We start from the raw sequence: 140442 nt of genomic DNA, 5'->3' as shown, positions 1-140442 counted from the left end.
ACTCTCTCGATAAAATGATTTCTTCGACTGTGGAGATCGGCAGACGATTCTCTTTGTCAGGTTCGGGGCTCAAAAGCCATAACATTCCTGTGAACTCGCCGTATCTCTTCAGCTTGTTCCGTAGCCATTCTCTGTCCTCATCTGTAGTTTTTCGTTTTAGGACTTTAGTTTCTTTGGGTGGATACAGATCTTCTACCGTTTTAACCACCTCGGATGCCTTTTGTTTCTTCCACTGACATTCGATGTCAGTTCTACTTAAGTTGTGGTAGCCATGAAGGAACAGAGCTACAGCGTGACTACACTTTGAACCGCCACGAGGGCACTCGCATTCTGTGGAACGTATTTCGTTTTCTTGAAGATATATCTGCGAAGGAAAGAGAAAAAGAAATATAAGCTTACTTTTCAAGATTTCCTTTAAACGAAGATTCGAAATCACTTAATTTAAATAAGTTTTGGTTTGGCGATGTTAACGGATAGACATCGAGTAATAGAAATTTTACACTTACTGTGACTTTATACGTCGTACTTTTCATGCTCGCTTGCACTGACCCTCTGATAATTCCATCACAATAGCAAAAAGATAGAACGTGTCCAGATTGGTAATGGTTTTCGCCACGGTTTAAAGATTTAGGCTCATCTGAGAAGTATTTTGCGAACGATGTTATCGACAACGCCGCCATGTTAAACACATGTGAGTTTGTTTAGATCCAGCAGAAATGCAACCATGGAAACGTGACGTCAGGGCTTCGGTACTCTATAAAAGAGTAAATCATTTAAATAAAAAATGATAATGCATATTACATCTGATACACTTGTCTTATTATAAGTTTTGTTGTGTAGTATCGCGAAGTATTTTTACGAGTTGTGCCGTATTTTGACGAACCCGTAGAGCGAGTCAAAATACAAACAACGGTACCACACAACAAAACGTCTAAAAAGATATTTATTATCCAAAACGCCAAATTGTTTTTTCAGTATGGACGAATTTCGCGGATATATCTGGAGTACAAAAATCGCGTGATATTTGTGCTCGTTTCGCGTGTTATTTGTATTATACGAAGCATAGTTGGATAATAAAGGAAGATATTTGCTTTCAGCAACCTTTTTTTCATCGAGGTAAGCATGATATCCCTCTTTGAAATCCACATGTGTAAACCGGGTTCACCTCGTCTATATTAATCTTGTTCTTAATATCGTTTCGACCTCTTTGTTTTCTTATTATTATTTTTTTTTTCCTTTTTACTTCAAAGGATCTTATACTAAGGGTTTGTGAGATTCTGGCTCAAATTTGATAAAGACAAGTTAACTCACTCCATCCCACCACTCCGGCCCTGCACATGAACTCGTTTTGTGAAATAAATGTGGTATCAAACACTTTGACCAGGTCTTGATACAGGTTGTATGCTTCAATACTCATCCATACAATGGAGGAGAGTAGGAAATAGTGAAGTAGAGCTGCTGTGCCTTTACAAACGTCCAGTGAATCCGAGTCTGTTATACCGTTTATACCAAACGTAAACAGCAATATAGCGGCCAGGAGGGACACACACAAATGCGCAAGTATTTGGTTTTGGCGAAGACGACGAAGCTTCCTATCGAAGAAGTTCGAAAGTTATGCGAAATGAGGGTTTAGAGTACTATATAATGTATATGCTACAGGAAGGAGGAACCAGAATATCTAAGCAGCATACTAAGTGTAAGGATGACCATTTCCATTAAATAGAGGTTAATACATGGGTGTGCGTTAGTATGGAAGAAATCTTCGAGTGTTCTGACTGGAGATCGCTCAAGTGAGATTTCGATTTTAACACAAGATAAGAAATTCCATATCTTCAGGCCAGGCATTAGTTTTTCTTTTGTAGCCATATTAGCACCATAGGCCTTTACGGACAAGAAAATTCGGCTTTACTTATAAAATACCCTGAGTTGAGAATGGTGAATGCTTTGCCATTTAATCATCTACCTGACAAAATGGCGCAATGGGTTAATGACGTGTTAGTAGCTTATCGGCGATATCAAACACGCTTATAAAACTATCGTAAGTTGACATGTGTGCAGTTACAGCTTTTCTCAGTGCTGTAAATCTTTGAAATCAACTGCAATTTGTATAATAAAATCAGATTTCTTGAATTGAAATGAGATCCTTTTAAAGTGCCCCTGAGACGAAAATTGACTATATTATTTTAGCCTAAATTGTTTACACAGTGTTGAATTGGGTCAAGTTAAGACCCTTTTTGCCATTAAAAACTCAAAACAAACCTTCGATGACCAATTTTTTCCGCTTCAAAGTCGTCCAAAAATCGTCCGCCATTGCTGAAAACATGTTCCAGCCGAGCCCGCAAAAACGTCATCATGACGTCAAAGGCTCAACAAACTTATGCTTTGCTTAGTCACAACTCTCTTTGTTCGCTGCACAGAGAATGACACATATTACATTTTTGAGAACTGTTTCGTTGTCAGTTGGGAAATGTCGACTTTTTCAGACGATGAATTGTCCCAGAAATCATCTGAAGCTTCGGTGGATAGTTTTGCGCCGACAAGCGATGAATTTTTGCCATGCGAATAAAGATAAACACAGAACGGCACGGACTCCCCATGTGGCTTTTGTGGTCGCATCGCTTTATCGCCTTCGAACTGTATTTTTGCTTGTCGTAAGGGACTTTCCTTTTTTGTAAGAAATGATCAGGTGATTAGTAAAAATAGTTTTCGAAAATGGCTGATTGTGTATCCGAAGGCGGATATTGGGAGTTTGTGAAAGCCATATTTAAGCCATCAATGTGTTTTCCCTGATGCATTTGGTCAATATCTCATGATTTTTTGGCTTAGATGCAGTCTGCAAGTAGCGTTATGACAAATTTCCAAGTAGCTCTGAAGGGCGATAGAAGACTGAACCGGTGGCATTCAGTTTGCTATGAAACAGAAGTGGTTCTTTGTTTTGTCCTTGAAAGGTGTAACGGAGGCGCATTCGTCTTGCGAATAAATTTCGAAAAAGCTGGCCTGGTTTTAAATTCGTTTGTAACGGGCGTTAGGAAGACCCTTTAATAGCACGCTGACTTGGCTGTCAGATGGTTGATAGTTTGACAGGTTTTTAAAGAAATTTTCATTTTCTCGGTTTTTTGGCTGCAAGCCTACATTTTAAAGTGTTTTTACGCTCTGTTCGTTCTGCTTTCGCTGATATTAAAGCCACTTTTTTTTTATAATCAGAGTTCACAATTATATTTTTAATCTCTTTTGTATAAAAGTGAGCTCTTTGAGGTCAGAAATCTCAATCCTCAACTCAGCTATTTTATCATTCTTATTTATAATGTTCACCGAGTACTTTCCTTTGTGTAAGATATTCTGCCAGATAGTTGTTAAAGGTGGATATTGATCAGCTCATATGTAAAGGTGACAAAATCCGTGGAGGTTAGTAGACTTCGCTTTCCGGCGTCGATCGCACTGAAGACGGTTTTTCTTGTCCCTTCTCTTCTTGAACGGTAGGCACTGAACCCGACAGAATTCTTCGCCTAGATCCTTCAAAGTACACAGATCTCTCGAAACAGTCCTCCGAGAAGTGTTCGGAGTAGATCACAAGTATTTCTGTAGGATTGAAGTTTACTCGGCGAGGTCGCACAAATCGCATCCGTTTTTCCCGCTCTGATCTATTTGCAAGGCACCGATGCAGAGAGATACCTGCAGCATGCTCTGCACGATTACTTCAGCTTTGAATTACGCATCGATGCCCAGTCATTTTTGTTTAATTTTTGTAAGATCAGAGTAAAGCACTTTGCTTGACATTTTGCCCTGTGATATTTTCGCGTTGAGCCTTTGACGTCATTTCCTCTGAGTCCTGCGATCAACTTCCGGAACATGATCAAATAATGGCGGACGCGAAGTCATGAATTTAACGGCCCGAAAAAGGATATTTCTGGTGCGCGGTCTAAACTGAAATTTGGCAGAGTAGTTGAAGGAGACACACTGAACACGAAAATGGAAAAAAATGATGTACGAAAATTTTGATCTCAGGGGCACTTTAAATGATCCCTTACAAAAAAACTAATACTAAAAGAATACGTGCTTAAACGCCCTGCAGGCTTCAGGCTTCTTTTCACATCAGCTTTTAAGCCTTGCTCCAACCTAGCAATCGTTGTTTTATAACAATGCAGCTTTTTTAGGACAATATGGGGATATTACCCTTACTTTGAGATCAAAATATGATAGGTCTGTATGAAGGATCTGTTTGATTCACAGTCTCTTGATCCGTTTTACCTTGAGAGGGTGATGGTTAAAATCGTTAAAAACAGCCCCAAAATAGATAGAGAACATCCAACATCAGATATGACCGACAGTGCATTCTGGTGACTCTCTGGGATGTCATCGCTTTTTCGCAAAAGTATTTTCGGTTCAAAATCGTTTCCCCCCTTGAGAAGATCCAGATAGTTCGTCACTTGGGATTCTGGGAGCTCCTGGATAACAAGAATGAATAGTGCCTAAATGTGTATCCTGTAGAAAGCTCTAAAAACAGATAAAATGTAATTACTGGCCATTAAACAGGGAGTACATAAATCGAAGAAAGGTATGAATGTTGTACCCACCTTGAAACGGAAAGCTGTGTTGTTTAGCAAAACTGTGGGATACAGCTGATAATGAGCTATTATTCTGAGGTAATCCCAACAAGCATTCTGTATTCCTTTTTTAAGTCCAGTTAAATCCTTGGACGGGTCGGTCATGTTTATATCAAGTCGCATCACCATTATGAAGTAGACTCCTCTAAAACAGAAAACCAAAATTTCAATATTAAAATTACGTCTCGTAACGTGCTATCTTTTGGCTCAAGATGAAGTCTCCCTCGATGTGGATCTTTACGTTTTAAGCGTAAATTGCTGGTCTCCTTTAGGTTATATATTCAGTTAACGTTGTACACTCTAACATCAGTTTGTTTTTTCTCCATACTGTTGTCGTTACATTTCCTAAGATGCTGACAAGGAGAATTTGTTTAACAATCAAGAGCTTGTGTAGTTGGTGATCATTTTATTTATTCCTGTGACCTTGATGTGTGATTTAGAGATGATATTGTCAGGAGAAGCAGGATGCTAGTCATTGTTAGGGGTCAAAGGGCTAAGTGTGTGAGACAAACAATAGTTCATTGATTTATTTTGTGAAAAAAGCATTAATAATAATCTAATAATTTATTTACTTATATAGCGCCCTTTAACATTATAGGATGATCATTATAGGATTAATTTTAGAATCGTATTTTACAAAGATGAATGACCACAACCTCGCTTAGTGATATGAAACAAATGCTTTTCAGAACATCAGGGGAAACTGGTCAAACAACATGCTACATTACCTTTCTTCTCTGTGTTTATGTGGTTTAAGTTCTTCTTTCTTTGTTGCATTTATAGCTTGCCCACCAAGTGAAGGCAATCTGAGCGATCAAAATTTCAAGATGAAAATGAGAAATTATAAGTCATAAGAACTTTCCATCGAAATAAGGTCTGCACAGCCATGAGTTCAACGATCATTTACAAAGAAGCAGAGGAGTGCTTTAGACTTTCTTTGTTTTTGTCAATAACCATATTTTATCTAGAATTCCAAATTCTGACTGAATTCACTATGTAGAGGGAAGGACACTGTATTTTGTGCCAATCTTACCTGAAGAAAATACCTTTAGTTGTCTTGTTTAAAAGCGTAGAATCCCCGTCCCCAAAGAGATCGACTTTGACAAAAAAGTCAAACATTTTCCAGAACTGAAATGAAAAATTATAAATGGGAGGGTCACAGGCGCAGAATTAATTAAGAAGGAAATCAATACAGCAATATAAAAAAGAAAATTAGAGCAAGAATTCTCGGAATTCGTGGTTTTAGGGTCTTTCAGCGAGATATGACGAGTTTAAGTTCACAACGAAAATTCCTAGGAAATGGCTAGGCGAATTTTGAAGCAGTATTTGGTCCTGAACTGAATTTGAGCAGAGGAACTCTCCTTTGAACTTCAGAGCAGAAATTTGTCCTAAAAGTTTGCAAAGTATCTTGATTTTTTTCAAGCTTCTGACGACCATGAGGCTATAAGCATCACTCACATTTTGACAACCTACGCAATGAAACTTCAAGATGCAAGTAAAATGTGTTTGTGTTTGTTTTGATGCCTTCTTAATCACAATGCCTCACTCAAAATATAATGCCAAGTTTAATTTTACTTAGCATGGCTGGGCAAATAATTCACCTATCATAACCTACCCCACTTTTGATATCATCAGCAAGATTTCGACAGGACTCGCACTTCTTCGTGTCGTGCTTAAAAAACTCTTTTGTGAAGTTGCGATTTAAAATAATTCCTGATGCATGGTAATAGACAGATACATTTTCTCCATTACAAAACCCTGCAAAAGACACAACTTTGAGCCAAAGTGTTATTTATATGCAATGCTGCGTGTAAATGGTCTTTTGTTAGGCCGAGGCACTCTCAGCGATTTCAATCAAAATAATTTTTCTTTATAAAATGAAATAAATTATTATACACGTATTTGCAAATGCGTTGTTATGGAGTAAAGCAAAAATAAAAATAAAAATAAAAAGAGCCATACAGGAATTTATGAGCATTTAAAAATATCCTCTGGCTAAATGCCCGGCAGCTGAACTAGTTTCATTGAATTTCCACTAGAAAAACAATTCTGTCAAACTTCTTGAGTGTTTAAGATGTTGTCTATAGACTTCAAGCAATTAAAAAATTGAAAAAAATCTACATGCTAATGTTGTATTATGTTACTTGGCTCTTTTTTTTTTAATTTATTTTTTTATTTTTGTCTGACAGTGTTACTGCATAAGGTGTAAATTTGTCTTCTCACTTTGCTAATCCCAGCAGTGTGCAGGATGCATGTCAAATATGAACCTAATGATGAACAGCCCACCATCAAGTCTTTGTAGTTATTACACAATTCACGCCAACAAAACATATTAAGTTAAACCGGGTTTAACTGAATGAAAATCAAAAGCAAGATCTGAAAAATAGCCTGGAGTTTTTCATGGGCCAAAAATCGTTGACTGAAAATTGTATACAACGTGTAGTCGTGAATCACATACTCCAAAAGGTATATTCTCCTGAAATCACTTGCCACGTACTAGATTTTACTATTACAAGACTATTGAAAGGTCATTATAAACAGAATTGTGGTCACAGCCAAATATTGTCAAGCATTGTGTATTGCTATTGAACCAGCTGCAGCAGGAATTGTCCCTTACAAAGTATTTTGAGTTCAAATCGCACGTTACAACTTTTTTTTACCATTTTTTCTAACATCTTTATGTGTAATTTACAGTGAAGCGGAAAAAAATTTTTACAGTTGATATTTTGAAGGTCAAGACCGAGTGTGTCGTTTCTTCTGTATTACGTAATACTACGCTATTCGGTTTTCCCTTTCTAAGCAATGTTTTTGCATCTTCAAAATCCTTCCCTTTAACTAAGAAACAATTTGTCAAATCGAAACGACTTGAAATTAAGCAAGATACATTCTTGTATATAGCACGTCCTTCCCTTGATAAATCGTGCAACCACACTTACCTATATGCAGTCCAATTAGAATTCCAATTGGGAAATGCATCATTGACAAATCCAGTAAATCTTCTTAAAAAGTCTTAAGGCCTTCTAAGGAAAGAAGAAGCATTTTCGTCCCTAAAAGATAAGAACTACCCTAAGAGTGCTAAATAAGAAAGTTTAAAACTAATATTCTGTGAATTTCTATATAATTTTGTACTTTATAGTTACTGTAATTTCAAATTTTATCAACACCCTGGTACAATTCCAAACCACTACGTAAAGTACTGTACTAGATGCGACACAAAGGGAGAAAATCGAGTTATTTCGCTAGAAATTCAGTGTTAGTAGATCGAAATTAATTCAAGATGACTAAGTTTTTGGAATGAGAACAGTTTCAATTCCATAGAATCAAACTCCATCCAAATTATTGTAAACCGATCTAGTTGCAGTCCACAGAAACGATGAAATCATGCATTTGAATCAGAGAAATTCAATGTGAGCAGGTCCTGCATTATGCTGAAGAAACTGCTAGAATCCCCAAGTGGACAGTAATTAAAGCGATGCAAACATACCTCAGTGAACTCTCATAAAACTATAATGACATGGCTTTTGCAAGCCTCTTTCTTGTTTCACTCAACCATCACCAGGCTACGCAAATATTGAGTCACTTCAAAGGTGTGAGCTAGTTTTGGAACAAGTAAGGCGTTTTAATCATATGCTTTTGATTTTCAATCCTCATTTTACAAAAGTACTGAGCTTTGGTGCACTGGATGTCAAAATTGGGTTGAAATTCAATGAATTCAAACTGATAATAGAACTTGAGCAATGCACGTCTTATCTTAGTACTATATCTATTGACACTTTGATTTTCCCTCTGTGAATGTTCCGCACTTAGGTAACTTTTAGAGCTTCGCTGAGACAAAATTCTTAAGGAAAAGTAAACCATATTTTTCTAAGAAATAATTCTCAATATCTTTCAAACCAAGCGAGTTTTCTACAATTTAGGTTAACTGTTAACGTAAGGAATTAAATTCATTACTTTTTTCAATGTCAACATTAACCGCCCGTTTTCGCTGAATATCGAGTGTGCAACATTATTTGTTCAATTTTAAGCTCTCGAAATGAAACTTTTAAACCTTTTGTAGTGCGTTAATTTTACTACGCTTCTTTAAACAGTACTTTAAGTAATAGGCTTAATATCAACTGCCCCTTTTGCCAAGAAATAAAAAATAAACGAAGGGCAGATCGTGTCATTAGAGAAGAAAATATGGTAAAACAACAAATATTACCTTGCTATCTGGCTCGGCTTCAAATCTCACCCAAAAGACAAACTTTGACGAGTAGCCTTCTTTTTCTTTCATTCAGTCAAAGAGAATCAATTTAACAATAAAAAAGGCTCTGCCAAATCATAAGTGTAGAAACAGAGGAACGTTTTGAAAGTAAACTACCGCAATTGCTGATAGGGGCGCGTTCCAAATGGAAGCGCGGGTATGATATAGAAATTGACATCTGTCGATATCTTTATTCGCCTGGCTTACACAAATGAAAATAAAATGAACTTCCAATCCAAAAAAAAAAAAAACACTGTACATACATCAACATAATATGTTATGACATGATCAGCGACATTGTCACTAAAAAGACAAAATGACGAACGAAGTTCTCCCCTTATGTGTTCTAAACGATAAAATTTACTACCGAGAAAACGTCTCATAAAGAACAGCATGGTATATTCTTTTGTAGTTTGTACAAGGGAGCTTTAGCAACTACGACGGCGACGGAAACGAGAACGGCAGAAAACAATAGGCTTAATGCGCAAAAACAATCGCCCTGCAAGTGCGTTTAACATTTTGGTACATTTCTTTGCCGTTCTCGGCAAAACAACGACGTGAAATAACCAAACTTTAGGTTTTCTCGAAAACGTGAGCGCGTGACGGTTAATTTTTCTTTCTTTCTCCTTACTTTAACGCCGTTCGTAGTGATATAGTCCCTGAAAAGTTCGCCAGCATTTTCCAAGTGAAACACATCGGAATAACCTCGAATGAGCTACAAAAACCAAAAGTTAGATTTCGATACGACGTTTTTCGTTGCCGTCGCCATCGTCGTTGCTAAAGCTCCCTTGTATCTTGATTGCGACGTTGAACGACGAGGTGTGAAAATTCGAATTTCGCATAATGCTTTTGAACTTACACTAGAGCAGGCGAGAATGTCTCAAGATTTACTTACTTTTTATGAAATCTTAGATTCTAGCACTGTCAATATTAAATCACGGATAAAGGGACATTCAATCATCGCTCGCTCATGATTTTATCAGCGAGGGAAGAACTTGAGTGGAAATACACAAGTTTAGAGAAACAGAGGCTTGAATCCAAGATGACTCCAGATTTCCTTTTATGTTGTAACCACTATAGCTTATGATCTGAACAATTAGACCTTAACCAATAAGCTTTTACCTCAGGTTTGAAGCAGTTTGAGATCTTTCAAGCCTTTCGAAATCCCCCAGGCCGAACCCCTTAAATCATATAATTAACACATAGATTTTCTCATCATTGCCAGATATCAACAAGAATGAGTTCTTGCCAAGTGGAATAAATATTGCTGTATTCAGTCGAAAAAGGGACGTTTATTTCACATTGGTGTTCGTAATTCATAATTATTAGAGCCTGATAGCGTTTTTCCTTTCCGTTTTTTTTCTGTATTTTCTTCTTCTGTTTTCTTACACTAGTAGCATCACAGCCTTGCTAACCCACTGAATTGTGCTATCAACATCTAATCACGAATAAGTTACTTTTCATTTTACCAATAAGGAACTTGGTGCAACGTTTTTTAGTTTTTTCGTTTTTATCGCAAACAAAAGTGTAATGGAAAGAAAAACCCATTTCATAGAAGGTAATTTACGTGGGTATGTAAGAGAAATTGGGCATGTATTATGGAGTCCAGATGAGGGTATTTCACTCACAGCCAATCTTAAACGAGGATTTTGGTATAAACAGTACGCTTGAGTTAAAAGATTTTCGCCTGGCACCCATCCTTAGCTTAAGGCTCCGCAAAACAAGCTTGCCTGAACTTAACATCTAGGACGAAGTCACGATAAAGAAAAAAAAAATTGAATAACAGGCAATCTGTGCGCTTCATCCATCGAGATGTTGAAATTGTCAGTTTTTTTTTTTTTTTGTATCATTGTAAAAATCGTTTTTGCCTTTTACGTCTTATATGCTATTTTACATTTAGGCGAAGATTTATGAAAGAACTACATTTATTTTTTTCTCAAGCATCCGAGCGGGCCGGAATCCTAAATCCTCGAACTTGATTGGCTAGTCACAAGTTTATGACCAGCTGGTCCAGCTTTTTACGACAAGGATGACGGGCCTGAATTTTCCCTCGTTGTTGCGATTACGGTTACTGGCGTAGTGAAAAATATGTGACCGAAATATAGCTGTTGTCGAAATGGATTCGGTCAAGAGGACTAAAAATTATGCTCATGTTAATTTCTTTCGTCTTAGGTGCTTTGTATACACACAGGAAGTTAGTTTTCCCACTTCAAAAAGAAGATATCCAAGAAAAAAAACTTAGATTTACAGGTCTCGCTCAGTCCCTATGGGAAAAACTATAACATTGGTTTTGAGTACTAAAGAGCTCAGGCACAGTTTTTTTTCTCATACGGACCTTCCGTCTGGTAAATAATATAGATGTATGTGACTGTGATAAGGAACTGCAGAAAATAGATTCACACTTCAGGTCGCGATAAGCCAGGAAAAACATCAATATTATAGATTTGTTTTACCAAATACAGCCTTAAGCTTCAGTCAAACCTCGTGCTGTGAATATTAATTTAGAAATTGAAATTCCCCTCTTACCCTGTTTGACTGTTTGTTGTTTCCATGGAAGCTAAATAACAACAGCAACAATAACAACAATAACTTCAACATCGATGTCACTGGTGGGGTGAGTTTTTTAATCGTCTTACCCGTGATAGATTATCAGTTATTGCGTGCTGCTAAAGACTTTTAACATTCACTTGCGTGCGTGTTTGATGATGAAATCTAAAGACAGATCAAGCTATAATATAAAATTATTTACCGGTAAACTCCGGAAAAAGCGACTGTTGATGAAAACGAAACTCACTTCGCTTTGCTTTGGCTCTTTTCCATTGTTGGATTTAAGAGAAACCACTTCTACAGTGTATATTAGTGGTATTACACTATTCAAAAGGGAAAAAAAGCAACTTATACATGTTTCCTGCCATTACTTTTAACCTGACGTTCTCAAAAATCGGCAAAAAAAAAAACCTAATTTGGGCCAGAATAAATTCCTGCGTTTCATTCCTTTTAAGTTCAGAGATAGCTAGGAAAAAGATGAACACCAAAAGCAAATTGTGGCATTAATCAAATCGAGGACACTTCGGATCCATTTTAGATATAAATTTAACACTATAGACAATTTTTATCAAAAGCTCCCTTAATGCATTTATCTCAGTTGCGAGATCGCCAACTCGAACGAATATTTAATTATTTTTTTTCCAAACTTACATCAGAGATCTTGTGCGTACTTGTCCTTCAACCAGTTCGTGACTTGAATCAGCGCCAAAATTTTAAATTTTCTTTTTTTATCGATCACGTTTTGGTCTACACGTAACTGAATTGATACGAACTACTGAGAATATCAGAAACTAAGAAAACCTGTAATAGGCTGAAAATAATGATAACTGTTTAAATTTACCTAGCTATTTCTTTAGTGTTTCCGTTTTAATTTTGCAGTCCTTGTCAAGGCGCTGGAGCTACAGTAGCCGTGAGAACATATTTATTGCACTCCTTATCACCTTAATATTCTAGAATCCTCACCACTAATTTCCCTTCATTGCGTTATGGCAAAATTCTCCCCCTTCCCCTCCCAAAAAAAAACCTCAATCCAAACATCCACTGTTTTAGGCTCTTCAACTACAAGCAATTGTGAAAATCGCGCCGGAAAAAAAAAAATTCTAAGTTGAAAGCTTGGCAACTAAAAAATTTAACAAGGGCCGTACAGAAAGACACAGCTGCAAAAACTGCAACCACTTACCTTTTTAAAAGACACCGAGTGCGATACAATTTCTCACACTTTTTCCATGTACATCACCACATAAGTAATAAAGATTCAATTTTTCAAATAAATTTCTTGATTTAAGTTCTCTAACCTTTTTTTTTTTGTTAACCTTAACTAAACGTGATCGAAATGATAGATACACGGCCAGCAAATTGGAGAGAAGAAAATATTCCGTGGCAGTTACGACATATGCAAGCAGGTGAACACATACATCTTTGTTTGACTGTCAAAACCTCAAAGATTCCCAATATGCGATTGGCCGAGTGATCTTTCTCAGTGAAAGTGCAGTTTACTCTACCGGTGACAGTTATTCGATCAAATTTCTTTTAAGTTGCAAGATGCTTGCGGCTGTTTATAGATTACTTTGAGCCAGTGACATGCTTATACGGTCTCTTTGGCGTATAAATTTCATATTCATGTTATATATATCACTTATTCCCGAGTTTGAGGTGAATAACGTAAAGTGCAGACTGAGGTTTTCCCACTCGAATTTATGGGCCAGGCACGAAGGGCGCGCGAAGGCCTTAGATCCGTGTGGATCTTTTTTAGGTGCATCAAAAGTTGCGAGTTGTCGAAATTGAGGGTCGTAAGTGAAACAAGGAAGGCAACAGCATCGAAAACGTTGTGAAACAAAGAGATTTAATGAGAAGATCAGTGGTTACGTACGCGTTTGTCAAAACTATGTGGATTTTCTGTTATATATTGTTTCGTTCTACGTTAGGAGAACCTATGCTATTTGCGTCGCTTCTTTCTGGACGCTGTGCGATTTCTTGGCGTGGGAGCCGTCCTGGGGTAGCAGACCACCTACCTCGATTTCATACAACAGCTTTGAATGCTACCCACTAAGTTCACTTGTTTTCTAATTTTTACATGTTTAAGAATTACAGTAGCCCTTTAATCATTGAGGGAAGCTGCAAATGTTGAGATTTGAAGCTAGCCATAAATTTGATCACTTCCATTGAAAAATCATTACTTTTCTAGCTTTGCGGAAGCTTTTTTTAATCTTCATTTTATGTGGAAATAACTGAGAATTCTAAAATATCATAAAATGAGTCAAAGCCATTGCAAAAGTAAACAAAATGCTTTCCATGATAGTTGACTGGGCAGCGGTGTGGCCGGTTTTATTGTTGTTGTTATTATTATTGTTGTCGTTATTGTTCCTCAAAAGCTGCAAGTAGTCAGAGACTAGGTTTCCGGAAATTTCCTGAGGAAATGAAAGATCACTTTTTAAATACTTAACAAAGTGTAATAATAAATGATTTAAAAGATGCACAAACTCGTTGCCGCGTACCTGGGTTATTATATTCCTTTACCAAACGCTCTGACTTTAGCAAAATATCTCGAATTGTGACCCCAAACTTAAGCGATTCATCCTTATTGTCTCTTTACTTGTACGTATTCAAAACCAAACGTGAAACATTTCACAACGTATAAAAAGGTTTAGAATTCGTTATTTGATCTAATAACAATGTCTTGCTTACAATAAAACAGTTGCACTACATTATTTATATTAAACAAAGCTAGCTTAATAACTGAAAAAAAAATAAAGTTACAAGGCAACATAGAGAATGAACGACAGGTTAAATAGATATGTCTAATTTTACCTATATTCTCTGTTAAATTATTTGTCTTTTTTCCTACCTCCACTTGTCCTAGGTCAGTGCTTTTTAAAAATGCTTTGATAGCTTATTGGTTTCTCTGGAAATTTGGAGCTCAATTTTTTAATACTCCTAGTTCGAGCAATGAAACCTTGAAACGTGGGAAAACTATTTTGGCACCCTTTAGAGTAAATATAATATTTTCCTAGTGACCAGATATGATTAATTATTATGGTGCCCCCACCTTGAAACTGAAAGCTGTGTTGTTTAGCAAAACTGTGGGATACAGTTGAAAATGAACTATTATTCTGAGGTACTGCCAACAGGCATTTTGTATTCCTTCTTTAAGTACAGGTAAATCGTTGGACGGGTAGGTCATGTTTACATCCAGTCGTATCACCATGATGAAGAACACACCACTATAATAAAAAATATATAAAAAAAGACTGAACGAGAGAGATTCCTGATGTACTCATCCAGGGGTAATCATTGCTTACCTTTACTCTTTTTCTGCTTTAGGGGGAAATTTAGTTGCTTATGTTCCGTTGATATCGGGTCCACCAACTGATGGAGGTCTGAAGAACAAAGAAAGGCCACAAGAAAGTTTACGAACGCAAAAAATTAATAGATCGCGCTAACTGACAAACTTGGAGACTGTAGTCTGAATGTTTTAGTGTAGACCAACCGTTGTGTAGCTCAAACGCATGCGCTGAACACAGAAGAGAGACAGATTTCCAGCAAAGAAGGAAAAAAAGAAGCAAAAAAAAACATGAAATCGAACAGACAACAACAACAACAACAAGTAAACAAACATGAAAACAAACGAGTGCATTGCACTGATTGTGGTCTTTCTCCCTACCTGAAGAAAACGCCCTCTGAAGCCTTATTTAGTAAGGACGAATCTCCGAAGAGGTTGGCTTTGACAAAAAAGTCAAACATTTTCCAAAACTAAAGAGTTAAAGAAGAGATAAATAATTGGTGGATCGATGGGAATAATAGGAGAAGTATTTAAACCTTAACAGGACAAAATTTCACAGTTTTGATACGGATAAAAATTACTCACTCCAGTCTTGATATCATTAGCAAGAGTGTTGCATGGCCTGCAAACTCTCTGATCTTCCAGAAAGAAATCTTTTGTGAAGTTGTGATTTAAAACCACTCCAGAGGCATGATAATGGACTGACACAATTTCACCTTGACAGAAACCTATTGCAATTTAGACATAACGAAGATTAAACTTAAGACGTTTTCACGTGTATTTCCTTGAAGAAACGTACACTCTGTAGTAAGGCCCCTCCCCGAACAAGCACCTGCCCCAAAGGCCGTAATGTCCGACAAGCGCCCCTTTAGCTTTAACTACAGCGGAATCAGCACAGGATAATAACTAATGCGCCCTCCTTCCAATAAGCCGCCTCCCCCCAACTCTTTAAGCCGAAATTTTAAATGAGAGCCTGGTTCTTTACAATACCAATCTTGGAGACATGTGGACGTCGGCTTTTTAAAATCGAATGTAAGCCTCGCCCAAAAGTGAGTACACTTTTTACAGGGAAAAGGTTTGTTTGAAAGAGCTCGAGCGTAAAGGCTGGTCTCTTTTCAAATAGGCATTTCACACAAGAAAAACATTTGCTTACGACTCATAGTTGTGGGTTAATTAACCAAAAACTCTTTCTCTCTCTTCCCTTTCTTTCTTTCATTGGGTAAGTTCCGCTCACTTAATTACACGACATAGCGAATATATCGCGAATAAGCGCATCATTTTTGCAAGTGCTGTCAGGTTAGTGCTACAATACACGATCAAAACGACAAAGTAAACAAAGTAGCCAGTAACACTTAATTCAGTGTAAGAATCTCACTATCTATTCTGACCACATACCTATGGGCATGGAAACGGAAAGGAGAAGAGTAAAATGTAATACCAACGCCTTTATCTTCTGATGACACACTAACGTCTAAAACACAAACACACCTGATCTAGTTCAAGATATCCAACTATCTTCAGAATGGAGAAAAATTGTCCAATGTGAAGGAGGCTATGAAATACCATTCTAATAGGGAATAAACACCCAGAAGAGGCGATGATAACCCAGAGATGAACGAAAGTAGCTAGGTTTGTAGACACTTGTCTTAATCACAAAATTGAAACTGATTTAAGCCAAAAATTTCCAAGGTATGAAAACTCTATGTCCCCGTGACTGACCGTTCAAGTGCGCGCGTGCACCTCGGTATTATAACATATACCATTCCATTTTGGTATGTTGGAGTCCTAATCTGGTGGTCAGGGCTGAGCAATTGGCAACGTAACCAAGGAAACACCTTCACACCCGCCGAAGACGTGCGTATTCAAAGGACAAAATATCTCTTGTTAACCGAATTCGAGATCCGAGCTGTACGTTACGGTACAGAGATATTTGCCACATCTCAGTTGCGTTTCTAACGCGCTTGGGAAACGATTTCAAGTCACGTACAAGGGTTTCAACTGTACTGAGTGAGACACACTTGTTGGGGGGGGGGGGGGACAGGGGGACGAGAGCCCGGGAGAACAAGGGGCGGGAGAGGGAGGGAAGCGGGAGAACAAGGGGGGGAGGGAAGCGGTATCTACATGAGGGCGGGAACCGGGAGCAGAAATAAATAAGGCGATAGTTTGTTGTTTATTACTGGGTATTACTCAGTCATAAACACTTATCTAGCAAGGTTTTGAAAGTTTCAGTTTACATCTACCAATGCTTAAAAACATTTTTGGAGGCAAGAAAGCGTAAATTTGTACCCGGGCTGAAAAACCGCATTACTTCCGGTATATTGTGAATCCCTTCAAATTGATTATGTCATTAGTCATGAGATAGAAAAGAAAGAAAAGTTACGTTAATTGTGAAATTGGTGAAGATTCGATACGATTATTCAACGGTCGTTTAGAGTAGCTAAAGAAAGATTTTGCCAGATCCTTTCAGACTGGCGAGGGGAATGTGATTTAGAAATAAATGAAACTGAAGAAAATCAAGAATGTTATCTTGACTCGGAGGAAAAAGAGGCTCTAACCAAAATTTGGAGTAGGAAGAGGTCAGTGCGGCCTCCCCGGCGCATGGAAGACTTTTTTCTAACCGCAAAGGTTAAAAGACGATTTCAACCCATCGAACAAATCTGATAATCGATCGAACAAGACTGTTTAATCATGAGTCACTAGCAATTAAACTGAACGCTCAAAATGCAAACGGTTCAACAATTGATGTACTAACTACGAATACTTAGTCCTACTCACGTCAAAAAGGGAAAGCAAGCGCTGAATACAGAAGCAAACTCTAAACGTTACGTCTACCCCTTGATTTTTTCATTTGATTTTGAATTAGCAATTACATCACATAGTGAGCTGACACTTTCGTCTCTATGACGAGATGTGAGAAGCGACGATCAAACTGTGATAACCCAGTTAGTGAAACTTAGTTTAGTAAGAAAACTGACCAGTAGTAGCTTTCAACAGGAACTAATGATCCTCAGTCAAAACAAAGGCCAGCCGAAATGAACAAGAATACTAGCTTTTACCTCTGTTTGAAAGTTAAAACCGGGTTTCTGATCCTCTTGATTAACCTGAAGACGGGAGCAACACAATGGAGGGCGGGAGTCGGGAGCAAGGGGGCACACGAGTACGAGAGGCGGGAGAGCGTGGCACGAAAGCGGGAGACTTCGACCCCCCTGTCCCCCCCCCCCCCCACCCACACACTTCGAAAGAAAAACTAGTCAATTTGAAATCCCAGCTCTTTTAGTCGTCGGCTCGTTTTAAAATATCAAAAGAAAAAAAAAATTTAGAGAATACTAGGAATTATTTACAGATGGCAAATAAAGCTTACATGTATTTCTAAAACATCATCAACGGGGACAAGATCAGCCCCTAATGTCCCCGACACCGACGTCACAATGAAAAGTGTCAACCACCAAACTCGGTACTTGACTAGCTTTATCTTTCTAACTTTTATGCTTCAAGCATGAAATGAAACATAAGTAAACCAATTTCCCTAGAAATTTCCAAAACCGAGGGGTACGAGCGATTACTGGAATGAATAGCAGAGAGAAGCCCGTTAATATCGACAATAACAGCGCGCGCCGTGACCGAGAGGTAAAACAAACTGTCATAAACGATGCGATGAGATATAAGAATAGATGATCTATGATTTTGGAATTCATTGGACAGATTTTTTCTTTTCAAATGTTTAAGTGAATCAGAAGTAAACAATGTCGCTGTTGATCCGTCAAAATTTAGTGCTTATTTTCTAGGTTATACAAGGTCGCTTGTTAGCTAATTTTATTTACATTCATTCAGATTTAACCTATCCGTGACAGGTAAGGTTAGACACTAGAGCAAAGAAAAACACTGAAGACAATGAGAGCTGACTAATTATTTCTTTTTTGAAATAATCCCAGCTACGTCCAATTGGATTAATTTGCTCTTGTGTGAAAATGCATGAGAGCACCAGACAAAGTTTTGCCTAGAGTCAGAAGAGTTTACTTAACTTGTTTGTAAATCTAATTTTGACAAGCAAGCTCTTCTTCTTGTTAAGAATTGTTCTCAAGAAGCTAAAAATTCTGAAAGAAAACTGCTTTTATTCCGATGGGACAGTTTTAAATCTAGCTTTGAAGCATGATCGCAAAAGGAGACATATATCACAACTCTCCCAGTTATTATTCGCAGTTACAGTTTCTGTACCCTCTTCTATTTACAATAGTGCCAAAAAGGAATCCTTGACGTTATCAGTTCAAAATTATTTGGTTCCCTTGCTGATGAGCAAAAAACATATATCTTGCGTATATGAAATTTAAAGGTTCTTCCACGGTTGAACTTCCAAATACTATAAACCTGGTGCATTGTAGGGTGTCCTATAACGCTAAACGAGTTTTCTGTGGCTTATTCTGACGTACGAGTCTACGCAAGGGAGCTCCACTCTCATCAATTTGTCTTATGCCTGAATCAACGTATAACAATCTATCTTTAAACCTCTACTAACCTGTGTTATAGATATCTTTAAGCAGGCAAAACGAACTAAATATGTGCAAGTCGAGCTCGCCAGTAAAATGTTTTGGACTATGAAGCAGAGGAACAAGCCAACCCAAGTAGCGATTACCTGATGTGTACCTAACAATGTGTTCATGATACGACCGATGATTCATACTTACGTAATTAGAACGACATTAAAACTACACATGACAGAAGTCAGAGGTTCTATCGAAGAGTTGGGATAACAGGGGGCAAATAGCTTGAACAAACTCGCTAAGCGAAGAGTGCTATGGCTCAGTTCTTCAAAAGGCTGCATGATTAGCGCTAACCCGGGGTTAAATTTTAATCGGGACTCTTTATTACTTTGTTCAATAGCCTTTCTCGGATAATTTTCTCTATTCTTTGAAGGACATTCAGTCATCAAACTGCAGACAAAAATAATTGTACTGAGTTTTCTTTTAAAGCTCTCAGATCTTAAATCTGATTTCACAATAACCCTGGGCTATCTTAGCCCAGCTTTGAACAACCCAACCCAGAAGTCTTGCATCTCAATAACTTCTTTTTTTAATGTACCGTTGATTTGTCGTTACGACATCTGCTAACTCCGCCCATTCCGACTTCCATTTCAATTGCCAAAAAGATTGACGAGTACATTCTATTTAGTTGTGTTTTCTTAACCTTGGGAGTCGGCATCACGCCTACGTATACCTTGGGTAAACCGAAAAAAAAATTATCAGTTAAATCCTTTGAAAGATAATAAATATGGTATATTTTACAGGAATTTTTACGTATTTTGTCTCTGCATTGTTGCAAAACTTCTGCACTTATTTTGAAAAGGATTTATTTTGTTATATTTTTGTGGGATCATTCCACCTTGTTCTAAAAGAAAAGGCAGCGAAATCAGACGTTAATTTTGCCATTTGCCTTTGGTTTAACAAAGCATGTGTCTAGCGAATGGTGCTAGTAATTTTTAGATATGACCCCGTGCAATTAGATACGGGCTAATCAGGAAAGAGTTCCGTAACCTACGCACACAAGTTTTAGAACGACGCACTCTTTGAAGTTATCATTCTATTTCAGTGAATAGCTGTGGTCACAAGTTTTTCCCTTACACAGTATTTAGTTCGTTGGAAGCCTTCTCTCGTTTTGTCATACTTAAGTGACGCGATACGTATCATTTCTAGCAACGGACTTAAGCGGGTGAGTGTTTGTCGCCGCTCACGTAACTTGAAGCAAAACTTTGTAAACTAATTCTCAAGAAAGTTAGGCTGTGTACAGATTTAAGAGAGTTCTAGGTCGATGCGTCGTTTCATAAAATCCTTTCAATTAATTCTTTCCAGTTGCTTGTATTTGTGCCCAGAAGCAGTAACATTTTCGTTACGGTAAAGTAACTTAAATTTCGCAAAATCAGTCTTCCTTTAAATTCTTCTTTAAAATTGTTATCGCGCAGTAAATCGCTATTAATCGTTCGTCTTCTTCGCTAAAATTCCACATGGAAAGTATGGAAACAGCCTAGTTCGTGGCGTTAGTTTCAAACACTCTACGTAATAAGTAATGACCAGCTCGAGTGAATTAAGAAATTATTACAACAGAGTTCCAATCAGATATTAAATAAGAATTCCATGGTCTTAAACCCTTAGTATCTCAAGATCTGATCATTAATTCTCCCCTCTAAATGCTAAACATTTCCTTGTAAATCAGTTACGAGAATTTGATGTTACATCAAGATAAAAACTTCTTCCTTATAAGTTTGAGTATTCTCATTACCTGTTTGCTGGATGAAGTCTCTATATTACAAGGAGAAGTTAAATGTTAATCACATCTTAGAGTTAAAGGGTTAGCCATTCATTGTGACAAGTGAAAAACTAGGTTCACGTACACCTGTGGATTTTTTTTCTATTTAATTGAAACATCCAAGCACTCTGAATGATAAAACTTCAGTAATACGTTGATGATCAACAAAGGTTTGCAATTCTTCTGATATTTTAGAAGAAAGGCCCTTTTTCAAAGCAAGTTTTAATTTTCTGACATTTATATACGTATGACGAAAAGCCCTTCTTTATATTGCTCTACAGTATTTTACAACTTCATATCTTGTTTACACTTGGCTGGCATTTCTGTTATTTGCCTAAGGTTTCATTTGCCTGTTTGTTGTATATTTTCGAGGCCTGAAATGATGTGATAATCTGCAAACGTTTGAACAAATAGGTTCTACACAAAGATAAATAAAAATTTTCGCAAAGCAAGAGTTCCCTATAACCCCATACATTAACTATGCATAGAGTATTGCAAAGAAACCTTTAAGTTTAGTCTTTATGAAATGCAGGCATAATTAATGTATGCGATTACATGGTACTCTTTCCGTTTCGCAAGGAAAGATTTAGGATAAGCCTGGATGTTATTCCCATCACTATCAGATGAGATGGCTGTTATTTAAAATTTGGGGGGGATTTCGTTTTCAGACATCAGTCATTTTTTTTATCCCTTAGAAGCCTACAAGTTACTAGCATTTTATTTTTCCATACAGCATCACTCCTTTGTCACAATTAAGGTCACAAGAATAACGGAAATAATCACCAACAAACAAAGCTCATGATTGTTAAAAAAAAATTACTCTTAAGAAATGTAAGGGGAGACAATAAAGAGAGTATGAATACCAATGCAAAGGTATAAATGGTTATGGAGAGACTCTGGAAACATGATCTAAATTCATTTGATATAATTAACCTTACCAATTTTGTAACGTCTTACCAAAAGTGGTTAACAGACAATCTCTATTCAGTTCTTCTTACATGTGTAATTATTGCGAATTAAGAATATAATTATCTTGCAATATTTTCCCACCCACTCTGGACCACGATAATTTCATGTTTGATTTATTTCACTTTAATATTTCTCATTTCAAGCTCTCTCGTTCAGTCCTATACGACTTTCTCCAGTCCTAACACAACTCAGTCCAATACAGCCTAGTTTATCCTAGTTCACTCAACTCTACTCCAGTCCAGTCCAGTACAGTTCAGTTCAATAAAAGAGCACCCAACACAAATCAGCAAAAAACACAACCCAGTTTATCTCAGTTCACTCCAGTCCAGTCCAGTACAGTTCAGTTCAATAAAAGAACAGATTAATGCGCCTTTAGTCCAATCCTCAGCGTCCAGTTCCATCCGGTCCAGTCCGATCCAGTCCAGTCCGTTCCATTCCTTTCCATGGGGTCTAGTCCATCATCACAAGACAAGTACTGACTCTCGTTACCAGTGCGACTCGCATTAGGAAGGGGAAAGCGTGGTAAAGAGAAGGGCCAACGCTCCATTGGGTTTTTTCTTCTCTTCCGTTCTGTTGCATGCGAGGAGGCTGAGAACAGATCAGTTACAAGACGCTGATATCCGGTTGGTTAGTAAATTTCTTTGTGGGTTGGATTGAGGGATGGTTAATAAATAGTGCGCTGGTTGATCCTTAACTCCAAATTCTACCAGAAGTTGACATACTTCTGATTCGGCACAAAATAGTTAAAGTGAAAAACTTAGCTAGCTTAGTTAGCGGGTCCTATTGGGGTCGGGCGGGATCCTCCCTCCAAAGTTTTCCTTTGGGTTTTTCTTTTCATCGAATAGTGTTCGGCGTATTCTCGGCTAATGATCGTTTCTTCTTCGTCGCTTCTATTCATGATCACGATTTCGGCTTCGTTTATACTTCGGCTCTTCATCATCAAGTCTTTCGGTGTTCATCAGCTGCTCGTGGACTTTTGTATGCGTCTCCTCCCCATAGTTGCTTCAACTGCGGCCAATTACATTGTCAGTTTCACTTGATTGCAGGAATCTTACACAATGTGATCGAGTAAGACTGTCCAACAGAAGAAACTGTTTGGCTCAAAGGTTCAACCATATCTTAATGTTATTATAGGAAATCGGAGTTAAGCAATTAGGCTGTGAGGGTAAAGCCATTTTCGCTTCTCTCCACACGCTTTGTGGCTTATCTTTTGGTTACAGGAAGTCAGCCGTCAGTGGAGGCTCACTTTTATGAGCGCAGATCAGCTAGATTTTATTTAGAAGGGGATTATGGGAAAAGTGCACACACTGTTAGAACATAGGCAGTTCTCCGACACCGGCTAATATCACATGGACGGATGGATAACGATGCAATAAGCGATTAGCTGGAAAAGAAAATTTCTTCGTTTGTAGTTTTTTTTCCATTCTTGTAGCTTTACTGTTATTTTCAAGGCCAAATAAATATTACCAACATGCGTTGTCAACGCGAAGATCATCTGCAGCTGGAAATAGGAAGAAGTGCAGATAGAAAAGATATCAAAAAGAATAAATTAGATCAGAGTTTTTCCAGATTTTTAAGTCTCACAGACAGCGATATTTGAAAGAACGTGTAAAACGTTTTCGAGGGGGGCATTGGGGTTTGCGGTTTTGCGGTTCTGGGTATTTTTTTAGATTGGTTTTTCGGTTTTTGTGCCAAAAAACGTCAGTTTTTCGGTTTTGTTATTCATTACGTTTTGCAGATTTTCCTTTTTCAGCATTTGGTTTTCGGTTTTCGTCAAGAATTTTGACGGGTACTCGGATTTGGTATCCGATGTGCTTTTTCGGTTTTTCACATTGGGCTTCCGGTTTCTCTTCGATTATATCTGAGCAGCAGTTATACGCCTCTGCTGATCTCGAATAGCCGCGAAACCTATGTTGCTCCACTTGTAACCACAATATCATATCGATTAGGATTTTGATAACCGAAATGTGCATATTTATCGGTTTGGACGGTTTTGCAGGCGGTTTTCGGTTTTAATAGAGTTTTTTGCGGTTTTGCGGTTTCTAAAAGACCCCAGTGCCCCCCTCGTTTTCCCCTCCCCCCCCCCCCCCCACCTCTGAAGAAAGAAATAAAGATGTTTTCCTGCAACCTATCCCTTTTTCTTCAGTAGAGGGTCTGGATCGAATGTAAACACTAACAGCTGACAGTTCTAAATCAATTGCTATTCTTAAGCCGCGAAATTTCAATCAGACGAGACATTTAGATCGTTCGTGGCCACTTTTCAAGCCACTGACTCTTTTTCCTCCAGTCATTTGAATTTCTCACGCCTTACTCTTACGATTTGGACCATTTGTCAGTTGTCCAAGTTGACTTCGCTTCAGACCCTTTTGCCACGTCCGAGTGTGGCGGAGAATGGAGGCATCACAAACTTGGAGCAGCGGTTGTCGTGGTGATATACAGCACCCATGTAAGGTAGCGTTCGGTTGGAGACTGGCCCGAGGTATGTGTAAAGCTCTTGTCGCGCCAAGAGCTTGCGCGCGGGTATATGTTACTCTAGACTGCAACGTCTCCGTTCCTTAGGCTGAGAATGAGGCTTTCGGAAGAGATTTCGCATGCTTGGAGTATGGTGTATTCTGGAGTATAACATCATATCTTGCTTTCGGGCTTCATTTGCGGTTCGAATTTCACTTCGGCATTATTTTTTTCGGCATTCGGAATTTGTTCGCTTTTTAGTTCGGAAGACAAGGGCTCTTGGAAGCGACTGTAAGTCGTTAGCAAGTTGCCATAGACATGAAAGCACTGTCCAGGGCACTTAGGGTGTTCAGGTCATCGGGGTGTCGATATTTACTGACACGGAATACTCGGAGAATTCTGGACGCCGAATTTCTCGTCTTAGGTGCGCGTCCCCTCTTGCTAGGTTTTGTGGAGTAAATTAAAAGAGTATAAATTAATTTATTGATGTAATACGATATTAGAAAATAAAATGCCAAATCCGGTCGTCTCTGTGTCTTTTCCTTTTTGTTACTTATTCCGTACACTTAAATTTATGATTTATTTTTAGCGGCGCACTGTTGTAAAACGTTGTCTCAATGATAAAATAAAAAATACGAGCGTCTCTGTGTCATTTCTTTCTAAAGAAACTAGTTTTAAACTTTACTAACGCAATTTCAACTGCAGGAGCTTTTTCACTGGCCTATTTTCGGAAGCTTTTCAACTGCCAAATTCGGGGTATTTGCTCGATTCCATAAATTTGTCTATTTCAAGGGCTTTATAATCTGCCATCGAAAAAGCTCTGGAAATAACTCTACTTGTTTGCAGTACGTTTGCCTATTTTCGGGGGCGTGTGTTGGCTGTGCGTTGGCCCACTCTCGGGGGCGTGGGCGTTGACTTGCATTCCGCTTTCAAGTGCTAAAATTTCTTCTAACTTTCAGGTTTAATATTCCAAAATTTCCCGTGTCCATTTTCGTGGACTCGCCAAAATTTTCAACAGTTTTTCTTTTTAAACCTCACGTTGCTACGCATTCTGTATTCGGGGGCTGTGCATCGTTGAGAAGGTGAGTAGAGGGAACGTAAGTAAAGGGAAGGCGACTAAAGGGAAGGCGACTAAAGGGAAGGCGACTAAAGGGAAGGCGACTAAAGGGAAGGCGACTAAAGGGAAGGCGACTAAAGGGAAGGCGACTAAAGGGAAGGCGACTAAAGGGAAGGCGACTAAAGGGAAGGCGACTAAAGGGAAGGCGAGTAAAGGGAAGGCGAGTAAAGGGAAGGCGAGTAAAGGGAAGGCGAGTAAAGGGAAGGCGAGTAAAGGGAAGGCGACAAAAGGGAAGGCGACTAAAGGGAAGGCGACAAAAGGGAAGGCGACTAAAGGGAAGGCGAGTAAAGGGAAGGCGACTAAAGGGAAGGCGAGTAAAGGGAAGGCGACTAAAGGGAAGGCGAGTAAAGGGAAGGCGAGTAAAGGGAAGGCGAGTAAAGGGAAGGCGACTAAAGGGAAGGCGACTAAAGGGAAGGCGACTAAAGGGAAGGCGACTAAAGGGAAGGCGACTAAAGGGAAGGCGACTAAAGGGAAGGCGACTAAAGGGAAGGCGACTAAAGGGAAGGCGACTAAAGGGAAGGCGACTAAAGGGAAGGCGACTAAAGGGAAGGCGAGCAAAGGGAAGGCGAGCAAAGGGAAGGCGAGCAAAGGGAAGGCGAGCAAAGGGAAGGCGAGCAAAGGGAAGGCGAGTAAAGGGAAGGCGAGTAAAGGGAAGGCGACTAAAGGGAAGGCGACTAAAGGGAAGGCGACTAAAGGGAAGGTGACTAAAGGGAAGGTGACTAAAGGGAAGGTGACTAAAGGGAAGGTGACTAAAGGGAAGGTGACTAAAGGGAAGGTGACTAAAGGGAAGGTGACTAAAGGGAAGGTGACTAAAGGGAAGGTGACTAAAGGGAAGGTGACTAAAGGGAAGGTGACTAAAGGGAAGGCGACTAAAGGGAAGGCGACTAAAGGGAAGGCGACTAAAGGGAAGGCGACTAAAGGGAAGGCGACTAAAGGGAAGGTGACTAAAGGGAAGGTGACTAAAGGGAAGGTGACTAAAGGGAAGGTGACTAAAGGGAAGGTGACTAAAGGGAAGGCGACTAAAGGGAAGGCGACTAAAGGGAAGGCGACTAAAGGGAAGGTGACTAAAGGGAAGGTGACTAAAGGGAAGGTGACTAAAGGGAAGGTGACTAAAGGGAAGGTGACTAAAGGGAAGGTGACTAAAGGGAAGGTGACTAAAGGGAAGGTGACTAAAGGGAAGGTGACTAAAGGGAAGGCGACTAAAGGGAAGGTGACTAAAGGGAAGGTGACTAAAGGGAAGGTGACTAAAGGGAAGGTGACTAAAGGGAAGGTGACTAAAGGGAAGGTGACTAAAGGGAAGGCGACTAAAGGGAAGGCGACTAAAGGGAAGGTGACTAAAGGGAAGGTGACTAAAGGGAAGGTGACTAAAGGGAAGGTGACTAAAGGGAAGGTGACTAAAGGGAAGGTGACTAAAGGGAAGGTGACTAAAGGGAAGGTGACTAAAGGGAAGGTGACTAAAGGGAAGGTGACTAAAGGGAAGGCGACTAAAGGGAAGGTGACTAAAGGGAAGGTGACTAAAGGGAAGGTGACTAAAGGGAAGGTGACTAAAGGGAAGGTGACTAAAGGGAAGGTGACTAAAGGGAAGGTGACTAAAGGGAAGGCGACTAAAGGGAAGGCGACTAAAGGGAAGGCGACTAAAGGGAAGGTGACTAAAGGGAAGGTGACTAAAGGGAAGGTGACTAAAGGGAAGGTGACTAAAGGGAAGGTGACTAAAGGGAAGGTGACTAAAGGGAAGGTGACTAAAGGGAAGGTGACTAAAGGGAAGGTGACTAAAGGGAAGGCGACTAAAGGGAAGGTGACTAAAGGGAAGGTGACTAAAGGGAAGGTGACTAAAGGGAAGGTGACTAAAGGGAAGGTGACTAAAGGGAAGGCGACTAAAGGGAAGGTGACTAAAGGGAAGGTGACTAAAGGGAAGGTGACTAAAGGGAAGGCGACTAAAGGGAAGGTGACTAAAGGGAAGGTGACTAAAGGGAAGGTGACTAAAGGGAAGGTGACTAAAGGGAAGGTGACTAAAGGGAAGGTGACTAAAGGGAAGGTGACTAAAGGGAAGGCGACTAAAGGGAAGGCGACTAAAGGGAAGGTGACTAAAGGGAAGGCGACTAAAGGGAAGGTGACTAAAGGGAAGGTGACTAAAGGGAAGGTGACTAAAGGGAAGGTGACTAAAGGGAAGGTGACTAAAGGGAAGGTGACTAAAGGGAAGGTGACTAAAGGGAAGGTGACTAAAGGGAAGGTGACTAAAGGGAAGGCGACTAAAGGGAAGGTGACTAAAGGGAAGGCGACTAAAGGGAAGGTGACTAAAGGGAAGGTGACTAAAGGGAAGGTGACTAAAGGGAAGGTGACTAAAGGGAAGGTGACTAAAGGGAAGGTGACTAAAGGGAAGGTGACTAAAGGGAAGGTGACTAAAGGGAAGGTGACTAAAGGGAAGGCGACTAAAGGGAAGGTGACTAAAGGGAAGGTGACTAAAGGGAAGGTGACTAAAGGGAAGGTGACTAAAGACATGACAAGTAAAGAGGAGGTAAGTAAAGAGAAGGTAAGTAGAGAGCTATTTTAGTTCTGTAATATCAACCTATGCTGTATGGATTTTTTCGCCGACAGGATAATCTTGATGCGTCGCGTCAAGCAGCGGAAGAAATCCGGTATTGTCTATAAGTTCCCCAGGTCATCTAAAAGAGGTAAGGCTGGGATGTTTGATTGCAGCAAATAAAGTTTGCTCCATTTTTTTTTCAGCCTGACTTAGTGACCCACTTAGAATCATAATGTGGAACATCTGACAACTCAGAGGTAGCATTTGATAATTGCTTAAGAAGTATTCTTGCTTCTGGACCATTTGAAGTTCTCTGTTAACAGGATTTGTGAGACGGCATTTAAACGATACAAGCGGGGATATATGCATTATTTCCTCTCATTTTGTATCCTAACAGCTTTCTTTTTCAGTCGAAAAGTGAAATATGTGGTAGCTAGCACTTTTTGATAGGGCCCAGTTATCCAATCAGCAGGCCTTCGGATTGCCCACAGATGATCACGTATTGTAAGTATACAGTTAGGAAACCATTTTAAGGAAAACTTGCACCATTTTTGATATTTCATATCATAACTTCGAAGCCCGAAATAAGAAAGAAAATAAAGAGACCTCAGTTTCTCTTGTCTAGGAACAAAATATCCGAAGGCTGATTTCGTCTTATAGCATTATGCAACCAGGACTAACTTCAAAAATACAGAATCATGATTAAATCGACCTTTTCTCAAACGTTAGCATATATTATCGGTCTTTAGTTTACATTCTTTTGCAGTCCAGTCCAGGGAAGTTACAAGTAGCGCTGTCAACACTGGTGCAATCCAGTGAAGCCCATCCAAGAAAATCCACTACAGTTCATTGCTATGCCGTGTGATCTAGTTCGGTAGGGGTCATCTAAGTGGAGTGCAGAGCAGTCCAGTCCAGTTCTATTCGGTAACGCACAGTGCAGTTCGTTGCAGATCAGTCTAAAGTAGTGCTGTCCAATTTACTGCATTGTAAAGCTGTCCAGTACAATCCAGAGCAGTGCATTGCATTCCGTTCTGGTGAAGTCAAGTACGGTCTAGCACTGAGCATTATGCGAAGTGCAGCAAAGTCCATTTTAACCCATTTCAGTAAAGTGTAGCTGTTCAGAACAGCCCAGTCATGTCAAGTTCGCTGCAATGCAGTCAAGTGCAGTGCAGTGCAGTGCAGTGCAGCGCAGTGCATAACAGCCCGGCCAAGTCGAATCAATTTCAATCATGCGCTGTGCATTCTAGACCAGACCAGTCCAGTCCACCTTACTACACTCCAGTAGTCCAGAACAGCTCACTGCAATCAAGTCTACTGCAATGCAGTCCAGCTTGGTCAAGTGAAGTTCAACCCAGTACATTGCAGTCCAGTCAAGTATTTGTGCCCAGTGCAGTCAAATGTAATTTAGTAAAGTACAGTCCAGAACAGCCTAGGGCAGTCAAGTAAAATTCAGAGTGGTGCAGTCTAGAACAATCCAGAGAGGGGAAGAACAATGCTAAGCATTGTAGTCAAATCCAGTCAGTTGCGTCCAATCCAGTCTAGTCTGCGACGATTATACTAGCCTAATAAAGAATGCCTACATACGCCGTCGTTAAGAGGTATTTGCTAGATGAAAGCCAGAAATTTAGAATAAACCAAAGTAATTAAACAATAAATAAACGAGGAAGTAGATAAGACTTAAATCGATTGAAAAATTGATTACTTAATAGATGAATATAAATTTATAGAATGATAAAATGCATTTATGATATTCGGTGCAGAATATTTAAATGAAACACAGCGTTGTCTAAAAAGGTTTCCAGGGCTTGTTTCTCTCAGGACTTAGCTTTCACCAGACACCAGCTGATCAACGGAAAGACGCAGGGAACCACGGGGTCACCCAGTGAAACCGTTGTTGTCTGCGTTACACCGGGACTTCAATGAAACAGGACTGGGTGCGACTTGAGCGGATGATCATTAAAACAAGCTGAGCCTCAGATGCGAGGAGAATCAAAAACTAGGGCGTGGCCTTAGGTAAATGAAATTTCTGAGTAGTAAAGTAAGTAAAAGCTAGTCCAAGCAGCTTAACTCACTCATCCAATGTGAGAGTGCTCACGAAGGGAAGATATAGAGAATAGATGGTACACATTTTGTGCAAAAAAAAAACAGGTGTTCTTATCACTTTCACGCTAAAGTATGATAAAATCTTTCAATTTTACAAGCTCTCTCTCGATGTAATAATAATAATAATAATAATAATAATAGTAATAATCAAACTGACGCCAATCTCATCATGGTCAAGACGGCGAAAAGCTTTTTTGGTTTCCGTGACTTCAAGAATTTGCGATGGAATAGTAAGGCTATTTAGCAGAAAATGATCTTGCCCAACTTTACTATTACCTTAAATCGAAGTGACTTATTTATTTTAGGGAGAAAGATTATACAAACCGTCAAGAATGAGAGCCGATAAGATTCTTACTAATTCCTACTGTTCTCTATTATAATACATTTCTTATGCAATTGACAATTTGTTTGATAACCAGGAGCTTCTTAAATCGGTGATCATTTTCTTTATCCTCATAACCTTAAGATTTGATTTAAGGATGAAACTTTAAGGAGAAGTTAGAGGTAAGTCTCGGGGGTTAAATGGAGGTTTGGCTTGGAGATGAATGAGGAGGAGCCATAGATTGAGAGAGCCTGGACCTTACGTTTGGTGATCAAGCTCACTGAGTCCCGAAAAAATACGTCGACCCAATGGATCCGAAAAAAATTACTAATATTAAATAAAAAAAGGTATTACAGGAAAAATTCTTATTAAGCTCGGTTCCAAAGCGTGTTGTTTCTTTACTGTCTTTCTTAATCGTTTTAATGAGGCTTCAACAAATTGTTATCGCTTACTGATTAACAGAACGAGATAATTAATAAATACAATTGCGTTAGAGGTATCGACGTTTCCAGCGATTGATTTTTTTTCGCGCTAGCTTTTTACCAATGGTATATGCATGGCGTTTTAGCAAATGATCCGCGAGCTTCCAGAATTTCCATTGGATCCAGAATTTCCTTGTAAATCAAATTTTCCGGGTAGGTCGAGCTCTTACTTGTTTTCTCTTTTTTTTTATTTTCTGCTCTGTAACGATTTAAAACCGAAAACCACAACATCAAATGGATCCAAGCTTTACTTTCTAGCTTTATATGGAATTGCGATTTGTTTTTTTGAGACTTCGTCACTAACGTAAACGTCTACTAACGTTTAAAAGTCGAATGCTTCTTTATTATTTTGTAATCAATTTTACATCAAAGTCGACCCACGTCCCATAAAATGCTCTCACAACTCTCTTTTTAAACCATTCAGTCCACAACGTTTGCATACGAAATAACAGGTGCAAGGTTTTAACGTTTGTGTACATAGGAAAAATTTGATATGTCATTTTGAAGAAAGTCTCCTTTTTATCGCCAACGCAGCGATCCAAGTGCAATAATATTTATCCAAGACGACTTAATTATCATTCTCCTTTCTTTTTTTTTTTTTTCAGATTGGCCATAAATCGACCCAATACATCGTAATCCAGGTTATTGATATCCAAGTTTAGGAGCTATTGTAGTTTGAAGCCCAAACCTTAATGCATTTGAGAGAACAATTACGAAGTAATGTGACATTACAGTTCAAATGAAGGAGGTCTAATGATGCGGTTAAAAACATTGAATAAATTTATGTCCTGTCACATTTTCTTCTGCAAAAATGTTTTTGGATTTTCTTTTAAAAAGCGAAGGTGTCAGAATGAATAATATTCACCGGTATTTTTTGTTTCTATCAACTTGCCTGAGACAAAAGACTCGTTTAAGCATTTAAGGTAAAGTATTGGCGGTGTCCGCTGAGGAAGCAGCTGCCTGTTATCTTAGTAAAGTTCTGTTTCAACTGCACCAAAACCTTATACCAAAGGTTTTGAAATATCTGAAATAAGATTATTCGATTTTTTAGCGTCATATTAGATGTTGAGACCAGTGTGTCGTCTTTATGTTGCGGTACAACCGGCAGTTGCACCTGATTTGCGAGTTTCCAGAATTCAGAGTGTTTTATACATCTACTGATTTACGAACAGGAAAGTCGAGCATATAATTCACTCTAGCATAAAAACAATCAATAAAACTTTGTATTTCTGACCAATAAGTATCATACAAGTGCATATTAAATCCCAAAGAAAAATTATTTATTTTGCTGAAGCAATGTTTTGAAACAAAATTTTGTCTTATTTAGCTGTGTAAACAACATCAGCCCTACGCACGATCTAGGAGGAAAACCACAGTGTTAAATTAATAATTTTTAGCTCCTGTATATCGATCAAATTGTTTGCCGCTAAAAACTTGTCTCTTGCGACAATTTGGCCTTGCCAGAAAGCTAAGGCAGCGAATGCAGGCACTGCTAGTCAATTTGTTTAATAAGAATAAGTTTGTGCGACATATTAAAACTCCACTGTTCGTAATGGAGGATATTAAAGATTCAAAAAATCCTTTGATTAATACAAGACATTTCTTATTTTCGTCTCCCTCATTTAAGCCGCGAGGTTGCTATCAGCAGCTAAGGTTTTAAAATATAATTGAGGAACTTCAATAAGTGTAGATAGAGGAGATTGGAGTAGGAATATTAGCGAAGGGGATTTATCAGGCTCTTATTTCGGGAAGAAACTGTTCGATTGACTTTTTCGGTCTACCATCTTCTTCACTGAAACCAGAGCGCTTTGCTTGCGGGGGACTAAGTTACTCGATGCCACTTGGAGAAAAAGATAGTTTTTGTTGAGATGAACTTCAGATTAGCTAAAAAATGATGGACGTGTGATTTATGATGTATAAAAATAGGAATGTAGTTCGGTCGAAATTCGTCTCCTGGTATCAAAGAAGTCTTTTTGACATAAATTATACGATGACATTAACATCTGAACCGCTGAAGAGAGAACATCGACAGTTGAGTTTCATCATAAATTCGTTTTCTCGCGTTGGATCATCACAGGGCGAACGAGCGCGAACGCAGGTCTGCCCGACTAACAAAAATTTAACACCGCGCCACCCACTCGCGTGGGAAACACGCAAAGCTCAGCCAGTTTGTGCGTGGTGAGTTGGCCTCGCTTCGGGAGAACTGCCTACCTGATCACAGTTGCTCCAGTGCATTGTAAGTATGGTGAAACTCTTCAACGTTCCTGCTTTTATAGCCGAGTCGCAGAGAGTCTAATGTGGGATGTTTATTTGCTTTCTAAACCGTCAATGTTCTCTCGTCCAATTCCAGAACGAGCTCGAACTGCGCAAGGCTACAGATCGCAGGATTTGCGCAAGTGTAGATGTAGTGGAATATCACGTGATCAGAGAGACAGAACCGTTCAGAACTTTGGTTGTAAAACTCACTGCAAATCAAATACTACCAACCCAAAGAAAATACGTTAGATCACTTTTGAGTCATTTATCTTGAATTTTGTGGTTATCATTATAATCTCTATTTTTTTTTTTTGACATTTACGAACAGATAAGACTAGCAATTGAAATCCGAACATGGCATGGCGAACAGTCATAGTAACTCGAACTTCAACAACTTATGCTTCATTCTTAAATCCGGTTTTTAAATTTCTGAAAAAAAGGTTCAAACCGAAAAGGAATTCGCGAGTAATCACTCCTCAGCCGTTTGTCACTGCAGTTTGTCCAGTTCATAATATGCAAAAACTCAGATGTATTAAACATGAGTCCGTTTCAAATATTGACACGATTTACTTTTGAAATGTCGCTATTTTAATGAAAACGTTGACACATGACTTCCTTCATATGCAATATTTGTTTGATTAATGGATTCGGAGGGACCTTGAAAGCTGTCCAATATTTAGATGTACCTATATTATTTATCAAAGCTATGGAAGTTACTTTAAGTCGACCAAAATTTGACTTCGAGTTTCAAAGAATGATAGCTCTTCCAAAAATGTTGCGACGACATCAAATGACAAAGAAACAAGTTGTAAATTACCAAATTTGGCAGGAACTAGCTTATCGAAAAGTGACGTCATGGATAGCAGTACTGCCAACGACAACAATAAAGACTGCAAAATAAATCTTCAACGATCAAACGATTTTGATTTGTTCATAATTGCTCGCTGTTATTGTCTTACTTTGTACTGTCACTCGAAACTGAGGCTTCTCGAACAGTTTCGATTCATTCACCACCTTATTCATTTGTTTACGTTCGGTTCGCACTTTCACCGAACTTGTCAGGAAAAGTCGAGCTTGGTATCGTCCTTGCATGTTGCATAAGATCATCTTTTAATCCCCAATGGATCTCATTTCTTACTATTGCCGGAAATTTCTGATCTGCAAGAGCAGACTTATCATAAATTAAAACATACATATCATTTCCTCCTATCGGAGAAATACATTTATGTTTTATAGCTACTAAATTATTGTATTAAATTAGCAAATTTAAATGACAGAGGAGAGAAAAGATAATTTTTACACTTTCATCGATTATCTGGAACCACTGAGAAATTATCCATTGTGGGTTGACAGCGTTCAAGAAAGAATTACGCCTTTAAATAAATTGAATATGGCTTTATCTTCGTAAATTTATTTTTTTCCAGAAGCCTATGCTAGCTTTGACTGAAGTTGAAATAATGGTCAAATCCTATGGAATATTTTACCGGCGATTTTCGTTTTGTAACCTATGATTCACTTCAAAAGCCCCCTTCCTTTAAGTTTTATTTCGTCAGTTTGAAGTCATTTCCGTGTAGTCTTAGGAACAAGGTTGAAATAAACACCGCAATTAATTGTCTTTCTTGAATAATAAAACCAGACAAATTCACGATAAGAATATTATCCGGATGGGACATCTTATAGAAAGTAGCTATAGCAAGGTCGTCTTTGAAAAACAATACGCTTTCTTTTTAATGTAAATTTTTATATTGTCAGATAAATCGATGGATAATGCTTAGAGTACAAGACAGGGAATAATGAGGAATACTCATATTATCTTATTTCGTCTCTTGAGTAAAGTTTTCGGCTTGCTAACTACTGATATCTGGCGGTTAAATCTCGTTTATTTGTAAAGTGTAAACGGTTCTTGAAACGAAAAAATTAAACTCACTTTCGAACCTCGCTGGCTGCTCAGCATAGCAGAAAATTTAAGTACTTAGCATTTTCTCAGGACAACCTGTTTTGAAAAGACAGAATTAATACTTCCGATGCAAATGATGACTTCCTTGATCCTTATTTGAGACAGCTTTAAACGCTGGATTATAGTTGTGGCGCCCACACAGTCAGGGTTTTTATCAGTTGGCAGCATGCAGCAGCAGTCGCACCTGTTTTGCTGCATGACTGCGCATGCTCAGGGTTATCCACCCCCCCCAAAAAAGACAAAAAAACAAAAAAAACAAACAAACAAACAAAAACGAATAATATTCTCAGCTCGCACAACTTGTTTAAAAAGATTTTAACGTTCTCAAAGTAAAAAAGTATTTTGCTCCAGATTATAACTTGTTTGCACTTTTAGCAGTAACATGATCTCCTTCCAATTGAAGCCGCCGTTGTGGTCTACAAACAAAATTCTTTTCATATGCAAAACGTTCCTAAAATCTTCATTCTCTTCCTTTTATGTCAAATTATTGCAGAGACAGTCAAGCAGTCGGTATACGGCCGGCGGAAATCGTCTTTTTCTGTTCACGCGGGTCGTAAGAGTGAATTGGATACAATGTATGTTCAAATATAAATAAACCATACTGACGATGTAAATTGTCTTTAAAAAAATAAAGATTCAACGTAATTTAGACTTCAATGTGCCCAGCTGCCGAGATATATTTTGTCTTCTGCCGCGAATCGATTGGAAGCACTGACTTGTCATGGAAAACACTCATAACAAATTCAGAAAGCTTTGTTCCTCTGTTAGTATATAACCAATCAGCTTGAAAAACGTGTAAAGGGGCTTGCAGTCGCGAGCCATCATGCTTTAAAGAGGAAAAACTCAGCAGTAAATGTCAAACACACGCAGCGGGGGAAAAGATGGCTATGTTAGTTCAAGGTGTAGTTTACATGATTACAAGCGAATCGTCGAAGCCACAACACAGAGATCTTGGAGGCGAGAAAGGGACGACATAGAAGACGACCTCAATTGTTAATATTTTACTGTTCATTCCAATTTAACTCTTTACCTTTTTCATCGGAACTAACCTCTCATAACAAACATTTTAAAGACGCAGAACGCTAATAGAGACATTTCGCTAAACTTAACTCGTTAATGGTGTAAAATATGACTTCTCATTCCGTCTTTCTGCCTTTGCAGTTCTAATCCCTTAGCTCCGCGTCTCATTTTGTAGGCTGTTTAAAGCCATCCTTGTTAGTATTGAAAATTGTTAGTATGGAATCGAAATCATTTTTAACTGCAAATCTTATATTCCTTTCTCAATGCAGATATATAATATTTGTACCATAAAAGCTAGCTCAGAATTGAATTTTCCCTCTGTTTGTGTACATAGGGTGTGTCAAAACCAAGAAGATGAGAAAAAAAATTTTAAACTTAAATAACCCATGTGTCCTTTTCTGTACAAGGGCGAAATTCATTCCTCAGCCATGCGGAACGCAGTTCGAGTTTTGGAGGACAGAAAAATATTTGTAGGTAGACAAATTCAAGTCTTAGTACGTGGGGTATTGGTAACTTTCTGCTGTAGAGAATGAAAAGTGAGATAGGCCAACTACTAACGTACGTAACTTGGCTTTGCAAGCCTTTAAAAGCAATGGCTGTGTCATCGAAAAATGTCTTTCAAAAAAGGTGTCGATAAAATTGTCTAGAATGTTCGATTTTGTTGAGATGGAAGGGAACTTTGTTAGAAACAACTGAAATCAGCCTTGTCGATCATTAATAATTAATTTTCTTTGTCCTGAATAATAAGTAGCTTTCTCATCATAGTCCTAACATAAAAAATTGGTATGATTATTTGTTTTTGTGGAGAGACAGAAATATTCTTTGGGTAGCTTAATCAAATATTAGCGTAATATTGATAAAAAATTGAGATATTTGTAAGAGTTTATTCATGGAAACACCCCAATGTGTGAAAATGATGTACACTTCAAAACACTCGCTCTCTTAAAAAAGAACTCTGTTTAAGATTAAAAATAAATTTAGATAAATTTTATTCCCATAGAATCAAAATATCTCTAAGTGCAGTTATATTTCAGTTTGACTGGATCTGTGAGGAATGGAATGGAAAAAAAAAAGCTCTTTCAAGAGTGATTCTTATTTGCATAAATGTATGGCTATAAAATTTAAGATTTCTTGAATAATTTGTAGAGATATCATGCTAGGATTTCGTCATAAGTGGATTTAAAGATTGTAGTATCCACTCTGAAGTTTGGTAGATGTGTCTTTTATCGAATATTTGAAGTTTTCCAAGAGTTTGCGGCTCTGCGATGTCAAAGAAAAATCTTCCTACTACGGTGAAATTCAATTCTCTGTTCTGGGACAGCGAATGTCTAGACTCTTTGAAATTCATTTGGAGCTTTACATTCGCGTATGAGTTAGATAGCAGAGTGCGGTTTCAGTTATTTGTACGAATCTGTGAAAAGTTTCATTTTCTCGCACTCCGTGGTGAGGAAAGTCTTTTCCAATGAGGACACCTACAAATGCAATAACTTATTCTCAAGTCAAACGTTTGCGAAACTGTATCTTGGGGAAAATTTGTGGCCTTTCGTTATTTACTACAAATCAAAATTGTATCGTTTGTATAGTGAACTACAAAGGAATATATTTCATCGCAGGGGGGTTAAAATGAGCTTGGAAAGAACTGTGATAGACCTTAATTTAAAGGAGTTGTTTTGTTTGAATGGAAAAGTGTAGAGGTGTCTGAGAGAATGCTTTTTACAGCTTTTGTATGTTTGAATAATTGATTTCAGGTTTCAGAAAGTTCCGAAAGAAAGTCGAAAAAAAGGGATTGACTTTTATGTATGCTGAATACCGATGAAAGTGAGAAATATAGTGATTTATAATCATAACCCCGTCGAAAATAGATATGAGTATGATCATGGAGACAGATGCAAGCAGTGTGAAAATCTATTGCAAGACATATTTGATGAAGCTCAAATGTAAATTGTGAGGTTCGAAATTAGCATTAAGGCTTCAAAGGCGCCTTGGTGAGGCGTTATACAAAGATAACATTGAAAACGAAAGAGGAGAACAAAGAAGGAAGGAGTGCAGGAAATAAAGAAAAATAGATAATGAGAGAGAGTTTAGGCTTTAGTTTTGAATTGAGGGGCAAACGAGCGCGTACGCAGGTTCACCCACTAACAAAAATTGTGCACCGTGTACCCTCGTAGGGGTTCCACGCAGAGCAGGGCCCTTTCAAAGTGCAGAAAGAAGGCCCACCCTGGGAAGACTGCCTTCTTGATCACAGTCCTCCAGTGTATTGTTAGTATGAAGGCACGAGCAAGTTTCCCGCCTTTTATACCGTTGCTGTGGTTTGGAGGACGGCGGGAAATTCGCACTGAGGCGATCATGTTAGCCAATCAAAGGCTTTTACTCGCGGTTTAGTGCTGTGAAGCGGCGCGCATTTTGTAAACAGTTGAAGGGAGTCTACAGAATGTAAAAAATCATATGGAAGAGGTCCTGCCGAGAGATATTTTTAACCGGGTGAGTGTAAATTTAGGAAGTTAATTAACCTTGAGATTGATCACAATTTTAAACACAAGTTTGCAAGTTTTGCTTGTGCTATAGTACGGTTTCTATCAAAAAGAGAGTGCAAAAACAAATAAAGTCAAAGTTCAAAAGTTAAAAATGGCCCTGAGTAACTTTGGTTTAATCTTTCATACTCTGTTTTTCTACATGAATAATTTATTTTATTTAGGAATAAAAGAAGAATGAAAACAAAAAAGCTTCCCTCAGTAGCAAGTTTCGTCGCTTAGTTTCAAGACTCGATGAGTCGCGTTTTCATTCGGCAAGACATAAAACAATCTTTTCAACATTTTTTTTTCACTTATATTTCAGTTTTCAGCGCCATCTCTCGTTTAATGTTAACACAGCTCATGTGTCGTTGGTATCATGGTATTGTCTTTGTGAATGTATGTATGATCTAGATGGATAACTGCATAAATAGTTAAAAAGCTTGGTCGTAACGAATAACACATATCCTGCGGCTTTCTTTGATTTGTTTTGCAAGCCGGTTAAGCCGTTGTTAGCGAGTGTCCTTTGAAACATTAATTACTTCAGAAAGTTCGGGAAGAGTGTTTGGGACAATTAAAGCATCGGAAACACAAATAAATCAGAGAACACAATCTCTTAAAAGCTTATTATACACTTTTTCAGATCTGGATTCAATCAAACGTGACATCACCACCGCATCTTGAAAAGATTTCACGTACTGAAGTATTCATATCCTTTGTTCTACCCATCTCTTTGATCCAGAGTCAACAAGAAAGGGGGAAAACCGAGAAACACCAGACATTCATCTCGTGTCAAAAAGTACTTCTGCACCTCAAAATGCCTCATCTTTCATAAATCTGCATGTATCTTAAAATGTTCATTGCTACAGTTTAGATTAGAAAGATGACTTTGGATTCCCGCTAGGTCAAGCTTGAATAATGAACCTCTCTCTTGGATCACACATTGTAAAATATATTGTGGCAAAATGAAGTTGATCCATGGAAGGAAAAAATCCGGTCTTTCACAATTTCCCCTCTGTTTTGTATCTGTTTAGTAAAGTTTTAAATACACAAGACGGCTCTCCACTGTTTCCGGTCGATTTTATATCTGCAATAGTCTAAAACAATTGATAGTGAAATGATGGTCATGAAGAAAATGCCAATTCTTTGGTGAAATAGTATTACTTCCCATAAGTAAACTTTCATGTCAGTAGCTATTGTTACCCCTAGAAACGCCGAAGGGTTTGATATTTGGGTGATAAGAGCAACAAAATGTACGTGGTGGCCCTATTTTTATTGCAATAATTTGAATATATCAACAAAGTTGAAATGGTAAATTGGCCACCGTTACGATTATAAAAGCTGACGAAGGGCTAACGCTCGAAACGTCAGCTTTTATAATCGTAACGGTGGCCAATTTACCATTTCACCTTTGGTGATATATTCAAATTATTTCGTTAGCCCCACCGACGCAGCCCCAAACAGTTTCTTTAGAAACTATCAGCCTTTATTCTTTTCTATTTTTATTGTGACTGAAATAATTTTTAGCCAATCAGGGCTCGTATTTCTACCTAGTGATTTGAAATCCGGAGGGGATTCAGAGCCACCTTAAAATTTAACTGCATCATAAGGCTTTGTGATACGGTTATTAAGGTAACCTGTTTTGTCTGCTTTATACATGTGTTAAGAAAAATTTAGTTTCTTGTCCGTGCCAGTCAATAAAAGTCTGGGAGCACATGAGAGTTTTGTAGTATGTTTCAGTTTCATCAAGAAAGTGATATCGATTTTCAATCACTTTTAAAATCACGCTGATTTTTACCTGTGTTTAATGTCGCGAATCAGCTGCCGACATGTCACTTGCCTTTCGCACCACTGTCAGTTTGATGAACGAATGACAAAGCGTTTCAGAAACAGATTTTTCTTGTCGATAAAGGCCTCTGATGTCCATATGATACACAAAATAATACATGGCTGCTTGTAGAAATGGAATTTTTTCTTCTCGTGTTCAACTGGATATTTCAATCGTTTGCCGCTGGGTGATATCTGCGCTCACTCCGGCGTGAGATATTGTTCTTGCCACTCGAACATATAATTTATATCTCCTCGCCACCGTGGAATATCCTGTATTCATCTTTCCAAGGCTTTGCAAACTTTGTGTTTAAACGCGAGAGAAAGCTGTCTCTATTTCATCTCTCCTCTTTTAATATGGTTAACTAGTATGGCCGAAAGGAAAACACGTATCTTTAAAAAAAGAAACAGTTTTTTTTCACACTAAAGAGATGCAAAACGACACAAAGACAAAGAAGGGGTCTTCAGATTAAAGCACTTTGTAATTACGTATTGATAGAGTGGAAATCAAAGCGTGGAACGGTCCTGACAAAGCATCTTCTATTAATTTTTTCCCCTCATTCCTGCAGCCGATGATAAAATTTTTCCTAAAAAAACTGTGTAACTAGAACTTATCGTATAAAATAATATTCCCTTTTTACCACTAGATGATGGATAAATCATGTTGTGCGCAGATAGATTTCGAAATCAATTTTGAACAGCTCTGACAACAATAGGACTATTCTCAGCAGGACATCTGAGAAATTCACATACATTGTTCTCTCTCCTTGTTGAATAAAACACGTATTACCCAATTGTATCTTTCCAGTCTGTACGGGCAGAGAGCTAGCGTGATTGCGTTCATAGAGCAATAAATTAGGGCATGTTAACCTGAAACGCTTTCGAGCTCAAATATGCACATGCAGAGAGGTTTATTTTTAAAAGTTGGTCAGGAATTTATTGTTGAGAACACGGTTTTTAATAACGCTTGTGCTTGCCCCATACAATCACCATACTTTTCTGGACCAAGCAGTATCACTTTTGTCCATAGTTCAAATGCGTGAAATATCTTCAAGTTCTTCCAATCAAAAGCAACAAATTGTAGCTTCAGAACTTCTTCTGTTGCCGCAATAATCAAGTTTGGAGTTATAAAATTAAAGCTACGAATCAAATTCATTGAGTGGGCTGGAATCAAATGATTTCTTTTTAGCTCTTAACTGACGATATGATGAAGATATAATCAGTAGGAAAGTGATGTTATTAAAGTAAAATAATTAAGATTTCCAAAACGTTTATTCAAAGTTTTCATGACTTTTTCCAACAGCAAGAGGATATCAACTAAAAAATTCCTATGAAATAAAATGACTTTTAAAGACGGGTATGTACGAAAATATTTAGTGTCTATTTAGTGCCCAAGTTAACAAATGTTAAACCATTTTCCCTTTGTGTATCTTTTCGCCATCTGCTTGGAAAAAAAAAACCGCATAATTAGTCGCCATGAAAAAAATTGACAGGAATTCTCTCTCCAAAATACAGCTACCCGCAATGAAGCATTTAGACCTTGAAGACTGAAAACAAAATCATATACCAATGTAATAAAATCCAAGAAGTAATGTTAAGCAATATGCAAACAAGTATACAATAACGAAATGCCGATACCAAAAACCAAATTTGGTAAAATATCTTGTCTTGTATGCCTAATCTTTCTGTTGAAGTTACTGAAGAACTTATGATAGTTTTGGCAAGAGATATGTACAATAAAACATTTTTCTCCATTGACAGTCGTTTAGTATGTTTCAGTTTCGATTTAGGCCTTGATATCGATTTTCACCCAACTTGATTCAAGCACATTTGAAATTCATATATAGTTGTATTGGTAAATGAACACAATGTTCTAAATTTACCTAGAAATCATAAACTGGAGGTACAGTGTGAGCGATACCTCTCATTCCAAGATTTCACTGAACTAAAGCGACTCCTTTTGAACGTCTCTAATTACGAACAGCCCTTCACACACAGATGCATTTATTTTACCAAGCAATCCCGTGACCAATTGGCTCCCTGAGGCGGTAAGAGTAACTTATACACATGCGTACACTTTTTAAATGCCCAACAGCTCAGTTCATTGGGCGTTTTGCGTCAAATAGAGACCTCTCCTTGGAAGCATACGATGTCAAACGAAATCCCATACAATTGCTGTGATTGCCAGTGTATAAAAGGGTGGCGTGAAGTGCAAAGTTTTCATACTTACAGGGCACTGGAGCTACTGTGATCAAGAAGGCAGTGCTCCCAGGTTTCGGCCACCATTGCACCGAACGGAGGTAGAGGCCTGCGTGTTCCCCAGAACTTGGGTGCACGGTGTGCAATTTTTGTTATTCGGGCAGACCTGCGTACGCGCTCGTAGGCCCTCCAAAGAAAAAAAAGAAGTTCTGAATACATACACCATCTTAAAGAGGCTCTGTGATTGTGTCATCTCATTTATTACAGGTACCAAGTCGCCATTACAAGAGCACTATCACAATAGGTAATCCATATCATAGAAATTTTCGCTAGTATCTGTCAGTTAAAAGACATGTAGCAGCCTCTTTGACTTATGATGTTTCAGTAGTAGGTTTATAATGATATAACATGCTTCTCAAACCCTGGAACGTCAACCATCTTTCACAAATGTGGCCGTGGAATTGAAACGTTTGAAATTTTAAGCGAAAGAAACTACCTAATTGTCTCCTTTTTTAGGGAAAACGACATGAAATATCTCATAAAATGAACTGAAAAAAAGGGACGCTTTAAGTAAGCGTATATAACGTAAATAGATAAATACAAGCATCCAATCACATATCAAATCTGAGCATAACTTTTTCATAAAGATCGGCTTGATGAGCGTTTTTTAAAACGAGAGGTTTATCCTCCTCAAACAGTTTTCAGGTATTTCGTTCAATTTTTCTCGGCCGTTCAAAGATGGTGCTTGGTCATTATATCGGAAAGAAAATATTGCTGGTTGACTAATTTGACTTGGTGATAGCCATCTCGTCCGCCTCTTTGTCGCCTCGGTTGTTTTGTCAGTAGTTGTCAAACCAAGACGTCAAGCGGTTCATGATATGAAATTGTTGAAAACAAAAAATTCAAACCATGAAAGTGAATTCTATCTAAATTTGCTTCAGTATTGAAATCTTGTATAAACCTTAGTTAGCTTCTTTCGAGCTTTGCTGATAAAAATCTTGAGTTTCGAAATATTATAGTTTATAAAAATCTTAATTGTGACAAATTAATAGCGAAAATATTGTTAGCGCTTTATCTCTCAGAAGTGATTAACATGTAACTTCTCCCTTCAATAGCCATATATCATCCAACAAACAGGTAATGAGAATACTCAAACTCATCAGATGGTAGGTGTTGTCTTGATCTAATATGAAATTCTCGCAACTGATTTGGAAGAAAATGTGTCGCAGCTAGAGAGGAGAATTGGCAAGCGGGTCCTGGGAGTTAAAATGTTAATAAACATACATGTAAATCGATGAATGAATAAATAAACGAGTCATGGGAATCAGTCGTAATGTTACCCTCGTATAGATGAAACTCAAGCAGGAATGTTACTCAGACTTATTTCTCGCGCACAAAAAGATGTCTTTTGTTCGCGAAAATTTGTACTTGGGTCTTTTTCTTGACAGACCTGAAAACGAATTTGTTGTCTTCACTGGTAACTCAAGCGAACTAAACCGGAACCGGGCAGTCAAAAAGATATGGGGCTGATCATTTAAACAAATTCTAACTTAGGCTGCGTTTTTAGGAAATAAATGGACCTCAACATCTCTACATAAATGATTTTTTTCTGAGAGAGTGAGTGATGTTTTTTATCGGTAACCATCTTAAAGAGAAGGCTCGTTATTTCTCTTTCCATACGCTCGCGTGCAGTCATTTTTCTTCGATTTTCAATGAAAGGTAAACAAGCGCGAGATAGCTGTTTTTCCTTGTTAATGGCAACGATCCTCAAGTAAATAAAGCTTGTAGATGAATAGGATGTATTGCCGGAAACAAAAGTCTACATTATCTTATTTACCACATTGTTCAATTTTTATCGAGCCTACCAGTGATGTGTTTTTTGGCACCGCTAAAATGAAAGAGAATTGCCTTTCATTATCTTGCGCGCTTTCTGTGAAAGGTAAACTGAACACTGATGCAAAAGTAATTTTTTTTTTTTAGCTTTCGCTCTCAGTAGCTCTCCCTCGTGCTTACACGTGAAAAAACTTCCGGAAGTCATGTACATGTATTGACAGTTTTGCTTTTTCGCCAAAGATAAAAGCCAACAAAGGTTCCTAAAGCCATAAGGCAGAGTTTTAAACTTTTATATTCTCCCTGCTGTTCTCCGTGCATTTCCCATGGTTCCGACGAGGAGAATTTGTTCAACAATCAAGAGCTTTTTTGGTTAGTGTTTATTTCCTTTATTCTCGTGAACTTGATGCTTGATTTAGGGATGATTCTGTGAGGCGATAAAGGGGTACGAAATTAAAATGCAAATAACCGACCTCTCTATTTTATGCCTCCTATGATGGGGTTAGCCAGCGAATGCGCAAGTCAACCCGGTCACAAACAAAAATTCTGCACCCGACTCGCTCGACCTGGAGCGAACGCAGGACTCAGTGGCGCAGAGTGCAATGCGCCACCTCGCCTTGGGAGGCCCCGCCTTCTTGATCACAGGGCTCCTGTGCACTGTAAATTTGAAGGAAAGTGGAGCAGGATCGGGTCTTTTATAGCTACAGATACTGACAAACTTACGGTGAACATTGTACGCAAAACGTCTTTAAGCCAATCGCCTCCCACGTTTGAAATTTAATACTTTTAATTGGCAATGCTCTTATCACTTGCCTTTTGTTGTTTAGGTGTAAGAAGCCTTCATACGAATTACCTTACAGCGAGAGATCAATATTTATTCCCTCGTCCCATTAATATTGTTATTTAAGTTCTTACTCTAATTTCAATTAGGTTTTTCTTATAGAAGATTTTTTCACTTTAGTGGTCATAAATCTGTACAGTTTTAACCTATTTCAGCTCTTGGTTGTTCTTAATTTCTCCAAATCTTGAAAGCTTAAACATTTCTACGCATTCTCCCATAGGGTGGCAATCTAATCAAATAATGGAAAATGTGTATGATTTAATGATTCCTAGCTGCTTTTTCATACTTTCCCATAAACTTAGGGTGCTTTGATTTCTATAATTTTTCTCTCAAAGAGTTTTTAGCCAATCAAATTATAAAATTAAACAGATCAGTTACATCAAACTGCGGAGTCTTATGTTTTTTACATTCGAGAAGATGGCCTTCCGTAGCAGGGATCCATATTATTTACGTATATTCGGTTAGCTTGTTAATGATTTTTGTATTTTTTTCATTAAAATTTCACATTTGTTTCCCAAAACTGAAGTCTACCCTAAATAATCTTTTTCCAATGTACAACTACCGGAAATTGGTAAATTTGATTTGCAGATATCCAGTGGTGCAATAGTAAACGACGCCAAAAACACTTTCGTGTATGATAACAATTCTATTATGGGGTCTAAAATGTAATTTGAATTAAAAAGAGGCCTTAAAAAACTAGCGACGAAAACCATACTACTTTTAAGAGTATTTTCATGCTCAGTTGTTTGCAACAGTTTTGTCTTCAGAAACTGAGGAAAAACTAACGGAGGATTTTTAATTTTTTTTTCTACTTTTGAGAAGGATTTTTTTAAAGAAATGTATTTGTATGGGTAACACCACCATGCCAAAAATCTGAACAGGAGTCACTTTCAGATGAAGCTATAAAATCATGATCCGTCTAACGACAACTATTTTTTATGCTTATGATGTATCTACCTCGAAACTGGCGAATATAGTCCTTAACGGACCAATTGATAATACTTAAGGATAAAAACTGAATATGTCATACTATGAATAGTAGTGCTATAATGTGTCCAAGTAAATAAAACCTAACGTTTTACGAAGGCTTAACGAGGCTTTGTTTTATAGAACAATGGTGTATAAAAGCCAGCCTTTGTCAGGCTTAACTTGTTCCCATTATATTTCATTGCTATTTCACGTGTATATACTAACCTTCTTTGAGTCTAAATATGCATGACCATCCCTTAAACTACTTAGTGATAGAAGTGCATAAATTTTATTCAAATAACATTGCTACACATGTAGCTCATCGAAAATAAAATTCAAATCGACGAGAGTGTTCTTATGACCGCCATCAGAACGCAGACACAAACCTTGCTTATTAGTTGCTGTTTCGCACTCGGTTGATGTAGATGATCACTGGCAAGATCTATGAAAGTTTTAAAAGTTAGAAAGACTTAACCCTGCAGTTGCATGCTTGATTTACCACAATTGTGTTTTACCATAAACAAAATATTCGCACTTCCAGCAGCATCCTCTTGGCCAAAACAATATTTTTATTTAAGTTTTAGTCCGCGGGAATCACTGCCAATTCACAAGTTACATATCAGCATCCCCCCTTGAAGCTCTGTGTAAAATGTTTTACTTCCTTGTTGAATAAGAAGTAGATAAACATCTGATAAAATCAATTTAGATTGAGTGTCGAAGGTAATTCGAATTGCTTCAGTTTTGCTTTTCTTAACTCTTTGATTGATCTAGAAATCTTCCCCTCTCTGTCGACCAATCAGCTGTAAAAGTACAAACGGGGTCATTTGTGTCTTCCCGAGCTTAACAATGATAAAGTTTATCTACTTTTAGTTTTGATTGGTTCCTTGTGATTTTTTTCTGATACTCGACTGAGAGTTATTCTACGACGTAATAATTACACTGGTGTTAACTTGAATCTGAATACCAGACCCCCCGTCTGTCGAGCTATTCAGGGTGATCGGATTATCACGCCCCTTTAGTCAATTGTGGAAGTCTGGGACGAGACACTCCAGGTCTTGGACGTTGGTGTGGCGAAGCTGCTACTGCGAATCATCTCCATGACGAGGTTTTTCGCTGCGAACACGTGCCAAGCTTCTTGGAAATCTTTCTTAAAGATTCCGTGCAGAAGGAAGATGACAAAACCTTGAAACGAACACGTGATTGTGAACAAGTAATGGAACAACAATGTTCCAACAATGGCAGCTAAACCGGAAAATAACCAGTTGAGACCGAGGACGAAAAACACGGACACCGTGGCACGGAAGTGCGAGAGACGGTTGGTCTTCTCACACATACATGGGATGTTGTAGATTTCTTTCATCACTGCGAGGAAGATGAAAGCGTTGACAGCCATCAGGAGGAGGACGGGGGCGAGGAATGCGCCGTAGAATGTATTTGCATCCATCCAGCAACTGAATTCAAAACAAAACGAATTCGCTGATTTCATAAGTTTACTTTCAAATACGTGAATCAATATGATTTATAAAGGCTGACAGTTTCTAAAGAAACTGTTTGGGGCTGCGTCGGTGGGGGTAACGAAATAATTTTAATACATCAACAAAATTGAAATGGTAAAATGGCCACCGTTACGATTATAAAAGCTGACGTTTCGAGCGTTAGCCCTTCGTCGGAGCGAATAGAGGAATTGTGGGTTGTGTGTGCTTTTAAAGGCGGAAAAAGGAGCTACGTGATTGGTGGGAACATGGCAACGAGAAAAACACGAATAAATTAGTGGAATGAAAAGCGTTCGTTGAGACCTGTGGGATTTAGACTGCCGGTTTGAAAGGTGAGCTTTTATTCAAGAGTTTTCCGGCTTTCCGTGTTACCTAAGTGTAAGGAAAGACCGCAGATTGCCATGTGTTGCTTAGAATGGTTAGGTAAATTAAAATGTCTAGCGACTGGTTTCGATGTGTCCTTGTCATTCCTCTCCACGTCGCGAAGGTGTTCTCGGAAACGGTCACCTAGTCTTCTGCCTGTTTCGCCGATGTAAATCTTCTTGCAATAAGTGCAAGTTATGTAATAGATTATATTGACGGAGGTGCACGTGAAATGATCGGTGAACTTAATGGATCGTTTGGGTCCCGATATTTTCTCAGTGTTTTGAATGAAAGGACACGTTTTGCATCGTGTACGAGCGCATTTAAAAGTGCCTGGTTGGTCATTAGTCTGAAAAGAGCTTTAGACCAAAAAATTGCCTATGTTTTTGTCGCGTTTGAATGAAATGAGCGGAGGCTGCGAAAAGATAGTGCTTGTCTCTGGATCGTTTTGAAGTAATTTAAAGTTTTTAAGAATGATGGATTTAACTGAGTGGTTGTGAGGGTGAAACGTGAGAGTGAATGGAATGCGGTCGGAATCTTCCTTTTGTGACGTTTGTAGTGCTGAACGTCGATCAAGGTTACTCTGATTCTCTCGTTCAAGTGGGTTACCACCGCGCCCAACTTATTGATCGATATATTCAAATTATTTCGATATGATTTATAGACGAGCTTGTAAAGGTTTTGCCTTGAAATTGTATCGCTGGTCTTAAATTACCTTAATATTGATCATGATAACATCGTGAACCTCAGCTTTCGATGCTAGTGAGAAAGGTATTTTTTCCCTTCCAAAACATTACTTAACTTTGATTGGGATCGTGGAATAATGGAATAAGTTTTCCTTTTTAGCAAAACTACATGGATGGTAATGTGTAGAAATTATGCAAAGGAAATTGTCGTTTCCCTGAAATCTTGCCCAAATGCCGAGTAAATATCGATGACATTAGCTAAATAAGTGCGATCATACAAAATGTTGTAGTTATAAATAGCTTGATGCAACAAACGTTTTACTTACAGCGTTTCGTTGTTCCTGTCCATGACGTTGAAGCCATAGGGTTGAGGTTCAGCCAGCACAGTTATCCCCACAATTATGGCGGGAACAACTGCGAAGACACACAAAAGAAGGAAAACCTTTTAATGGAGGAAGTCATTTAAAATGTTTAATACAATTGGGTAAACGCCATCGTGGCATTTAAATTACAAAAGCAATTCTATTAGCTTGGACAATAAGAACGATGAATTCTTCGTAAATGTCAGTGGCAAAGGTAATAAAAGAGTAAATCATTTAAATAAAAAATGATAATGCATATTACATCTGATACACTTGTCTTATTATAAGTTTTGTTGTGTAGTATCGCGAAGTATTTTTACGAGTTGTGCCGTATTTTGACGAACCCGTAGAGCGAGTCAAAATACAAACAACGGGTACCACACAACAAAACGTCTAAAAAGATATTTATTATCCAAAACGCCAAATTGTTTTTTCAGTATGGACGAATTTCGCGGATATATCTGGAGTACAAAAATCGCGTGATATTTGTGCTCGTTTCGCGTGTTATTTGTATTATACGAAGCATAGTTGGATAATAAAGGAAGATATTTGCTTTCAGCAACCTTTTTTTCATCGAGGTAAGCATGATATCCCTCTTTGAAATCCACATGTGTAAACCGGGTTCACCTCGTCTATATTAATCTTGTTCTTAATATCGTTTCGACCTCTTTGTTTTCTTATTATTATTTTTTTTTTTCCTTTTTACTTCAAAGGATCTTATACTAAGGGTTTGTGAGATTCTGGCTCAAATTTGATAAAGACAAGTTAACTCACTCCATCCCACCACTCCGGCCCTGCACATGAACTCGTTTTGTGAAATAAATGTGGTATCAAACACTTTGACCAGGTCTTGATACAGGTTGTATGCTTCAATACTCATCCATACAATGGAGGAGAGTAGGAAATAGTGAAGTAGAGCTGCTGTGCCTTTACAAACGTCCAGTGAATCCGAGTCTGTTATACCGTTTATACCAAACGTAAACAGCAATATAGCGGCCAGGAGGGACACACACAAATGCGCAAGTATTTGGTTTTGGCGAAGACGACGAAGCTTCCTATCGAAGAAGTTCGAAAGTTATGCGAAATGAGGGTTTAGAGTACTATATAATGTATATGCTACAGGAAGGAGGAACCAGAATATCTAAGCAGCATACTAAGTGTAAGGATGACCATTTCCATTAAATAGAGGTTAATACATGGGTGTGCGTTAGTATGGAAGAAATCTTCGAGTGTTCTGACTGGAGATCGCTCAAGTGAGATTTCGATTTTAACACAAGATAAGAAATTCCATATCTTCAGGCCAGGCATTAGTTTTTCTTTTGTAGCCATATTAGCACCATAGGCCTTTACGGACAAGAAAATTCGGCTTTACTTATAAAATACCCTGAGTTGAGAATGGTGAATGCTTTGCCATTTAATCATCTACCTGACAAAATGGCGCAATGGGTAAATGACGTGTTAGTAGCTTATCGGCGATATCAAACACGCTTATAAAACTATCGTAAGTTGACATGTGTGCAGTTACAGCTTTTCTCAGTGCTGTAAATCTTTGTAATCAACTGCAATTTGTATAATAAAATCAGATTTCTTGAATTGAAATGAGATCCTTTTAAAGTGCCCCTGAGACGAAAATTGACTATTTTATTTTAGCCTAAATTGTTTACACAGTGTTGAATTGGGTCAAGTTAAGACCCTTTTTGCCATTAAAAACTCAAAACAAACCTTCGATGACCAATTTTTACCGCTTCAAAGTCGTCCAAAAATCGTCCGCCATTGCTGAAAACATGTTCCAGCCGAGCCCGCAAAAACGTCATCATGACGTCAAAGGCTCAACAAACTTATGCTTTGCTTAGTCACAACTCTCTTTGTTCGCTGCACAGAGAATGACACATATTACATTTTTGAGAACTGTTTCGTTGTCAGTCGGGAAATGTCGACTTTTTCAGACGATGAATTGTCCCAGAAATCATCTGAAGCTTCTGTGGATAGTTTTGCGCCGACAAGCGATGAATTTTTGCCATGCGAATAAAGATAAACACAGAACGGCACGGACTCCCCATGTGGCTTTTGTGGTCGCATCGCTTTATCGCCTTCGAACTGTATTTTTGCTTGTCGTAAGGGACTTTCCTTTTTTGTAAGAAATGATCAGGTGATTAGTAAAAATAGTTTTCGAAAATGGCTAATTGTGTATCCGAAGGCGGATATTGGGAGTTTGTGAAAGCCATATTTAAGCCATCAATGTGTTTTCCCTGATGCATTTGGTCAATATCTCATGATTTTTTGGCTTAGATGCAGTCTGCAACTAGCGTTATGACAAATTTCCAAGTAGCTCTGAAGGGCGATAGAAGACTGAACCGGTGGCTTTCAGTTTGCTATGAAACAGAAGTGGTTCTTTGTTTTGTCCGTGAAAGGTGTAACGGAGGCGCATTCGTCTTACGAATAAATTTCGAAAAAGCTGGCCTGGTTTTAAATTCGTTTGTAACGGGCGTTAGGAAGACCCTTTGATAGCACGCTGACTTGGCTGTCAGATGGTTGATAGTTTGACAGGTTTTTAAAGAAATTTTCATTTTCTCGGTTTTTTGGCTGCAAGCCTACATTTTAAAGTGTTTTTACGCTCTGTTTGTTCTGCTTTCGCTGATATTAAAGCCACTTTTTTTTTTATAATCAGAGTTCACAATTATATTTTTCATCTCTTTTGTATAAAAGTGAGCTCTTTGAGGTCAGAAATCTCAATCCTCAACTCAGCTATTTTATAATTCTTATTTATAATGTTCACCGAGTACTTTCCTTTGTGTAAGATATTCTGCCAGATAGTTGTTAAAGGTGGATATTGATCAGCTCATATGTAAAGGTGACAAAATCCGTGGAGGTTAGTAGACTTCGCTTTCCGGCGTCGATCGCACTGAAGACGGTTTTTCTTGTCCCTTCTCTTCTTGAACGGTAGGCACTGAACCCGACAGAATTCTTCGCCCAGATCCTTCAAAGTACACAGATCTCTCGAAACAGTCCTCCGAGAAGTGTTCGGAGTAGATCACAAGTATTTCTGTAGGATTGAAGTTTACTCGGCGAGGTCGCACAAATCGCATCCGTTTTTCCCGCTCTGATCTATTTGCAAGGCACCGATGCAGAGAGATACCTGCAGCATGCTCTGCACGATTACTTCAGCTTTGAATTACGCATCGATGCCCAGTCATTTTTGTTTAATTTTTGTAAGATCAGAGTAAAGCACTCTGTTATGTTTGCTTAACATTTTGCCCTGTGATATTTTCGCGTTGAGCCTTTGACGTCATTTCCTCTGAGTCCTGCGATCAACTTCCGGAACATGATCAAATAATGGCGGACGCGAAGTCATGAATTTAACGGCCCGAAAAAGGATATGTCTGGTGCGCGGTCTAAACTGAAATTTGGCAGAGTAGTTGAAGGAGACACACTGAACACGAAAATGGAAAAAAATGATGTACGAAAATTTTGATCTCAGGGGCACTTTAAATGATCCCTTCCAAAAAAACTAATACTAAAAGAATACGTGCTTAAACGCCCTGCAGGCTTCAGGCTTCTTTTCACATCAGCTTTTAAGCCTTACTCCAACCTAGCAATCGTTGTTTTATAACAATGCAGCTTTTTTAGGACAATATGGGGATATTACCCTTACTTTGAGATCAAAATATGATAGGTCTGTATGAAGGATCTGTTTGATTCACAGTCTCTTGATCCGTTTTACCTTGAGAGGGTGATGGTTAAAATCGTTAAAAACAGCCCCAAAATAGATAGAGAACATCCAACATCAGATATGACCGACAGTGCATTCTGGTGACTCTCTGGGATGTCATCGCTTTTTCGCAAAAGTATTTTCGGTTCAAAATCGTTTCCCCCCTTGAGAAGATCCAGATAGTTCGTCACTTGGGATTCTGGGAGCTCCTGGATAACAAGAATGAATAGTGCCTAAATGTGTATCCTGTAGAAAGCTCTAAAAACAGATAAAATGTAATTACTGGCCATTAAACAGGGAGTACATAAATCGAAGAAAGGTATGAATGTTGTACCCACCTTGAAACGGAAAGCTGTGTTGTTTAGCAAAACTGTGGGATACAGCTGATAATGAGCTATTATTCTGAGGTAATCCCAACAAGCATTCTGTATTCCTTTTTTAAGTCCAGTTAAATCCTTGGACGGGTCGGTCATGTTTATATCAAGTCGCATCACCATTATGAAGTAGACTCCTCTAAAACAGAAAACCAAAATTTCAATATTAAAATTACGTCTCGTAACGTGCTATCTTTTGGCTCAAGATGAAGTCTCCTTCGATGTGGATCTTTACGTTTTAAGCGTAAATTGCTGGTCTCCTTTAGGTTATATATTCAGTTAACGTTGTACACTCTAACATCAGTTTGTTTTTTCTCCATACTGTTGTCGTTACATTTCCTAAGATGCTGACAAGGAGAATTTGTTTAACAATCAAGAGCTTGTGTAGTTGGTGATCATTTCCTTTTTTCCTGTGACCTTGATGTGTGATTTAGAGATTATATTGTCAGGAGAAGCAGGATGCTAGTCACTCTTAAGGGTCAAAGGGCTAAGTGTGTGAGACAAACAATAGTTCATTGATTTATTTTGTGAAAAAAGCATTAATAATAATCTAATAATTTATTTACTTATATAGCGCCCTTTAACATTATAGGATGATCATTATAGGATTAATTTTAGAATCGTATTTTACAAAGATGAATGACCACAACCTCGCTTAGTGATATGAAACAAATGCTTTTCAGAACATCAGGGGAAACTGGTCAAACAACATGCTACATTACCTTTCTTCTCTGTGTTTATGTGGTTTAAGTTCTTCTTTCTTTGTTGCATTTATAGCTTGCCCACCAAGTGAAGGCAATCTGAGCGATCAAAATTTCAAGATGAAAATGAGAAATTATAAGTCATAAGAACTTTCCATCGAAATAAGGTCTGCACAGCCATGAGTTCAACGATCATTTACAAAGAAGCAGAGGAGTGCTTTGGACTTTCTTTGTTTTTGTCAATAACCATATTTCATCTAGAATTCCAAATTCTGACTGAATTCACTATGTAGAGGGAAGGACACTGTATTTTGTGCCAATCTTACCTGAAGAAAATACCTTTAGTTGTCTTGTTTAAAAGCGTAGAATCCCCGTCCCCGAAGAGATTGACTTTGACAAAAAAGTCAAACATTTTCCAAAACTGAAATGAAAAATTATAAATGGGAGGGTCACAGGCGCAGAATTAATTAAGAAGGAAATCAATACAGCAATATAAAAAAGGAAATTAGAGCAAGAATTCTCGGAATTCGTGGTTTTAGGGTCTTTCAGCGAGATATGACGAGTTTAAGTTCACATCGAAAATTCCTAGGAAATGGCTTGGCGAATTTTGAAGCAGTATTTGGTCCTGAACTGAATTTGAGCAGAGGAACTCTCCTTTGAACTTCAGAGCAAAAATTTGTCCTAAAATTTTGCAAAGTATCCTGATTTTTTTAAAGCTTCTGACGACCATGAGGCTATAAGCATCACTCACATTTTGACAACCTACGCAATGAAACTTTAAGATGCGAGTAAAATGTGTTTGTGTTTGTTTTGATGCCTTCTTAATCACAATGCCTCACTCAAAATATAATGCCAAGTTTAATTTTACTTAGCATGGCTGGGCAAATAATATACCTATCATAACCTACCCCACTTTTGATATCATCAGCAAGATTTCGACAGGGCTGGCACTTCTTCGTGTCGTGCTTAAAAAACTCTTTTGTGAAGTTGCGATTTAAAATAATTCCTGATGCATGGTAATAGACAGATACATTTTCTCCATTACAAAACCCTGCAAAAGACACAACTTTGAGCCAAAGTGTTATTTATATGCAATGCTGCGTGTAAATGGTCTTTTGTTAGGCCGAGGCACTCTCAGCGATTTCAATCACAATTATTTTTCTTTATAAAATGAAATAAATTATTATACACCTATTTGCAAATGCGTTGTCATGGAGTAAAGCAAAAATAATAATAAAAGAGCCATATAGGAATTTATGAGCATATAAAAATATCCTCTGGCTAAATTCCCGGCAGCTGAACTAGTTTCATTGAATTTCCACTAGAAAAACACTTCTGTCAAACTTCTTGAGTGTTTAAGATGTTGTCTATAGACTTCAAGCAATTAAAAAATTGAAAAAAATCTACATGCTAATGTTGTATTATGTTACTTGGCTCTTTTTTTTTTTTATTTTTTTTTTTATTTTTGTCTGACAGTGTTACTGCATAAGGTGTAAATTTGTCTTCTCACTTTGCTAATCCCAGCAGTGTGCAGGATGCATGTCAAATATGAACCTAATGATGAACAGCCCACCATCAAGTCTTTGTAGTTATTAAACAATTCACGCCAGCAAAACATATTAAGTTAAACCGGGTTTAACTGAATGAAAATCAAAAGCAAGATCTGAAAAATAGCCTGGAGTTTTTCATGGGCCAAAAATCGTTGACTGAAAATTGTATACAACGTGTAGTCGTGAATCACATACTCCAAAAGGTATATTCTCCTGAAATCACTTGCCACGTACTAGATTTTACTATTACAAGACTATTGAAAGGTCATGATAAACAGAATTGTGGTCACAGCCAAATATTGTCAAGCATTGTGTATTGCTATTGAACCAGCTGCAGCAGGAATTGTCCCTTACAAAGTATTTTGAGTTCAAATCGCACGTTACAACTTTTTTTTACCATTGTTTCTAACATCTTTATGTGTAATTTACAGTGAGGCGGAAAAAAATTTTTACAGTTGATATTTTGAAGGTCAAGACCGAGTGTGTCGTTTCTTCTGTATTACGTAATACTACGCTATTCGGTTTTCCCTTTCTAAGCAATGTTTTTGCATCTTCAAAATCCTTCCCTTTAACTAAGAAACAATTTGTCAAATCGAAACGACTTGAAATTAAGCAAGATACATTCTTGTATATAGCACGTCCTTCCCTTGATAAATCGTGCAACCACACTTACCTATATGCAGTCCAATTAGAATTCCAATTGGGAAATGCATCATTGACAAATCCAGTAAATCTTCTTAAAAAGTCTTAAGGCCTTCTAAGGAAAGAAGAAGCATTTTCGTCCCTAAAAGATAAGAACTACCCTAAGAGTGCTAAATAAGAAAGTTTAAAACTAATATTCTGTGAATTTCTATATAATTTTGTACTTTATAGTTACTGTAATTTCAAATTTTATCAACACCCTGGTACAATTCCAAACCACTACGTAAAGTACTGTACTAGATGCGACACAAAGGGAGAAAATCGAGTTATTTCGCTAGAAATTCAGTGTTAGTAGATCGAAATTAATTCAAGATGACTAAGTTTTTGGAATGAGAACAGTTTCAATTCCATAGAATCAAACTCCATCCAAATTATTGAAAACCGATCTAGTTGCAGTCCACAGAAACGATGAAATCATGCATTTGAATCAGAGAAATTCAATGTGAGCAGGTCCTGCATTATGCTGAAGAAACTGCTAGAATCCCCAAGTGGACAGTAATTAAAGCGATGCAAACATACCTCAGTGAACTCTCATAAAACTATAATGACATGGCTTTTGCAAGCCTCTTTCTTGTTTCACTCAACCATCACCAGGCTACGCAAATATTGAGTCACTTCAAAGGTGTGAGCTTGTTTTGGAACAAGTAAGGCGTTTTAATCATATGCTTTTGATTTTCAATCCTCATTTTACAAAAGTACTGAGCTTTGGTGCACTGGATGTCAAAATTGGGTTGAAATTCAATGAATTCAAACTGATAATAGAACTTGAGCAATGCACGTCTTATCTTAGTACTGTATCTATTGACACTTTGATTTTCCCTCTGTGAATGTTCCGCACTTAGGTAACTTTTAGAGCTTCGCTGAGACAAAATTCTTAAGGAAAAGTAAACCATATTTTTCTAAGAAATAATTCTCAATATCTTTCAAACCAAGCGAGTTTTCTACAATTTAGGTTAACTGTTAACGTAAGAATTAAATTCATTACTTTTTCAATGTTAACATTAACCGCCCGTTTTCGCTGAATATCGAGTGTGCAACATTATTTGTTCAATTTTAAGCTCTCGAAATGAAACTTTTAAACCTTTTGTAGTGCGTTAATTTTACTACGCTTCTTTAAACAATACTTTAAGTAATAGGCTTAATATCAACTGCCCCTTTTGCCAAGAAATAAAAAATAAACGAAGGGCAGATCGTGTCATTAGAGAAGAAAATATGGTAAAACAACAAATATTACCTTGCTATCTGGCTCGGCTTCAAATCTCACCCAAAAGACAAACTTTGACGAGTAGCCTTCTTTTTCTTTCATTCAGTCAAAGAGAATCAATTTAACAATAAAAAAGGCTCTGCCAAATCATAAGTGTAGAAACAGAGGAACGTTTTGAAAGTAAACTACCGCAATTGCTGATAGGGGCGCGTTCCAAATGGAAGCGCGGGTATGATATAGAAATTGACATCTGTCGATATCTTTATTCGCCTGGCTTACACAAATGAAAATAAAATGAACTTCCAATCCAAAAAAAAAAAAACACTGTACATACATCAACATAATATGTTATGACATGATCAGCGACATTGTCACTAAAAAGACAAAATGACGAACGAAGTTCTCCCCTCATGTGTTCTAAACGATAAAATTTACTATCCGAGAAAACGTCTCATAAAGAACAGCATGGTATATTCTTTTGTAGTTTGTACAAGGGAGCTTTAGCAACTACGACGGCGACGGAAACGAGAACGGCAGAAAACAATAGGCTTAATGCGCAAAAACGATCGCCCTGCAAGTGCGTTTAACATTTTGGTACATTTCTTTGCCGTTCTCGGCAAAACAACGACGTGAAATAACCAAACTTTAGGTTTTCTCGAAAACGTGAGCGCGTGACGGTTAATTTTTCTTTCTTTCTCCTTACTTTAACGCCGTTCGTAGTGATATAGTCCCTGAAAAGTTCGCCAGCATTTTCCAAGTGAAACACATCGGAATAACCTCGAATGAGCTACAAAAACCAAAAGTTAGATTTCGATACGACGTTTTTCGTTGCCGTCGCCATCGTCGTTGCTAAAGCTCCCTTGTATCTTGATTGCGACGTTGAACGACGAGGTGTGAAAATTCGAATTTCGCATAATGCTTTTGAACTTACACTAGAGCAGGCGAGAATGTCTCAAGATTTACTTACTTTTTATGAAATCTTAGATTCTAGCACTGTCAATATTAAATCACGGATAAAGGGACATTCAATCATCGCTCGCTCATGATTTTATCAGCGAGGGAAGAACTTGATTGGAAATACACAAGTTTAGAGAAACAGAGGCTTGAATCCAAGATGACTCCAGATTTCCTTTTATGTTGTAACCACTATAGCTTATGATCTGAACAATTAGACCTTAACCAATAAGCTTTTACCTCAGGTTTGAAGCAGTTTGAGATCTTTCAAGCCTTTCGAAATCCCCCAGGCCGAACCCCTTAAATCATATAATTAACACATAGATTTTCTCATCATTGCCAGATATCAACAAGAATGAGTTCTTGCCAAGTGGAATAAATATTGCTGTATTCAGTCGAAAAAGGGACGTTTATTTCACATTGGTGTTCGTAATTCATAATTATTAGAGCCTGATAGCGTTTTTCCTTTCCGTTTTTTTTCTGTATTTTCTTCTTCTGTTTTCTTACACTAGTAGCATCACAGCCTTGCTAACCCACTGAATTGTGCTATCAACATCTAATCACGAATAAGTTACTTTTCATTTTACCAATAAGGAACTTGGTGCAACGTTTTTTTATTTTTTTCGTTTTTATCGCAAACAAAAGTGTAATGGAAAGAAAAACCCCTTTCATAGAAGGTAATTTACGTGGGTATGTAAGAGAAATTGGGCATGTATTATGGAGTCCAGATGAGGGTATTTCACTCACAGCCAATCTTAAACGAGGATTTTGGTATAAACAGTACGCTTGAGTTAAAAGATTTTCGCCTGGCACCCATCCTTAGCTTAAGGCTCCGCAAAACAAGCTTGCCTGAACTTAACATCTAGGACGAAGTCACGATAAAGAAAAAAAAAATTGAATAACAGGCAATCTGTGCGCTTCATCCATCGAGATGTTGAAATTGTCAGTTTTTTTTTTTTTTTTGTATCATTGTAAAAATCGTTTTTGCCTTTTACGTCTTATATGCTATTTTACATTTAGGCGAAGATTTATGAAAGAACTACATTTATTTTTTTCTCAAGCATCCGAGCGGGCCGGAATCCTAAATCCTCGAACTTGATTGGCTAGTCACAAGTTTATGACCAGCTGGTCCAGCTTTTTACGACAAGGATGACGGGCCTGAATTTTCCCTCGTTGTTGCGATTACGGTTACCGGCGTAGTGAAAAATATGTGACCGAAATATAGCTGTTGTCGAAATGGATTCGGTCAAGAGGACTAAAAATTATGCTCATGTTAATTTCTTTCGTCTTAGGTGCTTTGTATACACACAGGAAGTTAGTTTTCCCACTTCGAAAAGAAGATATCCAAGAAAAAAAACTTAGATTTACAGGTCTCGCTCAGTCCCTATGGGAAAAACTATAACATTGGTTTTGAGTACTAAAGAGCTCAGGCACAGTTTTTTTTCTCATACGGACCTTCCGCCTGGTAAATAATATAGATGTATGTGACTGTGATAAGGTACTGCAGAAAATAGATTCACACTTCAGGTCACAATAAGCCAGGAAAAACATCAATATTATACATTTGTTTTACCAAATACAGCCTTAAGCTTCAGTCAAACCTCGTGCTGTGAATATTAATTTAGAAATTGAAATTCCCCTCTTACCCTGTTTGACTGTTTGTTGTTTCCATGGAAGCTAAATAACAACAACAACAATAACAACAATAACTTCAACATCGATGTCACTGGTGGGGTGAGTTTTTTAATCGTCTTACCCGTGATAGATTATCAGTTATTGCGTGCTGCTAAAGACTTTTAACATTCACTTGCGTGCGTGTTTGATGATGAAATCTAAAGACAGATCAAGCTATAATATAAAATTATTTACCGGTAAACTCCGGAAAAAGCGACTGTTGATGAAAACGAAACTCACTTCGCTTTGCTTTGGCTCTTTTTCATTGTTGGATTTAAGAGAAACCACTTCTACAGTGTATATTAGTGGTATTACACTATTCAAAAGGGAAAAAAAGCAACTTATACATGTTTCCTGCCATTACTTTTAACCTGACGTTCTCAAAAATCGGCAAAAAAAAAAACCTAATTTGGGCCAGAATAAATTCCTGCGTTTCATTCCTTTTAAGTTCAGAGATAGCTAGGAAAAAGATGAACACCAAAAGCAAATTGTGGCATTAATCAAATCGAGGACACTTCGGATCCATTTTAGATATAAATTTAACACTATAGACAATTTTTATCAAAAGCTCCCTTAATGCATTTATCTCAGTTGCGAGATCGCCAACGCGAACGAATATTTAATTATTTTTTTTCCAAACTTACATCAGAGATCTTGTGCGTACTTGTCCTTCAACCAGTTCGTGACTTGAATCAGCGCCAAAATTTTAAATTTTCTTTTTTTATCGATCACGTTTTGGTCTACACGTAACTGAATTGATACGAACTACTGAGAATATCAGAAACTAAGAAAACCTGTAATAGGCTGAAAATAATGATAACTGTTTAAATTTACCTAGCTAATTCTTTAGTGTTTCCGTTTTAATTTTGCAGTCCTTGTCAAGGCGCTGGAGCTACAGTAGCCGTGAGAACATATTTATTGCACTCCTTATCACCTTAATATTCTAGAATCCTCACCACTAATTTCCCTTCATTGCGTTATGGCAAAATTCTCCCCCTTCCCCTCCCAAAAAAAAACCTCAATCCAAACATCCACTGTTTTAGGCTCTTCAACTACAAGCAATTGTGAAAATCGCGCCGGAAAAAAAAATTCTAAGTTGAAAGCTTGGCAACTAAAAAATTTAACAAGGGCCGTACAGAAAGACACAGCTGCAAAAACTGCATCCACTTACCTTTTTAAAAGACACCGAGTGCGATACAATTTCTTACACTTTTTCCATGTACATCACCACATAAGTAATAAAGATTCAATTTTTCAAATAAATTTCTTGATTTAAGTTCTCTAACCTTTTTTTTTTTGTTAACCTTAACTAAACGTAATCGAAATGATAGATACACGGCCAGCAAATTGGAGAGAAGAAAATATTCCGTGGCAGTTACGACATATGCAAGCAGGTGAACACATACATCTTTGTTTGACTGTCAAAACCTCAAAGATTCCCAATATGCGATTGGCCGAGTGATCTTTCTCAGTGAAAGTGCAGTTTACTCTACCGATGACAGTTATTCGATCAAATTTCTTTTAAGTTGCAAGATGCTTGCGGCTGTTTATAGATTACTTAGAGCAAGTGACATGCTTATACGGTCTCTTTGGCGTATAAATTTCATATTCATGTTATATATATCACTTATTCCCGAGTTTGAGGTGAATAACATAAAGTGCAGACCGAGGTTTTCCCACTCGAATTTATGGGCCAGGCACGAAGGGCGCGCGAAGGCCTTAGATCCGTGTGGATCTTTTTTAGGTGCATCAAAAGTTGCGAGTTGTCGAAATTGAGGGTCCTAAGTGAAACAAGGAAGGCAACAGCATCGAAAACGTTGTGAAACAAAGAGATTTAATGAGAAGATCAGTGGATACGTACGCGTTTGTCAAAACTATGTGGATTTTCTGTTATTCATTGTTTCGTTCTACGTTAGGAGAACCTATGCTATTTGCGTCGCTTCTTTCTGGACGCTGTGCGATTTCTTGGCGTGGGAGCCGTCCTGGGGTAGCAGACCACCTACTATAATAAACCAAAACGTAGGCGTAATTCCAACTCGTTTATTGTCTCTAATGTGTAATCGCCTCCTTTTATATTGGTAATATGAGAATCATTAATTTAATCAATCAACTGTCACTGTACAAACAAAACGAAATATCTGGTTTCACAGGTAAAGAAATTGTTCTGGCGTGGGTGCGTCTCCATGTTTCCGACACTCCCCAAAGTTTATTCACTGCGTGAGAAACTTTCAAAATTCACGAAATGAAAATAAATCAATGTTCAATTATTCACGAACTGTTCAATTGTCTGCTGATTTCTCCAACAACCGCTGCGGTGCGTCGAGGTCTCGCAATGTTATCTCGCATAACTTGATTATCTGGTTGAACAATAGTGGGTTGCGTTGAATGTGTGACTTCATTGATCGCCTTTACTTCAATTGGAATCAAATGTTGCACTACTCTTCGAAGATAAACAGGACGTTTATTTCTGCTTGTTGTCTTGACGATAGCGGCACGAATCCTTCCATCGGTTCCAGGAATAAGTTCTTCTACTTTCGCCAGTTTCCAATAACATCTTGTCGTCGAATCGTTCTTCAGCAACACGATATCTCCGATCGATATTTCTCGAGCACCATTTCCCTTGTTTCCGACGCTCGACTGCTCTCGTAAACTAGTAAGATACTCTCTTCTCCATTGCTTAGTTGACTGCTGAAGTAAACTCTTGTGATGTCGAGCTCTTCTTGTTAATGACCTGTAGGTACTAATGATCTCGTAATGTGAGCTGTTTGGCGTTGAGCTGATCCGGCGACCATAGATAAGATCCGAAGGTGTCAAAGGGTAAGAAATTGAATCTGCGTCGTCGTACATGTATGTAATGGGTCTTGTATTGATTACTGACTCGATTTCCACTAGCACAGTTCGGAGTTCTTCGAAATTGAGAGTCGAACGACCAAGGACCTTCTTTAGAGGTCTTTTAATACTACGAACCAATCTCTCCCAAAAACCTCCCCACCACGGGGCCCTTTCATTAATGAAATGCCAGGAAATTCTTTGGTTTACTAGGTATCGCCAAACTTCGTCTGATCGTGCAATCTTGCGTATTTCCTTGCACGAAGACTTGAATGTTTTGGCGTTATCCGATGTAAGAGTCGCGGGTAGACCTCTTCGGCTGGCAAACCGTCTGAAGGCTAGCAGAAAATCTTGAACGTTAAGGCTTCTACATATTTCTAAGTGTACAGCTCTTGTTGACGCGCATGTAAACAAACATATGTAAACCTTCGATTCGTTGCGTTCAACTTCAGGACTCTTGGTTTCGATGAACAGTGGCCCAACAAAGTCGAGACCAACATGCGTAAACGGAGGATCTTCGGATACTCTTTTTTCAGGCAGATCGTTAGGCGGCAGAGAGCTGTAAGGCATGCCTTCGTATTTGCGACATGTTACACATTTTCGAATAAATTTCTTCACGGCTTCTCGTCCACGAAGCACCCAGAACCGTTCCCTTAATGTTGTCAGAGTATCTCGTATTCCACTGTGTTGAGTAGATTCGTGTGACTGCCTTATCAGTAGCTGAACAAATTCATGGCTTGCTGGTAATAGGATAGGTTTCCTTGAATTTCCAGGTAATGGTGAATTGTTCAATCGCCCCTTACATCTAACAACGCCTTCTTGTAGGTATAAGCCAAACTGTGTGACATACGTTGGCGGGGTCGACTTGTGATCTTCGCGCTGAAGGAATTCGATTTCCTTGGTGAACGACGATGCTTGCACTGACTTGATCCAGAGATGCTCGGCTTCCCTTAGATCGGTGGCCTTTAAACGCACTTCTTCTTCGGTACTCTCGTTTTGAACTCGCTTCTTGAGCTTCCTTGCAAACTTGATAACCAGGGCCGTTACACGGAGCAGACTTGTTAAGCTGTGAAAGCGCCTTATGTCGATTATCTGATTGATTCTCCTCTCTGGAGTGTCGTGTGAATTATTCACAAGTGAATGAGTGACAGATGGTGGATTCTTTATAGCTTCTTCAAGAGCAACCTTATCTTCGGATTGCGTCGATCGGTTAACGGGCCATTCAGAATTTGGTTTGTAAAGGAATGCTGCGCCATTCCACCAAGTCGTATCTGTGGAAAGTTCCTTAGCGGACAAACCACGAGAAGGTATATCTGCAGGATTCAATTCGCCCGGGCAATGTCTCCACTCATCCTTCGAGGTCAATTTTCGAATTTCTTCCACACGATGTTGGACGTACTGTTTCCATACTCGCTTGTTTTTGATCCAGCACAAGGCAGTCATCGAGTCGGTCCAATTGATTGTTTTCAATTGTTTTTCGTTAGAACTGAATTTGTGAACAAGTCGTGCGAGGAGAACTGCTCCCAGTAATTCCAGCCTCGGGATAGACTGTTTCTTCAACGGCGCTACTCGTGATTTTGAGGCAACCAAACGAACGTCAACTCGTCCGTCTTGATAGAGTGAACGCATGAAAATGACTGCTGCATACGCACGATGAGAGGCGTCGCTGAAACCATGAAACTCTATTTCTACAGGTCGTGACTGAAAATAACAACGCCGAATTCGTACATTGCTGAGGCATTTCAATTCTTCAAGTAGCGTATTCCAAGTGATGAGCAAAGTTCCCTTTAAATCGCTATCCCAGTCGATTTTGTCTAGGCAAAGTTCTTGAAACAAGATTTTCATTGCAACGGTGAAAGGTGTCAGAAATCCAATGGGATCGAATATCTTGGCCGTCAGTTTCAGAACTGAACGTTTTGTTGCCGGAAGTGAACTGCCATATTTGTACAATTCTGTGAGATCGAAGAAAAACTCATCAGACGCAGTGTCCCAATTAAGTCCTAGAACCTTGACAATCGTGTCGTTCTTCACTTCAGAGCTTCTAGGTGTAGTCGATAATTTGGCGTATGACTCGTCGTCTTCTGTCGTAATATCTTGATTCGATTGGGTTCCGCTTGAATTTTCAACACTCTCGATCGCTCTCAACAGGGTGCGCGAGTTTGAATTCCATTTTCTGAGGTTGAATCCGCCTTCGGCCATGATTTGCTTTGATTTCTTGTAGACGACGAGAGCCTCCTCGTCAGTTTCTGTTCCGGTAATCAGGTCGTCAACGTACAAAGACCTTTCTAACATTTCCGCCATCTCCGGTTCGCTTTGCTTATACAAACGCAAATGATGCCTTATTGTGGCTCCCAGGATCGAAGGCGAAGGGCGTAGACCGAAGACAAGTCGGTTGAATCGAAACTCTGCGATCTCTGGTTTCTTCGCGAACGGATCTTCGAACCATAGAAATCGGAGCATGTCTCGATCTTCTTGTTTGATGCCCACCATCAAAAATGCCTTCTCAATATCTGCAGTAAGCCCGATGGCATTCCAGCGAAACTTAGTTAACATGTCGAAGATATGGGGAATATAATTGTCTCCAACTTCTAAACAATCGTTCAGAGAGCGTTCTTCCTTAGAATTCTTGGCTGATCCATCGTAAACGATGCGAACCTTTGTCGTTTCTCTATCCTTTCGTACAACAGCGTGGTGAGGTGAATAATAAACCCTCCTTTTATTGAGCTCGTTCGTATTGTTCAAATTTGGCACCTTTTCGACGATTTCCGTTCGCGTTTGCTCTTGTATAATCTTGTCATATTCGTGAAGTAAATTCGGCTCGTGTTTTAATTTATGATGCAAAGATCGCAGACGCGTTTCACAAATTCGATAATTGGTTGTACACGGCAAGCAGTCTTCCTTCCATGGGAGAGCAACTTCGTACTGACGACCATTAAAAAAGATTTCTTCGCTTAGCTTAGCCTTAAGTGTCAAATGTGTTGCGGATTGGATGTCGTCTGTGATTCCGATGCTTTCGGTTTCCCAGAACCTTTTCAGCATATTCGTGATCTCTTCAGCTTCATTCGTTTCGTTTAACAATGGTTTACCAGAGATGATAAGATTCGAGACGACATTGGAAATTTCATGGACATGTTGCTCTTCGGTAGGGCCTGACAGAAGCCAACCAAACTTGCTGTTGATGGCTATGGGACCAAATTCACCGCGGATTGACTCTCCAGTGACAATGTCCCAGTAATGATCTGAGCCAATGAGAATGTCAATGGAGTCTAGGTCGTACGCAGAACGGTCAGCTAGATCTAAATCTAACAAATGTGGGTATTTCGTGACGTCTATTCTCTTAGGAAGTGGCGAACAAATGACTGGAAAATTAAGCGCTGAAATCTCCACGTACTCATCTTTATTGCTTCTTAGTGGCAAAGTAACAACTTGACATTTTTGTTTACGATAAGCGTTTTCACCAAACGTGTTAAGGTGAAGGGTCTCAGTGGACGTTGCAGTTAATCCCAGCTTCGCTTTGATGTGGTCGGTGACGTATGAACGTTGGCTGCCATTGTCGAACAAAATTCGTACGGGAATGGACTTGGATCGGTCTTCGTTTGTAGCTATCGCGGTAGCAGTTTGTAACAAAATGCTCCCCTTGGCCCTCGCGGTCGACGTTGCGGTTACAGTGCTCCCCAAGGATGGAGTTTCATTTCCTTCTTCAGGTTTTGTTGCGTGGTCTATTTCAATCGTAATTGGTTCTCTGGTGTGACTCACAAGAGTCGAGTTTTGTCCTTCCCTTGAATTGTGATCGTTCAAACCAGACGTATCGGGGCTGTGATCGGGGTTCTTTGGCACAAATTTTCGGCAAATCGACTGATGATGATGGCCCTGACATCGTCGACAGTTCCTTTTGCATGAGCCACCATGGTGATCAGGTTTCAAACAAACGAAGCATCTTCGACTCTTTCTCAGGATTTCGAAACGAGCAAGAGGGTCACTCACATTTTCACATGAAGCAGAGTAATGTAATCCACCACAATAAACGCATTTAATTTGATTTCCCGAAGACGAAAATCGTTTGCCATCTTGAGACAAAAGCGCATTTGTGGTCGGCGTTTTATGATGATTAGGGTGGAGTTTCTCAAGGCTCACGTTAGTCTTCACACCTTCACTAATCTCGCGTGCCTCAACTTCCTGACGGATCACTTCTAACAGGTCGGACATCTCCCACACCTCCTTCGCGGTATTTCTAGCTACTTGAATTCTAATTTCATGAGGTAGCTTTGACATGATCACAGGAATCAATAAACTCCCATACTGGTGAGAACTTACACCCAACGATTCCAAACCTCTTATGTTAATGCTGATTTTGTCATAAACGAGACGAAGTTGGGCCGCTTTATCGCTAGTACATGCTGGAATTTTAAGCATTTCATCCATATGAGTCGATATTATGTTTTGCACTCTGCCGAAGCGTTTGTGTAATATCTCGATGGCAGACTTGTAGTTGGCTTCAGTTCTAGTTAGCCCTTGAATCGCTCTTGCTGCCTGTCCCTCCAACAGTGAATGCAAGTGATTAAATTTGTCGATTAAACTCAAATGAGGATTGGCGTGTATGGCGCTGTTAAAGCTGTCCCAGAAACCTTGCCATTGCGTAATTTCTCCTCTAAATTTCGGTAACACTAGTTTAGGTAATTTTGCTCTAGGCTGATAAGCCACTGAATTAGCGTTCATGCCAAAGTTAGTATGTAAATGAGAGCCCATACCTGAATTTCCTGATGATTGCATGTTTTCAGCGTGGGAAGTTGAAGCGACGTCAAAAGAATGAAATCCACCATAAGCTGCACTCCCGGGCGATTGGAGTTGAACATTATTTTTAGAAGCCAAAGTCGAAGTTCCATTTGTTCCAGAAGGCGTAATCGATTGTTGAGAACCAGGGGGCGTAGTATCGTCGATATTCGTTGTTGGGACAACCGAAAGTCCGTCATTGTTATCCATTAAACCAGTCGCTTCATTTATGACTAGCAATAGATCAATTACGCGTGAATTGATTTCATCCGATTCTTCTATTTCGGCTTCGACATCTTCCACCGCGCAAGTCTCTATGATTTCTTCGTCGAGTGTTTTTACCAAATTTAACTTCTCGTCTAGAGAAGCAGCAATAGCCTTCAGGCGTTTCTTATCACTCGTTTCAGCCTTGAGAAGACCATCCGCTTCATTCATTAGTTTTGTCATAACAGTCCTATTTCCACCTCGTTTGGCGCGAGTACGTGGTAGTTTTTCGGCCATTTCGTGTCTTATGTCTCAGGGTATCAATGCCCCACGTTGGGCGCCATATAATAAACCAAAACGTAGGCGTAATTCCAACTCGTTTATTGTCTCTAATGTGTAATCGCCTCCTTTTATATTGGTAATATGAGAATCATTAATTTAATCAATCAACTGTCACTGTACAAACAAAACGAAATATCTGGTTTCACAGGTAAAGAAATTGTTCTGGCGTGGGTGCGTCTCCATGTTTCCGACCCTACCTCGATTTCATACAATAGCTTTGAATGTTACCCACTAAGTTCACTTGTTTTCTAATTTTTACATGTTTAAGAATTACAGTAGCGGCCCTTTAATCATTGAGGGGGCTGCAAATGTTGAGATTTGAAGCTAGCCATAAATTTAATCACTTCCATTGAAATATCATTACTTTTCTAGCTTTGCGGAAGCTTTTTTTAATCTTCATTTTATGTGGAAATAACTGAGAATTCTAAAAAATCATAAAATGAGTCAAAGCCATTGCAAAAGTAAACAAAATGCTTTCCATGATAGTTGACTGGGCAGCGGTGTGGCCGGTTTTATTGTTGTTGTTATGATTATTGTTGTCGTTATTGTTCCTCAAAAGCTGCAAGTAGTCAGAGACTAGGTTTCCGGGAATTTCCTGAGGAAATGAAAGATCACTTTTTAAATACTTAACAAAGTGTAATAATAAATGATTTAAAAGATGCACAAACTTGTTGCCACGTACCTGGGTTATTATATTTCTTTACCAAACGCTCTGACTTTAGCAAAATATCTCGAATTGTGACCCCAAACTTAAGCGATTCATCCTTATTGTCTCTTTACTTGTATGTATTCAAAACCAAACGTGAAACATTTCACAACGTATAAAAAGGTTTAGAATTCGTTATTTGATCTAATAACAATGTCTTGCTTACAATAAAACAGTTGCACTACATTATTTATATTAAACAAAGCTAGCTTAATAACTGAAAAAAAATAAAGTTACAAGGCAACATAGAGAATGAACGACAGGTTAAATAGATATGTCTAATTTTACCTATATTCTCTGTTAAACTATTTGTTTTTTTTCCTACCTCCACTTGTCCTAGGTCAGTGCTTTTTAAAAATGCTTTGATAGCTTATTGGTTTCTCTGGAAATTTGGAGCTCAATTTTTTAATACTCCTAGTTCGAGCAATGAAACGTTGAAACGTGGGAAAACTATTTTGGCACCCTTTAGAGTAAATGTAATATTTTCCTAGTGACCAGATATGATTAATCATTATGGTGCCCCCACCTTGAAACTGAAAGCTGTGTTGTTTAGAAAAACTGTGGGATACAGTTGAAAATGAACTATTATTCTGAGGTACTGCCAACAGGGATTTTGTATTCCTTATTTAAGTACAGGTAAATCGTTGGACTGGTAGGTCATGTTTACATCCAGTCGTATCACCATGATGAAGAACACACCACTATAATGAAAAATATATAAAAAAAGACTGAACGAGAGAGATTCCTGATGTACTCATCCAGGGGTAATCATTGCTTACCTTTCCTCTTTTTCTACTTTAGGGGGAAATTTAGTTGCTTATGTTCCGTTGATATCGGGTCCACCAACTGATGGAGGTCTGAAGAACAAAGAAAGGCCACAAGAAAGTTTACGAACGTAAAAAATTAATAGATCGCGCTAACTGACAAACTTGGAGACTGTAGTCTAAATGTTTTAGTGTAGACCAACCGTTGTGTAGCTCAAACGCATGCGCTAAACACAGGAGAGAGACAGACTTCCAGCAAAGAAGGAAAAAAGAAGCAAAACAAAACATGAAATCGAACAGACAACAACAACAAAAACAACAAGGAAACAAACATGAAAACAAACGATTGCATTGCACTGATTGTGGTCTTTCTCCCTACCTGAAGAAAACGCCCTCTGAAGTCTTATTTAGTGAGGACGAATCTCCGAAAAGGCCCTTTTGACAAAAAAGTCAAAACTTTTCCAAAACTTAAGAGTTAAAGAAGAGATAAATAATTGGTGGATCGATGAGAATAATAGGAGAAGTATTTAAAGCTTAACAGGACAAAAATTCACAGTTTTGATACGGATAAAAATTACTCACTCCAGTCTTGATATCATTAGCAAGAGTGTTGCATGGCCTGCAAACTCTCTGATCTTCCAGAAAGAAATCTTTTGTGAAGTTGTGATTTAAAGCCACTCCAGAGGCATGATAATGGACGGACACAATTTCACCTTGACAGAAACCTATTGCAATTTAGACATAACGAAGATTAAACTTAAGACGTTTTCACGTGTATTTCCTTGAAGAAACGTACACTCTGTAGTAAGGCCCCTCCCCGTACAAGCACCTGCCCCAAAGGCCGTAATGTCCGACAAGCGCCCCTTTAGCTTTAACTACAGCGGAATCAGCACAGGATAATAACTAATGCGCCCTCCTTGCAATAAGCCGCCTCCCCCCAACTCTTTAAGCCGAAATTTTAAATGAGAGCCTGGTTCTTTACAATACCAATCTTGGAGACATGTGGACGTCGGCTTTTTAAAATCGAATGTAAGCCTCGCCCAAAAAAGTGAGTACACTTTTTACAGGGAAAAGGTTTGTTTGAAAGAGCTCGAGCGTAAAGGCTGGTCTCTTTAAATAAGCATTTTAAATAAGCAAATAAATAAGTCTAAATAAGTCTCTTTAAATAAGTCTCTTTAAATAAGCATTTCACACAAGAAAAACATTTGCTTACGACCCATAGTTGTGGGTTAATTAACCAAAACCTTTTTCTCTCTCTTCCTTTTCTTTCTTTCATTGGGTAAGTTCCGCTCACTTAATTACATGGCATAGCGAATGTATCGCGAATAAGCGCATCATTTTTGCAAGTGCTGTCAGACACGATCAAAACGACAAAGTAAACAAAGTAGCCAGTAACACTTAATTCAGTGTAAGAATCTCATTATCTATTCTGAGCACATACCTATGGGCATGGAAACGGAAAGGAGAAGAGTAAAATGTGATACCAACGCCTTCATCTTCTGATGACACACTAACGTCTAAAACACAAACACACCTGATCTAGTTCAAGATATCCAACTATCTTCAGAATGGAGAAAAATTCTCCAATGTGAAGGAGGCTATGATATACCATTCTAATAGGGAAGAAACACCCAGAAGAGGCGATAATAACCCAAAGAGGAACGAAAGTAGCTAGGTTTGTAGACAATTGTCTTAATCACAAAATTGAAACTGATTTAAGCCAAAAATTTTCAAGGTATGAAAACTCTATGTCCTCGTGACTGACCGTTCAAGTGCGCGCGTGCACCTACTATAACATATAACATTTCATGTTGGTATGTTGGAGTCCTAATCTGGTGGTCAGGGCTGAGCAATTGGCAACGTAACCAAGGAAACACCTTCACACCCGCCGAAGACGTGCGTATTCAAAGCACAAAATATCTCTTGTTAACCGAATTCGAGATCCGAGCTGTACGTTACGGTACAGAGATATTTGCCACATCTCAGTTGTGTTTCTAACGCGCTTGGGAAACGATTTCAAGTCACGTACAAGGGTTTCAACTGTACTGAGTGAGACACACTTGTTGGGGGCGGGGGGGACAGGGGGACGAGAGCCCGGGAGAACAAGGGGCGGGAGAGGGAGGGAAGCGGGAGAACAAGGGGGGGGGGGGGAAGCGGTATCTACATGAGGGCGGGAACCGGGAGCAGAAATAAATAAGGCGATAGTTTGTTGTTTATTACTGGGTATTACTCAGTCATAAACACTTATCTAGCAAGGTTTTGAAAGTTTCAGTTTACATCTACCAATGCTTAAAAACATTTTTGGAGGCAAGAAAGCGTAAATTTGTACCCGGGCTGAAAAACCGCATTACTTCCGGTATATTGTGAATCCCTTCAAATTGATTATGTCATTAGTCATGAGATAGAAAAGAAAGAAAAGTTACGTTAATTGTGAAATTGGTGAAGATTCGATACGATTATTCAACGGTCGTTTAGAGTAGCTAAAGAAAGATTTTGCCAGATCCTTTCAGACTGGCGAGGGGAATGTGATTTAGAAATAAATGAAACTGAAGAAAATCAAGAATGTTATCTTGACTCGGAGGAAAAAGAGGCTCTAACCAAAATTTGGAGTAGGAAGAGGTCAGTGCGGCCTCCCCGGCGCATGGAAGACTTTTTTCTAACCGCAAAGGTTAAAAGACGATTTCAACCCATCGAACAAATCTGATAATCGGTCGAACAAGACTGTTCAATCATGAGTCACTAGCAATTAAACTGAACGCTCAAAATGCAAACGGTTCAACAATTGATGTAATAACTACGAATACTTAGTCCTACTCACGTCAAAAAGGGAAAGCAAGCGCTGAATACAGAAGCAAACTCTAAGCGTTACGTCTACCTCTTGATTTTTTCATTTGATTTTGAATTAGCTATTACATCACATAGTGAGCTGAGACTTTCGCCTCTATGACGAGATGTCAGAAGCGATGATCAAACTGTGATAGCCCAGTTAGTGAAACTTAGTTTAGTAAGAAAACTGACCAGTAGTAGCTTTCATCGGGAACTAATGATCCCCAGTCAAAACAAAGGCCAGCCGAAACGAACAAGAATACTAGCTTTTACCTCTGTTTGAAAGTTAAAACCGGGTGTCTGATCCTCTTAATTAACCTGAAGACGGGAGCAACACAATGGAGGGCGGGAGTCGGGAACAAGGGGGCACACGAGTACGGGAGGCGGGAGAGCGTGGCACGGGAAGCAGGAGACTCCGACCCCCTGTTCCCCCCCCCCCCCCCCACCCACCACTTCGAAAGAAAAACTGGTCAATTTGAAATCCCAGCTCTTTTAGTCGTCGGCTCGTTTTAAAATATCTAAAGAAAAAAAAAATTTAGAGAATACTAGGAATTATTTACAGATGGCAAATAAAGCTTACATGTATTTCTAAAACATCATCAACGGGGATAAGATCGGCTCCTAATGTCCCCGACACCGATGTCACAATGAAAAGTGATAACCACCAAACTCGGTACTTGACTGGCTTTATCTTTCTAACTTTTATGCTTCAAGCATGAAATGAAACATAAGTAAACCAATTTCCCTAGAAATTTCCAAAACCGAGGGGTACGAGCGATTACTGGAATGAATAGCAGAGAGAAGCCCGTTAATATCGACAATAGCAGCGCGCGCCGTGACGGAGAGGCAAAACAAACTGTTATAAACGATGCGATGGGATATAAGAATAGATGATCTATGATTTTGGAATTCATTGGACAGATTTTTTTCTTTTCAAATGTTTAGGTGAATCAGAAGTAAACAATGTCGATGTTGATCCGTCAAAATTTAGTGCATATTTTCTAGGTTATACAAGGTCGCTTGTTAGCTTATTTTATCTACATTCATTCAGATTTAACCTATCCGTGACAGGTAAGGTTAGACACTAGAGCAAAGAAAAACACTGAAGACAATGAGAGCTGACTAATTATTTCTTTTTTGAAATAATCCCAGCTACGTCCAATTGGATTAATTTGCTCTTGTGTGAAAATGCATGAGAGCACCAGACAAAGTTTTGCCTAGAGTCAGATGAGTTTACTTAACTTGTTTGTAAATCTAATTTTGACAAGCAAGCTCTTCTTCTTGTCAAGACTTGTTCTCAAGAAGCTAAAAATTCTGAAAGAAAACTGTTTTTATTCCGATGGGACAGTTTTAAATCTAGCTTTAAAGCATGACCGCAAAAGGCGACATATATCACAACTGTCCCAGTTATTATTCGCAGTTACAGTTTCTGTACCCTCTTCCATTTACAATAATGCCAAAAAGGAATCCTTGACGTTATCAGTTCAAAATTATTTGGTTCCCTTGCTGATGAGCAAAAAACATATATCTTGCGTATATGAAAGGTTCTTCCCCGGTTGAACTTCCAAATACTATAAACCTGGTGCATTGTAGGGTGTCCTATATCGCTAAACGAGTTTTCTGTGGCTTATTCTGACGTACGAGTCTACACAAGGGAGCTCCATTCTCATCAATTTGTCTCATGCCTGAATCAACGTATAACAATCTATCTGTAAACTTCTACTAATCTGTGTGATAGATATCTTTAAGCAGGCAAAACGAACTAAATATGTGCAAGTCGAGCTCGCCAGTAAAATGTTTTGGACTATGAAGCAGAGGAACAAGCCAACGCAAGTAGCGATTACCTGATGTGTACCTAACAATGTGTTCATGATACGACCGATGATTGATACTTACGTAGTTAGAACGACATTAAAACTACACAACATGAAAGAAGTCAGAGTTTCTATCGAACAGTTGGGACAACAGGGGGCAAATAGCTTGAACAAAGTCGCTAAGCGAAGAGTACTATGGCTCAGTTCTTCAAAAGGCTGATTAGCGCTAACCCAGGGTTAAATTTTAATCGGGACTCTTTATTACTTTGTTCAATAGCCTTTCTCGGATAATTTTCTCTATTCTTTGAAGGACATTCAGTCATCAAACTGCAGACAAAAATAATTGTACTGAGTTTTCTTTTAAAGCTCTCAGATCTTAAATCTGATTTCACAATAACCCTGGGCTATCTTAGCCCACCTTTGAACAACCCAACCCAGAAGTCTTGCATCTCAATAACTTCTTCTTTAATGTACCGTTGATTTGTTGTTACGACGTCTGCTAACTCCGCCCATTCCGACTTCCATTTCAATTGCCAAAAAGATTGACGATTACATTCTATTTAGTTGTGTTTTCTTAACCTTGGGAGTCGACATCACGCCTACGTATACCTTGGGTAAACCGAAAAAAAAAATTATCAGTTAAATCCTTTGAAAGATAATAAATATGGTATATTTTACAGGAATTTTTACGTATTTTGTCTCTGCATTGTTGCAAAACTTCTGCACTTATTTTGAAAAGGATTTATTTTGTTATATTTTTGTGGGATCATTCCACCTTGTTCTAAAAGAAAAGGCAGCGAAATCAGATGTTAATTTTGCCATTTGCCTTTGGTTTAACAAAGCGTGTGTCTAGCGAATGGTGCTAGTAATTTTTAGGGGCGAAAAACCCCCGTGCAATTAGATACGGGCCAATCAGGAAAGAGTTCCGTAACCTACGCACACAAGTTTTAAAACGACGCACTCTTTGAAGTTATCATTCTACGTCAGTGAATAGCTGTGGTCACAAGTTTTTCCCTTACACAGTATTTAGTTCGTTGGAAGCCTTCTCTCGTTTTGTCATACTTAAGTGACGCGATACGTATCATTTCTAGCAACGGACTTAAGCGGGTAAGTGTTTGTCGACGCTTACGAAAGCAAGCAAAACTTTGTAAACTAATTCTCAAAGAAAGTTAGGCTGTGTACAGATTTAAGAGAGTTCTAGGTCGATGCGTCGTTCCATAAAATCCTTTCAATTAATTCGTTCCAGATGCTTGTATTTGTGCCCAGAAGCAGTAACATTTTCGTTACGGTAAAGTAACTTAAATTTAGCAAAATCAGTCTTCCTTTAAATTCTTCTTTAAAATTGTTATCACGCCGTAAATCGTTATTAATTGTTCGTCTTCTTCGCTAAAATTCCACATGGAAAGTAACGCCCTAGTTCGTGGCGTTAGTTTCAAACACTGTACGTAATAAGTAATGACCAGCTCGAGTGAATTAAGAAATTGTTAGAACAGAGTTGCAATCAGATACTAAGAATTCCATGGTCTTAAACCCTTAGTATCTCAAGATCTGATCATTAATTCTCCCCTCTAAATGCTAAACATTTCCTTGTAAATCAGTTACGAGAATTTGATGTTAGATCAAGATAAAAACTTCTTCCTTATAAGTTTGAGTATTCTCATTACCTATTTGCTGGATGAAGTCTCTATATTACAAGGAGAAGTTAAATGTTAATCACATCTTAGAGTTAAAGGGTGAGCCATTCATTGTGACAAGTGAAAAACTAGGTTCACGTACACCTGTGGATTTTTTTTCTATTTAATTGAAACATCCAAGCACTCTGAATGATAAAACTTCAGTAATACGTTGATGATCAACAAAGGTTTGCAATTCTTCTGATATTTTAGAAGAAAGGCCCTTTTTCAAAGCAAGTTTTAATTTTCTGACATTTATATACGTATGACGAAAAGCCCTTCTTTATATTGCTCTACAGTATTTTACAACTTCATATCTTGTTTACACTTGGCTGGCATTTCTGTTATTTGCCTAAGGTTTCATTTGCCTGTTTGTTGTATATTTTCGAGGCCTGAAATGATGTGATAATCTGCAAACGTTTGAACAAATAGGTTCTACACAAAGATAAATAAAAATTTTCGCAAAGCAAGAGTTCCCTATAACCCCATACATTAACTATGCATAGAGTATTGCAAAGAAACCTTTAAATTTAGTCTTTATGAAATGCATGCATAATTAATGTATGCGATTATATGGTACTCTTTCCGTTTCGCAAGGAAAGATTTAGGATAAGCCTGGATGTTATTCCCATCACTATCAGGTGAGATGGCTGTTATTTAAAATTTGGGGGGGATTTCGTTTTCAGACATCAGTCATTTTTTTTATCCCTTAGAAGCCTACAAGTTACTAGCATTTTATTTTTCCATATAGCATCACTCCTTTGTCACAATTAAGGTCACAAGAATAACGGAAATAATCACCAACAAACAAAGCTCATGATTGTTAAAAAAAAATTACTCTTAAGAAATGTAAGGGGAGACAATAAAGAGAGTATGAACACCAATGCAAAGGTATAAATGGTTATGGAGAGACTCTGGAAACATGATCTAAATTCATTTGATATAATTAACCTTACCAATTTTGTAACGTCTTACCAAAAGTGGTTAACAGACAATCTCTATTCAGTTCTTCTTACATGTGTAATTATTGCGAATTAAGAATATAATTATCTTGCAATATTTTCCCACCCACTCTGGACCACGATAATTTCATGTTTGATTTATTTCACTTTAATATTTCTCATTTCAAGCTCTCTCGTTCAGTCCTATACGACTTTCTCCAGTCCTAACACAACTCAGTCCAATACAGCCTAGTTTATCCTAGTTCACTCAACTCTACTCCAGTCCAGTCCAGTCCAGTCCAGTACAATTCAGTTCAATAAAAGAGCACCCAACACAAATCAGCAAAAAACACAACCCATTTTATCTCAGTTCACTCCAGTCCAGTCCAGTACAGTTCAGTTCAATAAAAGAACAGATTAATGCGCCTTTAGTCCAATCCTCAGCGTCCAGTTCTATCCGGTCCAGTCCGATCCAGTCCAGTCCGTTCCATTCCTTTCCATGGGGTCTAGTCCATCATCACAAGACAAGTACTGACTCTCGTTACCAGTGCGACTCGCATTAGGAAGGGGAAAGCGTGGTAAAGAGAAGGGCCAACGCTCCATTGGGTTTTTTCTTCTCTTCCTTTCTGTTGCATGCGAGGAGGCTGGGAACAGATCAGTTACAAGACGCTGATATCCAGTTGGTTAGTAAATTTCTTTGTGGGTTGGATTGAGGGATGGTTAATGAATAGTGCGCTGGTTGATCCTTAACTCCAAATTCTACCAGAAGTTGACATACTTCTGATTCGGCACAGAATAGTTAAAGTGAAAAACTTAGCTAGCTTACGTATGATGGACGATCCTCGCAGTAGATAGCGCTATTTGAGCAATAGCGAAATTCAGACCTGAAAAAAATCAGGCCTGTACGGGACTCGAACCACTGACCTCTGCGATACTAGCGCAGCGCTCTAACTGCGAGGATCGTCCATCATACGTATCAAATACCGCAGTTCAAAATATATGATTTTCATATATTTATTCTATCTCATTTATCACTTTCACGGGTTCATTACGAATCAACTTAACGGCCTGCTCTCAGTTGGCTTGTTAGCTCAATTGGTTAGAGCGCTGCACTAGTATCGCAGAGGTCAGTGGTTCGAGTCCCGTACAGGCCTGATTTTTTTTTAGGTCTGAATTTCGCTATTGCTCAAATAGCGCTATCTACTGCGAGGATCGTCCATCATACGTATCAAATACCGCAGTTCAAAATATATGATTTTCATATATTTATTCTATCTCATTTATCACTTTCACGGGTTCATTACGAATCAACTTAACGGCCTGCTCTCAGTTGGCTTGTTAGCTCAATTGGTTAGAGCGCTGCACTAGTATCGCAGAGGTCAGTGGTTCGAGTCCCGTACAGGCCTGATTTTTTTCAGGTCTGAATTTCGCTATTGCTCAAATAGCGCTATCTACTGCGAGGATCGTCCATCATACGTATCAAATACCGCAGTTCAAAATATATGATTTTCATATATTTATTCTATCTCATTTATCACTTTCACGGGTTCATTACGAATCAACTTAACGGCCTGCTCTCAGTTGGCTTGTTAGCTCAATTGGTTAGAGCGCTGCACTAGTATCGCAGAGGTCAGTGGTTCGAGTCCCGTACAGGCCTGATTTTTTTCAGGTCTGAATTTCGCTATTGCTCAAATAGCGCTATCTACTGCGAGGATCGTCCATCATACGTATCAAATACCGCAGTTCAAAATATATGATTTTCATATATTTATTCTATCTCACTTAGCTAGCTTAGTTAGCGGGTCCTATTGGGGTCGGGCGGGATCCTCCCTCCAAAGTTTTCCTTTGGGTTTTTCTTTTCATCGAATAGTGTTCGGCGTATTCTCGGCTAATGATCGTTTCTTCTTCATCGCATCTATTCGTGATCACGATTTCGGTTTCGTTTATACTTCGGCTCTTCATCATCAAGTCTTTCGGTGTTCATCAGCTGCTCGTGGACTTTTGTATGCGTCTCCTCCCCATAGTTGCTTCAACTGCGGCCAATTACATTATCAGTTTCACTTGATTGCAGGAATCTTACACAATGTGATCGAGTAAGACTGTCCAACAGAAGAAACTGTTTGGCTCAAAGGTTCAACCAGATCTTAGTGTTATTATAGGAAATCGGAGTTAAGCAATTAGGCTGTGAGGGTAAAGCCATTTTCGCTTCTCTCCACAGGCTTTGTGGCTTATCTTTTGGTTACAGGAAGTCAGCCGTCAGTGGAGGCTCACTTTTATGAGCGTAGATCAGCTAGATTTTATTTAGAAGGGGATTATGGGAAAAGTGCACACACTGTTAGAACATAGGCAGTTCTCCGACACCAGCTAATATCACATGGACGGATGGATGACGATGCAATAAGCGATTAGCTGGAAAAGAAAATTTCTTCGTTTGTAGTTTTTTCCATTCTTGTAGCTTTACTGTTATTTTCAAGGCCAAATAAATATTACCAACATGCGTTGTCAACGCGAAGATCATCTGCAGCTGGAAATAGGAAGAAGTGCAGATAGAAAAGATATCAAAAAGAATAAATTAGATCAGAGTTTTTCCAGATTTTTAAGTCTCACAGACAGCGATATTTGAAAGAGCGTGTAAAACGTTTTCGAGGGGGGCATTGGGGTTTGCGGTTTTGCGGTTCTGGGGATTTTTTTAGATCGGTTTCTCGGTTTTTGTGCCAAAAAACGTCGGTTTTTCGGTTTTGTTATTCATTACGTTTTGTAGATTTTCCTTTTTCAGTATTTGGTTTTCGGTTTTCGTCAAGAATTTTAACGGGTACTCGGATTTGGTATCCGATGTCGTTTATCGGTTTTTCACATTGGGCTTCCGGTTTCTCTTCGATCTGAGCAGCAGTTATACGCCTCTGCTGATCTCGAATAGCCGCGAAACCTATGTTGCTCCACTTGTAACCACAATATTAGATCGATTAGGATTTTGACAACTGAAATGTGCATATTTATCGGTTTGGACGGTTTTGCATGCGGTTTTCGGTTTTGATCGAGTTTTTTTGCGGTTTTGCGGTTTCTGAAAGACCCCAGTGCCCCCCTCGTTTTCCTCCCCCCCCCCCCACCTCTGAAGAATTGAAATAAAGATGTTTTCCTGCAACCTATCCCTTTTTCTTCAGTAGAGGGTCTGGATCGAATGTAAACACTAACAGCTGACAGTTCTAAATCAATTGCTATTCTTAAGCCGCGAAATTTCAATCAGACGAGACATTTAGATCGTTCGTAGCCACTTTTCAAGCCACTGACTCTTTTTCCTCCAGTGATTTGAATTTCTCACGCCTTACTCTTACGATTTGGACCATTTGTCAGTTGTCCAAGTTGACTTCGCTTCAGACCCTTTTGCCACAGAGCATTTTGCGAAGTGCAGCAAAGTCCATTTTAACCCATTTCAGTAAAGTGCAGCTGTTCAGAACAGCCCAGTCATGTCAAGTTCGCTGCAATGCAGTCAAGTGTAGTGCAGTGCAGTGCAGTGCATAACAGCCCGGCCAAGTCGAATCAATTTCAATCATGCGCTGTGCATTCTAGACCAGACCAGTCCAGTCCACCTTACTACACTCCAGTAGTCGAGAACAGCTCACTGCAGTCAAGTCTAGTGCAATACAGTCCAGCTTGGTCAAGTGAAGTTCAATCCAGTACATTGCAGTCCAGTCAAGTACTTGTGCCCAGTGCATTCAAATGTAATTTAGTAAAGTACAGTCCAGAACAGCCTAGTGCAGTCAAGTAAAATTCAGAGTGGTGCAGTCTAGAACAATCCAGAGAGGGAAAGAGCAATGCTAAGCATTGTAGTCAAATCCAGTCAGTTGCGTCCAATCCAGTCTGGTCTGCGACGATTATGCTAGCCTAATAAAGAATGCCTACATACGCTGTCGTTAAGAGATATTTGCTAGATGAAAGCCAGACATTTAAAATAAACCAAAGTAATTAAACAATAAATAAACTAGATAAGACTTAAATCGATTGAAAAATTGATTACTTAATAGATGAATATAAATTTATAGTATGATAAAATGCATTTATGATATTCGGCGCAGAATATTTCAATGAAACACAGCGTTGTCTAAAAAGGTTTCCAGGGCTTGTTTCTCCCAGGACTTAGCTTTCACCAGACACCAGCTGATCAACGGAAAGACGCAGGGAACCACGGGGTCACCCAGTGAAACCGTTGTTGTCTGCGTTACACCGGGACATCAATGAAACAGGACTGGGTAATAATAGTAATAATCAAGCTGACGCCAATCTCATCATGGTCAAGACGGCGAAAAGCTTTTTTGGTTTCCGTGACTTCAAGAATTTGCGATGGAATATTAAGGCTATTTAGCCGAAAATGATCTTGCCCAACTTTACTATTACCTTAAATCGAAGTGACTTATTTATTTTAGGGAGAAAGATTATACAAACCGTCAAGAATGAGATCCGATAAGATTCTTCCTAATTCCTACTGTTCTCTATTATAATACATTTCTTATGAAATTGACAATTTGTTTGATAACCAGGAGCTTCTTAAATCGGTGATCATTTTCTTTATCCTCATAACCTTAAGATTTGATTTAAGGATGAAACTTTAAGGAGAAGTTAGAAGTAAGTCTCGGGGCTTAAATGGAGGTTTGGCTTGGAGATGAATGAGGAGGAGCCATAGATTGAGAGAGCCTGGACCTTACGTTTGGTGATCAAGCTCATTGAGTCTCGAAATAATACGTCGACCCAATGGATCTGAAAAAAATTACTGAATAATATTCAATAAAAAAAGGTATTACAGGAAAAATTCTTATTAAGCTCGGTTCCAAAGCGTGTTGTATCTTTACTGTCTTTCTTAATCGTTTTAATGAGGCTTCAACAAATTGTTATCACTTACTGATTAACAGAACGAGATAATTAATAAATACAATTGCGTTAGAGGTATCGACGTTTCCAGCGATTGATTTTTTTCGCGCTAGCTTTTTACCAATGGTATATGCATGGCGTTTTAGCAAATGATCCGCGAGCTTCCAGAATTTCCATTGGATCCAGAATTTCCTTGTAAATCAAATTTTCCGGGTAGGTCGAGCTCTTACTTGTTTTCTCTTTTTTTTTATTTTCTGCTCTGTAACGATTTAAAACCGAAAACCACAACATCGAATGGATCCAAGCTTTACTTTCTAGCTTTATATGGAATTGCGATTTGTTTTTTTGAGACTTCGTCACTAACGTAAACGTCTACTGACGTTTAAAAGTCGAATGCTTCTTTATTATTTTGTAATCAATTTTACATCAAAGTCGACCCACGTCCCATAAAATGCTCTCACAACTCTCTTTTTAAACCATTCAGTCCACAACGTTTGCATACGAAATAACAGGTGCAAGGTTTTAAAGTTTGTGTACATAGGAAAAATTTGATATGTCATTTTGAAGAAAGTCTCCTTTTTATCGCCACCGCAGCGATCCAAGTGCAATAATATTTATCCAAGACGACTTAATTATCATTCTCCTTTCTTTTTTTTTTTTTTTTTTTTTCAGATTGGCCATAAATCGACCCAATACATCGTAATCCAGATTATTGATATCCAAATTTAGGAGCTATTGTAGTTTGAAGCCCAAACCTTAATGCATTTGAGAGAAAAATTACGAAGTAATGTGACATTACGGTTCAAATGAAGGAGGTCTAATGATGCGGTTAAAAACATTGAATAAATTTATGTCCTGTCACATTTTCTTTTGCAAAAATGTTTTTGGATTTTCTTTTAAAAAGCGAAGGTGTCAGAATGAATAATATTCACCGGTATTTTTTGTTTCTATCAACTTGCCTGAGACAAAAGACTCGTTTAAGCATTTAAGGTAAAGTATTGGCGGTGTCCGCTGAGGAAGCAGCTGCCTGTTATCTTAGTAAAGTTCTGTTTCAACTGCACCAAAAACCTTATACCAAAGGTTTTGAAACATCTGAAATAAGATTATTCGATTTTTTAGCGTCATATTAGATGTTGAGACCAGTGTGTCGTCTTTATGTTGCGGTACAGCAGGCAGTTGAACCTGATTTGCGAGTTTCCAGAATTCAGTGTGTTTTATACATCTACTGAATTACGAACAGGAAAGTCGAGCATATAATTCACTATAGCATAAAAACAATCAATAAAACTTTGTATTTCTGACCAATAAGTATCATACAAGTGCATATTAAATCCCAAAGAAAAATTATTTATTTTGCTGAAGCAACGTTTTGAAACAAAATTTTTTCTTATTTAGCTGTGTAAACAACATCAGCCCTACGCACGATCTAGGAGGAAAACCACAGTGTTAAATTAATAATTTTTAGCTCCTGTATATCGATCAAATTGTTTGCCGCTAAAAACTTGTCTCTTGCGACAATTTGGCCTTGCCAGAAAGCTAAGGCAGCGAATGCAGGCACTGCTAGTCAATTTGTTTAATAAGAATAAGTTTGTGCGACATATTAAAACTCCACTGTTCGTAATGGAGGATATTAAAGATTCAAAAAATCCTTTGATTAATACAAGACATTTCTTATTTTCGTCTCCCTCATTTAAGCCGCGAGGTTGCTATCAGCAGCTAAGGTTTTAAAATATAATTGAGGAACTTCAATAAGTGTAGATAGAGGAGATTGGAGTGGGAATATTAGCGAAGGGGATTTATCAAGCTCTTAATTCGGGAAGAAACTGTTCGATTGACTTTTTCGGTCTACCATCTTCTTCATTGAAACCAGAGCGTTTTGCTTGCGGGGGACTTAGTTACTCGATGCCACTTGGAGAAAAAGATAGTTTTTGTTGAGATGAACTTCAGATTAGCTAAAAAATGATGGACGTGTGATTTATGATGTATAAAAATAGGAATGTAGTTCGGTCGAAATTCGTCTCCTGGTATCAAAGAAGTCTTTTTGACATAAATTATACGATGACATTAACATCTGAACCGCTGAAGAGAGAACATCGACAGTTGAGTTTCATCATAAATTCGTTTTCTCGCGTTGGATCATCACAGGGCGAACGAGCGCGAACGCAGGTCTGCCCGACTAACAAAAATTTAACACCGCGCCACCCACTCGCGTGGGAAACACGCAAAGCTCAGCCAGTTTGTGCGTGGTGAGTTGGCCTCGCTTCGGGAGAACTGCCTACCTGATCACAGTTGCTCCAGTGCATTGTAAGTATGGTGAAACTCTTCAACGTTCCTGCTTTTATAGCCGAGTCGCAGAGAGTCTAATGTGGGATGTTTATTTGCTTTCTAAACCGTCAATGTTCTCTCGTCCAATTCCAGAACGAGCTCGAACTGCGCAAGGCTACAGATCGCAGGATTTGCGCAAGTGTAGATGTAGTGGAATATCACGTGATCAGAGAGACAGAACGGTTCAGAACTTTGGTTGTAAAACTCACTGCAAATCAAATACTACCAACCCAAAGAAAATACGTTAGATCACTTTTGAGTCATCTATCTTGAATTTTGTGGTTATCATTATAATCTCTATTTTTTTTTTTTGACATTTACGAACAGATAAGACTAGCAATTGAAATCCGAACATGGCATGGCGAACAGTCATAGTAACTCGAACTTCAACAACTTATGCTTCATTCTTAAATCCGGTTTTTAAATTTCTGAAAAAAAGGTTCAAACCGAAAAGGAATTCGCGAGTAATCACTCCTCAGCCGTTTGTCACTGCAGTTTGTCCAGTTCATAATATGCAAAAACTCGGATGTATTAAACTTGGGTCCGTTTCAAATATTGACACGATTTACTTTTGAAATGTCGCTATTTTAATGAAAACGTTGACACATGCCTTCCTTCATATGCAATATTTGTTTGATTAATGGATTCGGAGGGACCTTGAAAGCTGTCCAATATTTAGATGTACCTATATTATTTATCAAAGCTATGGAAGTTACTTTAAGTCGACCAAAATTTGACTTCGAGTTTCAAAGAATGATAGCTCTTCCAAAAATGTTGCGACGACATCAAATGACAAAGAAACAAGTTGTAAATTACCAAATTTGGCAGGAACTAGCTTATCGAAAAGTGACGTCATGGATAGCAGTACTGCCAACGACTACAATAAAGACTGCAAAATAAATCTTCAACGATCAAACGATTTTGATTTGTTCATAATTGCTCGCTGTTATTATCTTACTTTGTACTGTCACTCGAAACTGAGGCTTCTCGAACAGTTTCGATTCATTCACCACCTAATTCATTTGTCTACGTTCGGTTCGCACTTTCACCGAACTTGTCAGGAAAAGTCGAGCTTGGTATCGTCCTTGCATGTTGCATAAGATCATCTTTTAATCCCCAGTGGATCTCATTTCTTACTATTGCCGGAAATTTCTGATCTGCAAGAGCAGAATTATCATAAATTAAAACATACATATCATTTCCTCCTATCGGAGAAAGACATTTATGTTTTATAGCTACTAAATTATTGTATTAAATTAGCAAATTTAAATGACAGAGGAGAGAAAAGATAATTTTTACACTTTCATCGATTATCTGGAACCACTGAGAAATTATCCATTGTGGGTTGACAGCGTTCAAGAAAGAATTACGCCTTTAAATAAATTGAATATGGCTTTATCTTCGTAAATTTATTTTTTTCCAGAAGCCTATGCTAGCTTTGACTGAAGTTGAAATAACGGTCAAATCTTACGGAATATTTTACCGACGATTTTCGTTTTGTAACCTATGATTCACTTCAAAAGCCCCCTTCCTTTAAGTTTTATTTCGTCAGTTTGAAGTCATTTCCGTGTAGTCTTAGGAACAAGGTTGAAATAAACACCGCAATTAATTGTCTTTCTTGAATAATAAAACCAGACAAATTCACGATAAGAATATTATCCGGATGGGACATCTTATAGAAAGTAGCTATAGCAAGGTCGTCTTTGAAAAACAATACGCTTTCTTTTTAATGTAAATTTTTATATTGTCAGATAAATCGATGGATAATGCTTAGAGTACAAGACAGGGAATAATGAGGAATACTCATATTATCTTATTTCGTCTCTTGAGTAAAGTTTTCGGCTTGCTAACTACTGATATCTGGCGGTTAAATCTCGTTTATTTGTAAAGTGTAAACGGTTCTTGAAACGAAAAAATTAAACTCACTTTCAAACCTCGCTGGCTGCTCAGCATAGCAGAAAATTTAAGTACTTAGCATTTTCTCAGGACAACCTGTTTTGAAAAGACAGAATTAATACTTCCGATGCAAATGATGACTTCCTTGATCCTTATTTGAGACAGCTTTAAACGCTGGATTATAGTTGTGGCGCCCACACAGTCAGGGTTTTTATCAGTTGGCAGCATGTAGCAGCAGTCGCACCTGTTTTGCTGCATGACTGCGCATGCTCAGGGTTATCACCCCCCCCCCCAAAGACAAAAAAACAAAAAAAACAAACAAACAAACAAAAACGAATAATATTCTCAGCTCGCACAACTTGTTTAAAAAGATTTTAACGTTCTCAAAGTAAAAAAGTATTTTGCTCCAGATTATAACTTGTTTGCACTTTTAGCAGTAACATGATCTCCTTCCAATTCAAGCCGTCGTTGTGGTCTACAAACAAAATCCTTTTCATATGCAAAACGTTCCCAACATCTTCATTCTCTTCCATTTATGTCAAATTATTGCAGAGACAGTCAAGCAGTCGGTATACGGCCGGCGGAAATCGTCTTTTTCTGTTCACGCGGGTCGTAAGAGTGAATTGGATACAATTTATGTTCAAATATGAATAAACCATACTGACGATGTAAATTGTCTTTAAAAAAATAAAGATTCAACGTAATTTAGACTTCAATGTGCCCAGCTGCCGAGATATATTTTGTCTTCTGCCGCGAATCGATTGGAAGCACTGACTTGTCATGGAAAACCCTCATAAAAAATTCAGAAAGCTTTGTTCCTCTCTTAGTATATAACCAATCAGCTTGAAAAACGTGTAAAGGGGCTTGCAGTCGCGAGCCATCATGCTTTAAAAAGGAAAAACTCAGCAGTAAATGTCAAACACACGCAGCGGGGGAAAAGATGGCTATGTTAGTTCAAGGTGTAGTTTACATGATTACAAGCGAATCGTCGAAGCCACAACACAGAGTTCCTGGAGCCGAGAAAGGGACGACATAGAAGACGACCTCAATTGTTAATATTTTACTGTTCATTCCAATTTAACTCTTTACCTTTTTCATCGGAACTAACCTCTCATAACGAACATTTTAAAGACGCAGAACGCTTTCAGAGACATTTCACTAAACTTAACTCGTTAATGTGGTAAAATATGACTTCTCATTCCGCCTTTCTGCCTTTCCAGTTCTAATCTCCTAGCTCCGCGTCCCATTTTCTAGGCTGTTTAAAGCCATCCTTGTTAGTATTGAAAATTGTTAGTATGGAATCGAAATTTTTTAACTGCATATCTTATATTCCTTTCTCAGTGCAGATATATAATATTTGTACCATAAAAGCTAGCTCAGAATTGAATTTTCCGGCTTCTGTTTGTGTACATAGGGTGTGTCAAAACCAAGAAGAGGAGAAAAAAAAACTTTAAACGTAAATAACCCATGTGTCCTTTTCTATACAAGAGTGAAATTCATTCCTCAGCCATGCGGAACGCAGTTCGAGTTTTGGAGGACAAAAAAATATTTGTAGGTAGACAAATTCAAGTCTTAGTGCGTGGGGTATTGGTAACTTCAGCTGTAGAGAATGAAAAATAAAATAGGCCAACTACTAACGTACGTAAGTTAGGCTTGCACGCCTTTAAAAGCAATGGCAGTGTCATCGAAAAATGTCTTTCAAAAAAGGTGTCGGTAACATTGTCTAGAATGTTCGATTCGGTTGAGATGGAAGGGAACTTTGTTAGAAACAGCTGAATTCAGCCTTGTCGATCAAAAATAATCAATTTTCTTTGTCCTGAATAATAATTAGCTTTCCTATCATAGTTCTAACATAAAAAATTAGCATGATTATTTGTTTTTGTGGAGAGACAGAAATATTCTTTGGGTAGCTTAATCAAATATTAGCTCAATCATGATATTGACAAAAAATTGAGATATTTGTAAAAGTTTATTCATGGAAACACCCCAGTGTGTGAAAATGATGTACACTTCAAAACACTCGCTCTCTTAAAAAAAGAAAAAACTCTGTTTAAGATTAAAAATAAATTTGGATAAAATTTATTCCCAGAGATTCGAAATATCTCTACGTGCAGTTATATTTCATTATAACTGGATCTGTGAGGAATGGAATGGAAAAAAATAAAGCTCTTTCAAGAGTGATTCTTATTTGCATAAATGTATGGCTAAAAATTTAAGATTTCTTGAATAATTTGTAAAGATATCATGCTAGGATTTCGTCATATGAGGATTTAAAGATTGTAGTATCTACTCTCAAGTTTGGTAGATGTGTGTTTTATCGAATATTTGAAGTTTTCCAAGAGTTTGCGGCTTTGCGATGTCAACGAAAAATCTTCCTACTACGGTGAAATTCAATTCCCTGTTCTGGGACAGCGAATGTCTAGACTCTTTGAAATTCATTTCGAGCTTTACATTCGCGTACGAGTTAGATACTAGAGTGTGGTTTCAGTTATTTGTACGAATCTGTGCGAAGTTTCATTTTCTCGCACTGCGTGGTGAGGAAAGTCTTTTCGAATGAGGACACCTGTAAATGCATTAACTTTTCTCAAGTCAAACGTTTGCGAAACTGAATCTTAGGGAAAATTTGTGGCCTTTCGTTATTTACTACAAACTCAAAATTGTATCGTTTGTATAGTGAACTACAAAGGAATGTATTTCATCGCATGGGGGTTAAAATGAGCTTGGAAAGAACTGTGATAGACCTTAATTTAAAGGAACTGTTTTGTTTGAATGGAAAAGTGTAAAGGTGCATGAGAGAATGCTTTTTACAGCTTTTGTATGTTTGAATAATTGATTTCAGGTTTCAGAAAGTTCTGAAAGAAAGTCGAAAAAAACAAGATTGACTTTTATGTATGCTGAATACCGATGAAAGTGAGAAATATAGTGATTTATAATCATAACCCCGTCGAAAATAGATATGAGTATGATCACGGAGATAAATGCAAGCAGTGTGAAAATCTATTGCAAGACATATTTGATGAAGCTCAAATGTAAATTGTGAGGTTCGAAATTAGCATTAAGGCTTCAAAGGCGCCTTGGTGAGGCGTTATACAAAGATTACATTGAAAACGAAAGAGGAGAACAAAGAAGGAAGGAGTGCAGGAAATAAAGAAAAATAGATAATGAGAGAGAGTTTAGGATTTAGTTTTGAATTGAAGGGCAAACGAGCGCGTACGCAGGTTCACCCACTAACAAAAATTGTGCACCGTGTACCCTCGTAGGGGTTCCACGCAGAGCAGGGCCCTTTCAAAGTGCAGAAAGAAGGCCCACCCTGGGAAGACTGCCTTCTTGATCACAGTCCTCCAGTGCATTGTTAGTATGAAGGCACGAGCAAGTTTCCCGCCTTTTATACCGTTGCTGTGGTTTGGAGGAAGGCGGGAAATTCGCATTGAGGCGATCATGTTAGCCAATCAAAGGCTTTTACTCGCGGTTTAGTGCTGCGAAGCGGCGCGCATTTTGTAAACAGTTGAAGGGAGTCTACAGAATGTAAAGAATCATATGAAAGAGGTCCTGCCGAGAAATATTTTTAACCCGGTGAGTGTAGATTTAGGAAGTTAATTAATCTGGAGATTGATCCTAATTTTAAGCACAAGTTTGCAAGTCTTGAATGTGCTATAGTATGGTTTCTATCAAAAAGAGAGTGCAAAAACAAATAAAGTCAAAGTTCAAAAATTAAAATTGGCCCTGAGTAACTTTGGTTTAATCTTTCATACTCTGTTTTTCTACATGAATAATTTATTTCTTTAGGAATAAAAGAAGAAGGAAAACAAAAAGCTTCGCTCAGTAGCAAGTTTCGTCGCTTAGTTTCAAGACTCGATGAGTCGTGTTTTCATTCGGCAAGACATAAAACAATCTTTTCATCAGTTTGTTTTCACTTATGTTTCAGTTTTCAGCGCCATCTCTCGTTTAATGTTAACACAGCTAATGTGTCGTTGGTATCATGGTATTGTCTTTGTGAATGTATGTATGATCTAGATGGATAACTGCATAAATAGTTAAAAAGCTTGGTCGTAACGAATAACACATATCCTGCGGCTTTCTTTGATTTGTTTTGCAAGCCGGTTAAGACGTTGTTAGCGAGTGTCCTTTGAAACATTAATTACTTCAGAAAGTTCGGGAAGAGTGTTTGGGACAATTAAAGCATAGGAAACACAAATGAATCAGAGAGCACAATCTCTTAAAGCTTATTATACACTTTTTCAGATCTGGATTCAATCAAACGTGACATCACCACCGCATCTTGAAAAGATTCCACGTACTGAAGTATTCATATCCTTTGTTCTACCCATCTCTTTGATCCAGAGTCAACAAGAAAAGGGGAAAACCGAGAAACACCAGACATTCATCTCGTGTCAAAAAGTACTTCTGTACCTCAAAATGCCTCATCTTTCATAAATCTGCATGTCTCTTAAAATGTTCATTGCTACCGTTTAGATTAGAAAGATGACTTTGGATTCCCGCTAGGTCAAGCTTGAATAATGAAGCTCTCTCTTGGATCACACATTGTAAAATACATTGTGGCAAAATGAAGTTGATCGATGGAAGGAAAAACTCCGGTCTTTCACAATTTACCCTCTGTTTTGTATCTGTTTTGTAAAGTTTTAAATACACAAGACGACTCTCCACTGTTTCCGGTCGATTTTATAGCTGCACTAGTCTAAAACAATTGATAGTGAGAAGATGGTCATAAAGAAAATGCCAATTCTTTGGTGAAATAGTATTACTTCCCATAAGTAAACTTTCATGTCAGTAGCTATTGTTACCCCTAGAAACGCCGAAGGGTTTGATATTTGGGTGATTAGAGAAACAAAATGTACGTGGTGACCCTATTTTTATTGCAATAATATGAATATATCAACAAAGTTGAAATGGTAAATTGGCCACCGTTACGATTGTAAAAGCTAACGTTTCGAGCGTTAGCCCGTCGTCGTCGCTGGAAACGTTAGTTTTTATAATCGTAACGGTGGCCAATTTACCATTTCAACTTTGTTGATATATTCAAATTATTTCGTTACCCCCACCGACGCAACCCCAAACAGTTTCTTTAGAAACTATCAGCCTTTATTCATTTCTATTTTTATTGCGACTGAAATAATTTTTAGCCAATCAGGGCTCGTATTTCTACCTAGTGATTTGAAATCCGGAGGGGATTCAGAGCCACCTTAATTTTTAACTGCATCATAAGGCTTTGTGATACGGTTATTACGGTAACCTGTTTTGTCTGCTTTGTACATGTGTTAAGAAAAGTTTATTTTCTTGTCCGCGTCCAGTCAATAAAAGTCTGGGAGCACATGAGAGTTTTGTAGTATGTTCCAGTTTCATCAAGGCAGTGATATCGATTTTAAAACACTTTTAAAATCACGCTGATTTTTTACCTGTGTTTAATGTCGCGGCTCAGCTGCCGACATGTCACTTGCCTTTCGCACCACTGTCAGTTTGATGAACGAATGACAAAGCGTTTCAGAAACAGATTTTTCTTGTCGATAAAGGCCTATGATGTCCATATCATACACAAAATAATACATGGCTGCTTGTAGAAATGGAATTTTTTCTTCTCGTGTTCAACTGGATATTTCAATCATTTGCCGCTGGGTGATATCTGCGCTCACTCCGGCGTGAGATATTGTTCTTGCTACTCGAACATATAATTTATATCTCCTCGCCACCGTGGAATATCCTGTATTCATCTTTTCAAGGCTTTGCAAACTTTGTGTTTAAACGCGAGAGAAAGCTGTCTCTATTTCATCTCTCCTCTTTTAATATGGTTAACTAGTATGGCCGAAAGGAAAACACGTATCTTTAAAAAAAGAAACAGTTTTTTTTCACACTAAAGAGATGCAAAACGACACAAAGACAAAGAAGGGGTCTTCAGGTTAAAGCACTTTGTAATTACGTATTGATAGAGTGGAAATCAAAGCGTGCAACGGTCCTGACAAAGCATCTTCTATTAATTTTTTCCCCTCATTCCTGCAGCCGATGATAAAATTTTTCCTAAAAAAACTGTGTAACTAGAACTTATCGTATAAAATAATATTCCCTTTTTACCACTAGATGATGGATAAATCATGTTGTGCGCAGATAGATTTCGAAATCAATTTGGAACAGCTCTGACAACAATAGGACTCTTCTCAGCAGGACATCTGAGAAATTCACATACATTGTTCTCTCTCCTTGTTGAATAAAACACGTATTACCCAATTGTATCTTTCCAGTCTGTACGGGCAGAGAGCTAGCGTGATTACGTTCATAGAGCAATAAATTAGGGCATGTTAACCTGAAACGCTTTCGAGCTCAGATATGCACATGCAGAGAGGTTTATTTTTAAAAGTTGGTTAGGAATTTATTGTTGAGAACACGGTTTTTAATAACGTTTGTGCTTGCCCCATACAATCACCATACTTTTCTGAACCAAGCAGTACCACTTTTGTCCATAGTTCAAATGCGTGAAATATCTTCAAGTTCTTCCAATCAAAAGCAACAAATTGTAGCTTCAGAACTGTCTTCTTCTGTTGCCGCAAAAATCAAGTTTGGAGTTATAAAATTAAAGCTACGAATCAAATTCATTGAGTGGGCTGGAATCAAATGATTTCTTTTTAGCTCTTAACTGACGATATGATGAAGATATAATCAGTAGGAAAGTGATGTTATTAAAGTAAAATAATTAAGATTTCCAAAACGTTTATTCAAAGTTTTCATGACTTTTGCCAACAGCAAGAGGATATCAACTAAAAAATTCCCATGAAATAAAATGACTTTTAAAGACAGATATGTACGAAAATATTTAGTGTCTATTTAGCGCCCAAGTTAACAAATATTAAACCATTTTCCTTTTGTGTATCTTTTCGCCATCTGCTTGGAAAAAAAAACCGCTTAGTTAGTCGCCATGACAAAAATTGACAGGAATTCTCTCTCCAAAATACAGACACCCGCGATGAAGCATTTAGACCTTGAAGACTGAAAACAAAATCATATACCAACGTAAAAAATCCAAGAAGTAATGTTAAGCAATATGCAAACAAGTATACAATAACGAAATGCCTATACCAAAAGTCAAATTTGGTAAAATATCTTGTCTTGTATGCCTAATCTTTCTGTTGAAGTTACAGAAGAACTTATGATAGTTTTGGCAAGAGATATGTACAATAAAACATTTTTCTCCATTGACAGTCGTTTAGTATGTTTCAGTTTCGATTTAGGCCTTGCTATCGATTTTCACCCAACTTGATTCAAGCACATTTGAAATTCATATATAGTTGTATTGGTAAATGAACACAATGTTATAAATTTACCTAGAAATCATAAACTGGAGGTACAGTGTGAGCGATAGCTCTAATTCCAAGATTTCACTGAACTAAAGCGACTCCTTTTGAACATCTCTAATTACGAACAGCCCTTCACACACAGATAGGTTTATTTTACCAAGCAATCCCGTGACCAATTGGCTCCCTGAGGCGGTAAGAGCAACTTATACACATGCGTACGCTTTTTAAATGCCCAACAGCTCAGTTCATTGGGCGTTTTGCGTCAAATAGAGACCTCTCCTTGGAAGCATACGGTGTCAAACGAAATCCCATACAATTGCTGCGATTGCCAGTGTATAAAAGGGTGGCGTAAAGTGCAGTGTTTTCATACTTACAGGGCACTGGAGCTACTGTGATCAAGAAGGCAGTGCTCCCAGGTTTCGGCCCCCATTGCACCGAACGGAGGGAGAGGCCTGCGTGTTCTCCAGAACTTGGGTGCACGGTGTGCAATTTTTGTTATTCGGGCAGACCTGCGTACGCGCTCGTAGGCCCTCCAAAGAAAAAAAAGAAGTTCTGAATACATACACGATCTTAAAGAGGCTCTGTGATTGTGTCATCTCATTTATTACAGGTACCAAGTCGCCATTACAAGAGCACTATCACAATAGGTAATCCATATCATAGCAATTTTCGCTAGTATCTGTCAGTTAAAAGACATGTAGCGTCCTCTTTGACTTATGATGTTTCAGTAATAGGTTTATAGTGATATAACATGCTTTTCAAACCCTGGAACGTCAACCATCTTTCACAAATGTGGCCGTGAAATTGAAACGTTCGAAATTTTAAGCGAAAGAAACTACCCAATTGTCACCTTTTTGGGGAAAACGACATGAATTATCTCATAAAATGAACTGAAAAAAGGGACGCTTTAAGTAAGCGTATATAACGTAAATAGATAAATACAAGCATCCAATCACATATCAAATCTGAGCATAACTTTTTCATAAAGATCGGCTTGATGAGCGTTTTTTAAAACGAGAGTTTTATCCTCCTCAAACAGTTTTCAGGTATTTGGTTCAATTTTTCTCGGCCGTTCAAAGATGGTGCTTGGTCATTATATCGGAAAGAAAATATTGCTGGTTCACTAATTTGACTTTAGTGATAGCCATCTTGTCCGCCTCTTTGTCGCCTCGGTTGTTTTGTCAGTAGTTGTCAAACCAAGACGTCAAGCAGTTCCTGATATGAAATTGTTAAAAACAAAAAATTCAAACCATGAAATTGAATTCTATCTAAATTTGCTTCAGTATTGAAATCTTGTATAGACATTAGTTAGCTTCTTTCGAGTTTTGCTGATCAAAATCTTGAGTTTCGAAATATGAAAGTTTATAAAAACCCTAATTGCGAAAAATAGCGAAAATATTATTAGCGCTTTATCTCTCAGAAGTGATTAACATGTAACTTCTCCCTTCAATAGCCATATATCATCCAACAAACAGGTAATGAGAATACTCAAACTCATCAGATGGTAGGTGTTATCTTGATCTAATACGAAATTCTCGCAACTGATTTGGAAGAAAATGTGTCGCAGCTAGAGAGGAGAATTGGCAAGCGGGTCCTGGGAGTTAAAATGGTAATAAACATACATGTAAATTGATGAACGAATAAAGAAACGAGTCATAGGAATCAGTCGTAATGTTACTCTCGTATAGATGAAACTCAAGCAGGAATGTTACTTAGACTTATTTCCCGTGCACGAAAAGACCTCTTTTGCTCGCGAAAATTTGTACTTGGGTCTTTTTCCTGACAGACCTGAAAACGAGTTTGTTGTCTTGACTGGTAACTCAAACGAACTAAACCGGAACCGGGCAGTCAAAAACATATGGGGCTGATCATTTAAACAAATTCTAACTTAGGCTGCGTTTTTAGGTAACAAATGGACCTCAACATCTCTACATAAATGATTTTTTTCTGAGACAGTGAGTGATGTTTTTTATCGGTAACCATCTTAAAGAGAAGGCTCGTTATTTCTCTTGCCAAACGCTCGCGTGCAGTCATTTTTCTTCGATTTTCAATGAAAGGTAAACAAGCGCGAGGCAGCTGTTTTTCCTTATTAACGACAACGATCTTCAAGTAAATAAAGCTCTTAGATGAATCGGCTGTATTTCCGGCAACAAAAGTTAACATTATCTTATTTACCACATTGTTCAATTTTTATCGAGCCTACCAGTGATGTGTTTTTTAGCACCGCTAAAATGAAAGAGAATTGCCTTTCATTATCTTTCGCGCTTTCTGTGAAAGGCAAACTAAACACGGATGAAAAAGTAATTTTTAATCGGACATACTAGCTTTCGCTCTCAGTAGCTCTCCCTCGTGCTTACACGTAAAAAAAAGGTTCCGCACAATTTTTCCGGAAGTGATGTACATGTATTGACAGTTTCGCTTTTTCGCCAAAGATAAAAGCCAACAAAGGTTCATAAAGCCATAAGCCAGAGTTTTAAACTTTTATATTCTCCCTGCTGTTCTCCATGCATTTCCCATGGTTTCGACAAGGAGAATTTGTTCAACAATCAAGAGCTTTTTTGGTTAGTGGATATTTCCTTTATTCTCGTGAACTTGATGCTTGATTTAGGGATGATTCTGTGAGGCGATAAAGGAGTACGAAATTAAAATGCAAATAACCGACCTCTCTATTTTATGCCACCTATGATGGGGTTAACTAGCGAATGCGCAAGTCAACCCGGTCACAAACAAAAATTCTGCACCCGACTCGCTCGGCCTGGAGCGAACGCAAGGTTCAGTGGCCCAGAGTGCAATGCGCCACCTCGCCTTGGGAGCCCTGCCTTCTTGATCACAGGGCTCCTGTGCACTGTAAGTTTGAAGGAAAGTGGAGCAGGAGCGGGGCTTTTATAGCTACAGATACTGACAAACTTACGGTGAACATTGTACGCAAAATCTCTTTAAGCCAATCGCCTCCCACGTTTGAAATTTAATACTTTTAATTGGCAATGCTATTATCACTTGCCTTTTGTTGTTTAGGGTATAAAAAGCCTTCATACGAATTAGCTTTCAGCGGGAGATCAATATTTATTCCCTCGTTCCATTAATATTGCTACTTAAGTCTTACTCTAATTTCAATTAGGTTTTTCTTATAGGAGATTTTTTCAGTTTAGTGGTCATAAATCTGTACAGTTCTAACCTATTTCAACCCTTGGTTGTTCTTAATTTCTCCAATCTTGAAAGCTTAAAAATTTTTACGCATTCTCCCATAGAGTAGCAATCTAATAAAATAATGGAAAATCTGTACGGTTTAATGATTTCTAGCTGCTTTTTCATACTTTCCCATAAAGTTAGGGTGCTTTGATTTCTATAATTTTTCTCTCAAAGAGTTTTTAGCCAATCAGATTATGAAATTAAACAGATCAATTACATCAAACTGCGGAGTCTTATGTTTTTTACATTCGAGAAGATGGCCTTCCGTAGCAGGGATCCATATTATTAACGTATTTTCGGTTAGCTTGTTAATGATTTTCGTATTTTTTTCATTAACATTTCACATTTGTCTCCCAAAACTGAAGTCTACCTTAAATAATCTTTTTGCAATGTACAATTACCGGAAATTGGTAAATTTGATTTGCAGATATCCAGTGGTGCAATAGTAAACGACGCTAAAAACACTTTCGTGTATGATAACAATTCTATTATGAGGTCTAAAATGTAATTTGAATTAAAAAGAGGCCTAAAAAACTAGCGACGAAAACCATACTACTTTTAAGAGTATTTTCATGCTCAGTTGTTTGCAATAGCTTTGTTTGCAGAAACTGAGGAAAAACTAAAGGAGAGGTTTTAAATTTTTTTTTCTACTTTTAAGAAGGATTTTTTTAAAGAAATATATTTGTATGGGTGACACCACCATGCCAAAGATCTGAACAGGAGTCACTTTCAGATGGATGGATCAGTAGATAAGGAAAAATATATTCCAAAGCTATAAAATCATGATCCGTCTGAAAACAACTACGGTTTAAAGTTTGCAATTTGCATGAGGATCAGCTCTTCGAGAAAATAATCTTTTAACTCCAAGGAGTGATTGAAGATAACTTCTCCATGCAAAACCCATACATTATCCAGCAACCAGGCAATGACAATTACTCAAACTGTCGGTTAGGAATTTTATTTTGATCTAACACCAAATTCTCTTAACTGATTTGGGAGGAAATGTGTCGCAGTTAGAGGGAAGAATCAACAATCGGATCATGGGAGCTATAGGGTTAACGAGGAACTCATGGGATAAAATAACTGATGATGTATGAAAAAAAAAAAAAAGAGAAATGTGATGAAACAAAATCAGTGGCGGAACTACGTTTGTATAACAGAAATGAAAGATAGCTCATCTGTTTTCCAGCTGCCATAGTTTCAGCAGGTTGTTACAACTGTCCAGCCAATCGCATTCCTGTTAGCGTTGTCCATGGCAACCAGGGAACCGAAAGAAAAACAGATTTCGTTGTAGGAACGACGCAACCTGCAGATAACACCCAGGCATGGACACGATAGTTTATATTTTTTCCCTCGTCGATAACTGGCTTCACGAATGAGATACAAACACTTATTTGCCTGTAAGCTGAAATATTTTATTGTAGGGTGTCGGTTACTGGTAATTTCTCTCAATTTAACCTTTTAATGTTGACGTGGAGATGAAAAATATGGATAACATCTAACATCAATCTAGTAATTCCACTAAACTATAGATCTTTGCACGTAGATAAAATGGCCTACTGTATCAAAAATTTTACTCGAGACTCGTTCATCCTTTAACTCCTAATTTTTCCTCATTTGATTTATTGAACATAAACTTTAGTTGAATATCTAAGCTAACCTACATAATCCTGCACTTTGACAGCAACTAACAAAACCAAAAGAACGAACGACATTAAAATTTTCCATTATTCTTTTAATATTCTTTTACCTTTACGTGGAAGTACTATGTGCTTTGAGCGAGAAGAAAAACCTTTTATTTGTAATTAATATTCAACTCGGTTGAAGCTTTAAAACGAGAACGTCTTCTAGCAGAAAGAAGTTCAAATCGATATTTAAAATGGTCGCTACTTTAATTTTTAATAACTTGAGGGCGATGTGAGTTAAAAAATTAACATTCATTTATTGTCTTCCTCATCAGTATAACCCAAAGCATGAGCCAAGGTTATATTCTAATTTATAAAACCCGAGTGAAAGAGCCTTCATCGCTCAAAGTTCTAGGCTCGATAGAAATTGCGTGAGTTCGTCATCCCGTCGAAGACTAACTGGAACTTTTGTGTTTTTTAGGCAAATAATTTTCGCGACTTAAATTGGACAGTTTGGATGATAATAACACCTGTTATGTTAATCAATGTTTTCATGTTTGAGTCCTTTTCATCGCTGGATAAATTGAGCTCTATAATTTTTGGAGTTTAGGCTGCTTTTTTCTTCGTTTGCAGTTTCTGCGCAGCAGCAGTTTTTACATTTCAAACATATTAGTCCTGCTGGTGACCAGAATTTTCTCAAATCATATCACTTATTCCCTATTTACCGTAGTTGTTTACGACCATAAAAGTAATAATTACGCGGGTAAAGATTGGCGCAGATGCAATTTGTCATAGAATTCTCCCGCTATGATAAAAGATTAAAAAAAGCTGCTTCTCAGAATAATGCAGGCAAATGTCGTATTCCATTCGTGGAAAGCTTTAGCTTCAAGTACCTAAATTTGTATTTATTTTAAGAGGCGCTCCTGACAACATTGGCGTAAAATTTCAAGCCATGGTTTATTGTTCCTGAGCCTTAGAATAGAACAAAATTTGATTTTAATGTACGTACTCATTTTCAGACACAAAACCATTTCTTCACCTCTCTGTAAACTTTACTGTTGAAAATTGAGAACTTAAGAGATTTTCTATTCAAGTAGACATTTTTTCATTGGCGTTTTTTGTTTACAGATTTTGAATTGATTTTTTTCTTTCGGCGCAAATCGAGTGGAGCATGCATTGAAAATAATTTGTTTTTCAAACGATTAGAAGCTCTTTCCTGATTGGTTAATATTAACACCAAATAAGGGCTAACTGTTGTGTAAAAGAAGCCGTTTGATTGGTCCTTTGTCAAACGGTCAATAAAATTCAACTGAATTTAAAAAAGGCTGACCACATTTACACGAAAGTAGAAGAAAGAAGCAGAAGACAAAATTGTGTCATCATGACAAAAATTGATCGCACCATTCTAGAACCGATTTGAAGTACATCGTTTGATTTATATCTGTAAGACAAAACTTACCTGTAAGACAAAACTTCATTTCGATTATTTAACAAACCTGAGAGTGTTTGAACAACATAAAGCACCTACAGATATTATTTTCTTTAACAAAAAGCATTACACAATTTGTTTTAGAGATATAAAATTTTTTTCCCTTTTTGATGTACACCGACTGAGTTCTCGCTTGAGTCATTGCAGATAAAGTATAGAGTTAACAATAAGTCCTATTGAAAGACACAAACAACGTCTGCGTGTAGTATATTCATTTCAACTATTTTTATTCCAGAAACAGTAAATCGTTAAACAAACGCTGAATTAAAACAAAAGAAAACCGATAAGCCCAGATAAAAACAGCTTTCCTTTTTGGAGCTCAACCTGTCTTGTTGTTAGTTAGTAACTTCCTCAGCAATAAACTTTTCCTTCTGGTTTAAACGCTGCGGACAAGAAATTTCTTAATTTGATGCGGCTTAAATTTGTTTGAGTTTTCCATTGAAACGACTCAAATTAGACAAGTTAATGATATTGATGTTTGACGCCATGAATTTCGCTGTTTGTCGACAGCAGGTGCTGAGGAACTTTGGGAGCGTCTTAAATTCCTGTAAGCCTTTTGTAGATTTTGATCACGAATCTAACCAAATTTAGGTGACGCATGGAAAGAAATCATCGAACTTATCGTAAATAGCTGGCATGTTAATGGAGAAACCATAACCAAAAAAAAAAAAACTGTGTAGTGTTAGCCTATGCATATTTCATTATGTTTAATCACTTGAGCGCCGCTGCAACGCATTCTGCCGGGCCTCGCTCATACATATTTTAGAAAATTGGAGAGTTCTTAATTTTCCAATTGGAATACAAATTGCCAAGCCTCATTTTACAAAACTGACCCACGGCCTTTTTGTATAAAACACCGAAAGCAATTTTTTTTAATAAATCGTACGACAGGTGAATTCGTCAGTTGATGAGTGAATACAACAAAGTATTGTGTCAATTCTCCTGGAGCCAAGGCTCTATAAATTTCCTTCAAAGAATAGAGAAAATCGAGCAAATAATACGAAATCATGATTTACATTAGTTGTATATTCAAAACTGAGAAAGATTACTATTAAGCGAGGACCAATTTATTTAAAAGAATTCAAGTTGGGGGAAATCCAGTTTCTATAGGTCTTCTCAGATTTGACTCGTTTAGTTAGGCCTTTCAATTTTGTAGGCATCATTCTACATTACACATGCAATCCAATATCTCACTTTATCGCATGCCGTAAGATAACGTATTTATTAAAGAGGTAACTAAGTTTGTTTAGGTCCTAAAGAAGCCAAGCGCAGTTGATTAGATATTGATTCTGGTCATTAAATCCTTCTTTTGAATTGGAGGGCCAACGAGCGCGTACGCAGGTCTGCCCAACTAACAAAAATTGCACACCGTGCACCCTAAGAGTGGGGAACACGCAGTATTCAGCCTTCGAGAAGAGTGCAGTGAAGGCCGAAAACTGGGAGCACTGCCTTCATGATCACAGTAGCTCCAGTGCCCTGTAAGTATGAAAACACTGCGCTTTTCGCTGCCTTTTTATACCCTGACAATCGCAACAATTTTATGGGAGCACCTTTCAAGCCATATGCTTTTGTTAAATTTGAAATATGTTATTAAAACGGCCAATGATCTCAGCCGTTGAGTCATTTTGCAATGTTTTGGAGAACTACGCATGTGTCATGGTTGTTTGACGTGGGGAGTAGTCTGTCACGTGGTTAGATCATCCCATAAGTGTTGTTGTGACGAGTGCTAACCAGCTGTTAGCGCCTTGCAAGTGATAAAACAGAAGCCAAAAGTCAGTTGTTCGTCAGAATCCAGAGTGTTTTAGTACGGTATTTGCATGTTTGAAGTAAATAGCTGAGAAAGGCCTATTGTCATGAGAGAATCATGTGATCTTTCCGTCTTGAAAACTTAAAGCTTAAGTCCAATTTTACTTGTATTTTTCTTTTGCAGTTAGTTTTTTCCATCTTGTTTCCTCTGTTAATTTATTTTGTTTTCAAAACCATTTGGGTTGTTTTGTATAAACAAAACACCAAAAATGAGATCTGTGATGAAGATTTTGGCAGCTACTTCTCGAAAGTTTATTTTGTTTTCTGGGGCGATGGAAAGTTTTCGATCATTGAAAGTAAACCTTAAAAAATTTATTTCAACGGGGAAAAGAAACAGGATCGATTGTAGGTGGAATTATCCCACCTCATCAAAGATAAAATCGAGAGACAATTATACAGTTGGAAAAGTAATATTATCAGAGTCAATGGAAAGAATATCTAATCCAATAACGCGGAAGATATTTAGCGTTTCCTGCGAGGTTTTAGACAAAAAAAAAAAAAGAGAGAGAGAGAAGCCCCGGGAACGAATGTCTGTTTCACTGACTTTGTGAACTAGACCCATTCTTCCAACAAAGACATGATGAACACAGCCAGTAAAAACTTATCTGAGAAAACGACGTGTTCATATGTTCACATGTGAAAAGAATTCATAACAGTTCATAGAGTTAGGTTCATAAATTTAGGCATGATAGGACAACAGTACTGAGTTTTATTAAACTTCGCAAAGTCCTTTTATTCTGTTTCGAGTCATTTTCGAACATTTAGAAATCGAGAGCCTTGCAGGATGTCTTACCAACTTGCCGACGAGAAGTTAGACCAAAAGGACAACTGAACTCCTTGAGATAAAATGGGCACAATAGTGACCAAATAATTTGGATATATCAACAAAGTTGAAATGGTAAATTGGCCACCGTAATGATTACAGAAGCTGACGTTTCGAGCGTTAGCCCTTCGTCGGAGCGTTAGCCCATTCGCTCCGACGAAGGGCTAACGCTCGAAACGTCAGCTTCTGTAATCATTACGGTGGCCAATTTACCATTTCAACTTTGTTGATATATCCAAATTATTTCGTTACTCCCACCGACGCAGCCCCAAACAGTTTCTTTCGAAAGTATCAGCCTTTATACAATAGTGACCAGTTTAACTGAAACTAAAGCCGGAGCCAAAAATTCCGTCACTTCTATAAGTTGCAGAACGTTTTAGGAAAATATATTAAAAATGCGCGGGTCTAGATCTGCGGGAGGATGGCACTAGAATAGTTTTCGTCTTAACGCTGAACAGTTGAAGTGCTTTTCCTCCCTTAAATAATGGCGAAAATAGGAAGGACGGCAAGCCCTCTTTGTTAGACCTGGGACTCGCGTACAATTTTCATCAATTAGGAAGTCCATTGCTTTCAAACAAGAACTCAAACCGTAGAATCCCTAAACAAAGAAAATCCATCTCAATTAAATTACATTATGCTTTCAATTTTCGGCACAATTTTTTTTTTTTTTTTGATCCAGGTACGCTAGGCGACAAACTTTTATAACCCGAATATAATTATAGTCAAGAATTGGATCTATCGATTAATTTTTTTTTTCTTTGTCACTGGAACGAAAAGACAGATATTTTCCTCTTTCTCTCTTGTCCAGTGACATGGCTGGTCTCTGTTTGTTCTCTCTTGTTACCAGTCTCCGCATCAAGTTTTTCTTTGGGCATTTGACTGGATTCCTCTCCTTTGGCGGGAAGCGCAGACCCGCTGTAGTCTGCTAAATCGTCGCAACTTAACACTTCGTCCTGAAAACGAACTAGAGATGTTTTTTTCTTCCTCGTAACGATCCCGTTACCAGGATTTTCGAGGCTCTCTGATGTGTAAGGTCTTCTTAAGATACCACCTTGACTACCACTGGTTTTCTTTCTGGGAACAACTTTCGTGTCTTTGCCTTCATTGATTTCAGTTGTCAGTTCGTCTTCGAAGTGCACCATAAAAGTATTCTTCACGGGCATTATTTCACAGTTTTCTTGTCGTTGTTGTGACTTAGCAGCTGTAATTGTCTCCTTTTCTTGGTTTTCTTTCAGTTCTTTTTCGGAAAAATCTTCAAATTCCTCAGTCTTTTTCGGCAAATCATCGTTCTCACCGATCGCAACGTTTTCGTTCAGATCACGTGCCAAATCAAACTTGGCCCATAGGCCTCCCCATGTTCCATCTTCGTTGGGAGTCAGAGAATTTTGCCTGCTACACATGTACTGATCACTGATACTGCTGACCGCTGGCGTGGGTGTGATCACTCCTAAAGTAATGGAGCTCACAGAAGGTCTCATGGGAATGTTTTTGTGCGGTCGGAACAGCATAATATAAATCTTCGGTGCAAAGATACTCACCCAGGTGAGAGTTCCAAGAAATATGAACATGAAACATGAGATAACTGTTCGATACCACCCTGAGGTACCCATGTACGACGGAATATAGACAAAGACGGTAATACATAGTGTGGTCATGTTGAACGCAATCAATCTTGACTCGTTATAATTCTGTGGCACTTTCCGCACAAGAAAAGCTTGATAAGTGCATACGACGACCAAGCCTGCGTTGTAGATAAGCCACAAAGAAAAGCCAATGTGACTTCCACTCAAGTTGCAGATAAGAGAGGCATCTTTAGAGGCCTTAGAATAGATTATTTGCGGAAGAACTGGAGACGAGGAACCATATACCCAAGCAACGGTGAGCGCGATCTCAGTGGCCAGCAGACATCCTAAAATAAACATCTGCCAGTGGTTGCCAAGGCAACCAATTTTCCCTGTTCGAAGAAGTTTCTCGTTGAAAATCCTGGAAACTCGGTTTGTTCTGATGAGAATTGTGCCTTGGAAAGAGGAAATGCAGGTAAGGGAAAATAAAATAGTTTGGTATTGTACAAGATTCTCTAGACTTTCAAAGACAGGGAGACCACGTTCTTTTTAAGGAAAAAAGTTAAATTAAATCAAGTGAAAAGTTACCTGCTGTGATAGCGTGCGAGCAGATTCCCATTATGAGCAAAGACGCGCGTTTTTCCTCCCGTGGGTGGATTTTTAGACGAATCGGGGAGAGGTTTGCGGGGATCTGGCACTACAACAGACCTCTCACCGTCTCGCGTTCTTCAAGACCTCATTTTTTCCTCCTCATACTTGCTGAAGCGAACAAATTTTCCGGCTCATTGTATCATCTGCTTCCATCTTTTCTACATGAAGCCGGTGTTAGAGCATTGCGCACCCTTATACCACTATACATTGCCTGCCTATTTAAGTGAAGACTTAGAGCGTGTTCAGAGACGCGCGCTTTTCCTAATTTCTCCTGGTCTTTTGCATCATGACAATCAAGTTTTGTATAGTATCCGATCTTTGGAAGACAGGCGCGAAGAATAGTGTTATAAATTCTTTGACTCATTCGTATCTCATTCTGCGCATAAACTCCATCATCTGCTACAACCCAAGAACATTACCAGATACAATTTTTTAGAATTTTTTTGTTGCCAAAAATGCGCACCAATCGTCTCACGAACACATTTATTCCATCTATGTCCAATCGGTTGAACTTTTATGCTTAGTTTTTTTTATAACCATGTTATATTACATTAAATTGTTATTTTATAAATCTGTATACATGTATAACTTTAACTTTTGTAAATTTCATGCAATTCAGCCTTTGGAGGATGCAAGTTTGAAAATATTTATAGACTATACGTCTGTCTACTTTCCCGCAGGAAAAGCTGAAGCGTTAATAACGAGGCAGTGACGCAATAGCAACAGTACTTACCAACTACCAGCACAAAGCACAGCCCAAACATAACTGGAAGAGTTCTACAGGTGACGGCCGAGGGCTTGGCGATGTATGGAAGAGGCGTCACATAGAATATTGCAATTCCCAATAGAAGAAAGTAGCATAGTTGTCTGCTAGCAGCTCGCACCACTGGTGTAGCGCGAAATTTTATAAACACAACGCCAGTGAATGTTACAATGGCCAAACCAAATGATGAAAAGAAGACAATGACGACTGCCCAGGTCTCATCCCAGTGGAGATAGGCGGCTTCGATGGGACTGCATGCTGAGTGGTCAGCGGTGGGCCAAGTTCCTTCCGGGCAATACGAACATTTGGTCATGTGTGACGTATTGGTAAACGATTTCCCTTCGCACTTTGCACAATCCCAGCAGCACTCCGGGAACTGAGATTTTGGAATCTTGTACTCGCCTGGCATGAATGAGGCAATCAGCAGTTTTAATAATAATCATCTCTATTGAGGAAACTTTTTCATAACAAATATGGTTTTCAAAAAGGACCTCGAAACTAGATATATATATAGTAGAAACAAAAAAGCAATAAAATTGCAAAGGGATTATGGCGTGAGAAGAGAAAGTTATGGGGTGGGAAGAGAAAAAAAACGTCAAACGGTTGGGGAATGGATCTTTGACTAGTGATAAAGACACAAATTTCGAACTCTTTTCGGTGGTCCAACTAGATTAGGAGAGAGTAGATAACGCAAAGATATGGAGAGAAATTCAATTATAAGAGCTGAAACAGCTTTCCGCTATTGAAGAAATTAATTCCAGGTGTTGAGCTCAAGAATATTAAGGTTGTTGGTGCAGCCTCACGTAAATTGAAATTTGAGCAAATAATTTGAATTTGCTTCCGTAATGCTTTCTTTTCTTGCTTACAGTCCTTTCGTACCCAAGGACGTTTCGTAATCTGACAATTCGTACCCAGCTTGGACTATTTCGCACCCAGTTAGATAAGTCAGTTTGTGCCCATACTAAGAATGAATGTTTTCCTTGTTGAGTACGTTTAAAGTAAAGCCAGTTTCTTTTCTTAAAAAGAAACACTATCCGCCGGTTTATCTAGAGTTTTGTTTCTTCGACGTTTATCTCTAATGGCTACGAGACCACCGAATGTAACTTGTTTGAGTCGATACGAACCGACACATCTCCCGGGTACGAATCGTCTGAAATTGGGTAAGAATCGACTGAGAAGGAAACGATTGGATACGTTTCCTTTGCCTCACTGAGATTGCCCAGTGGGGAATTTCGAAGAGTCTCCATAGCTAGTTTCAGATGGCACGAAGTGCACGTCTTGCGTAAACCTTTACTGAGCTACTTAATTGTAAAAGACTTAAAATTTAAAGACGAACCGCACACTCATACCTTTCCTGCAATGGGTACTGCAGATTGAAGCTGGCAATGGAAAATCAGATCCGTGCTGTGAAATTATCGATAAATCAAGCTCTAGTTTAGACTGACTCCACGAACCCACTTTCGTATATTTGCTGCTGTCTTTGCCCAGGTAATAAACATCATAGTGCCCTTTAGTACTGCCCTCTTCATTGAAGAAGATGTTTTTTTGTGAATATCCTGCAAAAGATACATTTTGAATGAACTGTGAAAGATCCCGGATGTCCACATCCATCCATTTCTTAGCGCACGTTTTATCGTTGCAGCCGAGCATTGCGTGCAGCGCATGCGCGACTGAAAATACCGCATCCATTATGTAAGCGACATACCCGTCGTGGTGAACTTCCGATTGACACCGTTCAGCGCTTTTCTCACTACAAATTAAACTTTTGTTACATTCGGAAGCCCATGGATTTCTGCTGTTGTTTTTCTTGAGAGTTTCCAGGAAGTACGCGTCAAATGTTGGCATGGATTTAATTGGAGGCCTCAAACCGATGATGGCTTTGAAAATATCACTGGAACCTCTAATCACTTCTGTAGACCCAACCCAGCTGTCAGTTGCAATAAACATGTAATTCCTTAACGATTTAATTTTTGCTTCTTGGAAAAAATACACAGCATCTGGAAATTCAGCATAAAGAATAATAACTTTTGCTTGCGAAAATTGTTGGATCTTGTTGAAGATTTGAGTCATTTCATTTCGACTCCCTTTCCTTGAAAAGAGTTCGTCGACTACTACGCAGATCTGATCTCGAGTCGTGTCATTCTGGATCGTCTGTTTCAAAGCTGTGACGCCCGAGCGGCCGTATTCGTTATCCGACGCTAGAACGATGACGAAATGCCACTGAAATTCGTGAAGAAGGGACGTAACTGCTTGAGCCTGGAAGTTGTCCGAAGGTACCGTTCGGTAGAAGTACTGGAAACGAGACCTGTCACTGAGAAGACGACTCGTTGAAGCGTAACTAATTACAGGCACGTGGAAAAGCCCTGTGAGGCTTGCCGTTGCCATGGTTACGCCGCTGAAGGCTGCTCCTACGATAGCTGCTGTGCGATACTTACTTGAACAGCAACCTAAACAAAAATTACGAGTTTTAACCAAGAGCAATATCATAGAAACTCGTAGAAAAGACGAGTTATTCTCGCTGTAAAAGCAAGCTAGAACGAATATTTGCTTTGTATTAGTTACAATTCTGTTAGAGAACCGATCGAATCTCGAAACAGAAATACACAAACACGAGGGTGTTAAGCCGTGAGATTAAAACAGGGCCCAGGTGCGGGATAATTAGAACTAGTGCTGAGCACGTGAAAACAAACAAACAAAGTAGGTGTAAAAAGAGCGGGAAAACGTGTGCTAAGCGCGATAGTGCGAGCAGTCGGTGAAATAAGCGGGAAACTAACGTAAAAACGCGGGAAAGCCAAGAAGAATGGAGGGAGAGGCAATGTGCGAAACTTCTCAGTTTCTGGTTCAGATTCCGATTAAATTTGCAAGCTAGACGACGAATATGTCTCGGGAAAAGAAGACTACTGGGTCTCTCAATAATTAATAAGGCTGAGCAGAAAAAAGTTAAGTTTTCTATGGTTATATTCAAATAGTTATTGGAGTATTCATTTTGGAGTCGTACAGCGAAATAGAAGCAAAGTGAAGTTTGCTCGGAATTGAACGGTATAAACATTCTATTGCCAGCATTAAACACCTGCTTTGTCTAGCCAAGGAAATAATGTCTAAGATACCGTGTATTCATCTTTCACAAAATAATAATAAATTTGAATTGCTGCCTCTTCCTTAGATCTCCTCAGTTTGTTTTTGGTTACTTCACTCTGTCGAAAGATAATGATAAGTTATTCTTCGCTATGGAGCTCTTAAATCGAATCGTACATCAATATTAAAGTTCATTTCTAGCTACGAATTTATCACCGCTAATAGCACTGGGATGCTTATTAAGGTTAAATTCAATATTTAGGCCGAATCATTAATTTCCGATTTAATTTCACATTTGGTGATTTTTCCTTGTCACATGTCGAGTTGTGTCACATACGAAACTGTCTTGATGCAAAGGAGGTCATTACAAAACTGTGTGGAAAAACAACTTCGTTTTTATGTTCTGATCGTAATTCTTTGCGGCTATTGTTCTATATGAGAAATTTCATAATTTATGAAACCTCTCCATTACAATTTAAATACCTCTTAGTCCTTGGGCACTAATCTGAACCGATCAAAATAGTTTGAACGCCAAGACAAAACAAAGGATTTCCATTGAAAGGGTCTGTTTTCCACGCATGCGCAAAAGAGTCAATCTAACCTTCTGATGCTGTGGAAGCACTGCAAGAGGACAATGACCATAGCGAAATACTCGAAAAGCTGAAAACATTGCATATATTCATGGGCCTCTCGATGTATTATTCGTTAAAAACTGATTGCTTCTATATTCTAACTAAGGACGAATAAGCTATGTAAATGCGGGAAGCTTTCACTGCGGAAAGCTGCATCAGATATATCCAAATTTTGAAAGTTTATTCTTCAATTAAACGCGTATTTCAATTAAACACGTTTTATGCATATGACACTAGCCGCTCGAAAACCAAATTAATTTTTCATGGAAGCAATTGGTAGAGTATAGTATGGCCACAAGGCCATACATTAGCCATTCTTTTTAGATGTTATGACCTATTTTTCGTCATCTAGGCCAGTTTAAATTCGTTTCAAATCCTTCCTTCTTCAAAGAATTTCTATATAATTTAAGGATAAAATATGTGTCTGGTATGCTTTAATTTCAACTAGCTGGAGTTTACTCCGGTTTTGATCAACAAAAGCATACAAATTAACAAGGAGTTTGCATTTCTGATGAGCTAAAGTTTTGCACGGTTTTCAGTCGGAGTATTCTTCAGAAAACGCGCATTGTTTCTACTCTTCGAAGTCGATTCTAAAACTGATCAGTTAATCTCGTAATTAAGTTTTTACTCATCTGGAATGCAGAAGAGGACGTGATATTTCTATTGAGGGGATGATTTGTGAAGTGCTTTCAACACATTTTACATTCGTCGTCTGAGTATTTATCCAGCTTGGAGTAAGCAAGAATAACGAAATTAGTCAGAACACAAATTCCTCTCAATCTTATTGATTGAGCAATACTTGGAAACTGCAAGGTATATAACGAAAAATATTAAAAATCATGTTAATCTGGAAAATGCCTGAAATTAATCTCATCTAATTTGCTTTGTAAGATTTAAGTCACTTCTCGGCGACCAAACACTTGGCATAGAGTCCGTAACTTTCATTGCATTTTACTAGAGGTGCTTCTAATTCTAAGTGGTATACTTTGGGGTTTCGCATCGACAGTTTCGAGAGTGGTTGACAGGTAGACTCATGATAATATTTCAGTATTTTTTTCTATGTGTTTTTCTGAGAACGGAAGCCACAATATGCTGTCGGAAAAAAACTTAAATTAAGATTTCGTCCAATGCAAACTTGTCCACGAACGGGGAACTCAAAGAAATTAAAATTGTCGAAACTTGAACAGATTGAAAGCTCTGTCAGTTTTTGAACTGACTTGTGTAGCTGCTCTGTCGTGGCGTCATTTTCAAAAAAAAATTAAAAATGAGCTTTCACTCGGCGTATTCAGTTTGGCCTTCATTTCTGTGGGATCTGATGTGGGGTTTGTGATCAGGCCACTTAAATTACATAATCCTTGCTAAAACTTGACATATCTCTCGGTTTGAGGTTTTATGCAATAATCTATTATATTCCAGCCTTGAATGAAAAATAAAGATAGGTGTTTTAATCGCAAAAGGCTTCGTGATGAATTTTCCCCAAGATTAATTACAGTAATGAAAAACCACCTAACTTTTTTAGCTAACAAAGGCAAAACATTATTTTTCTTTCGTTTACGAACCCGCTGCGTTCGTACTTTCCTGTAGTTTGAATTTGATTTTGAGAGACAGAATTTCATTGTTGGTATATCGAATTCGAAACTGAACTCTGTCAATTCTAGTTCGCGAGCCAAGCAAAGTAGAAACATGGGATATATTGCTTATGTACACAACTTTTAAAGTTGGTCCTCTGTGCGAGAAACGTGCAATGTCAATGGAAGCCGGAGATTGGAAGTCGGAAGTTTTCTAAAAGCTTTTTCCACGTCTTCGTTGTAGTTAAAGCACGTTTATAGATTAGATGGCGTCTTGAAATACTGGACGCGACAGAAACTGTCACTAACGTTAATACAGAGCAAATAAACGAAATGTTTGACTTCAGTGGGTCGATTTATCATGATTCCGAAAGCAATTTGTCGACGTTAGGGTTTAAAAATTATCCGGCGCGCTAGCGGGTAATTTTGTTTACGTGTAAATGATATTGAATAAATTGCGTTAAATAACGGAACTTTCTTCGATATTTATCAGAAGATGTAATTTGAATGACTAGATTCAAGAAATAAACTAAACTCTAGCAGCTTTCAGCCAACATCCATAAAACAAACCTGACACGTCATCATCGTGTCCCTTCAAATATTCCTTTCGTGAAGACGGTCTGTCATCGACTTTAGGTTTGTGTATTGAGTGATTTTCGCTGGAGGAATCCACGGCGCAGTGAAGAAGTTCTGAGGCAATGTAAGCGCTCCTGATAAAGTCGAAACTCAAGCTTTCCATGATGGCATAATCCACACTACCACATGTATCTTTTATATCAACTCCGAGAGTTACATTTGGTAACAACGTAGAGTTTCCATTGATGAGGTCTACTGCGTATAACATGGCTTCTACCCCTTTGAACCCGCGTAAATGGAAGAAGCCTTGGCATGACGTATTGCCAGGATGCGGCGAAAAATTGGGTGAGAAGTGAACGGGTATTAAGCCGCCAATTATAACATCACCCGCGCTGATAATTCCTGTTTTTAACCGTTGTTCAGAGCGGGCGGATGCGGAGAACGAGAAAATCGTCAAGACTTGAGTAGAGATAAGAAATTGGAATATTTGGAGATGTACCTTCATCACTGTTGCGCAAGGTGGAGGAACTGCTCAACTTTTACTCCAGCTTTTACGCTCAGCACTAGCCACCCCCGTTATCGTTCTTTTCGGTTCTCGTCTGTATAACGCGCAACCTGAGCAAGGTCTTCCTGTTTAATAGCACAAGTTTGTTATTTCAAGGAATTGACATTTTATCAAGTGATCATTTTATCATCGGGAGTGCCTTCTGACACCATCGGGCTTTGTTTAATTAGAACATGACAGGCAAAAAATTGGAATCAATATTAAAAATAGCGTCACATTTTCGATTTAATTTAGCTCTTTCACCTGTTTTGGATGGGTATGTTGTGCGCTTGCGCGCTCGTGTGGAGGAGTTTTCAGAAAAACTACAAGTATAAAATATGCACTGTTCATAAAGATTTCATTGACAGAAGACAATATTCAACGCGGAAACTAAACTTTGTGAGGTGAAAAGTTGCTCTTCCCTTTACCCCCATACCTCCTACAACTGGCTGTTTCTTAGTTACCAAAACTACACTAATAAAAGCTCGTGTCCAGATCCTTTTCAATCTCGTCCATGTCCTAGGCAAAGAGTAATGTAATTCAAGTGGCATGGGAACAAACTTGCAAAAAATCTTACTCTTACAGGAAGATGAAGAGGTTAGTGTGGCATCATGGGAGAGATGTAATTATAAAACGAGTTTCGCACTTTTTCGGGACTTTCATATTCAACGAATGTGATTGCTATGATCTATATGTACAAACGGCGTTGTAATCGTCGGACGAATAACGAGTGGAACGAATTGGGAACGCGAACGAAAATTGTGAGGGGACCGGCTATGTTGTTTGGGCAACTGCCTCCCGGTTAGCTAAATGGATAGTCAGAGCGCTGGACTGTTGTGCGGGAGGTCGAGGATTCGAGCCCCAGCCGGACCAACACTCAGGGTCTTAAAATAATTGAGAAGAATTTGCTACCTTTCTATAACATCAAGAAATGGTTAGATATTCTAGTCTTCTCGGATAGGGACGAATAAATGGAGGTCCCATCTCCTGCAGGGTTAGGAGCAGGAGACGTTAATTTCCCACGCACAAGATTACTGTGTGATGGATGTCCTCCCCTGGGGTGGGATGGGTGGGTAACAGGACCCCCGTTGATACCAGTGTTTACTACACTGAAGGGGCTATCCTGTATAAATAAAGATGTCTACTCTACTCTCTGCAGTATTAGCATCTCTGAAAAGCTTCAGAACCAAAACTGTGGCAGCTCGTATTCTAATGCTTGCAAGCAAAGAAAATGATATCGATGAGTTGTCTCGGGCGCGGGCACTTGGTTGGCGTAAATTAAATGATCAAAGGCTGGTGGCTACATCCATTATGATGTGCAAAACTCTACACGGAATGGCCTTCCGATTGTCTAAGATCGCGATTTGTATTTCGAAATGATGTTTCTTCCCTACCTGAGTCAGGAAGTTCCGAAAAAAAAAAACTGGCTCTTCCACAGCCTCGCAATAATTATTCAACTGAAGAGAATCTCTTACAGATGTGATGAGGTGAGAAACAGCCTCTAGGGCAAGATCTGCATTCAAACACAAACTTTGTAGTCACAGCCTTAAATGAAACACGGCATCCTTGACATAACAGGTTTCATTTTTATCCTATTTCATTAGTTACATTATCTAGGTAGAATTAAATGTTTTGCTTTTATGTCATGCTCGAGGAAATTTTGACCGTGTGTAAATAAAGTTATCAATCAAATAAATCAATTATTATTTATCGTCTGACGAAGGGGAACGGGTGGGAGATTTTGGTTGTGTCACGATAAATATTGGCAGTTAATTGGCGGTCAGTTTTTTATAGTATCCATTTATATACTCTTTTGGCGACAAGCGATTCCCGCTCTGCTTCCCCTAGAAACCATGTGATCTCCCTCGAAAAAAAAAAAAAATACTCTACCCACCACTACCCCAAGGGTGATAAATAATGACGGGTTTCTAAGAAAAAGCAGGAACTCAGTTTTCAATTTTTTTTCTGGAAAAAGATATAATTTTTTACCATGCTTATGATGTTCACCAATTCACATTTCCGCCCCTAATCAGATGATTATCTGGTGGTTTTCTTTACATGCTGTCATTAATTAATTCGTTCAATAACAATTCTATATTCTGAAATTTCCTGGTTTTTCATGCCGTGTGTACGCTCTACATTTAAGGGTTAAAAAAATTGCATCCATCTAAGCCGTTGGGCGTTCTATTTTCTGCTAATGTGTAGCACCGGTATGTCTTGTGACAAACACATGACTCACCCATTAGTGTCACCGCTTAGTAACCTGGCACTCGTAATAGAAGGTGGTCTGGAAGCTGCCTTGGTGTATCTTGGACGTCTCAGACAATGGCGATATTCTTGCTCGTTATGAAGGCCATCTTGCTATGGTTGGGTCTTTGCACTCGTTTTCTGTCAGTTCTGTCAAAGGAGACAGAAGGACCCTCATGTCCCCAACATCAAAAGACTGATCCAAATGATGTGAACGAGAGAATTATGAAGTTTTTGGGGCAAAAGTGAGTAGTGAAAACGTTCTAACTTTTACTTCGCTTTCTTTCTCGATTTTATAAGTGTCCTTCGTGAGAGTCTATGCAAGCTGAAATTTGTGCCCTGATGGAACTTGTCCTTCCTACTTAAAAAAAATATATTTAAATCAATATAATCGGCCAAAAGGAGGAGTTGGCACGTGTGAAAATGAGGTCTAGCTTCATATTTTACATCTTAAAATTATTTTGAGAGTTTCGTAATTCCTACTTTAAGCTCATCTAAGCTTGAGAAGCACATTCTATTATGATATTATGATGTGTGCAGCTAAATTTCGAAAAAGTTCGTTGAATTTACTGAATCATCCGGTGGAAATTCGTGTAAGACACTAAACTTATTGTCGGCAGTTATGTGAAAGCGAAATTAAAAGCTATTTCAATGTTGGATATATCAACAAAGTTGAAATGGTAAATTGGCCACCGTAATGATTACAAAAGCTGACGTTTCGAGCGTTAGTCCTTCGTCGGAGCCCTCGAGCGTTAGCCCTTCGTCGTTTGTAATCATTACGGTGGCCAATTTACCATTTCAACTTTATTGATATATCCAAATTATTTCGTTACTCCCACCGACGCAGCCCCAAAAAGTTTCTTTCGAAACTATCAGCCCTTATTTCAATGTTGCATGAAGCTCTCCTAATTTGTCACGCAATATTCAGGATGCGCGTAACATCTCACTCTCCTCCCCAAGATTATGAACTACCAAAACTACATTTGATTTAACTACTGAACTCCTCTGTATATCTTGTGTGACAATATCACATTGCTGCTGTCAAAATTGTGTAACAATGTTTTTTGATCAGTCTGATGTTTTTAACCGTTGAGGCGATTTAGCAACTTACTGGGTACAGATTAATGTGAGCTTATCACCTTGGAAATGCTGATATTGTTGCATATGAACAATGTTATATTATGCTGGAATGTTTGTAAGACGAAAATGCACTTATTATAGAAAGTGTCTTTTTCATAGATCCTTAAAGTGCACCTACACCCAAAAAATTTATTTCGCTTAACGAAGTAAGCTTACTTTTTTGAGTATTTCTGCGCAAAAATTTTTTTATTTGCTCAAATCTTCAATTTTCTATGCCCGGTCAAAATACGGAAAATCGGCCGCCATCTTGCCCCACGACCGAGTTTAAAGAGGAATGGCTCTAGTGGGTAATGTGACGTCAAATCGAGAACACGAAAGTCTGCTTTTCACACATTTTCACTTGTTTGGGAAGGTTGTAGTTGATAATTGTCCGAAAATATGCCGACTAAGTGTGTTGTAGAAGGATGTAGCAACGTGCGAAATTTGCAAGAGGGTATCGCGCTCCATACAATCTTCATACAACACACCTAGTCGGCATATTTCGGACGATATCGACGACAATCTTCCCAAACAAGTGAAAATGTGTGAGATGCAGACTTTCGTGTTCTCGATTTGACGTCACATTACCCGCTAGAGCCATTCTTCTTTAAACTCGGTCGTGGGGCAAGATGGCGGCCGATTTTCCGTATTTTGACTGGGCATAGAAAATTGAAGATTTGAGCAAATAAAAAAATTTTTGCGCAGAAATACTCAAAAAAATAAGCTTACTTCGTTAAGCGAAAAAAATTTTTTGGGTGTAGGTGCACTTTAAAAATTCACTTCAGTTGCAAGAAATAAAATATCTTACACATGTAAGATGAGAACCCAGCTATTAAATTGTGTTACAGAACATGTGTGATTTAACCGGTAAAAAGAATAATGCATTGCTACAAACCCAACTTTTTTACTAAACGAAATGTGGTAAGTTACATGTTTTTATTATGAAGAAGCAGCTCCTGTGGGCATTACTAATTATAATGATCCTCTGAAAACTTAATAGGTATAACGAAGCCTAATACATGCTTTAACTTAACGAAACACTGACAGAAATTCACAACTACTTACATGTTTACAGTATATTGTCTCCAAATGTTCCAACATATATTTTTTTGTATATTTCTGAAAAACTGGGCTTGCACAAGTTTTTGTTACGTGTATGTCAAGAAGCTCTCAAATTTATACGATTGTTTTTTCGCTTAATGGTTAAAAGTGAATTTTTTTTCTTTAAGGGTTTACCTTGTTGAGGATGAAAAGGGTGAATATACGTATAAAGTTTCAATCTGTAGTGAGGGTAAGGGAGATACCCAAGCAATTCAGCAACGTAGCAAGAAACAGGAAGAAGCAAACTGGGTTCTAGTGGGAACCTACGAGAATGCCCATGTCACTGGTGGAAGTATGTGACTTGATTCAAACTTGATGCATGGATAATTTTTTTTTTCTGAGTATGCCTGTGTCATTCATTAAAAACATCGTTCCCTTTTCGATGTAAAACTTGTGAGCATCTTTTTTTTATAGTCTGAGAGATCATTGACCGTGATTTTATAAATGATTACCTTTTGCTCACAAGGTTAAATTCACCAGGCTTGATGACTTAGCAATCTCCTTCTGCTTGACTTTACTTGCAGTGATAACAGTGTAGTCTCTTTTGAACTTGATTTTCATAAATTGGGAAAATCTCAGACACTGACAAATCACAGTTTCCTGACCCTCCCAGATTTCACAGATATATTGGGGAGATAAACAGACATTTTTTCCAGATTCTTCTGCTCTCTACTTGTGACTGGGGGAAACTTAAGCTTTAAAAATCAACTTGTACAGCTAACTGTACTTTCCTCAACAGCTACATTGTTAGTAGTAGTTTAAATTTTTTTATAGAGTTTGGTTTAAATTTCTAGATCAGGATTTAACTTAAACTTTTAATAATATTAATACATGAAATTTAATTTTTCAGCCGACTGGTTGATGATAAAATACTTCCATGGAAATAAATATACCTCCCACTGCCATAACTTAGAAAGAATTGGCATTGTTTTGGTAACGTGTGATCCAGGAGTAGAGAGGGTAAGATGATAGACAGTAAGTGAAGAATTACTTATCATGGCTGGTGGCTCTTGGTCAGTAACACATACTTATTGCATTGTAAATGGCTGGCAGTGCCTGTGGGCAAGATGGAATGAAACTTTTGTTTGGATTGGCTACCTGGTTTGCAAGATGAGCCTATCTTGTGCTTCCTCCATGCAGAAATAATATATGTTTATTTGCGAAAAAGAATCTTTATGCTTTGTTTTCCTCTTTACAGTGTACATCAAGGGACGATTGGATGTTAATGTTAATGTTAGCTCAGGGTGCTAAAAAGAAATGAACTTTAATTTTCAGTAGAAGAGAAAAAATGTGTGTTAGTTTTTGTCATTTGTGCTTCCTTTGTGCATAAAAAACATGTATTGTACATCAAGGAAGGACCAAATTCTATTTTGTCCTTATACAGGGAACGATGCGTATCATTGAAGAATACAGAAATGCAAGTTCACTCAAAGACCCAGTAGACCCACTGGAGTGTTATTACCTGTTTGAACTCAATAATGATGCAGCATGCACAGTAAAGCCAAAACATTTGAGTCCTGGTTCTATTATGTTGATAATGTGAGTATTGTACTTTTTGACTAAGTTTGCTTTCTTTTATTTTGAATTTCATGTACACTGTAAATTTATTAACTACAGTATACAATAGTCTGTAGAACCCCACTTATGCAAAATTTCAATGGAAATGAAGAATGGTTTGAGTTAACCAAGTTTGAGTTAGATGGATTGGAAATGACTGGAAAGTTGGGGTCAAATCTGAAGGAAATGGGATCTTGTTCGAGTTGGTGGGGGTTTGAGTTAGCAGAGTTCTGCCTCCCTTAGCTGTTTCTTATTTGACTTTTTTGTATTTTTATTAACTAGTTCTGTAAGATTTTTTACATAAATAGGAGACCCTTGATATAGGGCCAACCTCTGGGTTTCCTTTTTCTTAATAACTATGTATCTGCATGTTGTTCTGAAATAAAGTATTGTATTATTGTATTCCCTCATGCAGCAGAGGAAATCAAGAAATTGGATTGACATGAATGCACAATTTAAGGGAGACATTTTTGGGGTGTTAAAAAATTACTCACTGTTTTTGGGTGAGGTGGAGATGTTAAAAGAAAGGGCCAGACCATCCCTTTCACAAAGTTGTTCTATTTGCTCTGATTTTCCAATTGAAAGTAATCTGAGTCTGAATCTCAACAATATAAAGTAAAGAAATGAAACCTACAAGGAAAAATCAAGAACTTAACAGGTTTTTTTTTTTAGTTAAGTCAATCAAATAACTTGTTCAATTGTAGCTCAATTGGGATAGCGCCGGACTGCTGTGCGGGAGGTCGAGAGTTCAATACCGGCCGGACCAACACTCAGGGTCTTAAAATTAACTGAGAAGAATATGCTTCCTTTCTTTAACATCAAGAATTGGTTAGATATTCTAGTCTTCTCGGATAGGGACGAATAAATGGAGGTCCCGTCTCCTGCAGGGTTAGGGGCAGGAGACGTTAATTTCCCACGCACGAGATTACTGTGTGATGGATGTCCTCCCCTGGGGTGGGTTGGGTGGGTAACAGGACCCCCGTTGATACCAGTGTTTACTACACTGAAGGGGCTATCCTGTATAAATATAGATGTCTGTCTGTCTATGAGGACTAACAATGCTCTTCTTTTGATTTCAGATTGATAGTTGTGGGCTCAATTTATATAACTCTTGGTTTCTTGTACCAGCGATTTATGGTTGGTGCTAAAGGAATGGAGCAGATACCTCACTACAACTTTTGGAGGGACTGTGGAAGTCTGCAAGCTGTAAGCTTTTCTATTTTTTTGTCAATTATCTGGAAGTAATGCAAAACAGTTTTAAGACAGTGGGAGTTGACTCTGAATTTTTTTCTTGATATTTGCGAGAGACTTTGTGTCAAGTTATGTTTAAAATGCCAATTTAACCCTTTCACTTTGAGAAGTGATCAATCACTAACATGCAACTTCTCCCTTTAAATATCTATACATTATCCAGCAAACAGGAATTGAGAATACTTAAACTTATCAGGAAGAAGTTGTTATTACCTTGATCTAACACCAAATTCTTGCAACTGATTAACAAGGAAACATGTGGCAGCCAGAGGAAAGAATTAACAAGCAGATCTTGGAGGTTATACAGCTGTAGATCTTGGAGGTTATAGGGTTTAAAAGGGAGAACTTTTCTGTTCTTGTAAATCAAAACACTTCCTTGAAGAGGAATACTGCACAAAGTAACAAATACATCCAAACTTTGCTGAAATTGTTCCTTTTCTTTTTGTTTGTTATGTTTTTGCATTTTTCTGAGAGAAATGTCCAAACAGTCAATCCAAATAATTATGTAGATGGTGTGTCTCAAATAGCTTTCATCCTCTGCATGCAAATAATTTGTAAATGGTAACATGGCTCAGGGAAAAAATTACAAACTTCTTCAGCTTCAAGCACAGGTGGCCCAAGCTCTGTCACAGGCTCTTTCACAGTGGATTATTAAAGAGTTTGTATAGTGGTTTAGTTGGACTTACTTTTGAGTCCTGTAAATGTAAAGTTGTGTGAAATAATCAGAGGAATAAAGTCTTACCCTCATAGAGTAGTCTGTGTTGTTCTCCTCGCAATTTGAGGCTGTTTTGATGTGTTTTAGCTGGATGCCCTAATCACCACCGAGTCATGTACACAAGATACGGGAAGGTAGGAAACTTCTGTCGACACATGCTCGCCAAAATCACTCGAAAACAACACTTAGGTACTTTCCCTTGAATCAAAACTTGGCAGCACGAAAGCCAAATAGTTGCCCTTTAAGTTTACGAAAAAAAATCCCACAAAAGTCGGTTTGTTGAGCAAGCAATCCAGCAAGAATTTCAAATTAACGGCTGTTGTGAATTCTTCTAATGCATGGAAGGAACATCTTGTGCAGCTGAGAGACCGTTAATGCACGGTCAACCTGGACCCTCGTCAAATCTCTCAATTTGACTAGGATCCAGGTTGACCGCGCACTAACAGTCTCTCAGCTGCACAAGATGTTCCTTCCATGCATTAGAAGAATTCAGAACGGCTGTTAAGTTGAAATTCTTGCTGGATTGGTTGCTCGACAAACCGACTTTTGTGGGACTTTTTTTGGTGAAGTTAAAGGGCTACTATTTGGCTTTCGTGCTGCCAAGTTTTGATTTGAGGGAAAGTACTTAAGTGTTGCTTCCGATCCGAGCGATTTTAGCAAGTGTGTGTCAACAGAAGTTTCTTACCTTCCCATATCTTGTGTATGTGACTCGGTGGTGGTTAGGGCATCAAGCTAAAACACATCAAAATGTCCTCAAATCACGAAGAGAACAACACAGGCTACTCTCTATGAAAGTAAGACTTTATTTCTTTGATTATTTCACACAACTTTACATTTACGGAGCTCGAAAGCAAGTCCAACTAAACCACTATACAAACTCTGTAATAATCCACTGTGAAAGAGCCTGTGACAGAACTTGGGCCACCTGTGCTTCAAGTTACGTTTTAAGTTTAGTGCTTTGATTCTGAGTACTGTTATAATTTTTTATTTTCTCTCAGGATGGATGTAATTATATGTGTCGGTGTTCAGAGTCGCGTCCTACAAGATACAAGGTAGGCCATCAAAGTAGAATGCAATGAAATTAATGGTTCAAGGCACAAAGACATAGTCTAGTAGTATTCTAGAACAAGCCATCACTCTGCACCAGCAGTATGTGAGGTCACTATGTAAATTTTAGCCTGCAAGCAGGCCCTTGGCCCTCATTACATTAGCACATCTTGCCCTCGGGAAGGCCAGTGAGGGATCTAGCACTGATAATGCCACACTCCCAGCAAACCTTTCCCTGACTTGTCTCAAACATTGCAGCAGTCAGAGAAACACGTGTCTTGCAGCACTAAAGATGAGGGCCTTCATGAATGCTAGGAACCATTAGTAGGTCCATCTGGGTGTCTTTGAGCTGAGTAGGAAATGGAACTCTCCAGTAGGGACGTTGTGTTGGGAGGAAGGGGAAAGTTGGGTGGGAGGTACCCTGCCACAGCCTGTTTCCTATTACTTTACAAGAGTGAACAATGTTTTGGGTCATATTTAAAATTGAAGTGCAGCAAGTAATCTTTTTAAGGGGGATAAGCTTGTCTATGGTCTGTGATTGTCTAGAAAATTCCTGCCATCCTCTCAACCAATCAGATGGAAAACCAATCACAACTTAATTGGTGGCATGTTCCTGTGCATCAGGCCATTTCGTTGTTTATTTTCCTTTGTTTTGATTGGTTAATGTGGTTACTTTGGTTTTGGTCATACACCAGGTAATTGAAATGTGCTCTTTGCCAAGGAATGTGGCACAAGCTCCGGCCAGATGGGGCACTATGCTCATAAGATGACCATGGGTCCTAAGGATCATGTGTCTGACTTTATGTGACTTTTGATTTAATTATTGATAAATTTATATTTTTTTCTCTTAGGCAATGGATGATGCCTTAGCGGATGACGATAGAGATGACACCCTGCTCCCAATGTAGAAACTTTTCTTAAGAATCCATATAGCTTTGTGAGTACATCTAAATGTACTGAGTTTTTCAAAACTGTGTTGATAATCCACACCTTTCGCCATTTGGATATAACAATCCATCATGGAAAATGACAGAGAGAGGGAGAGGTATTCTTGTTTTTTAGTTGGATCTGCTATCCAAAGGAAAAATTAGCTTATATGTTTTTTTTTTTTTTTTTAATGATAAAAGTACAGTTAATTGTTGACGAATTACCAGTAGTATAGGACGAATACTACATGTTGGTACTGTAAACACAGGTATAGATAATTCTAGCAGAATATTACTGTTTACATAGAGAGCATGCCTCATTATTTCTTGACAATGTCGACCTTTTTATTTTTCTTCCTTTTTTTTTTTTTGTTTATTAGGCTAACAGAACCAAACATGAGACAAGCATGAGGTGCTCGTCATGCACTCTCTTCGTGTTCCTCTTTTGATCATGAGTGATTTGCCCCTGGTGTTTGTCACATGCTTGCCTCTGCTGGTAGCAACATGCCAAAAACTTTTCCCTCAGTTTTCTGCAGGCATATGATTAATAGACAAGTTTTCTTCTTGTCAGTGTTTGGCAGCTATACAAAGTTTAGTTGATAACCTTCTAGGAAATAGTTTAGGTATTTAAAAACAGAACTGTTAGCTCTTCGTAAAAGATAATAGGGAAGTCTCAAGAATCATAGGATGTAACCTGAATCTTTTATCTGGGCACCTCTAACTTTTTAAACCTTAAAGAGTGACTAGCATCTAATTTCTCCTTACAATGTCACCACTGAATCACACATGAAGGTCAAGAGAATTTAGGGAATGATCACCAAGTAAAGAAGCTCTCCTATCTTAGGATAGGTATGGAGAAAAGTAACGGAGACAGACAGAGGAGCTAGAATATGCATACTGGTTTGACATAAGGTGTCGAGGGTAAATAATTTTTGGTTGTGTGTTGATTGAGTTATCACAGCAACCATTTATAACCAAGAAAGATATCATAGGAAGGCAATGAGAATCCAAGGTAAAAAATGAACAAACTGCCTGAGGTGTTGGAAAATGTGAGTGACAAATCTAGATTGGTTTTATAAGTTCTGCATCTGGTTGTTGAGATGAGTGTTGATAAGAATTGTCTACACTTATCTTAAGAACTAAGGTAATCTTCAATTACTTTCAACACTCATTGAAAAATCAACTGGCATAATTTCAGTTATTTGCAAATGCAAAGGGCCTCTTGTGAATCAGATATTAAATGTAGTTACCAGTTAGTCAAGCTGTCTCAGTTTTATCTGCAAGGATTTTTGTGTTGGAGAGTTCTACTTTAAAGATAAGGTTTGAACTTTTTTACTAGTAAGAATGAAGTTAGTAGGTTTGCTTTAAAGAATTGAATAAAAGTTATCAAAGGTTTCTTGTTATCATCAGTGAAAGTCGTAATTTTGTAACTGTGTAAAGTCATTTGATGTCAGAATAATACACCCAGTAGTTCCAAGGGGTACTCAATCTGGTACCAGTGTTATCCAAGGAGGGTTTCTGTCCAAGCAAAATTTAAAGGAAGCCCAAAGTGAAGTGGTAGAAGAGTCCACTGAATAGTGCTGTAACACTTTTGCATTCCCCTAAAAGAGAACTGTAATTGTGGTAGGTTCATGGGGAGCTTCTATGCCGATTGAGCAACACAATTCCTGTGTACCCCTGGTTTCGTCCCAGACAGTGTTTCATCATGATCTCATGTAGTTAAATAAGGGATCCCCTTGTGATCCAGGGATCATTTGAGAGCAGTGCTAGCAGGAACAGATACTATCTCATTACGAGGAGATTCCAGTAGGATGACCTGGCAGGATCCTTTTGTGATCCCACCCTAGAATTAATCTTAACCGTAACTATCTAATGTGAGAAAGAAATTAAAAAAGCAGGTGAAGGAGATGGCAAAATTGAAGAGGACAGAGAAAGTAAATTAAAGAGAATGTGAAGGAAATAAATGAGAAAAAGATATGTGGATGGCAAATTCTGTTTTCAGTTGGTGGGGAAGGGGCTTGAAATTAAGTGCTGGAGGTGTGAGTTTTTTATAGGGGGGGGGGGGGATCTGGGGCCATTAATCTGTGGACATAATCTGTGGTGAAGCACGATTTTTTGTTTTCTTTTTCTCTCCCTTATATTCTTCCTATGTACATCATGCAAGTGAAACAGAAAATATGAGGCCCACTTACTGAAGCCTATTGGCACAACCAATTTGATTGGCTTTAACTGTGCTATTTACAAATGGCTATCTTTCACTCCACATGTAAATACCTACATGGGGTCACTGAAGACAGGGACTGGGGAGAGTTTAAGAGATGACCACAGAAAATTTAACATCATGTGATTAATAAAACATTTATTTAATATTTGTTTCTTTGTTTCAATTTTATGTTTAACTTTTCCCACCAGCTTGATACACTTAGCCAGAAGCTACATGGTTAAAACCTGGCATTCTCATTACTGCTAATAGCAAAATTCAAAGCACTTCAACCTGTCTGTTGTTTAGTTGTCTGATTTCTAATCAGATCAATAACATTCTGGTGCTAAGAGTGTTCTGACTTTCACTTGAATTAATCTATGCAAAATCGTCAAGTTACATCAATGATAAATGTGTTGTCAAAAGAATTAACATTATCAATCCCAAGCTTCACACACCAAGTTCTGAATGGCATATTCTGTTCACAGCCATTAGTTATGGCTGATGGAGAAAACAAAAACTCAAGAACCTGAGTTATTTGATACACCAGAAAAGAGAGGAATGGCTTAGCAAGGGGGGGGGGGGGGGGGTTCTTGGTACATGCCCACACAAACCTTCAAATTCAGGTTTGCTAAAACACTCAAATTCAAAGAATCTTCATCAGGTCAAATTTCCTTTTTTAGTAGATGATAATTTGAAATTTCTTCTCTTGGCATCTAATGAATAAAAGCCCAAAATACCCAAGGCAGGTCTGCAGACAGGCTAAAAGACATTTGTACATCCCAAACAAGGCTGAGAGAGTGCTGCACAAAAAACTTAAGGCACTGCAGTGGTGACTTCTCCTTATTTTGCACTGTATATGTCCCTGAAATGTTCTGCTAGACACAATATTAAATACTTATTATTTGTCATTTCTTTTTCTTATCATCATTGCCATCCAAAAATTTTCTTCCAGCATTCTTTATACATCTTTCTGCGAACCCAACAATCTGTCAAATCAATGGAAGACAACCATTACTTTTTCATACAAGGTTAAATGACGGGAATACCTTCCTCGACCCTTTACACCCTAACAACAGTATGCATATTCTCCATACTGTTCTCTATACATTTCCTAAAGTGCTTACAAGGAGAATTTGTTGAACAATCAAGAACTTCTTCAGTTGGTGATCATTTCCTTTATTCTCATGACCTAAATGGGTGATCCAGGGGTGATATTGTAAGGAGAAATTAGATGCTGGTCACTCTTAGAGGCCATGCATGGGGTCAAATTTTTAGGGAACACACGTAAAATTCCAGGAAAATACATCAACAGGGAGCAGAAGATCATTAATTTTAAAAGCACAGTTACATGCATGCTATGGATAATATTATCAATTCAAACAAACTAGACGTTAGAATTTTACTTGTAATTAAAATCATCTATTGCACATACCTGGCCAATTTTCTCAATTGGATGACAGTAAGACAGAATTCTGCCACTTATTTCATAGCAGTTTGCAAATCTATCCATTATGCTGCGAAATCCAGTCCACAAAATTTCTACAACAACAATGAAATAACAAAACATCATTAAATCAAGCTAAAGTACAGTAACTGTACTCTAAATTTTGTCTTCAAATGAATTCTTATTAAAGATTTGTCATCATGATTATTTTGCAGGGGATTATTAGTCTAAGATACTTCCGAGACACTGAGGGCAACCCGTCTTGTCTTATAGAGTAATTGGGACATACCAGTAAGGTAACATTTCAGCCTTACTCACATGGAGGAAGCTAGTGGCAACATGTCCACAACAAGTACGTCACATGAAGGCAGATCAACTTATCACAATCAGTCTTTGACTGTAACTTAAAGTTGAAAGCTCTTCCATAAGTGAAATGCCTATTCAAGTCTTCAAAAGTTTTGAATTTATGGGTCTAAATGCATCATTAAAAGCCCTAATTTTTTATTACAATTTTCGACAAAAAAAAAAAAAAGAAACTTCAGATGAGTGTATTTTCTACATAAACAAATGCCTTCCTGCTTGGAACTAATAAGGCTCCAGGGTTCTCAATAAATGAAGGTACTTAGCAGTTGATTATACTGCCAACTTTGGGATTTATAGCTGTTCACTTTGGATTCTACTTTTTCACTTTATTTTTCCTTAACTTCAATCCCCTTTTCATATTTAGCTGATCTTTTCTTGAAATCATTTTGAAAAACCTTAAGGCTGTAATTATTGTAGAGTTACAAACAGATCTTAAACAACCTTCAGGTCTCACACCCAGTTTTTCCTCTCTTTGTTCAATTTCCTTTTCATGTCTTTGCTGTTTAATTATTTCTCTCCTTTTCTGTTTAAAGTCTTTCTCTTTCTCGTCTTTCTTGGGAGTTGTTTTCTTGATGACATCTCTCGCTCTTTCCGTTAGAGATTCAACTTGTTCATTCGCAGTATTTGTTTCGTTTGCGTGCCTGTTACCATTTTTCTGAAGTCTTAAAAAAATTAGAAATTGTTTAGAACTAAATTAGAAGTCACCCCTCTGTTACCTTGTAACCAGACAGCTCTAGATTACCCAGAAGTCTTTTAATCATCACTGCTTGGTGCTGGCGGTAACCCTTCCTTCCAAGATCGTATTTATTTAGTAATTCTCCTAACTCTCTGCCATACAATTCTTGGGAATTTGGCTTGGAGAATTTGGTATCGGATCAACTCATAATCCCCTAATTGATATTTTTCTTTATTCTCATCACTTGTCTGCTTGATTTTGTATTGATATTGTGAGGAGAAAATTCTGTCTTGGTCACTCATGGCAGTTACTAGTAATCATAAAGTGTTATTAGGCCCTCGCATCAGTAATTATAATTGTGTATTCTTCACACGGTCTTATTATACATGTCCATGTTACTGACAACGAGAATTTGTTTGACTGTCTAGAGCTTTTTTACTCAGGGTTCTCTCCCTCTATGCTCTTTACTTTGATGTTTTATTTGATAATGAGCTGTAAAGAGAAATTAAAAGCCAGTCACTCCTAAGGGTTAGAGGTTTCGATTTTAGAGTTAATCTATGTCCCTGCCATTGCACACAACTAGCTCACTTTCATCACTAAATGTTTTTTAAACACCATTTTAAAATGCTGCTGTAACAGTGTTTTGGCTAAATGTACATCAGAACTTTTTTAGACCTGTGTATTCCTATTCTCTGTGAGCTCAGTGTAAATATTATCTGAAACTGCTGTTTGCAACAGTACAAGCACTATGATTATAATGTGCAAATTTGCAATTCACCCAAGACTTACTTGTCGTCAGCTTCATCTCTTTCAACTCTGATGTATGTATGATCATAAACTTTGGGACTGCTTCGCTCAGCAGGTGTATCTATAGGACGGTAAAATTCAAAATTGACAATTCATCGCCTACAGTACCAGACATGATGCTTATGATGGAGATATAATTATAACAGAATGATGTACAAGCATTTCACCAGAGCACAGCACAGGACAGGAGGTCTGTGGTATTTTGGAGGGCTTTTCAGTACTCTAAGCTGGAAGCACTTTTCTGCAGTAATTAGGGAACAGTACACTGTATACTGTTTCCTGTTACTGTTATATTTACTTGGTTGTACAATGATTCATGATAAAAATTGCACAGCTGAGAACCAATCAGATTGCAGGGAAAAAGAGTGATTTAGAGTGGATGTAATTTCAGATGAACCACAACAAATACCTGTTGCACGAACTGCAATCAGAAGTCCCCTTGTTCTACTAAGTTTCTCCTTGGTAAGGTCAGCACCCTTGAGTTTGTTAAAAAAAAATACTGAAATTAGTTGATTTAATTTATATATATGGTAAGATGATCTGGGTGAATCTTTGTCAGTAAACTTCTGATATTATTTACTAGATAGGTGATAAAATAATAATAAACTGACAAAGGTAAGAGTGTATATGTATTTCACATAGAAACAGGCAGTAATACTCTACCTCATTCAAGTAGTTGGACCGTTTTGTTTTTGTTTTTTTTTTTTTTCTTTTCGTCATCATCATCAAACTTTATTTCACGCACATCATTTTGCCATCTCCACAAGCAAAAGCTAGACGAGGCAGGCGTTTCAGAATACCCTGCGAGCAGAGCCTTTTTAACCCGTCCTCGAGGGTTAAAAAGAAGAAAAGAAGAAGAAAAGAAAAAAAGGTTCTGCTCGCAGTGTAGTTTCAGAAACACGTAGCCTGTGAAAACGATAGTCAACGGTGCCTTTAGCGGACCCTAATCAGGGTAATTATGAAAGGATAAGAGGGGTGGGGGGGGGGGTATCTGAAACCACAATTACGATTTCACACCAAAATTGCATGACACAAAGCGAGTCGTACGTGAAAAGTAACACTGAAAGTAAAACTCACTTGTCTTATCGACACAACATGGATACCATTGCAGATACTTTCTAGTTCATTCTCTACGACTTTATGAACTTTCACGCTTTTAGACCAAACACCAAAGCATTTTTCGACCAAATCGGGATCTCCATTGCGACTAGAATTTCGTTTTCTGCGACTTCTATCGTCGTCACTCGCCATTTTTCTTCACGTATTACTAAACAAGTATCTAGTCCTACTCTAATAAAAGTATGTGAAAGAACCTGGAAACCACTCTCTCTGGGGGGAAGGTACTTCTCCCATCTAAGGCTAAGTTATCAGATATAAATTTTATTTCAAGTTTTTAGCACAACTTTTTATATCAGAAAGGGATATTTTCAAGTATTTTGTTTTAAAATAAAGAATTTAAAAATAACCCTTGACTAACAGCCTCATTTCTTGTGAAGAAATTGTCAGTCATTGGGAACTCTCCCCTCCCCCAGATATCTCTTCCTATTACACAGTTCCCCCCTAGTTCCAAGATGTCGGCGTTAAACTTAATAACAGAGGGGAAAGTTGCACTTTCCTATTTCATTGCCTGCATTCTCCTAGTTTTAACCCTGTTTCAAAGCTGTATTCTCACAGAAGTATGGAGTATCGCCTCGAGAGGCATGATTCTTGGATTTACTTTGTTTGCGACTTGTTTCGTTCCATATTCTTCTGTTGCCAAGAGAGCTGCTCTGTTAGGTAAGCGTTGAGGAATTTATCACAGCTGTTTTAACTGTTGCTCGGCGAAGAATTCCAAAGTGTTAGCGGTACCATTTTTATGTTTATTTTCTTGCAAATTATATTTTGATTTCGATCTAATCGAGCGAGTCGTTGCGAAGATGAGGCATCTGAAGTAGACTCTTGGCGGTTTATTTGCAGTTGCTGTAAGTTTCATTTTGTACGTGACACTACTTTTGCCGGCAAATAAAGAAAGCAGAAAGCTAGTTTATTGTGGCTTGAATCAAAGGAAAAGAAAGGAGCAGTTGATAGCTTGGGTAAATTTCTTTTTTAGCACTTTAATTTGCCAAGGCCATGAATTGACATCTTTCGACCTCAGTTACTGACAATAACCGAACAGATCTACTAGATATCGTTCAACATTCAGTGCTGTGCAACATTTTCCAAATATTTTTAATTCAGTATCATTGGAAAATGTTTGAATTATATGATAGGCTGATTTATTTAGGCATTTTGGTTAAACTGCACCCGTAATTCAGCCTTAGGCTGCAAGCGGTCAGAAATACTATATTATTATTATTATTATTATTATTATTATTATTATTATTCTTTTGGTTAGTTCTTAGTTATGACCTATTGGAGGACAGATGCATAGATGATCTCACTACAAACCATAACTTTCCTAATAATAATAGTAATAATGATAATAATATAATAATATAGGCGTGAGTAGTCCAGTGGTCAGAGGGCTGGAGTCTGGGTCTGACTGCCTGGGTTCAAGTCCTGGCTGGGGCACTACGTTGTGGCCTTAAGCAAGTCGCTTCACTCACATTGCTTTGTCTTCTTGGATAAGGCGTAAAGCCGTAGGTCCCGTCTCCTGCAGGGTTTGGGGTAGGAGACATTAATTTCTCACGCACAAGATTACTGTGTGGTGAATGTCCTCCCCTGGGTGGGATGGGTGGGAAGGTGAGATCACTACATGGACTGAAGTGGCTGCCAAAGGCGCCTGATAAAATGCTGACGTCCGATCTCAACCTTACTACATTGAGGCTGAAAAGCCCCTTTAGGGGAGCTTCAATCAAAGTTGCACATCAAATGCACATTTCAATGTTTTGCGGGGACTTGACAGACTAATTTTAACAGATGCCTCCAATTTCAGTAAACAGGCCAGACCACAATACCGGGAGCTACTTTTTGTGATAAGTGTGTTGTTTCTTCAATATCCGCTGCTAACCAGTACAGAGAAGATGCAGGAGACAGGGCCTATGGTTTTTTCATCCTTATCTGTGTAGACTAGAATATCTATCCATCTCTTGATATAGCAGAAAGGTAGCACATTCTCCTCAGTCATTTTAAGACCCTGAGTGTTAGTCCATTCTGGGGAACTATCCCTCAACCTCCCACATGGCAGTCCAGCACTCTACCACTTGAATTAACCAGGTGGCAGTACCAGTTCTTCTTCTTTATTTAAATCAAATGGATTCCATGTTGCTGTGGGTCTGTACAGTTAGGAATAGATAACAGTTGACATCCATATTTGGTGAGATTGTCACTTCAAGCCACGTGTTGCTCGCGCCATTTTGATAATCATCTGTGATTTTTAGCGGAGCAGATCCACAGCAACACGGAATCTATTAGTTAATGTGTTGTCAAAGTCTTTATGGAGGACTCAAAGTTTTTTCCACCTATACTCACAAATGGAATTTTATATTTTAACCCAAAGGTATCATTTTTGGAATTGCCATTCTCCTCAGCCTGGGGGAATCACCCTGGAAATATTTTGGTTGGTACCTAGCTGCATTATCATTCTTTCACCTCTCTGAATATATCATGGTGGCACGTTATTCTCCAGCCAAGCTATCTGTGGATTCATTTTTGCTCAATCACAGTCCAGAGTATCAAATTGCTGCTGTTGCTAGCTGGATTGAGTTTGGTATAGAACTGTGGCTTTTCCCTTGGATGAAGAACATTTTCATTGCAAGCTTAATTGGTTTCCTGTGTATGATTGGGGGAGAAACTTTACGAAAGCTTGCTATGATAACAGCTGAATCTAATTTTACCCACATTGTTCAGACTAGAAAGGAGAAAAGCCATGTGTTAGTGACCCATGGAATTTATAGCCTTTGTCGACATCCAGGATATGCTGGCTGGTTCTGGTGGAGTTTAGGTAAATACTGATCAATTATTATAAAGCAAAAGAAACTAATATGCACTCAAGGCTGTGCTCTAACAGCGCCCGGTGGCCCCTGGCGCCTTACTTTTGCTCTTGGGCGACTTAGAAATTTTAGTTTTTTCATACAAAGCATATGCTGAGCACCCTGGATTTCACAGTTTCAGAGCACTGGGCTCCATTCAATTTTTCTTTGAGCACAGCCTTGGCACTGATCAATTTCAAGCTTCAACATCTGTCCCACCAGGGTAACTCACAGCACAGGCATTTGACTGTCATTTGTGCACAGGGTTGGAGAATTTGAACCTTGTCTGGCTCGCCGCAGTGGGTGGTGAGGGGGGGGGGATGTTGAAGCATCTAATTGATTGATGAATTACATCTCTGCTTCCAAGAGAGACTGTTAAATTTGTTTTCCCAAGAGTCTAAATGTTTGAGACTCAAGAGAAAACAAAACTCTTTTTAGGTAAAAGCATTTTTTTTTGAAAATTTTCACGCATAGTGATCATGATAAAGTACTTATTGACTGAGTGTGGTTGGTTATTATAAATGCACAGACCTCATTGAACTTGCTCCGTCAGTCATGATTTTCCTGTCTACTCAGTCATTAAGTGCATAATAATGTACTTATTGACCAAGGACAAAGGCTAGATGGGAAAGTATTTAGCTCAAGGTCATGATGTACGGACTGAGCACAGCGAGGTCCATGGGGCATGAACGAACAGGTGTGCCAGGGCTGGATGGCTTTTTCCCCAACCAGCTTACATCAACCCATCTGGCCCTTAACACAGGACAGCTTTTACTATGGTTTTTTTTTATGGGATTTTGGGGTTGGATGGGTCATTTGATGATATATGTTTTTAAAGCTGAATCTCTTCATCTTTTTTCCTCAGGAACACAACTCACACTATGTAACCCCATTTGTCTCATGGGCTATATCTGGGCCTCGTGGAGATTCTTCAGTGAACGTGTCTATGATGAGGAAATCACATTAATTTATTTCTTTGGTGAAGAGTACGTAGCCTATCAGAAGAAGGTCACATCTATAGGAGTGCCATTTGTTAAAGGATTTGATTACAATCCAGACATGGTAAATAACTCATAGTTGATGGAAGCCACCAGAAGTTACAAGAAACTAAGAAGGACATAAAAGCTTTTTAAAAGGAGAAGTGAGTATCAGAGACTTGGTATTTATACTTTTCCAATATGAAATATACCTGAACATTATTTTGTGCTTTTTGCACATAAACCCTCTGCCAGAGATTGCCAATGGTTTTTGTCAGCTACCAGCTGTTTGAGCTTCCCTCGTGTCTAGCCTATGTGTCCCTCATTTCACTTTCTACAGTTCTCCTGATCCAAGTGTCCTTGGGGCAGCCTCTCTTTCATTGGCTGTCTAGTGTCCATCTAGCCTGTGTCCCTCATTTCCCTTTTCACAGTCCTCCTCAAAGTTTCCTCAGGGTGGCCCCTCTTTTTTATTGGTCATCCAGAGTCTATTGCAGGGAAACTCTGGGAGCAAAATAACTGCCAATCCGTCTCCCCCTTCTTCTCTGGGAATCCTAGTTGATATGATCTAAACCTTTTTTGCTGTGCAGCTCATTGTTGTGGTGTTGGTGTTAGGCCAAAAGATGCAAAGAATTCTTTAAAGCCATTTTTTTGTTCTGAAACCCAAGTGAATCTGCCATACTGAATCATTTTAATGCAAACTTGGAAAGGTTAGGTTACTCTTTGGAATCTCAAGAAAAGCCATCTTCATATTTTCATGTGTACTTTTCAGTGGTGGAGATGCAAATTACTTTTATTGGCCAGGGACAAGAAGCATATCTCTTCTTTCATTGGGTAATGCAGATGGTGAACACAAATTCTGTGCCAAATTTGTATGATTTTATTTTTTCAGGTTGTTAGTCTCAAATCCACAATTTTTAATTGATAAATGATTAATTTTATTGATCATTATTTTATTATTAATATATTTATTTAATTAATATCATCCAGTTGCATCTTAGAAAACCTTGAAAAATTGTAAGTTGATTTTGAGGGATCAATATTATTGTGTATTGATTATTCACCATGAATATCAGTATCTATAGAGGAACAAATGTCAAAACTACAAAAAATTGTTTTGACTGTTTGAGAATTATTTTTCTTGGGCCTAACTTGCTTTTTCCTCAAAACCATGGTTACAACACAGTGACATTGTGTAAAAATTTCCAGTGGTCACAGGTAGCTAGGCTCCACACTAATAATATTTAAAAAGGAAGAGCTACTCAGTGGATCTGTTAATAAACCATTATTATTGTTATTATTATTATTATTATTATTATTATTACTATTATATTAAGTACTCATTTAACTTTCTTTCTGAGAAAGCTCTATGTTGGCATCAGCCCTCGTGTCTTATTTATTGGATTGGAATACACAATTTCTTTTAATGTAAATGTTAATTGCATCTTGATGTCGATGTCTTTTGCTCTGGATGTATTTTGAGATCCCCCATTGCTGATTTACATTCAAAATCCGTCAGTTATATGCAAGTGCAAGAAGAGAGCCAAAAAAAATAAATAAAAGCAACAAAAAAAAAAAAACAAAAGCTAGAAAAAGCAAAAAACAACAGGCAATCATTTTGAAAAACAGGTACAAATGAGACAATTTTTGCTTCCATACTCAACACTTTATTTTTGTAAGTTAATTTATTGTTCATGAATACATAAAGTGGCAGATATTTTGTAATCAGTGTAATACAGATAAGTAGTCAAACAAATAAATCTTCTAAAACTGTCATGCTAAACCGTTTTATTATTATTATTGTTATTATTGTTTTTACTATGGTTAAAATTCCTTTTCACCGTAGATTTCCTTTTTGTTCTTTACTATATATTATATATTTTCACAATGTTTTCCAACAGGTAGATCATGATAGACTACTAAATTATTTTACAAATAAATCGTTGTCAAAACATAAAAAAACCGAAACAATTAGATGTAAATAGCAGACTAAAACAAACTTTGTCTGAAGAGACCGGACATCATTATTTTATTGCCGAGGGGGTTGAAGGAGATTTAGTGGATCACAGAGTTTTTCAGGGAAGCAGTAGGAGAGGAAGTCTTCTTTAACAGAGTTCGAAGGGGGCATCAAGAAAAACTAAACACTTATTGTGTTCGGTTTTTGTGATAGCCGGAATAATCAAGGTCTCGGTTAGTGTCATCAGCCTCAGCCTTTGGCTTCGGCTTCGGCTGAATTAACACTTACCTCGACTTTGATTATTCCGGATATCACAAAAACCTCATCCAGTAATTGTTTAAAATAAATACAGACATGGTAATGTGTCAAGTTCCAATCAAACCATCCTGGAGTTCCTTAATTTCGTCAAAGTCAAGATCGAACAGTTTCAGCGTAGAGCAAATTATTTTCCATCGTGGCGAACTGACGTGGAGGCCTTGACAGATCTGAACTTGCGTAGACCAATGGCCTTGTCCTCGTCGTTATGTTCTTCTTTTTATTGTCTGCTTAGAGTCAATTTTTATTCCAGTCGTGATCGTCAAAAAAAACCTTTAAAAGAATAGCATCAGCAATGTGAATTTTTATTATATTTTTTGATCGTATTATACTTTTTTCATATGGAAAAAAAGAACCCGCCACAATTTGCTAACCGTCTCCTGGTTAGCTCAATGGATAGAGCGCTGGATTGATGTTCGGGAGGTTGAGGGTTCGAGGGTTCTAGCCCCGGCCGGACCAACACTCAAGGTCTTAAAATAATTGAGAAGAATATGCTGCCTTTCTACAACATCAAGAAATGGTTTAGATATTCTAGTCTTCTCGGATAGGGACGAATAAATGGAGGTCCCGTCTCCTGCAGGGTTAGGGGTAGGAGACGTTAATTTCCTACGCACGAGATTACTGTGTGATGGATGTCCTCCCCTAGGGTGGGATGGGTGAGTTGTTGTCTTGCGTTTCATACATGAGCCTCTGGCTCGGGCAATATGGGTAACCATGCCCCACGTAAAGACATTAAACTTTGATTACTGACTACACTCTCAACATGTAGCTTTATAGCTTCATATGTAGGAACCCTTTAGATATACCCTAACATCATATTCTCCACACTGTTCTCTAAACATTTCACAAGAGGTTGATAAGGAGAATTTGGTAACAATCAAGAGCATCTTAAGTTGGTGATCATTTCCCTTATTCTCGGGACCTTAGGGTGTGATTCAGGGGTGATATACGGAGGAATGGGTTTCTAGTCGCCCAGCTAGTATCGAAGAGGCTTGGGTTCGAGCTTTGTCGAACCCCACATTTTTTTTTTTATTTTCGAATGCTTTGCCCTCAACAGTTGACTCAACAGCAGTTTACCTGCGATGATGGATTCGTAGCTAATCGTTTACATTTTAACTATGATTGCATATTATTTGTGTAATGAAACACCCTCACTTCTTGTCTTTTTGTGTTGTGTTATGACAATAGTGATCGTTCCAGGGGCAAAGCGCCTGGTGGCCTAAAGTGCCTATATCCTCTTGTTCTTTATCAATAGTCCCTTTTACAGTTGTGGGCTTGGTGGTCAAGCCTTTGAACAGGAGTGAGGCTAAGGGTGACCCTGTTGTGATAGAGACCTGTATCTACTTAGCATGATAACAAAGAAATTTGCATTTGAAAAGCAGCAACATCTCTATCATAACAAGGTCACCCTTAGCCTCACTCCTGTTCAAAGGCTTGGCCACCAAGCCCACAACTGTAAAAAGGGCTATTAAAGACAAAAGAAGAAATAGAAAAAAAAATCCGAGTGAACTTTGTACCTTAAGCGGCCTTGCATTAGCTCTTTTTCTCTATTATGTCTCAGCCGTATAAACTATTTGTTGACGATTATTTCTACCCTCAAAAGCTTGAACTAATAAGATTCTTACATCAAATATCTCTGGTTAACCCCTTTTCGGATAGGTCCGTGTTGCAAACCGACTCACAAGTCAAGTGAAAACGAAACTAGATTTCTTAATTCATAAATCGCTTGGAACCATCTCCGATTTAGAATACAAGAAAATTTTTGATATTGTCGCTTACCTTCGGTTGTAAAGCTCGTTTGCCTTTTTGGCATCTTCTTGTCCTCCATCTTGTACCAACAATACACGGGCTTCGTTTGGGACGATTTTGTGTGGAAAAAGTAGCTGCCATTTTTCCAGAAAAACTCTGCTGATTAAAGGAACATTCAGATTCCTTGACGCAATCAACAAGAAACACGGCGATGAAAAAGTATAGGACAAAGATCCTCTTAGCTGACATTGTGCGATGGTTGTGTTGCGGTTGATTCGGTCTTCAGGTGCAAAATGTTTTTCTGGAACATCTGATGTGATGTCTTATTTATACCCATTAGTGGCAAAATGTTCCTGTTGTTTAAGCGAATGATATTGTGTTAAAAACAGTTTAACTTCCGTGATTTGTTGGATAATAGCCTTCTGTATCAATTTCGGAAGTTCGACACTGCTTTAAAACCAGGAAGCGAAACGGCAAAATCAAAAGTTGGGCCGCTTTGTGGGAAAAGAAAACGAAACAAGTCTGAGCAAGCCGGAAGTGCGACAGAGAAAAAGAAAGAGTGTTTTTATCCATAAAAGAGGACGAAGGTAGAAAAAAAAATTATATTCTCAGGCTTCTTTAACGTAAACCGCATTTGCGTAATTTACCGCCAAGAACCTTTCGTCACTTCATTGCTTAACAGAAGTTATAAATAACAATGATTGATTTGTATTGGAATTCCAAAAACATGTTACGTAACCGCTAAAATACAGCTGTCTGCTATAGTTTCACTCCGTTTTCAAATCGTCAAAAAGCTTGATAGGCCTCAAAGGGTTGAAGTTAAGCACAACAGTCTTTCGAGCACATTAAGAGATTTTTGCTTTTGTCCAACTAATATGTATCATATGCAATACATCAGCTGTAAACCAGCTCTGTTAACTATCCAGAGTTGTCATATTCAGCAAATAAATATATCTTATTAGACGGTTTGTTGTGTAGTATCGCTGAGTATTTTTACGAGTTGTGCCGTAATTTGACGAGCCCGTAGGGCGAGTAAAAGTACAAATAACGAGTAAAAATACTCAGCGATACTACACAACAAAATGTCTAATAAGTTCTTTATTATCCAACACGCCAAAGTGTTATTTCAGTGCGGGCGAATTTCGCGGATATTTATTTACGGGGAGTGCGTGACAGTATGCGAAACGGAACGGAATCATTGGCGCGTTGTTGTGTTGCTGTTTCTATTGTCTTCCTTAAATGAAGAAATTTTATGGTCGTCAAGCTGTTTTTCTTCGTTCGATTCATCTAATGAACTTGGATCTATATTTGCCAGCCATTCTGACTCTTCGTCTTCGGAAATATGATTCAAATTGTCCGCCACTTTTTTTTTTTTCGTAACTACAATCCAATTCTTCGCTTGCGCGATACGAGAAAACTTGTTTAACTGGTATTACAATAGACGAGTACAAATACCGCGTGATATTTGTACTTGTCCATGGCGTTATTTGTACTCGTCTAGATGTAGTTGGATAATAATTTGGTATATTAATAATGTGAATGCTGAAAAGAGTTTCTGAAGCTGTTGCTTCGAGCATTAGTCCTTCGCCAGAGCGAAACTTTCCCCCTTTATTTTCAGCCAGAACCTCGTTGTAGTTTCTTAAGTAAGACGCATTAAAATTTCACATCAGCGGAGGCCTGATTGAACAAGACTTTCATGAAACTGAGGTAGTCAACTGAATCTACACTCAGATGTAGGGATTAAGAAAGGAGAAGGTGCTAGTTGAAACCAGTTGTTGAAACCAGTTGAAAGCAAACGTTCCAGAAGTCTTGATACCGAATGAAAATTTTTCCATGCTGTAACTTGGAAATTATAATTTCACTTAAACACCAACGGATGACAGAGTACCATGAATTGCTTGAATATATTTAGAAATGATCAATTCATGTGATGATTCAGCATGCTGTTGCGTGTAATACCAGCGGAAAATAATAGAAAGTTTCAAATTCTATTCCCTTTCTCAGCGGCCATTATCGTCCAGAAAAAGTGACGTACAGAATTTCGGCGGTTAGCGGTTAGTAAAGAAAGATTTTGTTTTCGTGTTAAAACGCGTCATACATACACCTGTTGTGAAGGAAGAAGGCGGAAAACTTGACGCCGCGGCAACGAGAACAAAGGGAACGGGCCAGGCTTAGAGTAGAATACTTGAATGAATGCCATGGGCTCAGACTAGAAGGTGATCATTACAGACTGATTAACGAATATAAGATAAACAAGCAGCTTTTAGGAACTAATTTCGACTCAGACAAGACCGTGACAAAGCGGCTGTAGATTACAAGTTGGTGAAACTTATTGGATTGCCACGACCCTTAAATTTCCGCGTAGAAGTTTCCAAAGTTCATGTTTATTTGTTATTTTATTTCACGCTGGCGATCACTCTTGGTCATATAGCCTTTCGTGATTTTGACCAATAAAAGCTTTTGGTCTTTCCATTTGACTCTTAAAGCTGATAATAATAATTTAAACTAATCCCCTAAAATATCATGACTTCGTGTCCATTTGAATTAAGTCCCGCAATGTTTAATAAACAAACCTGGCATTGTTGGCGACTCTGATTTCAATCTGAACAACTTAAGCACTGAGAAAACTCCTGTAGTTTTTGACGACCTCTAACAGCTTAACCGTTAATGTACGAATGACAAAAATTAACGGTTTTTGGTCAACATAGTTAACGATTTGTATCAACTATGACATAAATACTGTCATGGCATAACCCGCTTTGGCTTGTCTATGTTAAAATCCAGTTCCATGAGCTTTTTTTTGTTGTTTTTGTGTTTATTAATCGGTCTTTCTTGATAATTGGCTAGTCTGAGCGCGAAGTGTTCATTTTAAGTTACTAAAACTCTAACTAGCTGCCTTGTTCTCACAAGGCTACGCCTACGGGATTTTTGGGATCTAATTTTTGACGATGTAATGAAGAAACTTTCGACAGGAGCGAAGAAACTTAACGGAGTCACTTTCATCAAGGAAACACAGAATTCAAAGATGAAAAAATTGCTAGAGCGGGTGTAAGGGTTGTCAGGAATGGCGAAACATGACGCAAATTTTTAGACGACAAACCTGAATAGTTAAATTTAATACTACAGAACGTGTCGAAAACGAATTGGCGTGGGGTTAAATTCGCCGCCTTCTTCTTGCAAAACAGGTGTATATATGACACGTTTTAACCCGTAAACATAGCACCTCTTTTCTTTACTAACCCATACAAGCTGAACCCTTGTGCGTCACTTTTTCTGGTCAGTGAAACCGCGAAGACGGGAGGGTAGAAGTTTGAACTTTTTCTTGTTTTCCGGACAAAGTAACTGCTAACTTGCAAGACAACAAGGTAGAAGTTGTGGAAAATTTGTTCATTTTGGACAATCCCACTGATCGTCAAGGTTAACGATCCTCATTAAAAAATACAGTTAAAAGATACCGTTCTTTTAAAAACACCAAGTGAAAATGGTTTTTGTAGACAATTCAATTTTGTTGACCAAGTAGCTTATAATTTATAACGACAAAAGAAGTGGGGGGAGAAAAATGTCATGGAATTCGTGTCATAGAAACTTGTTAAAAAAAGTTAAACAATGTTGGCTTTTTTGTTTGTTTTTTTTACCCTAGGGGTATTTTTTTAACGTGCATTGTATAAGACAGGAAATACGTACGTATTGCGTGTAGGGTGACACTGGACAAATATTTTTCGTGATGCTGGGCGGATTTTTTCAGTAATTTATCACAGAAGACGTCAAAGCGTGGTAAAAAAAAAAAAGACGCACACAAGCCGCATTTGTTTGTAATGTTAAGTTGTGTCTACTAGGTCGAACGACCGATCAACAACAGGAAATCTTTCTTTAGATATGAGATATTGGTGGATAAATAGACCAAACGTCACGAATCAGGTTCTCATGAACCTTTTTTCAATTTCTTGTCCGAAATATTCCAAGCTGAATCATTTCATACTCAATATTCGAAGCCAAACGAAAGCTTTCCTGTCTACGTAATCTAATGACTGATTTGGTTGTACAAACACTGGGATAATCTGTCTACAGTGAGCTGAACGGTTGTAAAATAAGACTCGATGGGTCAAACATAAAGCCGAACGCCCTTCGCAGGTGTTTTATCTGACTCTCTATGTTGTTGTAAAATGACTAAAACTTTCCCAGTTTTTCGTTTCCTAAGCTAAGAGGCATTTTTTTGTAAACCTCATTACAGGACACTGCTAAAATTAAAGTAAAAGTTTCCAGTTATAAGAAAATGGCAGCATAAAAATAAAGACTTGAGAATTAGTTATCCAAAAGAACGGACTGGAAGTAATTTTTTTTTTGTCTTTAGAAGCTCTGGAATT

At 38.2% G+C, this 140442-nt stretch overlaps 8 protein-coding genes, 4 long non-coding RNA genes, 7 other non-coding genes and 1 pseudogene across 25 annotated transcripts in view; 7 read left to right on the top strand and 13 right to left on the bottom strand.

Annotated features, from left to right (window-relative positions):
- LOC148724551 (uncharacterized) overlaps window positions 1–756 on the bottom strand; it is a 2003-nt gene extending 1247 nt beyond the window's left edge. Inside the window, exons 1-2 of the mRNA XM_088731187.1 lie at window positions 507–756; window positions 1–364 (exon numbers count right to left, since the gene is read on the bottom strand). The exon at window positions 1–364 is cut by the window's left edge and continues 1247 nt beyond it. Coding sequence (XP_088587313.1) covers window positions 1–364; window positions 507–680 — 538 coding nt within the window. The 5' untranslated portion in view covers window positions 681–756. The remainder of the gene's footprint in view (window positions 365–506) is intronic.
- LOC148724550 (adhesion G protein-coupled receptor E5-like) overlaps window positions 1–13196 on the bottom strand; it is a 19704-nt gene extending 6508 nt beyond the window's left edge. The window contains exons 1-9 of the mRNA XM_088731781.1: window positions 12575–13196; window positions 8089–8198; window positions 7541–7624; window positions 6220–6362; window positions 5638–5732; window positions 5333–5410; window positions 4575–4749; window positions 4249–4445; window positions 1312–1592 (exon numbers count right to left, since the gene is read on the bottom strand). Coding sequence (XP_088587907.1) covers window positions 1312–1592; window positions 4249–4445; window positions 4575–4749; window positions 5333–5410; window positions 5638–5732; window positions 6220–6362; window positions 7541–7583 — 1012 coding nt within the window. The 5' untranslated portion in view covers window positions 7584–7624; window positions 8089–8198; window positions 12575–13196. The remainder of the gene's footprint in view (window positions 1–1311; window positions 1593–4248; window positions 4446–4574; window positions 4750–5332; window positions 5411–5637; window positions 5733–6219; window positions 6363–7540; window positions 7625–8088; window positions 8199–12574) is intronic.
- Window positions 13197–13216: 20 nt separating this feature from the next.
- On the bottom strand, window positions 13217–19350 carry LOC148724549 (uncharacterized). The gene is made up of 5 exons (XM_088730371.1): window positions 19188–19350; window positions 15260–15402; window positions 15056–15144; window positions 14694–14771; window positions 13217–13802 (listed from the first exon to the last, which is right to left on the bottom strand). The coding sequence occupies exons 1-4, from the start codon at window positions 19348–19350 to the stop codon at window positions 14732–14734; spliced, it is 435 nt and encodes a 144-aa protein (XP_088586497.1). The 3' UTR covers window positions 13217–13802; window positions 14694–14731.
- Window positions 19351–35767: 16417 nt separating this feature from the next.
- Window positions 35768–40398, top strand: LOC148724547 (uncharacterized). The gene is made up of 2 exons (XR_015990839.1): window positions 35768–38653; window positions 39326–40398. It is a non-coding gene; the product is annotated as an uncharacterized LOC148724547 (long non-coding RNA).
- On the bottom strand, window positions 38276–38439 carry LOC148724548 (U1 spliceosomal RNA). Its single transcript, XR_015991296.1, has one exon. It is a non-coding gene; the product is annotated as a U1 spliceosomal RNA (small nuclear RNA).
- Window positions 40399–42731: 2333 nt separating the features above from the next.
- On the top strand, window positions 42732–42898 carry LOC148724546 (U1 spliceosomal RNA). Its single transcript, XR_015991294.1, has one exon. It is a non-coding gene; the product is annotated as a U1 spliceosomal RNA (small nuclear RNA).
- A 2150-nt stretch (window positions 42899–45048) lies between these two features.
- On the bottom strand, window positions 45049–45205 carry LOC148724545 (U1 spliceosomal RNA). Its single transcript, XR_015991299.1, has one exon. It is a non-coding gene; the product is annotated as a U1 spliceosomal RNA (small nuclear RNA).
- Window positions 45206–46282: 1077 nt separating this feature from the next.
- Window positions 46283–59088, bottom strand: LOC111342638 (uncharacterized; annotated as a pseudogene). The gene is made up of 10 exons (XR_015991068.1): window positions 56808–59088; window positions 56260–56343; window positions 54945–55087; window positions 54363–54457; window positions 54058–54135; window positions 53300–53474; window positions 52974–53170; window positions 50027–50307; window positions 49217–49304; window positions 46283–47799 (listed from the first exon to the last, which is right to left on the bottom strand). The product of XR_015991068.1 is annotated as an uncharacterized LOC111342638 (transcript).
- Window positions 59089–62144: 3056 nt separating this feature from the next.
- On the bottom strand, window positions 62145–84327 carry LOC111342645 (uncharacterized). 3 transcript variants are annotated; one of them, XM_088730012.1, is made up of 4 exons: window positions 71177–71271; window positions 70318–70460; window positions 69751–69828; window positions 62145–68860 (listed from the first exon to the last, which is right to left on the bottom strand). In XM_088730012.1, exon 4 carries the CDS (start codon window positions 68218–68220, stop codon window positions 62389–62391), a length of 5832 nt encoding a protein of 1943 aa, XP_088586138.1. In that variant the 5' UTR covers window positions 68221–68860; window positions 69751–69828; window positions 70318–70460; window positions 71177–71271; the 3' UTR covers window positions 62145–62388. The 3 variants fall into 3 exon arrangements, with proteins under 3 accessions (XP_088586138.1, XP_088586139.1, XP_088586140.1); XM_088730013.1 differs by lacking the exons at window positions 70318–70460; window positions 71177–71271 and adding an exon at window positions 84132–84327; XM_088730014.1 differs by lacking the exons at window positions 69751–69828; window positions 70318–70460; window positions 71177–71271 and adding an exon at window positions 69498–69688.
- A 2585-nt stretch (window positions 84328–86912) lies between these two features.
- Window positions 86913–90742, top strand: LOC148724543 (uncharacterized). Its single transcript, XR_015990540.1, has 2 exons — window positions 86913–89646; window positions 90316–90742. It is a non-coding gene; the product is annotated as an uncharacterized LOC148724543 (long non-coding RNA).
- Window positions 89269–89432, bottom strand: LOC148724544 (U1 spliceosomal RNA). The gene has a single exon (XR_015991313.1). It is a non-coding gene; the product is annotated as a U1 spliceosomal RNA (small nuclear RNA).
- Window positions 90743–93740: 2998 nt separating the features above from the next.
- On the top strand, window positions 93741–93907 carry LOC148724542 (U1 spliceosomal RNA). The gene has a single exon (XR_015991295.1). It is a non-coding gene; the product is annotated as a U1 spliceosomal RNA (small nuclear RNA).
- A 2166-nt stretch (window positions 93908–96073) lies between these two features.
- LOC148724541 (U1 spliceosomal RNA) lies at window positions 96074–96229 on the bottom strand. Its single transcript, XR_015991310.1, has one exon. It is a non-coding gene; the product is annotated as a U1 spliceosomal RNA (small nuclear RNA).
- A 1551-nt stretch (window positions 96230–97780) lies between these two features.
- Window positions 97781–106115, top strand: LOC148724539 (uncharacterized). Its single transcript, XR_015990539.1, has 3 exons — window positions 97781–101155; window positions 103542–104343; window positions 105200–106115. It is a non-coding gene; the product is annotated as an uncharacterized LOC148724539 (long non-coding RNA).
- Window positions 100995–101163, bottom strand: LOC148724540 (U1 spliceosomal RNA). Its single transcript, XR_015991292.1, has one exon. It is a non-coding gene; the product is annotated as a U1 spliceosomal RNA (small nuclear RNA).
- On the bottom strand, window positions 102173–111810 carry LOC111342647 (metabotropic glutamate receptor 3). Its single transcript, XM_088730011.1, has 4 exons — window positions 111128–111810; window positions 106632–107729; window positions 105253–105684; window positions 102173–104323 (listed from the first exon to the last, which is right to left on the bottom strand). Exons 1-4 carry the CDS (start codon window positions 111636–111638, stop codon window positions 103068–103070), a joined length of 3297 nt encoding a protein of 1098 aa, XP_088586137.1. The 5' UTR covers window positions 111639–111810; the 3' UTR covers window positions 102173–103067.
- Window positions 111811–113967: 2157 nt separating this feature from the next.
- On the top strand, window positions 113968–123043 carry LOC111342637 (cation-dependent mannose-6-phosphate receptor-like). The gene is made up of 7 exons (XM_088730576.1): window positions 113968–114169; window positions 116273–116436; window positions 116995–117104; window positions 117529–117683; window positions 118781–118907; window positions 120666–120719; window positions 121566–123043. Exons 1-7 carry the CDS (start codon window positions 114003–114005, stop codon window positions 121620–121622), a joined length of 834 nt encoding a protein of 277 aa, XP_088586702.1. The 5' UTR covers window positions 113968–114002; the 3' UTR covers window positions 121623–123043.
- A 941-nt stretch (window positions 123044–123984) lies between these two features.
- On the bottom strand, window positions 123985–128416 carry LOC111345500 (uncharacterized). 3 transcript variants are annotated; one of them, XM_022952785.2, is made up of 6 exons: window positions 128211–128416; window positions 127543–127609; window positions 127116–127194; window positions 126092–126312; window positions 125276–125382; window positions 123985–124829 (listed from the first exon to the last, which is right to left on the bottom strand). In XM_022952785.2, the coding sequence occupies exons 1-6, from the start codon at window positions 128382–128384 to the stop codon at window positions 124749–124751; spliced, it is 729 nt and encodes a 242-aa protein (XP_022808520.2). In that variant the 5' UTR covers window positions 128385–128416; the 3' UTR covers window positions 123985–124748. The 3 variants fall into 3 exon arrangements, with proteins under 3 accessions (XP_022808520.2, XP_088586703.1, XP_088586704.1); XM_088730577.1 differs by having other exon boundaries at window positions 126107–126312; XM_088730578.1 differs by lacking the exon at window positions 128211–128416 and adding an exon at window positions 127797–127992.
- A 275-nt stretch (window positions 128417–128691) lies between these two features.
- LOC111345496 (protein-S-isoprenylcysteine O-methyltransferase) lies at window positions 128692–133831 on the top strand. 2 transcript variants are annotated; one of them, XR_002696289.2, is made up of 4 exons: window positions 128692–128909; window positions 130612–131055; window positions 131949–132224; window positions 132830–133831. XR_002696289.2 is itself a non-coding variant. In XM_022952782.2 (3 exons), the coding sequence occupies exons 1-3, from the start codon at window positions 128705–128707 to the stop codon at window positions 132158–132160; spliced, it is 861 nt and encodes a 286-aa protein (XP_022808517.2). In that variant the 5' UTR covers window positions 128692–128704; the 3' UTR covers window positions 132161–133831. The 2 variants fall into 2 exon arrangements, 1 of the variants encoding a protein (XP_022808517.2); XM_022952782.2 differs by having other exon boundaries at window positions 131949–133831.
- Window positions 133829–136683, bottom strand: LOC148724538 (uncharacterized). The gene is made up of 2 exons (XR_015990749.1): window positions 136109–136683; window positions 133829–134602 (listed from the first exon to the last, which is right to left on the bottom strand). It is a non-coding gene; the product is annotated as an uncharacterized LOC148724538 (long non-coding RNA).
- Window positions 136684–140442: the final 3759 nt, after the last annotated feature.

The sequence above is a fragment of the Stylophora pistillata genome, chromosome 8 (assembly GCF_964205215.1).
Source record: "Stylophora pistillata chromosome 8, jaStyPist1.2, whole genome shotgun sequence".
Taxonomy (NCBI): domain Eukaryota; kingdom Metazoa; phylum Cnidaria; class Anthozoa; order Scleractinia; family Pocilloporidae; genus Stylophora; species Stylophora pistillata.
Note: the sequence above shows the minus strand (reverse complement) of the source record. Positions and strands in the feature narration are given on the sequence as shown.

Bases quoted from the DNA above. Each gene is read 5' to 3' on its own strand.
- LOC148724549 (XM_088730371.1), bottom strand. From the start codon at position 19,350: ATGAATCATCGGTCGTATCATGAACACATTGTTAGGTACACATCAGGT. The intron at 15,403-19,187 runs GTTAGTAGAGGT...AAATTGCAATAG, and splicing joins TAAAGATATCTATAACACAG to GTTTCTGTCAAGGTGAAATT. The intron at 15,145-15,259 runs GTGAGTAATTTT...TTAACTCTTTAG, and splicing joins CTAATGATATCAAGACTGGA to TTTTGGAAAATGTTTGACTT.
- LOC111342645 (XM_088730013.1), bottom strand. From the start codon at position 68,220: ATGGCCGAAAAACTACCACGTACTCGCGCCAAACGAGGTGGAAATAGG.
- LOC111342647 (XM_088730011.1), bottom strand. From the start codon at position 111,638: ATGAAGGTACATCTCCAAATATTCCAATTTCTTATCTCTACTCAAGTC. The intron at 107,730-111,127 runs GTTTGTTTTATG...ATTTTTGTTTAG, and splicing joins ACACGATGATGACGTGTCAG to GTTGCTGTTCAAGTAAGTAT. The intron at 104,324-105,252 runs GTAAGTACTGTT...CCTCTTTCCAAG, and splicing joins GTGCTTTGTGCTGGTAGTTG to GCACAATTCTCATCAGAACA.
- LOC111342637 (XM_088730576.1), top strand. From the start codon at position 114,003: ATGGCGATATTCTTGCTCGTTATGAAGGCCATCTTGCTATGGTTGGGT. The intron at 117,684-118,780 runs GTGAGTATTGTA...TTTTGATTTCAG, and splicing joins GGTTCTATTATGTTGATAAT to ATTGATAGTTGTGGGCTCAA. The intron at 118,908-120,665 runs GTAAGCTTTTCT...ATTTTCTCTCAG, and splicing joins ACTGTGGAAGTCTGCAAGCT to GATGGATGTAATTATATGTG.
- LOC111345500 (XM_022952785.2), bottom strand. From the start codon at position 128,384: ATGGCGAGTGACGACGATAGAAGTCGCAGAAAACGAAATTCTAGTCGC. The intron at 126,313-127,115 runs GTAAGTCTTGGG...AATTTTTTTAAG, and splicing joins AGAGATGAAGCTGACGACAA to ACTTCAGAAAAATGGTAACA. The intron at 125,383-126,091 runs GTTGTTTAAGAT...TTGTTGTTGTAG, and splicing joins ACTGGGTGTGAGACCTGAAG to AAATTTTGTGGACTGGATTT.
- LOC111345496 (XM_022952782.2), top strand. From the start codon at position 128,705: ATGTCGGCGTTAAACTTAATAACAGAGGGGAAAGTTGCACTTTCCTAT. The intron at 128,910-130,611 runs GTAAGCGTTGAG...TTTAACCCAAAG, and splicing joins CAAGAGAGCTGCTCTGTTAG to GTATCATTTTTGGAATTGCC. The intron at 131,056-131,948 runs GTAAATACTGAT...TTTTTTCCTCAG, and splicing joins CTGGTTCTGGTGGAGTTTAG to GAACACAACTCACACTATGT.